The sequence below is a fragment of the Rhea americana genome, unplaced genomic scaffold, assembly GCF_003343005.1.
Source record: "Rhea americana isolate MKP2758 unplaced genomic scaffold, rheAme1 scaffold_16, whole genome shotgun sequence".
Taxonomy (NCBI): domain Eukaryota; kingdom Metazoa; phylum Chordata; class Aves; order Rheiformes; family Rheidae; genus Rhea; species Rhea americana.
In genome coordinates, this window is record NW_028185705.1 from 2,174,379 (window position 1) to 2,318,557 (window position 144,179).

Consider the following 144,179-nt stretch of genomic DNA (forward strand, 5'->3'; position numbering starts at 1 on the left):
AAAGTGAATTTAAAAGATGAACAACTATACAGGTGAGAAATTGGGAAAAAAGTTTCTAGAGTAAGAGAATTGTAGCAGAAGAGAAGAAATAAAACCCATTCGAATTCCTTCAGGAAGACAGACCCAGTGGGTGTTTTATATACAGATCTTGAAAAGCTCCTTGCAACTTTACAGAGTTAGAATAAATGAAAACCATGAAATGAAAAAAGCTGATCAATGGAGTTATTTCAACGGCTGAGGATCTTCCCACAAAGTTTTAGGGCTTAGTCTGCAAGGTACGTTGCCCTCCAAGTCTCAGCCAGCAGCACATTTAATCACGGATTCTGGTTTCTGAAAGCGCTTGAACGCCTACTCAAATTCACTGAACCCAAACTAAGTGTTTCAGATCTGAGCTGAGCGAGTCGTTGTGAGCAGTTTCAGAACAGTAGTCAAATTAGTTGTGAACAACTAGATTCATAATAATCAATTATAGCATCACTTCGAACTGCCACAGTCACAGACTTTCAAACAGCTCCATATGGGCATTTATAGACAGAGAGGCACAGAGACCACTGATGAATAAGATCTAAGCACATTTTATACAGGATTGAGGCAGCTGCACAGATTGTATTATAATATACAGAAGAATGCGAATTTCCTTCATTCATGTGTAAATAGCTACTCTTCCACCAGTTCTATTATAACTTCATTTAGTTAAGCATTCAACACTCTAATAATTATCTATACCCATTCTTCTTTATCATTCATAGCTGCCTAACTAAGAAGGAAATCCTAGGAGACTGGGTTCACACAGTATTTTTTCCAAAGAAAAACATTTTTTGTAGTATCTCTTACTTGGTAATGAATTTCTGTTTTCATTGTTCATTTCAGAATTGTTCATTATCTCTGAAGATTCCAACAGTATTGAATTTAAATAACAAAGGTCATGAAAAAGTTAGSAAATGGTGGCAGTCCGAGAGAGACTGAAATAACAGGTGTATTAGTAACAGTTGGCCTCCATAGAGCAAAGTTTACTTAAAACAACAGGGCTTTACGCATATTATTACTCTATGGCCTGCTCTTTTGTGCCTCTCGTTCTCTAGTAGAAAACCAGCACCAGACAGTTGGCAGTGGTTATCAGATGCGCTCTTTACGGAGCTCCTCTTTCTGGCCTGCCTAGTAACGCACCTTTCCGCTCCTCTTCCCACCTTTCTGTCTGCAAGGCAATAGTTCCCTTTCCAATAACAGCTCCTTTTTAGGTTTGCTGGCTCTTTTGCTTGCATGTACTGAAAGCCAAAGAYATTATTTTCACAGCTATTTTCCAAGAGACAGGAAAATTTTCCTGTTTGTCTCCCTGTTCCTTAACACAAAGGAACCGTTGTGTTGCCCSCCCAAAATAAGGAGCTTGAGCACATCTGGGTAGCACATTGCCGTCAGGGGCAGAGCTGAGCCAGCCCACCAGCCTTCCCAGCTGCAGGACAAAAGGAAAAGGGGACCTTCAGTTCACAAACCACTGTCATGCTTCTCCTACAAACAGGGAAGAACTATACTTTTTGTTTAAAGCATAAAAGTAACCTCTCAGCATCCCACACGTGGTACTTTCGAGTAAGCAGGGTGTTCCTTAGCGTAGTGAGGATGAGGAGAGACGGATCACAGCTTGATCCAGGAGGAAAAGGAGGAAATCGCACAAACCTTCTCTCTGACAGTCCCTAAAGCTACTTACTGCCTCAGGGCCTTTCTCACCSAGCAGTGACTGATTTAAGGAGATCTGGAGGTAGGGGAGGAGCAAATAAGAATGAAGTACAAAAAGCTGAAACAACCTTGATGTACTTCCTTAGGAAGGCACAGCAGGTTTAGTAAATACTGCAAGCTTTATTGATCGGCTGCAAGTCCACTTCAGACAAGCCTTTATGGAGGTACTGGAAATAAGAGTTGTATCARATCCTAATTTTTGCTGGTGATGTTAGAAAACAGATTTGTTTCCTAGTAATAAAAAAAAATATGACTTGTCAGGTCAGGTATGTTAGTGAATGTGCTTGCACCCAATACTTAACAGGAGTAACCTGACTGATGCAGTCTGACATTTAAAGTAAAACAGATAACTGTGATGTGTAGCAGACTTTAAAAATGTTTGAGGCAGCACATTAAAAAAGTGGTCTATCAATATGCTCTTGTCTGATACMTCAAATCAGTGAAATCTCTCTTTGGAATTCAGAATCTCATAATGCAGTAAATAATTAGCATATATATACTGGAGGTCTTGGTAAATGAAAACACAAGTCCATATTTATCTATTCAGCTGTCACATTTTCTACTCTCCCATCTCATTTCCATATTGCCTAAGTGCATCACTATGCTCACAGATGTATTACTTAGCTTTATTTAATATTTTCCATTCATAAATCTCAAAGCTCTTCACAAGGCACAGTGAGCATCTGATTGTTTTGGATATGTGGTCATGCGTTATTTAATAAACAGAATCCAGAAAAAACCTGACAGTATTTCTCAGATGTTGCCCACAGGTCTCTTCTCTCCTGCAGGCTTTGAAACCTGCTCACCCACAAGCCCAGTCTGCCATCTGCCCTCCCTTGGGTGCTGCTCTCCACCAGCCGGACGCACATGAGGCCCTGTGCCAGCGCATGGGTCTAAAACTAGCTCAGGCAGTGACCTGGCCTGAGCATCATCTCCCTGCTCAGATACAGGCTTCCTTGGGGCTGAAATGTTTGCTAGCAATCTGGGGTTTTGCCCAACAGACCTTGAGGTTTCTTCCCCAGCCTTTCCTGCCTGCTAAGTCCAGTTGGGCAACAGTAACCTGCAAACCACATCGCTTTGGCCACTGGGAGATGGCATGGGACCTCCTAGAGTGAACCAATGCCATGTAAATGAAAAGGATTTTTCATACTTCATTTTCCAGAAAAAAACCYGAAATTAAACTCTTTTACTTTCTACCTGGTAAGGCTGGTATCAGCTACTCCTGTTTGCATACAGCTCAAGATAGGCATGGAGAGCTGCATAAGCAGCAGGAGGCTGTGGAGCTGAGAAGAAAGCTTCCAGAGTTTCCATTCATTCCTTTATACAGTGAACCATTCATCCTTCCCTAGATAAACTGTTTATCCAAAACTGAATAAATTCATATGTGGAGAAGTACAGACAAATATTACAAGGTCACATAATTAGAGGGAATCAGATAACTGCAGGGAGTAATTATAAAATGAGTCATAAGTGGGCAGAATTTTGCTATTGAGCATCTGATGCTTGTCTTTCCTTACACACTGGCGCGATTCAAAAAATTTCAGTGGAATAACTGTGCTTTTTTATGCAATCAAAACTCAAACACCCAATACATGAAAGTGTATTGGTGCTTTTGAAAACTACTTGGATGATCCAGGGCAACAAAATGAAATTGTTTTGGCTCTTCCCAATTTCTAGGTGACTCCTGGTTGTGAACGAGATCAAGGCTTAAATAAAAATGGAGAAGTTGCAGAGTACTATCTGTTACTTGTTAAAGTATTCAGTAGTTTTTAACTAGAGAACAAGAAAAAGAGTTGAAAAGAATGCACCAGATGATACTGGTATTATGTGTATGATATACACGTAGTCTGTGAAAGAAGAAAAACAATGTGTGGGGCTATATCAGATAAATCACATTAATAAAAACACTGTACCTTTGGAATGAAATTTTATCACTCTGCCTTAAACAAACATATCTATGTGGTCTTCATAATCAAAAATAACAGGGTTACCCTTGCTCACTGTAAAAAGTGAAAAATTCAGTGTAGCATCTCATTACACTTGTTTTTACTATTGGGGATGTTGGGGTGGAAAACACCAAAACATCTTCTCTCTGTTCCACTTCTGTCACCTTTTTCTGAAAAAGATAAGATATTCTGGACATCACCTCAGAGACTACTGACAAGCTCCCACTGTGAGACCCCAGAAGACTTACTATGATACTGCTCTGGCCTTTTATTTTGAATAATTTATCAAGTCAAGAAAAAACTGATGCTGAATTAACTAAGCATCAGATTTTTAACATTGAAGTGTGAATGTAGATTGGGAATGTTGTGGACTTTTACTTCTTTACTTATTGGCAGCAAACAAAAGTTAAGCACTGCTTTGTGGTGTTTTCATGGAAAAATCTCCAAAACTAATTACTTTTTATTTTTACAGTTCTCTTTSTTCTTCCTCTAAGACACCAGAAACACTTTCTATGTATATAAAAAGCATAGCATGAAAAGGCTTAGATAAATCTTAGGTCTAATGATAGATTTCATGGCCGTTGAATCATGAAAGCTGGAGCCAAGTTACAAGACAGACCAGTGATCTTTACAGAGGAGTGGAGCAGTTAGTTTTATGTTATCACTGTCAATGAGATTTTGTAGAATTGTGTTATACTTTGCTACAGATGAATGACCTGTAGTGTTACAGAATTTGTGATGCTCTGGCTTTAATTAACCTTTTTTATGTGTGAAGCTGAACAAGAAAAAATGCATTCCTTTATGAAGTATTTTTAAAGTTGTTAAATACACATTAATACTCTTCATAATATATAATTTTGTAGATGATGTGGACACTATTTTTACAGCTGTTCTTTAGAGAAAGAATAAGTTTCTCTTCATTAAAGACTAATAAGTGACATTACATTTAAGTGCTTGCATTAGATATGCTTCTTTGAATTTAATGATGGGGCAATGAGGCCTTTAATTAAATAGTCAAAAATTTCTACTGGGAGAAACAAAAACAAATTTATCTATGGGTTTTTTCTTAATATAAAAATAAAACAGAACCCATCTGGTAGATAATCAATGCTTTTATCCATTAAAACTATGCCTCATCACAATTTTGTCTTTAAAAAATTGTTTCCAGTTTCTGAAACCCACGGGATTTCAATGGGATGAAGAAACTCCTTTTGTGGGTAGATGTAGAACTGTCTTCATCAATGTCTSTCTTGTGTCTCCACAGCAGGTTCTTAGGGGAAGAGGTACGGGAAATTCAAAGGTACCCAAAAGGTACACACACACATGGTGACTCGTAATAAGCAGTAACCTGGCATATGTTATGGCATTATGGCATATGGCATATGATATTTTTCATTCTAATTTCATTCATCCAATCAAAAAATCAGAGCTCCTAAAGACTTTATAGTCTATAGGTATAGGCTATAGACTATGTATATTGTCAGACCAGTGAAAGAGGTTATAACTGATGTAGTGCGCTATATCAGGACTGATGTTATCCAAAGTAGATTGAAAAGTCTGTTGTCACAGACCTGTTATTTGAAATAAATATCAAATTAGGTGAGTTCCATTAATTCTTCTTGGTAAAATTTTGAGATTTAAATTAGCAAAACYTTCTCTGTTCTTGAATATGAACAAGAAAAGGAACAGTAGTACTGATGGAAAATTACTTATTAGGCAAATTCAGATTTCAAAACAATTGTTCATGTAAACTGTTATTCCTTATAAACAGCACTGCAATAAATTGCCTTCAAATGTAATCCAGTCGCTTCCCAGAATTATCGGCGAATGACATTTAATGAGATCTGCAGAGGAAGCTTATCTTCCATCCGCAAATGGCGATCTAAATCTCCGCACTGCTTCATTTGACTGCCATTTTTCACTAGCTGAAATGGGATCCTCCTGTTTGMTTATTTTTATTACACTAAAATTTATTTAATAAAAAAGCAATAGATTTTACTTAATTTGCTACACAGCTCCCTTTTGCTTTACAAGTCAATTGCAGTACAAGTGCAGTACAACCGCAGTCCCTTTTATTAATTTCTATGTAGGTTTCTTTTGTAGAAAAATATGCATTTAAATAGTTGTGCTGCCCCAAGAAAGCCACATTCTGCCTACTGCTGTGCAGCGGTGTCCAGCCTCACGGTATTTTCCAAGCGGACAGCCAGCTCTTGCATTGCAGAGCAGGGCTGAGCGCGGCAGCCAGTGCCCGGGCTGGCGCCCCGCACCCTGCGCCCGGCGCCCCGCACCCTGCGCCCCGGGAGCAAGCAGCCGGGCCTGGGCCGTGCACCGCGCAGCTGCGCCCGCAATCCCTGCGCGCGGTGCGGAGGCCAGCACAGGACCCCGCGGAGGAAAACAGCTAGCTAGAGAGACGCACAGCGGCCGGYGGCTCGGCAGGATTTTGCCTAATACTGAGCAGCCAAGGGTGGTYATTAAAGTAGCCTGGTATCCAACGATCTAGTCTCCCTCTTCACTTTTCCCTGAATACTGCTTAAACTGCCTCTGAGCTCGAGCTTCCTGAAAAATACCAAAATTCTTATTTTTYCACTCTGACCATTGTTTAATGAGCAAATGAAAAAACAAAGTAAAATCATCAGCCAGAACGAAAGTATCATGTAGACAGAGCGCTCACAGCTCACAGCTCCATCTGCTCTACCAGTGAGAGTTAATTATTTTTAAAAATTCTAAGCAATTGGAAAAAAAATATGAACATAGATGGCAGCTAAGGCATCATTTCACTCTTAACATTATATTTGAAATGCATTCCTACTACTATAACACCCAGAAAAATATAATTAGCGCAGGAATAGTAAGGAGAAGCTGCAGATTAGATTGGATCCAGGAAATAATTACATACACGTAAACATACTTAGCATGTAAGCTAAGGGAGTTTATACAGTCCACCCTGAAAATGCATATATCCATACTGAATTTTAACTTCTTAGATAGCGACAATCTCAATGTGTCACCTCATAGTAATAATCTCTGGCATATGTATATTTATTAGGCATGTGGCTTAGTCCCTTCCTGAATTAGATCCCAAGTGATTACCTGCACCCTAAAGCTCTAAAACGATTGCTCCATCTGAAAACTAATTTTCTGTAAAAACTGAGAATTCCCAGTATTCCAGCAGCTATTAGCCAAAAATGCAACCCAAATACATCATCACCAACAGCCACAGTCACGTCATCCAAACACCGCCTAGCTCTGTAGCTACGGTGTATCAGAGCAGCACTGTGAACCGCGCGGCTATCACACCTAGAGCCATTCGGTCGCACAACACGACAGCTGTGAAAAGAGAGAGAATTAACCACACCGAAAATAAAATTTCAATGTTGTCTATTAGAAACAGAAGTAAATACAATAAAAATAATTGCAAATCATAGATGTTTGATGGCCTTAAAGACATGAGGAAATGTAAGAACTAGAAAAGGAATCACAATAAGCAAGGGCTTTTTTACTTGTGACACAGATGATTCAGCTCTATACTTCCCTGTTTCAGGTCCAGATTATTTATAGGTATGATTATTCTATGCCAGGGAACTTAATGCCTGGAGATTCATATTGGGATTTCTGTGATTTTTAAAGGCCATGCTTTGAAATGCTATGTATTGTTATTAAAAAAAAAAAAATCTGAAACATAAACCAAGTAGAGTGGATGTATTGTGTAGAAAACCTGAGAAAAAGCTTTACAAAGTCTTAATGTGAATCACCAAAGTATTGGGAAACTAGAAATTTTATTTCTACACATAAATATAACATATATTCCCAATATAATAAGAAAACATACATATATTTCCATGTTGAACATAGCAGCCTATGGGGGCTGAATATGTGCTATGATAAATACATATTTGCAACACTGCAGGTGTAGACAAGATGCGCAGCTGCTTTTACTATTTTGGTAATGTCTATTTTGCAGTACTTCGCTTCTTAAAGGTTGGCTGCTGCTGAATTGCTACAATAAATACATCTTTCTCTAATACTTTATGGTGTTAAGAGCTACTGTTGAACTTGTAAAAAGGACTGAAAATAATCTGAACTGAGAATTATTGAACAAATTACTGAGAGCCAGAAAACATATTTAGGATCTGGGGGCATGCAGAACTCTTCTGAATGAATAAGAAAATCAAGATAGTTCACCTAATTTCTATATTCACCTAAGACATTGTTGCATTTGTCTGCTTTACAAAACTACTGATATTCTCTCATGGACTTTCCTTGCTTCTGTGTTTTCTGGCTAAGGAAAAATTTGGTGTTTACTCGTTCCAAAGCCAATGGCCCCGCTCTGGCTGCTCTCTTTAAACATTCCAGGTCATTCCCCTGCTCACTGCTCTTGCCAACTCATTTTCTGATTAGGAGATACTGTTACATTTAAACTCTGTCATTATCTTTTACTAGCAAACATTTTCCAAAGGGACATTCCCCGCTGCTGTGACTCTGTGTTCACTGTTAATGTGACCATAGAACCACCTTGGACTCTCGTTCTAATTGAAGATAGCAGAAAATCTATTGTGTTTTTCACTGTAAGTTTGATTCAGTTCTTAGCATTAGAGATGTTAAGGGCATTAGTAAGAATAAATCAGACCAGAGTATGCATACAAAAAAAAATGTCCGAGCTATATAATCCACAACACGTGTTGTGTATGAACGAGATTAAATACATACTATAGCAAAACATTCCAGATCGAGTAAGAATAAAAGAAAGAATCTTGCCATACCTCTGCCCATCTTCCCAGACTTTCTGAACTAACACCTAATTATTTATCTATTCATTCACCTCTCCAACCTTCCATCCAGATGGAGTAATCGACACACTTCCACTAAACACAAAATATGGAGCTCATTATCTTTGCTGGGGCAGGTGTACATTTATTTCTGTGTACTGCATTCTCTGTCGCATTTTTATATACTCTCTCTTTCTTCTTGGTCCTGTCTTCCTGGTTTCTTTAAAATGTAAAATGTAAAAAGCAGCTACTCGCTCTCCTATGTGTTTGTAGGATATCTAAATCAATGGTGCCCTGCTGCTTTAGCGCCTGTGTTACTGCGGTACAAATAATAATGATACTGATAGTATCCTCTCTGCCCTACATCATATAGAAGAGGACACTGAAACCAGTTGCATAATAGCAATAAACATGAGGTATCATATAATAGATCTCAATAATACATCAATAATATATTTCAAATCACTGCTGCTCGTGCAGTGTTACTGCAAGTGAAAGTGCCAGGGAAGGGGAACGCTCTGAAAATATCCATCAACTTTTACTGTCTGCGTAAATGTTTTGAAGATAGGCTGTAAAGCTGCATTAAGTTTACAATACATTCTGATGGTCCTAACCTATTACAAAGTGCCAAATGCCAGTGTTCATCCGCGGAGGTAGCGGGCTGAGAGTGCACATCAGCTGCTCCTTCTCTAAAGCATTTATGCTTGCTTCCCTGAACAGCAGCACCGCGTCGCACCTTGTTTTGCTACTTACAGCTGCTGCATGGTAACAGGCTGGTTTGGAAGGAGAAGCAGGGAGAGTCTGTAGAACACAACTGCAACAGAAATTTTAGCAACTAAGGAGACCTATTTAAGTAATAAACATTTTCAGTTCTGATTAAAGAAAATGACCAGAAAAATAGCCTTTAAAATATTTTTGTGCACAGTCTGTCTGAATACTTCCACACTGAGACTGGGAGATGCTATACATGAGGGAGCAGATAATCTGCTTTTCCTTTCTGAATTATTTAGAAACAAGAGAAGTATAGGCATATAGAGAAATAACACCTGGACATTGTCTCATCTAGAAGTTAAGTCAAGTCCTATCTTACTATAGATCTCTTGGAAATCTAAGTCAAGTTTTGCCAAGGCTAAAGCCATACTGTGCTGTAGGAAGCCAAGAAATTTCAAGATCATCTAGATAATCTTTAACAGGCATTTCCCCTGTGGAGGATGGGGTTTGCAGGATATGATATTGAGTAGCTTTTATGCACACCAGCCCTGGACACCTCAACTGCTTTTCAAGAGAGAGAATGCAGCACATTAAATAATCTGGCTCCTTTAGTATTCATTATTATTTCTTTTATTCTCTATTATCCACTTTGAAGCAATTTTTTCTATCTTAGAATGATGAACATCAGGTTTATAGCTTATTATTCCTGCTAACATCCATATATTCCCTTGGAGATAGCACAGCAAGAAAGCAGCCTGAGCAGGGCCACAGCTCCTCCCTTCCAAAAGGTGAAGCCCTGGCAGGGAGCAGGCCCCTTCGCCCAGACCTGACGGAGGGCACCTCTGAGTTTGGAGGAGCAGGAGGCAAAAGGCTGCGTAGGTGCCGGGACTGTCCCACGGAAAGCCCCTGGTGGCAGACATCCCTCTTCAGTTCAAGTAATTGTGTACTCCATTCTTCTATTTTTATGCCATTTTTCAAACCCTTAGCAGACAGTGTACTCTGTACCTTTGCAAATACGGGTAGGCATATAGAGATAGCTAATTAAAGGTAAACAGCTCTATATTTAAGGAAGTTTAATCTAACAGACATTTAAATCAGTTTTCATAATATTGTCACTTCAAGGTTGTGCCATTTGGAATATAGCTTGTAAGTAAGTACTGAATCCAGGGGAGTTACAGTGCAGAGGGGGACTTAGAAACAGCAGCTTTATGGCAAATGATACTTAAAGCAAGTCTAGGGAAGTGTTTTGGTGTATGATTCAAGTACTTGCACATATATCAGAAGCCTGATTTACCACTGGATAATTGGCCGATTTGTGGTTTTGGACATCATGACTTCCGTTTTTTTTCTTTGTGACTTAAACCTGTAGGGAGCAGATATCCCAAGGTTAAAAGGGTGAGCTTAGAAATGCAAATAGGCATTTGCCCATGAAAGCATTTTGCTGCCCTCTAAACTTTCTTTGAAATGTCTGCTCATTAAGAAGGTTCAAGATCTCATTATCTTGGCCATGTAAAAAGGAGCAAGTTGATGCAAAGCATTGGCTGCTGTTGGACGGCAACCAGGTTACCTTGTCTGGGACAGTACTAGGTGATAAATCACATAGAGCACCTAATAATTCTCTTTTTCACTGTCCACAGCTAACTGAAAAGGCTAAAAATTAACCCCCTGTTCCCTATCCTATTTGGTAATAGCCAGTTGCTGCCAATCCACCAGCTTTCCCTGTCAAATGCTGATAGGGATAGCACCAGCTTTCCCAATAAAGCATAAAGAAAGAGCTTCTCAACTCTTCTGCAAGTCTCTCTTTCCGAGATTTCTCAAAGCTCTCCTATAAATCTCTGATTTCTTAGAAAATAAATGTTTCTGAAACAAGGTCTGCACATTTGCCACTGAGAAAAAGTCTATGATGAGCCCAACAAACAAGTTTCCAGTTATTTAGTGGTTCTCTTCCTTAAATCTGCCGCAAATAAGCCTGCATCTGATCAGATTGTCACAGAAATATCTTGTATATTCCAACATGTTCTCTGATGCACAACCACAGATCTTTGTGCCTTGGTGCAGCTATAGCCACTTCCACGCTACGCCCACCCGGCCGTGTCAACCTGCAGCGCTCAAGAGCAAATTTGCTTTAACTGCTCTCTGTTGAAAAAATCAGTATCACGCCCGAGAAAGGTCCACAGTTTGGCCCAAACATCTCTGTATTTTGATGCCTATACCAACAGAACTCTCAAATCTGAAACTGTTTACCCTTATTTATATCCTCCCTGGTGGCTGCTTCTGGACAGCAGAAGACAGTAAAAGGAGAATGACGGACTCCTAGAACAGGTCAGCAGGACCTCTGCAATAGCCGGTGAAGTAGTGCCAGCACTGACCACGCTGCCTTTTAGAAGTGGAGGCATCTAGTGATATTAACAGCAAATCTTGAGTAACCTTCCTTTTAAAAGTAGAGATGAAACTGAAGCCAAACAATTCCTGAATTAATTCTTCAGTTGGGCTGTATTTAATTTCATTCTTTAATTACACTTCAGTTACACATAGTCATATCATTGTATGCGTAACTCAGCCACTCCTAAAAACAAGCAGAGAGGCAGTCTCTTTGAGACACACACAGTTAACTTACACTTAAGCTACTCTTTTTGATGACATCTGTTGCTCAAAAATCCAGGGCAGGTTGGTGCATTTTTATCAGACCATGATAATCTTTGTCACTCATGCTGTCCTGACCATTAGTTTAATTAATTTCAACTTCATGATCATGTATGATCCTGTCCACATATTTGCAGTGAATTATGAGATATGTATAACAAATTGTCATGAGCTCTTTTCAGTGTTCCTGAAGAGAGTAACAGGCCATTAACACTGGCAGGTTTCATGAGATAATTAAATAGATATTCAAGTGAGGTAACATCACTGTTTACAGTACTCAGAGGATTTTCTTGCATAATAAAAACAAAGAAATAGAAGGAGATGAAAGAACATTACAGAAATTGCTAAAAATGACTGTATATCTCTCTTTTTTGATCAGCTGCACTCTTCCTCTAAGTTTTTGTCCACTGCACTTTTCTTTTATTGTATATAATTCAGACAGATATACAACAAAACCTACTTTTGTTCAAGGTTTCTTTTTTTGTCTTCATTGTCATAAAAAATTATTGCTCCATAGCTCAAATGTTAAGTAACTGTTTTCTACTTGTACGATAATATTTCTGTTAAAAATGGTGTTAAAAAGGAGTTTTCCAAATAGCTGTCAGTTTAAAATTAAATCAGAGATACATAATCTAAAGCTGATGTTTTTACCTGTTTCTTGGTAGTTTCAAGTTTGATAATGATTAAATTGTATTTCTTTAATTTGTATTAATTCTGTTCCTGTGATGTGGTTAGAATGAACATTTGACGGTTACGGGTGGACCCAGTAATGAACATTAATGTGTGTCTCAAAATGTGTTTTGGATTTAACAYCTTTCCAGAAAATCACGGAAGAAAGGAAAGCAATCATTCACACTAGTCAGAGCAAAGTCTAAGCTTTTAATAAGTATGCCTTAATTCAGTACCCAGATTTCTCCGTAAGTCCAATGGAATTATGCATAAACAGTTTGGTCTCTCTAGTGCATTAAACATACATAATGTTGCAAAATCACGTACCCTTCCATTTTCACCTCTGCAAATGGCAATATGCATGTTGTGAAATTTATTTACTTTCTGCATTGCATTAATGTGAAATCAGCTAAAAAATCAATGGACCTGTTCATGCCTACACTGAAGTTATTTAGGGGTGTATAGGGAAACACTTATTCACACTGTAAAAAAGTTATTCATCTGAGGAGTCCTAGCAGATTATGAATTAGGTACCTCTCAGTCATTACAGTTGCTAGGACTACATCACTGACCTTGCCAATACACCCTGGGAGTAAACACTCCTGAGGAGTGCCGAATCTACTGTTTTGCCACATTATATAAAAAGCAATTGGTTTAAAAACTACTGTCTGAAGTGAAGCAGAGGATAAAAGTCATTGTAATGAAAAAGAATTCATTAAAACATCAAATTCCACATTAAATAGGTGGTGTTGGGAAACTTTTTTAAAGTAAAATCTTAAAAACTTTACTTTTATTGGCATGCTTCATATTTTTCATCAAAAGTCCTCCCAAAACAGAACATTTTTGAGGAAAATGCAAAACTTTCTCAAAAATTTGAAATTAAAGACAGAGCTATTTTTGTGATGAAACATTTTAAAAACAAAAGAATTGCAATGTTTTGAAAAGAGAAAATGAAAATTTAACGAAATGGAACAACAGAGTTAGGTAGGACCTATTAATAYGTATTTAATAGATAGGAGCCAGCACTCCTACATGGCACTGCACAAACCAGTTTTAAGTAGCTTAGAGGTGACAAGGGGTAACAGCAGACGGGGGAACCTGTGGAAACCCTCAGACAGTGCAGAGTGACAGGAGACGTGTCATTCCAACCACGTCAGTTGACAACTTCAGTAGGTGTCATGGCAAAGAACATTTTTACTGGGGGGTTCGAAGGAAGCTACTGAAGAAGAAATACAGCACAGGAAGCAGGTTGACAAAAGTCCTGTTTTTTTCCTCCTGGAAATGTAAGCAGATCTCGGTGAGCACTGGCACCACAGGCTGATCATTGGGAAGAAAGACGACGAGCAGAAAAAGAGTAAGTCAAGAAAGTCTCTGAAAATGAAAGGTAAGCTTGATGAGTGAGTGAAAGAATGGCCAGTGAAAAGATGGAAAGGGTAATGTAGGCAAAGTGACAGATGAGAAAAATGATCTTTGCAGTAATACCCTGGATGACAGCAGCAAGGCAAGATTGCATTTGTCAAGGCCAGAAAAGGGGCATTTGAATAACACTATGCATGTGTTGGAGGCTCGTCTGTAAGAAAGTGATAATGTTCCATTAACACCAGTGTTGATCATGGTTCTGGTCTGTGAGTTTTCCTGTATAGTTGTGTTTGTTGAAAAACAACTGTGTTTTCCACATTTCTGTGGTCACATGGTTGTCATATAAACAAACAAACAAACAATTCTCTTTCAATCTGAGTTTGTTTAAAGCCCATATTTCAACTTAAATACTCAGTAAAACCAAACAACAACCAGAACGAGAGCACAATTAGCCTGTGTGATCTTTGGAGGCACCTTTTTTAAAAGTCACTGTGGCTTAGCAAACGGGAAACAGTATCTGGGACTAACAGATGTATTGAAAAATGAGGCAGGTCACTAAAAAATGGAGAGAGAAACTGAACAAGACATTACATTGAGGTTATAAAGAAAACGAACAAAAAATAATTAGAGGAGGAGATGTGAAAAATGACCATGTAATCACACTATGACCATATAAACACTCCATGTCTTGACAGTAACACTCTGTGTCTGTTACAAAGACTGTTAGTTTTAGGTTATGGGGTCTAGAGGGTCTTTACAGCAACGTAAGAACCAATAACTGAATTGCTGTACTATCCGTTCTTCCTAGAATAAACTAATCCACTCTTGAGGGTTGGAAACCCCCCTTTTCAGAATATCGCATGCCTTCTTTTATCCCTGAAGGTGAAAGTAAAAAGGGCCCAACACTGCTCAGAAAACACCATAGATTTGCAAACTGGATACAAGATACTTGATCTTAAGCCCATGAAAATCACTGGAAAGATTCCCAAGGGATTTAGTGGATTTTAGACTCTCCTCATCGTGAAGAATAAGAGCTTGATCCTGCAAGGTGTGAACTGCTATCTGACTTTTACAATACAAAAATTCTGCATTTGATTTGATGAACTATTTTGTGCATGGAGCTTGATCCAAAGCCCACAGAAATTAATAGGAAGCTTTGTGTTGATCTTAATGGACTTTGGATTATGCTTTATGTGAAAACCAGTTCACTGAGTTAACCAAGGAATATTTATAAAATAAAAGCCAAAGGAAACTTACAAAAGAAAAATCTTTCATTTCATGTAGTATCAATTTTTGTGCCAAAAATATAATAAAAAATCCTCCAACATTTTTCTCTTTATCATCATCCTCTTTACAGGCTTCATGAACCTCATCTAAAAGGTGCTCTAGGTAAAAAGTATTATCATTTTGATGAATGCCAGCCCTTTGACATGAGGAAGAAGTCTTTTATTCTCTGACAATGTCCCTGCCAAGCTAAGTAGAAGATGTAGGCAGAAAGCTTTGGGGAAACCCTGATGCTGATGAATCAGAGCTCCCTGCTGAGAGGCAGCCTGATGATACCTACCATCTAAACAGTTTAGTACCTTTTCAGGAGGTAGAAGAATTAAGTTTGCCTTTTTGTGAGATTTTTAAAGGCTAAAGGCTGAACCTGAACCTGGTTCTTCACACAAGGAATGAAACCTCTCTGTTTCCCATGCCTGACTCTTTCTTCCTGCATTTTCACTCTTAAGCCTTTGAGCACATATTCTTTTGTTGCATTGTCTAAGGGATAATGCAGCAAACTGTCATCATGCATTCCCAGTTGTGGCAGGAGAATATCAAAGACATAGACATCACATTCAGATAAGAAACATTCTCAAAAGTTGTGGACTTACAAAGTCCATAGAGACTACATGGACCTCCAAAAGTAACACTTTTGATTAAGCTTCTTTATGTGCTTACAGTGCTTTATATTTTTGATTAATTGGAAATATTGTAAGAATGAGCCCTTGATTAATTTTGTACTACTTTTTTGTATTCTATCAACATTGACGACATCCAGAAGAGCAGAGCAGAAATAAAAGTAACAGAGAAAACATTAATCTGTATGTTAAAATAAAAAGCACCATTTACCTTGAATTTTCATGTTAATTTTTTGTTAGTTACATTTTTTTTCTGGAAATTGTTTTGGTCCTACATGTGCATTGTAGATACTATTACCAGATAACATAAAATAAGAAAGATTTTTTKTGTGTGTGTARCAATGGCAAGTGAAAGGCTGTTCCAGCCTGAAAGGTTTATACCCTAAATAGACAATAAACTGTGATACAAAAAGCAAGAGATTCAAAAAAAAAACAGAAGTGAACTTTCTAAAATACCAAAAGTTCCCAGCAACATAGGTCTCCTACCAAAAATCTGTGGAAAAATTACTTTTCAAYGCACTTTCAATGCAATTCATTTGCAAATAACTAAACTTTTCCTTTCTGATCAGCTGGAAATTACAATCTAAAAATTTCAGAAAATTGTAACTATCTCCATACTTGACTCCATGTCCAAGGCCCTTTCCTTCCCATCAGACTGCCTGGGATCCAAATTCTCTCTTGGCAGATCTGGGTGTACTTTCAATAACTGTGAAGAGTATGGGGTATTTTTTCTTAGACTGTCAAAGAGAGCACATTTTTTGATATTATTAWTAAGTATTTTGGCTGCTCTGTTTGTGTTTCACGTTTTATCACCAGTTCAGTGACATGTTGTGTATACTATATTATTACTAACTTTAAAGCATACAACAAGATCAAGCCTTGAAAGAATAGTTTCTTTTTGGAAGTGGAAAATTGGCAGGAGAAATCACTTCTGCTTTCAGAGGCAATGGCAGAAGCAGATGCTGAGTGCATATTGTTCAAGGATAGAGAAGCAGAAGCAATCGGAAGAGAAACTAATATAGAGATCACACATAATCTGGAGAATTTAAGAAACAAGAAAGACACACTGCCCAGCTACTGCTCAAAGCACAAACTCAAGCAGACAAGGTGATGGAAGAAAGAGAGCAAGTTGAATACTTTAATCACTTCATGTGAAGAAAGCTTACTATATAGGTGCCAAAACTGTGGATATTTAGAAAGTAGAAAATTGATTACGAAGAGATAAGAGTGTGCAGGCTTAAAAAAGGCAACTTGGATACAAATGAAACAGAGGAATCATTGGTATGAAATTGTTTGTCATAGTGTGAAGGAGAATTTGCACAAGGTAATGAATCAAAACTTCAAAGTCAAGGACAAAAACAAGGGAAGAAGAGGCCAATTATAGCCACCAGGAAATGCTTGTTAGAAGAGCTTGACTGTATTCGTCAGAATTTTTAAATCTGAGGATTTTAGTTTAGTGAACACTTGGGTGGCTGAACTTCAAAGAATTATTAGATCTTCCAAAAGGTTCAGCAGCAGCCACTATGTATATACTTGTGCTTTTCCTCTCATTTTCAATATTACGAAGAAGGAATAATTCCATCCATAATAAAAGAGAAAACCCCCTAGCCCAACGCTTCATGGATCACTGAGATGATTGAGAAGGAAAGGTATATTCTTCTAGATTATTTTAGCTGGTAGGATTTCTGTAAAGGAATGGTGTTAATCTCAGCTCTTGGGTGACACAGCAGCTCATACCAGAAATTACACCACTGCTACAGTTTCGGCTATATGTTTACTACAGACTGGTGTCCATTATTATATTAACTATGTTTCTAAACATAAAATGATGAGTACTACATAATCTAAAGAAAAATAATGGCCAATATCCTATTCTGAATGCGCCAGTTCCCTTCTTCGCRACCTCCTAAGGATCCTACTGTAGGAACCATACAGGATATACTGGAGGGCCAGCTAACCAAATATCTTGTYCTGAGCAACAACATCGAGTGGGAATCCCAGAAGATGCCCATGTGGAACAGAGTGCAGAACCTCTGATGAGCTCCTGGCAAAGCATTCAGGTATGGATGACATTAGCTTATTTCTACATGGATATAACTGCATGATTTGGGAAGGCAAATCCTTACTTTGGTGTAACATATGGATCAGTGCATCTCATTAAGTTATAGAGACCAGGCCTAAGGTTGGTAGTATTCAGGCAGATTAAAACAATTAAGTAGTGGGGGCCAAACGTGCGTATACTCCACACAATGCTTGCTTTTAAACATGCTTTAAAAGTCTTATTTTTCCATACAAGAAACCTCAGTCTCTAATTAAAGGGATCAGTGTTTAAGTAATATAGGAATGACAAATACAAAATGGTTGGCTATAATTAAGTTACAGATGTAGCAAAGCTTAATAACCTTGTAAACGTAGGAGTGAGAAAAAGTCAGTCAAATGTTATATTTTCCTCACAGTTTATAATAATCCATCTAGAAGCTTGAAATCTGTTTGCTTACCAAATATTCATTAGTTAATGTTTGTACAGTGCTTTCAAAATGTAAAGCAYTTAATATGCACTAATTATAATTATAATTAGTTATTATTACCAAACTCTTTCTTCTCTTTGTTTTATGTGACTGCGTCTACAYGGCGGCACAGAGGTTGCTGCCCTGTAAGCATCTTTGCCTCTTATGGGAGCGAATTAAAAGCATTTGTTTGCTGGGGAAAAAGAAAAGAATCATCACAACAGGCTCGCAGATGGACGRGGAGGTAGTTTAAAACGTAGAGCCTATCAGCCTCACTGATGGTTTTAGTTATAATTGTCTTTACAGGCCTGATCCAATGCTGTTAAAACATGCCCTGTCTGGGAGATAGACATTAGGATTAACGTCTTATTTTCAAAGGGACAAATGCTGGCCTTTGAAAGGCTGTTAAAAGGCCTGTTTTCACCCAGATTCCTTTGGAGAGGATGCTTTAAACATGATATCTGTCTTTAGACACTGAATGTGCCAGCAGCTGTACCCTTCTCTGCCCTGCTGCCAGTCTGTGCACGCCGGACACATCCTCGCCACCACCACTGTGCTGCGATTATTCTTTTAGTSTCTTCTGTGAGCAAAGATTCCCAAGAGAGTACTGTCCTGCTCTTCACTAACACCTTTCCTACACAAACAGCAGATTGCATTGCAGCTGTCTTTTTGATATAGTATAGAGAAAAAAAAATCTGCTAATGCTGGAGTCTTTTTCAGATTACTTGGCAATGATACGCATGGGCCTATGTGCCCATCCTCCTTTTTTCCATTGCTAGCCCGGTGTGATGCAGCTGTTTTCTCCAGGACCTATTTCTTCTTCAGTCCTCATTTCCCCAAGTGATTCAATGTTTTGCTCCCACTATCTAAAATTAAACTTTCCCATCTCCATTATCTGGCATTCCTGATTCAGGTTGTTGCCAGCATCACAGCACTCCCTCCATTTCTCCCTTCCCTTTCCATATTTACAATTTGGACGTTTTAAAGGCACTTAAGAAAGAGGGGAGATGATTGACAGAGGTGGGAAATGACGCCTTCTGTAGTTTGCAGAACAGGCACAGAATGGGGAGCTTTCCGCACGCGCCAGGAAGTGGCCAAAAGCCTTAGGAGGGAGGTTTCCTTTCCCCGTGCTCCTGCCCAGCCAGTTTCACTCACCAGGCTGCTAGAAACTGATGCTGCAGTTTCGCTCACCATGCTACCTGTCAAGTTTTCGGGAGGAGGTAGCCTGGATTTTGCCTTTTTTAACAGGAACATTTTTGTAGTTCTTAGCAGACTGTTAAACAGAGCTGCTCCATGAGCACATTTGTACAGTGCTTTTTATCTGTCTTGTCTAGCATGGAGTTACTGCTGAAGTAACACAAGAGCATTGCTTTCTATAAATAACTTCCAAAAGGAGCTACTAATTATTAATGCAGAGAATTCTGAAAGAGAAAGAAAACAGCATTTCACAGTGAGAACTTTTAATGAGAATGCCATTAAGGCAATCAGTCGGCAAGCCACAAAGGGAATTGTAGGGCAACCTTTCCATTTCTTTCCTGTCCACTGGAGACGCAAGTGTCTTCTTGCTTGTAGCTTCCCAAACAACGATCCTTTCAGGCATCGCATCACAGGTTAACCAGAAACAAAGCACGCAGGTTGCCAGCTTCAGCTGGCAAGAAAAGCCACAGGTCTGCCAGTCCAGCCTCAGAGAAGCCCTGGGCCTGGCGACGGCAAATGCAGAGCAAGCCCACGTCAGGGGCAGCTGTCTGCCCCGAAAGGCAATGCCATGCTCAGACCTTCATTTTCCTGGACTAAGCTCCCTAACCGATTTCATGAGCACCTCAAACACTTACACCAGATGGTCGCTATTTGTCAGCCAACTTAGAGCCCGGTCAGGCTCTCTGGTTCCTAGTATTTTACTGTGTTAAATATTTGTATTAAGTGTATTGTTTTATTAAGTGTTTGTATTTTTTCAGTGAGAACAGTGATTTATCAAAATTAATTTTAAGCGCAAGCATGCCTTTTAAGTCAAGCTCTAACGTATGGCCTCATCACCTTTTGGGCTTTCACAGCCATAGGACATGCAGAGGTAAAAATATATTTACGACATTCCAATTTAGGATTGAAGTGAAAATGTAAAAGAGATGATTGTGAGAAAAATAAGCCATATAGATACAGACTGGCATTATATGAAATTAAATAATAGAGATGAATGGTATTTTGGTAGTTAGGCTGGAATATCTTACAGCAGCTTTTCTACCAGGATGGAATTTCCAGTTGCTTAGCCTTATCACCTATACAATTTAAAGGTTTAAATACTTTATTTGCAAGACACTCATTATTACTCTTTATATTTTTATGGATGGATGAATATTGAGTATTTTGCAAGACTGATTTTTGCCACATTTGGAGAGTCCAGCTCTTTATAATTTCTGATGTTCTTGTGAGATCTTGTTGCCTTAAAAAAGCTTTAGCCTCTTACAAAGTGATTTCTATTATTAATATTTCACAACTGAGGTCTGAGGATTATGAACCTTCTCTCACTGTAATATTAAACAAATATATTCAGAAGTGTGGTTGATTTCCCAAAAAGGATGTAAGCTGGTAAATGACTTAATCTGACCCTAGTCAGGGCAAGTTATTAAAATGGAAATCATATCTGTTTGGAAAGGAATGCTGTAACACACAGTAAATGAATAGAGATTTGGAAAATCCAAAGGCAAGAAGTCTTTACCTTTGGGTAAGCACAGTGTAATGGAAAGGACAAACCAAATGAACATTACCCAATTATCCTAAAACCCAAAAGTCTCCCGTAACAGTAACTCAGAAGTCCAATTCAGAATGAATGAGGCACTAAAATACGCAGTGACATACCAACTATCCTATACTTTTCTGTCTTTAGYAGCTGGATGATGTGGAAAGGTGGCTCCAGAAAAGCAAAGCTTACACTTCCGTCTACAGTTTATGTGCAGTTTCTTTCATTCCCTAGACTGCTTTTAGCTGGTGATGGAGATGCCAGCTTGCTAGTGATGGAGATGCCAGCTTTCTGTTAAAGGCTTCACCATGTACTTCTTGACTACTGGACCTACAAGTGGCAACAATTAAATAGAAATGGTCTTGGGGGAAAAAAACCTTCAAGGGGAAATTTAGAACAGGTAAAAAATACATGAGAAAGCAAAGCGCAAACAAAAGCATATGGCTATCTCTTTGCCTTGCAATGTATAATAGAGAAGCAGCAAAGAAATACAGCAGGTTGCTTGAGTATATTGCTAGAGGAATTGAATATAAATCAAAAAATAAAGCTTTGTTACTGATACAGCCTTACCTAGGTTAAAGTTTTGATTTGGTTATCACTGAATGCCTTCAGGAGAAAATAATGTGTTTTGAAAAAGAACAGTTTTTTAGCAGAGAAATATTATGTCAGAGATTTAGTTTGCAGAGGAAAAGTTAAGAAAATTAATTGCATCCTCACTGCCAATAAGAAAAAAAGAAAGGAGACTTCCTAATAACTTAGTTAAGTAAGTGCTTATAATTTGTGAAGAAAGTGTGTATGATCAGTCCTCCCATTCTTTTCACACTGGCACCAAAACACCACTGGGAAAAAACACCTTCTATACAAGCACCTGAAGCAATGCAAGGAGAATATGAAAAATTTAGGGTAACTGAATTGAAGGCATCTATCTTTCCATTGGCCACTTTCTCTTCAGTGTGGACCTCTCTACAACAACCACAGAGCTGGTCTATGTTTCCTTCCAATAGTGAAAATCCATTGTAAAAGAGCTTTTTACATGATCCTCACTGTCAGGGGCAAATCCATCTTCTGCCCAAATCAGAATTATCCAATCAAAGGGAAATTTGAAGCTTCACATATGTTTGAGATAGAAACAGGTGGAAATCCTACTATCATTTTTTCCTGAGTCGCTTTGATATTTTGAGGCAATGTCAAACCAAGAAATAGGCTGAAGTAGTATAGAGCAAGACCATAAGTGGCTTAAATTTAGGAACACTGTCTACTGAAATGCTCTGAAAAACAAGGGAAAGATCCCAGTTTTGCCAAATACAAACTATACCTATGAGGTGATCATGCTGTCGTGTTACTACATTACATTAGATTCCTTGTCAAGGCTCCAGCCTTGCCCTGCSACAGACCCAGGAGGAGAGCAGGAGGGCCCCGGCAGTGGCCGCCCCTCGCGTTGCGTTGGAGGAGAAGGCCCGTGCCTCGAAGGCCAGTGGCTGGGCAGTGACACATAAATGAGGCCCTGGTAAGGCATCTGCAAGGTTATCACAGGGCATCCCACATGTTAAGAATGAGAGAGAATAAATCAAATGTTTCATCTTCCCTGCTTGCAATTACTAGGCAGCGCGCGGTGCTCAGGTTTCCTCCAGCCCAGGGAACCGTTATTCCCTTGCAGACGGCATTTTCTTTACCTTGTCATATGGAGTTCAAAGAAATAGTTGTAAAACCAGAAGACAGCACTGAAATGTATTGTTCAGATTACAGAATGAATATGAGGCATGTGCATGGTTGCAGGAAGAGTTTCATCTACACTTTAAATGAAAAGTTAAAGACATTCAGCTACCAGCTCTGATTACTGATTACAGCAAAAAGCAATTATTATAACTGTACAACCTTCTTTCCTTGATTCTTTCTCAGAACTGACCAGCCCAGGTACATTGAGCCTTAAGATAAGAAGGTATATGCTTCACTTGGAAGAGATGAAACACCTCATATGCATTAAATTTTGTGCTTTTAAAAATATTAGTTAACAATTAAAAGAATCCCATGTCTAGTTATTTTCTCTGTTTCTGCAGGGGTAAAAAGATAGCTTGAGGAATTTACAGAAAATTCTACTCAGTTGTTTCTTGGCCAGAATACCCCACCCCTCTATTAATTGATTAAATTTATTCTAAAATTCATGGGGAAGAGAGTTGATTGTTCACGGGATGAGATCCCTTTTCTGAAGCCCACAAGTCTCCAGCAAAAATGAATAGCTGCAGCTTAGCTTATCTTTATTTCATTTAGCTTAGGCTTGTTCATTTTATTGCACTGCTTTCAGCTATATAGACTAATTCTTATCATTGTACACTAATTCTTGAAAAAAAATATTTTACGGAGTAGATTTTATTTTCCCAATTTGTCAAATGATTGTCAGGAGCTTTCATCCACACCTTTAAATACAATTAGTATTAGATTTTACCATAGGCAAAGAATCAGAAGCAATCAGAAGGTTGCTTGCCTTTTTTTTTTAGTATCATCTTTGTCATTGGCTTTCAGCAGAATTTTTGCTGAGGGTGTATGTAAGGTCACAATAAATATATGGTCTTTGCAGTTTTGATTATTGGGGTATTATATCAGTGGTTCTTTGGATGACTTGCTATGGCTGCCAAACATGAAGTCCATAGTTGCTGCAGCTGAGATTGGTTGATCCCCTTTTAAGAAAATAATAACAACAACAAAAATAAAACATATTGTCATTACAGCCAACCTCTGCTCTTCTTGGATAACTCTGACTTTTGCTTCACCGCACAGGCAGTGACACGTTCAGTTCTTCCCAGCTCACACTGACAATAGCTTTGCTCCAGCCAAAATGCCCTAGGTATGGCCCACCTCTCCAGTTAAGTCATTTAATTGCTTCTACCCAGATCAAGATTCACTGCCCAGTAATGGAAGGAAAAGATAATGGACGATTTTCATCTAACCAGTCTGAATGAAACAAACTAACCAGTCTGAATGAAACATTAGGTACACAAATATTTTTTAATGATTTTGGCTAAAAAGTGTTTTCTATTAGTTTTGCATAATGCCCAATCCAGTTTGCAGTGGTATCACTCAGAAACCTTGACTACAGAATGGGCTTTTACTTGGGTTCTTATGGTCCAAAGACAATATGACACTCAACAAATCAATTATCTGAATAATACTGTGCAGAGACAAGAAAAATCCGACTCTCAGCCTCAGAGCCCTAAAGCAACGATATCAAATGTTATTTATAAGATGTTTTTTCTTTTACACTTCATCCTGTAGGTGAACTGTATTATCATGGCAATGCCATGAATGAATGTTTAATTTCAGGATGCAGGTATTTTTTTTTTTTTTTCAGGAGCTCACTTATTAAGGTTACCATTCTGAAGATGAAAGCCAGACATGAAACATTTTCCTTTTTCTGTTGCAAAGTCTCATTTCTCATTTCTCAAGAGATCATCCCATTTGGGAGGTGTCTGGTTCACTATAAATGATAGCCTCTTGCTTGAAAGAGAAGCACTCAGGTAAGGGGAAAAAAGGGATCAAGAATAAAGAAGGCATATAAAGCTTAGTTCCTTTTATTTTAATTAAATGGCATAAAATTACGAAGATTTTAAAGACTGAAGCAATATAATGTTCCAGAATTGATAGATACAATCAGATAATTACTGCATTTTAATGAATATTAAAATATCAAATATTCAAGCCTTGAAGTTCACTTCATTTCTAACATTCTTTTCTAATGTTTTAATTTTTGCTGTGAGAAACTCAGTGAGATGCATTATACTGCAGAAAGCCAGCAGCTAGATTTGTAGCATCACCTAGGTCCTATCTGAAATCTCATAAAAAGCTTAGGCAAGAATTTAAGAGTTAAATGAATCTGTACTTATATCTTTAGAGATGTCAGTTCCACTTTTTGTGATGGAGCAAATGTTTGCCTCAGATCCCTAACCACCACAATATTGCGAATCGAGGCCACTATACACAAGTCAGAGGTAAGCCTGAAGAAACAATATAATAAAAACGTTTACTACTTTGCCTTTCACAGCTCCTACGCCTCCAGATTTTCCATATAGGCTTTTGTGGAGTCAGTGCTTCTCACTGCTAGCGTATCGTGGCAGGCGCTCGTAGCYCTTCTCCTTGGCCAGCCATCAAGCTTAACCCGGTGGCAATGCTATTTCAAGGGCGGTTTGCCGTCCGTCTTGCGCCTGCCTGTGCCCTAGGACTCGGGGACGTTTCAGTACAATTCCTCAGAAACCTCGCCTGGGGCCTTACTAAGGCTCTTTCTAATTATTCTTCCTTGCCAGTCCAAAAACTTATTGCAGACTTTTTTTGAAAGATATTTAATTGTTTTTCAAATCTCAGTTCTATACACAAAAGTCCTTATAATGATTATGCACAGCTGAATATTGGTGTTTCTTAATAGATTTCTAGAAATAAAAGTTATCTACAGAAAAAAATATTTATCTCTCTATAGTTTCACCATCATTTTCTCCTTTATGAATTTGCATCGATAATTAATAGTACTATGTATTTGACCTAAAAACAGTTGATACACACATTTACTGACTTCTGGATAARCTTCTTCAAGGTTTTATTCACTTACAATTATCAAATGAGTTTCACTCTTTTTTGGGGGGGGAGAAGGGACTATTTTATCACTGAATAATTCAGGGATAATAAAATAGCTAGGAATAATCTCAGATACTCTTTGAGCTTTGCTCTACAGCTAAGTATCAACCATCCCAAGTGCAGAACGCAGTGCTGGTGACAGGAACGACCATGTGGTACTGGGAAAGTTTGAAGGAAAGAGAAGCAGGACTGATTAGACCCATTCTAACTCAGTAAAATTAGAAGCTACTTTTCTGATGGCTGATATAAATTGAAGAAGTTACAGAAAAAAATACACTTCATGAAACGACCTCTCAAACGTCAGGTATGGTACTTCTGACTGCACAACAAATCCACACCAGTGCAGAGTGCTTCATTGTCGTCATGACCTGGTTAAGGTTTGAAAATACATGGATCACCCCTCCAACAAGGCTCTAGATATCCTAGGATAATTTTCTTTTCCCTGCCCTCTGCCTGCCTTTCTTTTCCTCCTTTCTCCGCTTGCTGCCCTTCCTGGACTGAAGAACAGGACGGGAGAAGGAGGAAAAAAGYGGCAGTAGGAGTTGGGAAGAGAGGAAGGGAGCCAAACTACCCTAGTTAAAATGAGCACAATCAAAAAGTATTGATGTATAAGTTTCTTGGCCTTTCCCTCAGCCATATTACACCTACAGAAGTCAGAATTGTAAGTGTTGAAATACCAAGGGAATCACATTCAGAGAATTCCTCTCTGCTTTGAAGTCTGTCATAGAATCTGCCATTTTAGCCATCACTCATCACTGCTGGATGAACCGCTCATCTCCGAAGCTATAAATGGCAGCAGCAGCAACGTTGTCCACATCACTGGGATTAGAAGTCTTGTTTTTTTTGTTTGAAAATGTCAAGCATGTTACACCTATCCTTTTCAGATAATGAGTTCTGAGCAAGCAGGCAGTAGGACTCCAGTAAAGATCAGATGTTTATACGAATAATGAGAACAACTACTCCTTTGCTATTTAGGATAAAAATAATTATTTAAAGGATGACAACACTTATTCTAACTACTTATTGAAAGGGATGAGAAGTAACATCTTTGTGCAGTTTCCAGATCATTGGTCAAGATGGTGCTATTTCCACTTTTTACTGTTTTCTGGTTAAACCCTGTGGGACAAATAGTTGCAATCAGCACATTTTTCCTACATTCCTGCAGAATTTGTAAGAAGTGTACCAAAAAACTAGATAGATAAGTAGTAGATACCTAGACAAATTATGATTTCCAGAATACTGGATGTTTGTTTTCTGTAGTATAAGATGTTACTATGCAAGATACTGTAGCACATATTACTTGAGATCCATCCTGCATTGGAGAATATCGCTACAAACCATCTTTCCTTTAGTATTGCAGCATTTCTTTCAATGATCTCTGATACCGTATCAGTCATATCATGCCATAATATGGTATAAGGGATAAGCCAAGTTAATTAGCGTAAGGGAAATACTCAAAGAACTGGTCACTGTTTCAGTTACTATCAGTAGCCTACTTATTAAATTCTATAATACCTTATACTATCTTTAACAGATATCATAGCATGTTTTTTTAAAAAAATGTTAGTGTTTGATGAATGCTTAATTGCACGTGAGTGAGCTTCAGCAAGACTAGCTCTACATTTACCAATGAAATATCCAGGATAGAAGAGCTTTATTTTTTTCCCTCCTCATTTCCCCCACTTCCATTCTTTTTTTTTTTAATTTTTTTTTCTAGTGTACTAAGCATCCAGAAATATCTAGAACCTTTCTGAAAATTATCCATGACAGCAAGATATGGTGGATCAAGACCCAATAAGATCTAAGCAGATGAAAAAATACAGAGGGAAAAAAAGAGCTGAAATAACCAATATCGTTTTCTCTGTGTGCTCTCACATGGAAACCAAAAGACTTGACAACTGTAAAACAATTCAGGTCAAAAGGGACCTCAGGAGGTCATCTGGTCCAACCGCAGCATTCAGAGAAGGGCCAATATATAAAATGACTAATCTGACCATGGGCAAGCTGGTTTGATTTGTCTATTTGAGCTTTTACCATCTTCAGTGACAGAGTTTCCATAGCCTCTCTGGGCAAACTGTTCCCGTGGCTGACTACCCTCATGGTGAATTTCTTTTCTAATTTCCCTTGTTTGTGACTTTTGTCCACTGCCCCTTTTGCTATTTGCCTCCAGGGAAAACCCGACCTTGTTTTCTCTAATGTCACTCATTAGGTCACAGCTTCTGGCCAAACAGAGTTTGCCTTTTGCAATAAGCTAGCAGATACCCAGTCCATGGCTAAGTTATGGTTAGCATCTGCCATTGGACAGCTAACTGTTACTGATGAATGAGAAGCGATCACTGCATATCGTTTCCAGAGGAACTGCGAGGAAACTGCAAAGTTCTCCTGTTGAAAACAATGGAATAGAAAAGTCCATGAAGGAGAAATTGCCAACTATTAAGTAATTGGAAAAGAAGAAAACTGAGTGGGAGGAAATGACAAAAACAAAAATAACAAAAAGAAAACCTACTGGACACAGGAAAGAAACCCAGAAGAGAAAAATGCCAAGTAGTGTGGGGGGGGGGGGAATAAAATAAAAAGTCAGTCCTTTTATGCTTTCAGAAACTTAAAAAATTCTCACTGACATTTTTGATTACTATCTCAACTTTTCTTATCTCAACCTTGTATCCTTGAAAAATTTGATAAACCCAGTTTGGCAATTTTGTTTCAGCAAGACAGAGTCTGTGTCATAACACAATGTTATATAATGATTAAAACCTGGGAAAATACATGGAATCTGGAAGGAGCCCAAACTTCAGCTGTATCTTTGTAGCTTATCTATAACAAACACATAGCTGTAATAAAAATGAACTGGATGGTAATGCATGAGTAAGCTCTTCAGATGTAGCAACTGACTTGCAAAAAGATGAAAATACGGTGGTTCYCATGAAACAATACTTTCTTCCGATCATAACTTTAATACTTAGTAGAAGAGATGGAAAGCTACTGACACAAATGTATACACACAAATGTATACCCAATATTGTAATTTAAATAACACACCTGCACTGCAAGACTGTATCTACATAGAAATAACCAGTACCATTGCTTTTCTGATATCATTCATTGAGAATGAAAAGGACTGGTCTGAAAGCATCATTTATTTTCTTTAAAACTGAAGAATAAGGGGCTATTTATGTTGAAAGAACTATGTAAGAGATGTCTTGGGAAAGAAAGTTGCCTGTGAGCAAAATTCTCACTGAAGTTAAGAGTGGATTGTTTTGATTTGAAGAACATTGTAGTTTAGACTTTTTTCATGCTTCGTGGCTCTCTCTTACTCAGTCCATTCAATGAAGAAAACTGGTGATCTTGCTCTGAGGSAATCTGGTCTTCCCACTTTGAGAAGTGCATGTATCTGCCTTGCACTTTCAGCTGATGTTATATACTAATATGCAAATAAATCTTTTTCACAACACTCATCTTCACATGATTTTTGTGACTTTTCTAAGTATTGCAGACAGACTCTGTGGTTTGCTTATTTACAGTGAAGCTTTCCAATCTTGCCTGGTTTGCATTGGTTGTACGGTATAGAGCATATTTTTAATTAATTGCTAGGTGTGCCCAGTGCATAATGCAGATTATTCTAACATTTTTCTAATTTCAAATATATCAATGCCTCATGAAATGCAGAAATAATGACTGTACTAAATCTTTTTCATCTCCTCGGGTGGGTGATTGTGGAAGGATACATACAGCAATTCTCACATCTCTTACCTTTATTTTAAAATGTTGTCACATTAATTTGACTGCTCTAGAAGACAGATACTAAAGGATCTGGAAGGGAAATGGAAGGAACAAGGTAGGGATTTGAAGAAACACTCTCTGAAATGAGGCACCATGTTATTGGAGAGGTAACCTACTTTTAATCTCCTAATAGCATAGCCTCTCCTTCATTTGGAGCGTATTCTTATAGCGTCCCACAGGCTACGGAAATGCTATGATTCTACTCTGAAGTACTAAATGTTGCTTAACTCTCATTTCGGAAGTTAAATCCCTGAACTCTTGCTAAACTGCTACTTAATTCTGGAGGTGGCTGACCTCTCAGAGTGCCTTAATAGTCTCAGGGAAAGTTTGCTTCTTGGCATCTCCAGGTATTCTTCAATCTTAACAGTGTCAAGTAGCCTCAGTTCACACTCACATCTTGGTTTCATCATCAAAACTGAGTAAGGACATATAAAAACCTTAATGCCCAGAGCCTATATCTCTACTTGAATGGAGCCCCACACTACGCGCACGAGTCTCGACTGCATGTTACAGTCACAGGTAATAGCTGTGTGCTGTGACCAGAGCTCTCTGCATCATCATATATTGCTCTGCACTTTTACCACAGAGTGAATCAGTCAGAAGTCAATGCGCTACTCAAGCATCCTTCCAGGGCTTGACCTGATTAACAGCTTCAGAGCACATCTAATGAACCCCAGAACAGAAACAGGAGGAGGAAGGACTATGCATTTCATTGTACAGAAAAGACATTTAGACTGCCACAGGTCCTTCAGAGGATTTGTCCCAGCTCCTGTAAAGGGACTGCAGTAGATCGAGGGCTCTCTATCATGCTTCCCAAGTCCAAGTGTTAAATATCACCTTGCCAGATAGTCCAACACATTCATGTGGCAACATATACCTGTAACTATAAGTTTTATTTCCAGATTTAACCATTTTTGTGGACTTTAACACCAGATAACATCCAAGAATGTTTTTATCACTTAATTTGGTTTATGATAGCTCCAATTAAAGCAGAAGAGTTTTGTTTTAATTTCCCTAATCGTTTTCTTCCAGTTTTCTCGCTGCTGCAATGAGCAGGTACAAGAAACAAAGCTACTTACTGTCCCTATTGAGTACAGTCATAAAATTATTCTTAGGGAGCAAGAACACGGAGGAACATAGCCTGTAATTAAGAGTGGATAGCATAAACAGTGTGAATTTCTTTAGAAATTCTTTTAAAACAAATCRCTTCCCAATCCCCCCTTCTTGTGCATGTTATATCAAATAGATTCTTGAAGAAAGGAAAATGAAACAAGTATGATAAACTGTAATTTTGTCTATCACTTCCCATTTTAGCACAATATAGCTAATGAACACCACCATACAAATTCTTTGTACTAATCAGGGGCGTACAGGGGGACAGTTGGACGGCATTCTATTTTCTGCTTAGATTGTACCACTGCTGCAGAAAGGCTGTTCAGTAGAGGTTAGTACACATAGCTAAACTTACATGTGTCAGAACTGGGAACCTTTGTTATAAATTAAATAAGTGGGCAGACAGAGTTAATCAAATGTGTGAGTTCCAGTTTTCTCTATTCCATGGACATTTTTGCAAGAAAGAAGAATCATGCTCTTCATCAGGCTTTCCTTGCTTGGAAAAGTAAAGTAACCAAATACAAATGTACATGAGCAGCACGAATGTACACAAGTGGCATCCTGAAGAACACAATATTTATATATTTTAGGCTGGTTAATAGAAGCCTTTGCTGACTTCCTGTGCACCCACTTGAATAACAGGGAAAGGGCTGTTGCTAAGTGGCTGTACACAGACCAACCCATTCCTGCTTCCACATTCTTTCCTATGGCCTACCCTAACAACATAAGCAATTCCTGAAATCCCCTGCACAGGCTATCCAAATTCTCTTCCATGCCTCTTTGTAGCTACCTCCAAATTGCTTCCATTCCCCCTATTTCTTACATGAAAAATATTTAAGAAAATATAGTGTTCTTCCAAAACATGCTTCCAAACCATAACATAGCCCAGAAAGTGCAATTGCACGATTGCATGTGTAGTGATAACAGGAGATCCACTTGGGGACACGGGCACATACTGGACTCTGATGCCCACAGAGCTGTTCACTAACCTGCGTGAGCTGACCCATCACCTCTGGGTGAAGCTTTGACAAGAAAGAGAAGTGTAAGAAGATAACATTCATATATCATTTTTACACGTTGCTGTTAAGGAAAGTGAAAGATTAAAATAAACATATTAGGAGGTAAAGGAAGGAAACATAGAATTGACTTTGGTGTTTCAAGTTAACTCAGCTGAGTGTAGAAATTCTGTTGAAATGATGTGGCAACATGAAGAGAGGAAATCAAAACTACAATGAAAGGAAGTCATTAACAAGATAACTACCTCCAGCATTTGTTTTTCTATCTCTATTACAGTTTGCCGTGTTTATTTAGGTTATAAACTCAAGAGGCCATGCCAGCTCTGGAGTTACTATACTGTATTTCTCCCAGTACAGTCTCACTTCCTGGTTACAATGCTCCTCTAGGGTGCTACTCTAAGCAAATAATATAATAAATAACGGAAATGGACCCAGGAGGAAACTTAGTTGTTAACTGTGTAGAAACAGGATACCTGAGGCTTCATTGCTGTATAAATTTAATGTTGGGTTTAAAGCTCATGCTGTTTGACGAGTAGGTTTTTAGAAACCTGAGCAGGAATAAGATGCCACTTTGAAATAGAAAAGCACTGAGATTTCCATTCTGTCTGCCGCCACATTAGCACCAGCTCTGTCTCTTCAAATGTTTCCTGCTGGTTCTCCTAGAGCACAGGAAGCAATGTTCTGGTGATTAAGCAGCAATATCATTATAAAAGCCAAATGAATAATCATTGTGTTAATGAACTTTATCTTAGAAAAGATTAGTTTTTTTAATGTTAAGCCTCTTTCCATACGAAAGAGGAAATGCACTCTCATTCCATTTAATCAACCCTGAGATGCTCATGATCTATACAATTTAATTTTCTGCCTGCACATATTCCTCCATATCTGCATATCCAGTTGCTTAAATGATGGTGTCAAATCATTTTAATAGATCAGAGATGATGCACTTTCCTTTTCGTGGGCTTGCTCTCTGTATTATTTGCAGAATCTTCTCTCTCAATGGATGTCAAGAGGTCAGACCATTCCCTTAGACCACTGTCCAGACTGCTTTGTGGTAAGTAATACATTTTATAGCTAGCAAGTAATCATGGTGGAAACCATACAGAATTCAATGACTAAATAATATATGATTAAAAATACTTTACCTGTAAAAAAAGTTAAGAAAATCAAGGGTAGGAGCCATAAAACTATAGGGGAAGATGATTGATGTGGAGAGATCCTACCTTCCAGTTCATGAAAGAACTGTGATCACTTCTTTGCTCTGTCTGGGAAGAATTAAAGTTCATCCTTTAGGAGAATGGCTCCCAAGAGAAGTGATTTATAAAATGTTTTGAGATGAGGTAGCCAAACATTGCCTTTGACTATTTGTGCATGCCTGGCATCTTATGTTAAAATTAGGAAATAAGATGGAAGTGTCAGCAGTATCACGGCGTGCTGTTGCTATAATAAATAGTGGTGGCTGCATTCAAAACCATCAGGCACGTGCCTGGATATCCAAGGAGCATCCGAAATGATGCTTCAGTCTAATGACAGAAGCACCCTGAAGGATCAAGTATTTGCATAAAACCATTTCCATTCAGTTGATTCCCAATGCAATTTGGGAACAACAGGCATGGAAAAGTCTTTTTACAGYTTTTCTGCGCACTTGCACACTATTCTTCAAAAACTGGAATGGTTTTCAGATCATTTCCACAACAGCTTCTATTCAACAATGTCCTCAACACCCAGGAAAATCCTACACAGCAATCTCGGTGCATGACAGGAAAGCTGAGTACAATGAGAGGCTGAAGGAGAAAAGGCCTCCTGAAGAGCTCATAACAGCTGGGAGGTTCCCAAYTGACTATCCTGCCTGGAAAGCCAAGAGTATTCAGTCACTACGCCAGTGACAAAGCTGAGGATGTAGAAGGAGGAGAAGGAAGGAAAACATTTTAGAAAAGGAAAAAAACAAGAAAACCCCAAAACACCCACACCAGAATAATTCTAATCAGATCAAAGATAAATGGCTTAATAGATGGGTACCAAATTTGTAATGTTATTACAATAGAATGATGAATAATTCTCAGTAAATTTTATATACTATTTTTTTCACAAATCTGTGAACATTTAGAAATTCAAACTCAATTTTTGCACAAATCTAGTATATAGTATTCTAAATAGTACTCCCAAAGTAGCTTTTTGGGAATTGAGTTATTCTGTCCAAGTTATGGTAAATCACTTTTTCCTGTAGTTGTATGATGCTGTTGCTCTCAGAATTTTTTAGCTCAAAGTTCATGTGTCCAAAATATTTGTTTTTTTCCATAAATACTTTTATTTTGATTACACAGACATTGTTCATATTCAGTAAACAAACCTTTATTACTCTAGAGATCAGCACTTCATCTCATGACAAGATTTTAAAAATAGTTCAGAAAAATTAAATGCTAAACATCAATTCATTCTATATAGATACCTCAAATCATAGGACAGAATCCTGTTCACAATGTTTTACCAAGAAGAAAGGAACTATAGGACAGGTAAAAAAAGAAAGCATTTTATAGAAATAAACTTCCTGGGTTAATTTTCCAAAAGTAGAACGCATGAGGTGACGGAAGTGGTTTATGGAATAGAATAGTCTTTTTTTAGTGATAGAATAACTGATCAAATATAATTTATTGTCAGGAAAAACAGATAGCTTTTACCATAATGTACATCTCAAATTCCAAAATGGCTTTAAAACAAGGATACAGCTACAGTTGGAGATTCAACATTAATTGGAATCAATGGATATCAATCAAATCGACACAAGTARTCACCAAATCAGGCCTTCAGAAAGCATGCTGCGTCAACTGGTGGGTAAATACAAATGCTGTATTGGTCACAGTGGTACCTTTGTTAGAAACGTAACGGTATGAAAGATTTGCTAGGTCAGGGGCAATCTTTGTGGTTCATTTTGTGTTTTCCAAAAGAGCTGCTCTGTAATCAACTCTCCTAACATCAGTAGAAAACATGCAGCACACTCCATGCTTTCTTCCACACATTTCCTCAGATAATAAACTTACACCATCATTGCAACTGCTGCCTTTCTCCGTTCTGGGCATAATTCAGCAAGAGATGAAGTTGTTTAGCTAAAATGGGCCTTTAGTTGGTATATGTTCCCTTGCAATCAGCACATCACTTCATTATCTTTCACTGTATCGTTGTGTTGCCATGGCGTTTTTATCCGTGTAACTTAATGAATGACATGACAAGCAAAGACCACACTGCACATGAAAGAGTGTATTCTTGCAGTCTGATTCCGCATAAGTTATTTTTTATTGGTTAGTAATAGGTTTGGGAAATGGATAGCATATGCTGCAGAGAGCGAGCCAGACACCAGCACATGCTAAGAAGTCCAGAGGGAAACAGATAATTACAAGCTTTTTGTGGATTAATCAGCCTGCAAAAATGTTGGAGTGGTGTTAAGCACCCAAACACCCATTCAGCTCCCGCTAAAATAAAAGGCAAGTCATCATACCCTTAAATCAGCTGCAGTGTAATTGCCGATTGCCTTTTCTCTTCTACCAACAGAAATGTGACCATGTATGTCTTAAGAGGAGGCTAAATCCATGTTAAAGCTCTGTGACATTGGCTTCCCCCGAGGAGAAGTGCGGCAGTAGCACAGAGGCAGGATTTTTGTCACACTCCGCATACAAGGAGGCAGTATGTGGAACAGCCGAGTCGGCGCCACATCGAATGATTCCTGCTCTGGCACAAAGTTTGCGAATTACAGCATGCTCTGGTAGGAGCCTCCTTCGCTGCTGGGACAGCAAAGCACTGCAGTCACAACTGGATTGGCTTTCTGTTCTGTTCATGGTAAACCACCCAGAGAGATCGCTTTTAGGGAAACAAAGTGTTCAAAACAGAGTATAGCTGAAAGGATTCGCCTGGTGAAAGAAAAAGCAGGTTGATTTGAAAGTGTTTAATGCTTTCTTCTGGAATTCTTCCAAAATGAAGTACGGTGTTTCAAGAACGGCAGAAGTTTCATTTCCATTTTCAAAATGCCGTATTTTAACTTTTACTTTGCAAGCAATATTTTCTTTGAAATAGGCTTCTTTTAAAGCAAGATGCTGTGGTTAAATAAAATATTTTTAAAAAATCTGCGGCAAAGAGGGTCTGTTACAGATCAGTCTCAATTTTTTTCCACTTTCACCATAAGGACTTTCTTTGGACTTCAAACTGAGCTACTCCCACCAATCTTTTAGTTCATGCACCAATCTCCAAACGGATCACACACCTTTAATCATAATAGAGAAAGTGCACCCAGTATCATGATTATAGGAAGGAATCAAAACTAAAATACATACTTCTATTTTCTCTCTTGTATTTTCTTCTCCTTAACTTTCTACCCATCTTCTGTTTGTATGTCACAGTTAAAATCTTTTCTTCATAATTTTTAATGAAAAATTAATTAGGCTGGAAGACATAAAAGACTTTAACAACTACCTTCTCTGAGTTCTAAGAAAAGTTTGATTCATTTACTTCATTTGTCATATTTTCTATGTAGGCAGATGAGGTAAGGCAAAGGTAATAAAGTCAATGTATATATCTGAAGAAACAGATAGGAAAGGCAAGAAAAATCTGCCTGTTTATTTTTGAACACGCTATATCGGTATAGAAGAATGGAGTGGGAGAAGGTATTAACCCAGAAAAGAACAGATTGAGAGAAAACCAGACAAGGGTAAATGCCATCTGTATTTGTGGTAGTACATACTTAAATAATAAAATTGGGTGGAAACTTTCAGTACACAAAAATGTGCATTCCATTCTACTAGGATGACAGCAAATTGTTCAARGAAGAATTTTTTAAGTAAAAGAAATTTACTTTGGTAATTTTTCCCTTTGTTTTCTATTTTTTCTATAATTTCATTTCCTTTGCCTCTCTATTATTTATTTTCTTAAAGAAAGCATTTGAGTTTGAGCCAGACTTACTAACTCTCTATTTTATCAAGGAATTTAAAGGTATTGGGATTATTTCAAAACTATTTTATTTTTCACTCTKACCGGCCCAGTAGGATACAGATCTTTGTCTGAAGATAACTCTAACACTCAGCACTGAACACTGCACTCAGGCTCCCTTTTTCCTCCGGTCACCAGGAGTCAGGAAGGAGCGGGGGAGCTGGAGGGAGACGGGCTGCGGCCGCGCTGCCTGGAGGCAGCGGCGTTTTGCGGGTGGGGAGAGACAGGCCCCTGGCTTCCCCGGGCAGCCCCCGAGCAGGCTTTGACGCCTGGCCTGATGCGGGCAGCAGAGACCTGTACCGCCCTTTGCTTTCACGTCCAGGCAGAGCCAGGATTAGCTCGCGCTTCTTAAGGGAACTACAACTTCTCGCAACTTCCCCCTCCTCGTTAGTAGACTTTCCCTCTCTTTTGTCTTTGTCCTTAGTGATCTGCCCAAGCGTCTCCAGCTGGGTATCTGAGGCTAACATAATTTATGGGTTGTTTATTCCTCCGGTTTCCTGTCATTAATAAAGGGGAATCACTGCTTTTATAGTTACAGTTAAAATAAATCAGTGTGTTAATTGGGATTCAGGTGGGAATCTGTAAGTGTGCAGGATGGAGAGGAAAAGATCTTTAAGTTTAAGTATATTCTTTTATATCTAGGGTAGGAATTTACTGCTGGGATAATGAGGTCAAAGGAAGACTATTATTCTTTAGACTTGTTGCTTTAAAAATACATTCATCTAGCTTGTGTGTAGCACTGGAGATTTTCTTTCAGCAGAAGTGGCATGAGGCTGAAACACTTCTGAAGCTGTAGTAACTCCAAGGGTGCTGGTCAGAGCCAGTGGCAAATTGAAACTGGATGCCATGAAGCCAAGACGCATGCCCTGTTCGCTTCAGATGTGTCACTGGCGAGCTGAACCCGGGCAGAAGGCTAGCAGACATGAGTCCATCAAGGCACGCTGGTTGCTTAGCCCAGCTGAAGCTCAGCCCCCTTCCTGACATGCATCATGAAGCTCTGCAAGGCTCTTTCACTTTTCAAGAACGTTACATTTCTGTCACAGCATAGGAATCATTAAGCCCATGTCAGTCTATTGCTAATAACCACATTGTACAWCATCAGTGTGACTCAGCCTGTATGTCAACATCATCCCCATCAAAAAACTGAGGAAGTGTCTCCAGCTGGTATAGTCCTTCAGCTTTCCTAACCACTTCAAATAGTCAAAAGTCTTCAGAGTTAACTAAGTTTTCATCAACCATATGCTTTCCTCTTTTTCCTTCTGACAGGCATTAAATTATTTTTATAATGTGTTCTCAGAAATCCCTGTGGTATATACATACTGGAGCAGCCACTTAGTTTTCAGAAGGAATTTGGGAAGTTCATAGGGTTCCCAATTTACCTAGACGTTCTCAGCAGCTCTAAATTCCAATGTGAAAGAATAGGCAGCAAGTTAATATTCACTATAAAAGTGCTTGCAGGGCAACTGTAGAAAGCTGGGTTTCGAAGCTGATGCCTTTTCATTTTTAGGTTTACTTCAGTACAGAGATGAAACAAATAACTAAATAAAAATTGTCAGATGCAACAGGTAATCACAAATAATCTGCARAATTTGATACATTCATGGTCAGTACTTGAGTCCTAGTCATTTATTTCGTCCTTAAGATGTGAAAGGAAATGCTAGGGTATTGGCCATGAACCCAGTAATCCCAGAAGATCAGAGCAGACTCTAGAAATCCAGCTGTAAGTAACCAATTTATGGAGCTTGGGAGATGTTTATAGACAAACAAAATGTATCCTTACATGCTTTTGGAGCTCTAGAAATATCAGATTACCTGTGCAAACAAAACTGATCTACTCTGGCTTCCTAGGCTGCAGCTGGACACAGCATTTTCGGAGAGAACCAGAGCCCACACTAAAGCCCCAACTTGCGTCACAGGTAGTAAAACATATTGATATTGAGGCAACAACACCCTGAAGTTTAATTGGTTAAATAGCACTGTTTGACTTGCTAGCATGGCCAGAGGTTGGTGTGCGCTCAGGGGATTGCTGCCCATCACGAAACTATTTGTGTGCTACCAAATGACTTGATTCAGTGTGACTTATTCCTCCCTTGTTGCTCAGAACTTTTTTCTTCCCACCATGTGAACATTCCCAAATATAAAGCCACACTTCAAGCATGTTCATACAGAAAATATGGAATTATTAGGAAAATCTTTAAATTTCAACAAGAAGTAGTTAAAAATCTGTAGTTGTTCTTTTCCAGAAATTTTAACCAAAACCAGCACCAAGACAACTGATAAGCAAAAACTCTAAATCTGGAAAGAAAAAAAGACAAAGTTATTTCCAGTAAAGCCCATATTTGAGTACGGATGGATACCAGTACCTAGCCTAACAGTTTCAAAACATTTGAAACTTGTCTCTCTCTTTCAGATTTTACCTAAAAATTCCCAAATGGGCTAACAGATATCCTCATTTTTTATATTGCTACTTCTTACAGAATTTGAAACCAAATGGTTTTAATGTCATTCCCTTTCATAAACATTTAAATTAACACACTGAACCTTTGTAGCTAGTAAGCAGCTTTGGAATTAGATTGCAACCTGTGAACAGAAAGTAAAGAAGTCAACTACAAAAAGAGCTGTTCGCATTGTTTCTCTCAAGCAGTGTTTGAAAAAAAAAATGATTGTAAGAGTCAGTTAAAAGGAAAAAAAACATCATCTTCTTATTTTGAAATACAAGCAAATGTGGAAGTTGGAAGCCCAAGGAGCAAACTGCACAGCAAGGCACAAATTAAAGCCTAAGGTTTACCAAAACTCTCTGCACATGTGGAATACTAAGAAGAAAATCATACAGTAACGTAGCTGTAAGACTGCACAAGTCATGCAAGAGGCCCTTCCTACTGCTGTATTTGAGCTTTATTAAAAATATAACAAAATTTTTTTTACAACTAACAAACATCATTATTTAACCACAAGTTGTCATTACTCTCCCTAAAGTCTACCTAGCATAAAGCAAGAGAAGTACTAACCTCAGTAATGCAGCTACTTGGAAAAAACATGTCCCCAGAGCAAGGAGTTTTTCATACGGTAGTTTCAGCCAAAAAATGACACTTCGGAGATGCATTTGGTGCCCATCCTCCCTGCAGGCTCCTCCAGCAAGTACCTTCTTGCTTCCCTGCACAGCCCAAGTCCCCTTTCTCCTATGTCAGCATAGGAGCTGGGGGGCGGCAGCAGCAGGACAGAGCCAGAGCTCCCAGCAAGGGAGCAGCCCAAGAGAGGAAGACTTGGCTTTAAGGCATTCAAACCAGAGCCTCCACATGTTAAATAGGAGGTCTGTGAGAACCACTTGATTACTGAAGTGATTTGGATGATGATTTTTTTCCAGTCATCAATAAATATTCCCTATGGAAATCGGGTGCCTATCAAATTTTTTTTTATTAATAATGTCTAGCTGAAAATCAATGTCCCTTTGATGGGAAAAGGATATGGCTTTTTCACTAGACTCTCATTATAGATAAGCCTGTCTCTGGTTTGTTTGCTTGTACTGTTGAGCAATAGCATAAAAGAAGTTAAACTATTTCACGTAGCCTACAAGGTCACTTGCCTAAGGAGTGAAAAATACCAGCAGGAGAATGGGAAATATTGAGGGTTTTTTTAGGAGGCTGTCTAATTTGATTCTTGTTAGTAGACTTGGTCTTCTATTTTCAGGGTASTTTCATGTCAGATAAAGCACACCAAAAACCCTTATTATTTAAAACCTGCCAAAGGGAGCTTGGCTATATCTGTAATAAGAATTTGACACACGACTGAACCCAGAAGTTTGTTTCTCTTTCTTGAAAGGAAGACAATATACTGTGCTCCTTGACTCCAGTCATATTCCCATTTGTATATAGAGAAAGACCAGGCATATTTTTAATAATTCAAAGCTGATTAGAAAGTAAAACATGCAGTAAGCAATCAGCTGTAATTAGGCAAAAACATATACATGATTATAGAGTGAATAAGATCTATGAATCTACTTCATGTGAAATATCACAATAATTTTATTGGAAGGKTTAAGAATGAATAGGAATCCATAAAATACCTAGCTTAAATATATTTTGCTTTTTTCTTACCATCATTTAACTATTAGAAGAAATTTTCACCAAGAATATACCACAAGTATATACAATGTGTTCAAAGTCAGTGATTTTCTTTTCTTGTTTTGAAAACATCGAGTAGATTATGTTTCGCCTCAGTATCCCTATATCAGATTGGTATACCTCGAGGCAAGTATATGACCAYGTAATTGAAGCAGTAAATTGATGACAATTAGCACATTAGCAGTGAATAGCAGCAAGTGATAGTCTTAATTGACAATGCAGTGGTTAGTAATTGATGTTAATGACTCATAAGAATAGGAGAATAGTGACTAATAACCACAATTTTTAGCTGCTTTCCCTGCTCATAATCATTGTACAACATTCAGGCAGATCAGCATTTTTCGGGGCTGGACAGATCGCAAKAGAGCATGCAGAATCAGGACCTAACTGCCTGTACATAAAAACGAGAGACTCAAGATTTAAGCATGGATTTTGTGCATTACAGAGGGAGAAGTAAATGCAGCTTATACAGCTTAGTAAAATAAATTACAGACTGGTTTGATGTTCAGCTACTTAAAGAAAGCTAGTAGTTTTTTCAATACGTGAACAATTTGTAATTCTCTGACAAATTCTCATAAGACTGGAAGAATTGTGCCAGTTCTTTGCAAGGTTGAGAATTGCAAGATCGAGGAACAGCATATGCAGTAATTAGGGGAATGTTCTCCCCTCTTCAAAATGTATTAATTCATAAGAAAATATAGCCATAAGAACCAATGCCTATTTAAAACTTTTAAAAGTGCCAGGCTCTGTTTTTTGAACAGATGGCAGGTTTTATGCAGCCTGCCTTATCTGGGGTACTTTTTGTCACTATAAACAACTTATGGAAAGACCTCAGTGTGCTTTACCAGGCTGACTTGCACTGAGAAAGAGAATGGCAGGATTAGGAGCTTTATTTTCCTGTTACAGAGGAATTTGCTTTTTTGTGAAGATGTGTTCCCTGCATAAAATGATTACTGGACTGAAGAAGAGGAGGATTAATCATGCTTCACAGTAAAACATATGGATAACTGTGTGGGTGGCAACAATTATCTGAAGATACCTAACATGGTAACAGTGAGAGATGCATAATTACAGCGTTAGACTTCACAAGAGTAGGTGATATACAACCATATATATGGGATGATCCCTTCCTTAAAGCATGATGCCAAGAACCAGTTCTATGTACTTTTCTACACAAAAAAAGACTTTTATACAGCAAAGTCAAAAATGCTTAAGAATGAACTTGTTATCAGGCTTTTTATTCTTAATACTGTTGTTCCTACACTGTATTTCTTATACAGTATTTTAAAATCAGTTTTGAGAACGATTAAAAGTCAGTTTATGGCTCTAACGTATCTGGATTCTGTGTGAGTGTTATAATCTTCAAGGCAATCATTTCCACTGGAGTTTGAATGATAAAAGACTCCCATAAATTTTAAAAAGAACTCAATTCTCTTTATATTCCTCTTCAAGTACTCACTACTTCTATTCAAATCACAGAAAGTGTATCTCTGCAGCCTTGACATACCTTCCCATGGCCAGTCTTTAATGTACAGAGCCAGATTCTCAGGTGCAGTAAATCAAAGCAGTCAACTGAAGTCAGTGTATTTTGGCTGTTTTACACCAGCTGAAGATTTAGCCCTGATCTTTGAGCTGTTGATGACTTCTTATACAAATAGCTAACTACAGATGTACATATAACAGATTTCCCCAGTACTGTTGATATATGGTGGCTCACCTTGAGATGAATTTGTAAGGCACAGGACCTTTGTTAGTACTATGCAGAATGTATTTTCTTTCCGCTATCAGGAGAACAGATTTTTTTGGCCTTTTTCTTTTCAGTTATGCACACAGGAGAAGAGATGGAAATTCTTCCTGCTACATAGATGTAGGAATAAATATTTATATTTTTTTTTTCTTCAGAGGAGATCACCCCTAGGGGAGTACTGTGCTTCTATGGCTGAAGAAGAGTCTGGTGGCAACAGGTTTTACTRCAATATGTCTTGCTGCTTAGACCTCGAGGAAGATATAGGAAGGTAGATTATTAAAAAAGCGAATAAGTATAGCTAAGAGATCACTCCCAGTTGAAGAAGCATGTATAAAAAATATTTTCTTAAAGATACAAAGTACGTAATATGTGATATCCATCTCTTATCTGTAAAGAAAAAAAAAAAAAGAAAAATTACCCTTCCACCAGTAGTTTTTACAGGAATTTCTAGCAATTATGAACCACYGGGTGAGAACATCTGAAGAAACAAGTTAATAAGACTTTTGCAACAATTTTCAGAAAGTGGAATACTATGCATGAGGTGCTGGACTTTAGCTTGTTGAAGCTGATGTGAATTCTGGGGATGCTCAGGCACAGACGTAATTTTGCTCCTATTCAATCAATGCTCAAATACCGTAAGAATTGCACAAGAATATCTTCAGCAGAAATCACAGGAACAGGATTTCCAAAAAGACAGATATCTGTCACACAGAGTGAAGAAGGAGTTGTGTATCACACAGCTATAAAACTGCTGCATGATGAAGGAACCCCTATTTTGCTTGGCTACTGGTTACTAACAGAAAGAATCCTCAAGTTTCTGCAGTCTACCTTGGAACATGAATATCTGAAGCATCTTAAAAGAAAATCATATCAACCCTTAAAAGAAATGATCAGAGAAACAAGAAATCTTCTGGTCCTTCTCTGATTTTATCTCGAATTTTTATTCTCAGCAGTGAATCCTATTTTCCTCCTATTCTGGAGTTGAAAACAGCCTTTCAAATAACTGTTTTTTTTCTTTACTGGTAAATTTCTTAACCTATCTAAGGCAGAACTGTGAGAGACGAGAGAAAGTGTTTAGCCAAAAAAAGGAAAATACAGTCTGCAATTCTCCCCTTCAAACATGTTTTATTTTGTAAGCACTGTGCAGCACATCAGTACGTACCCAGTAGTGTGATTCTGSAGGTGGCTCTAGTTCACGTGTGGGCTGACTCAGATGCCCTCGCCACACGAGCTGGACCGGCATGCCGCCCGTTCCCCTGCGTGCCGGAGCAATGCCAGTCTGGGGAGAGAGGTCATCCCTTCGTTTGTTTAATACGAAGCTGAGCACAGAGCCCCGCTCTAGGAATTACGATGTCTGGGCAAAGAGTTTGCACCAGGAGTTTCACTGCTTGCAAATCTTAGGCTGAGACAGCCAAGGTGTGAAGATGCCAGATTTCTAGCTGGTGTAATTTACTGTTAGTCCATTAGCTTCAAAAGAGCTATGCTGGTTCAGGCCCTCTGAGTGAGCCTCCTGTAAATCTGAAGACTATGTCAGAAAGTTCCACTTGAAAAAATAGACCCTACCTGATACATTTCGTGGCTATGGATTGCTTTCCTCAATGTCTGTGACAAATTTTTATTGATGTGATGGGAGCCAAGGACCTGAAGCAAATTCCATTTCTGCTACTGATTAAAAGAAAAGGAATGAAAGAGGAAGGAAAGAAAAAGCCTAAGAGTTCAGTAAAATTTTTAAGTAGTATTCTTGCAGTGATTCTATTAGCTGTCTACTGAAAATAAACACAATATAATTGAAATATATCCCACTGACATCTATGTCCAGTTTCTCTCTGCTTGTTGCACTTTYTTGGAATTATTCATTCACTTTGATCACAAAAACATTAAAAGTAATTTGCAGACAGCTAAATAAATACAGGAAATTGAATTTGCATATTACTTGAATTTATGAGTTTTAGAAATCTATTCTGTGCAAAACTAATTACTATAATGATTGCTGAGTAAGAAGCAACACCGTACAAGTCTTAATTCAAACATTTCTGTTATAAATTTGTGTTTTAATTTTCTAAGTTCACTGAATAACTAGAATTCTTTGCAGCTGTAGTAAAGTGCCTCATATATAATGTATGGATCACATCCTCTTGCCATTTTTCACAGGTGCCCAGCTATTATACAGTTTAAAATTCATTCATAGTGCCTATTAGAGGTCTTTATAYGTAACTGGCTTCCTTTCTTGAATATTTATAGCTTTTATGAGACATTTATGGGTAGACCTAACTGGAGTTTCAGAGGAAATACTGGGAAATACTTCTGTATAACATCATTAATATACAGTTCTTTGATGGTAATGGCCACAAATGTCATCTAATTGCTATACTGATACATTGTCTAAGCTCTGTATTGATAGGAAAGCTCAGATGCCATAGAGCRCCTCTGCAGTCTACAAAGTCTGCTCGGAAGCAGTTTGGCTCCTACAAAAAGCAACAAATTTCAGTCTAGATATTAAGTATTAAAGTCAGGGTATCTGTACCTACGATTACCTGTGGTTGCATCAAAGGTTACAAATGCATGAATGGAGGTGAAAAACAAAACGTAGATTGTGTAAAAAATATCTGTAAACCAGATTATCTGAAGTGAAATTAACTGGGCTCATGTGGTGACARAGAGAGTTGTAAGAGAACAAGCAATATTGAGAAGAGACTAACAGCATATGATATGAGAGAGCGAAACACTATTTTGTAGAATTGTACGCGACAGCGAGATAAAAATATTAAACAATATTTGCCAGCAAATTCAGAAAGGCAATGCTCCTTATCAGAGATACCCAGAGGGTAAAAGACAACATCTGCTCATTCTAATAATGCTATATTCATCAGTGGAGTCATCAAGATTATAAAAAAATGATGCATTTTCCTACTCTACAATCATTATGCATTTATGTTACAAAGGAGAATAGAAGATACATATTATTTCTAGTTCTGTTTCACACAGGTTTATGGATTTACCTCTTCAGGTGATTTTAAWTTTGACAGTATTTTTTTAAAGAGAAAAAAGTATAATGTAATTAATACTTGTATGAAGGCATAAAGCAGAGTCTTTTTTTACATCTGGAAGTATTACAGTGAGAGTACTGCATACAGAAGGAGCTGCTATTCAGCAGGATTTAAAGCAGAAAATTATGGCACCAACAGTATTTGAATCACACAGTTGGCCAATAATAACTGGATTATGAGATAAATTTGGATATCTGCTAAGACCTTTAGCAGATTAAACAAAGAGTATTTAAAGTGCTACAAACAAGAAATAGTAGAATCATAGCAAGAGTTGCTACAACTGAAAAGTAGTTATGCAGGTATGCTGTGGGACAACACATGTACTCTCATTCTTGCTCTCTCTATCTTAAAATGACAATGATCTTTCAATACTTTCTAAATAGGTCATTAATAAGTAAGTTGCAAAATTTTGTGTAACTGTTGATATGGAGGATGAATAAATTTACTTCTTTTAAGTTTATTATAGAATTTACAAGACTGAAAAAAATTAAAATGGTGTTTGCTTAATTTTGGAGGAAAATATTAAAAGCTTTTTGTATATCCTTCCCTATGCCCCTTACACCACTAACCATACACTCACGCCACTCCCCATTGGTGGGATGAGAGTCCTCTCTGGAGTGGCTCCYGGCATCTGGAACAGCTTTTCTGCAACTTCTATGCTTCACCAGTTCCATCTATTTTTATATCCCATCTCTCCTCCCTTGACTAGCTCTTTTAATTTCTCTCCATCTGCTTTTTATATTAACTTTATAACTGCATATAACATTTGTGATGCCGTTTGCATGAAAAACATCAGCTACCCAAAATAATGTTGAAGCTTCCTGTTAACCCTGTTGAACGGATTTGCTACGACGGAAGGCTAGTTCCTCCTCTGGCGCGTACATGAGCAGCTTCGCTGACAGCAGTCGTAGTGGAGAATCTCAACATTTGAATGTTTCAGTGTTAATCCTCAAGGTGTAGAGTTGATTGCACTACCCATTGGGCAAACATATAGAACAAGAAAGTAGAGCTTTCAGCCAAAAAATGTAAAATATTTATGAGCACACTCATGGAGGTGATAGAAGAAGAGCCATACAGGAAGTCTTTATGTTTATGCAGCACAAGGCTGTATGTGCATTTTTGGCTAACYAATTACACTGGGTCTGTTTTGTATTTTATATGCGGGACAGAAATCCTAGTTAATGGAAACTGCCTGAGTCCAGCACTGCAGTACACAATTTTTTAAATACTCTGATTTGATTCAGCACATTGTAGATCTCAAAATTACATRAATGAACCCCTCTTTATACAGAAAAAAATCTTTATCTTTCGATTTCCTAAAATATGTGTATGGACAAAGTTTTTAAGAGGTTCCAGGGAGATCATTCACCATCTACAGTACCGTGAGTGTTTTAATGCAATTAACATAAATGAAGATCACTGGACTCAACCTAGCTAATTATAACTGCCCAGTCAACTATCTAATGAACATAAAGGGATAAAATTGATATAGTCAGTGTAGCTTGATTTTTGCATGTTTTAGACATCTAATACTGATTCAGTTGGAGAAGGATGCAAATATTTCTCAAATTTTCACACTTTTTGATGGGTAATCCAATGAAAATTATTTATTACAGGTAACAAACCTTCAAGGCCATGTAAGTTGTGTTGCACCTATACTGACCTACTGCACAATATATCAAGAGCAGTGTAAAATGCCATATGCATATTGCCTTGAGTATTGAGCAATACCAGTTTTTCTTTTCAATATTGTTGAAATTCATTTTATCTAACATTAGTATACTAAAAATCTATTAATGTCACACACATAGTGAACACAAATTGAGCTAGCATAATATTTATGTCACATCACTCTAGCATTATTTTGCCCCTTACTGAGCGAAAATGAACTGCTAATGCTATCGACAAATGTTTCAGATCTTATGCATATTTCTTCCTGAATGCTCTTCTATCCACCATCTCAGAGCTGTTTTCACCGTAAGTCAAGTGAATGCATTAAACTTGCAAGAGTGGTGTTCTAACCATACTAAAAAATCTCCTCAATCTTTGAAAGAAAATTCCTGAAAGATATCTGGGTGTGTTGATAATTGCTTCTCTAAAATGTGTGTAAAATAACCTACAAAAATCAAAGGCAACATCAATCTTCCCATTATTCTCTGTCTTTGGGAATACTAACATGGAATCTAAATACCATTTTGCTCAGTAATTCAGGTCTCCTCAGATGATTTCCTTCTACATGTCCTCACAGCTTTAAAACTCTTAAAAGCTCTTCTTTTCAAAATWCTACAGATTAAAGTTTCTTTGCTTGTCTTTTTTGGCAGCACTTCAAAATGTCCAGCTTAGCCTGTTATGATATAGTTTATGAACTTCAGTAAGTGGAAGAAGCCAGCTACTGAAGCTGAAATCAGTTAGGCTAAAGAACTAAGGAGTTATCAATTTTTTGGATCTGACAACAGTAGAAAATTGGGCTCAGAAAGATTCTGAGAGATCATCTAATCACAGACAGGACCAGCTGTTCCTGAACCATCCTTGGCAGGTGTTTCTCTGACCTGTTTGTAATGTCTCCAGTGTCAGAGAGTCCAGAGCTTCCCTTAACAATTTATTTCAATGATCACTTTACCTAACTGTTAGAAAGATTTTCTTCTTAAAGTCTTAAACACCTCTTACTGAAATTTAGATTCATTACTACTTTGTTGAATACACAGTAAGCATGGAAAACAGACTATTTGCTTCTTTGAAGTGACCTTTCAGGCATCTGAAACATATCTCCCTTTGGTCTACGCTGTCTTGACAAAATAGCACTCATTCCTTCAATTTTCCCTGTTACGCCATGTTTTTTTGAAGTGGAGGAGAAAGGTAGAATTTTGGTAGCTGACCACAGTGTATGCTGCTCAGACTGCTTGGGTGTTGTTTAACTTGGAGAGTGAAGAGGTTTACTCATGCACAGGGTGAGTGTCACCATCGTCATTGCTCTCTCTTGTGCAGGGAAGGACTCACAGTTTTCTTCAGTGAGGACCAAAAGCTGGACCAAGGCTACTTGCTTTTTAGAAGCTATTAATGTTGCCTTTCCCAAATAAGTATACATTATTTTCATAATGTTCGGCAGTATTTTGGTAGTAGAGAGCAAATAGAAAAATACTTTACTTCTACAAACGAAATAGTTTTTTTTAATGTACTTCCTTCTCACTCTTCGTCAGCATTCTTCATATTGATTAAACCTTCATTTAATTTACTCCTTTTTTTTTTTTTTCATTTTCACCTCACATGCTTACTAAGTCTGGTTTCATAAACTGTTGTTATGGAAATCAGACAGATGTCAAAAACTTGTCTCTATCATCTAGTTGTGTGACCACACAAGAGAAAGAAAGAATAAACCTCATGAAATTGCAGGTTAAAGTGAAACAAGCACATAAYGATGAGTTAAAAAACAAAAGACTACCTTTTACATACAACTGTGCTCTCATTATTGCTATTGAAAAACGACAATTTGAAGGTATTGTTTTCAGTACTCATTTTTATGTATCATTTTATGCATTGAAAGTTAAAGGTTTCAGAGCTCTGCCCTATGTATCCATTAGTGCTGCTCCATATAGACTGTATAGCGAGTACTGATCGTGTAGGGAGTATCCCCACACGAATTGTTTATACAGTTAGGTTTTTGCAGGTGTTCACTGAGCATAAACCTAGCAAGTAGCATAAGAGGTTTCTTATAAATRTTAAACTATCAGGACATCATTATCAGGATAACAAAAGGAATAAAACCAGAGGTCATTCACTAAATGCCCAGGATGGTGGGCAGAGGAGTCTACTGCTATTATAAAAAGAAATGACTTTTCATTTTTTGTTAACAGCTACAAAATCTCACTGAATGTAATGAGGTTCAACTTCATTAAACTGAAGTTGAAGTCCTATGGTGTTTAGTCAGAATTTGTRTTTTGCCTAAATGATGCATTCGGTCAATATATTTTTAAGCTTAGCTGAGGAATAGGGTGAAAATCCAATCTCAAGATAAAATAGTGTCAAATGATGCCAGTGCCAAGACTAGAAATCTAGGCAGCTATAAGAACCTGAGCTTTTTGCTCAGGATATGATACTCATACCATCAAGATGTTTATCATATCAATGTCCACACAAGCAAAGTAAGGGATGTTGGGCTTTTAATCGCAGTACCTAGCCTCCTCTGTTGAAGGTGTCACCTTCCATGTGTATGTTAGTACAACATTTTTTCAATTGATTTATAACTTTATTCTCTTACACATTTCTTATCAAACTTTGACTACGTATACAATAAATTCTTCATGCTTGCTACAAAGGTAATCCACTTGATATCTGCTCACACATCTATTTAAAAATATCAACCAACCAAATGAATACATATAAAATAATGCTGGAGCTACATAAACTTATACAGGAAAGCTGCAGTGCTCCCTTGTTGTTATATTGCTTTTTGGAGAGAATATGTATATTCTAAGTGGAATGGGTACCAATTGATTCTGCTTTGGAAACTAAGAATGTGAATCTACCATATCAGCTCTAGACTTTTCAGTGGGCTCTCTGAGTATACTTTAGAAACACACAGATTTTTTTAGGATGTAAAAATACATCTGCATTGTTGTTAATGTAGTTAGCCAAACAGCGAAATGAAAAAACATCAATGGATAGGAAGAAAGAAGAACAGAAGAAAGGAAGAAAAGGAAAGAATAGAAAGAAAGAAACAATGAACGGATCAAGTCAGCTTGAGTATCAGATCTTAGGATGAATTTGCTGAGTCCAATGTTGAAGAAACAACCTTGAATTATAAATTGAACACATCAGTACAGGAACCACTGAGAGACAATAGACATAAAACTCTGCGACCACACTTCCACAGAATCACTTTTCAGATGACAGCAGCATTTTCCATATCACAGGATCTGTAGAATATTGTATATGAGATCCTACCATCAGGCTATCAGCGCTGATATACTGAAAACTACTTTATGCCATCTATATTTACTACACAGGTTGCTGTGCATTCAAACTGGCATAAGCATGATGACAACTACAGAGTGTCTACCAGTATTTTAGTATTTTAAACAGCAGAATGAATAGTAGCTTTTTGGTATTAATTCATATTGCAGCAACAACGTTATAGCTGGAAAAGGGTAAAATTAACTTATGTTACTTATGCTGAAATTATACTGAATCACAAACAGTGTTTCTGGAAGGCTGAGAAGCTGAATAATTTTGAATAAATTATTGATGATTTAAAAGCCTTTCTTATTGATTACAAGTTATGCTCTTAGATTAAAAGAGTGCAACTAAGTCTTGTCAGAGTCTTTAAAAGTCAGAGTTCATCTGTGTGAACAAGCGCCACCATCCTGTTGTAATCCAGATCAGCCAAAGAGGAAATGGTAAAAATACCTTGCTTTACAGTTTAAAACTCTTCTGTTTATTATTTTATATTTATATTTTATATTTTATGATATTTTATTATTTAAAAAATACATTCTAGTACTCTGTAAAATAAAATTATGTAAGAGTACTAAAGATACCACAAGTTCTCCTGAGTCAGCACTTGAATGTGTTGAGTATGAATTTGTTGAGCGAAATCTCTGTGACTAGCCCTTTGCAATCAAAGGAACCACTTAAGTAGTGAGGTGCTAGGCGATGTGAGCAAGAGAATGCCACACTCCCTAATAATAATTAGCTCATATATTTTTCCTCCACACACTTCCAGACAGCTTACCAACTGGGTTTCAAACAATGCGATATTAGCTCTGCGTTGTTATAAACCTATTGGTAGTGTTACCACAGGCTGTTCCTAATTTACTTCTGGATAATTAAAGTATCCTATTACTAACTATGTTTTGTTTCCCATTCTGCCTCTTCATACAGTGTGCTGTGGTCATGTTCATTTCACCCTAGAGGTCTTTAGCAAATTCCTGTAATTACTTCTCCAGTTCTCCTGTTCATTCATTCCAACTGAAATTATCTCTGAACATTAGTTCCATTTGCTAAATCTGTTCTTGCTTTATTAACTTTAATCAAACTAATATATCCTGTTAAATGAAAGGTGGTCTAGAATGCCCGTACATGGCTCAGTCCTCTTCCCAGGGTTAAACACCCTCTTGAAACAGTGACATGAGTTAATTTTGCAATTATCAGAATATATTTTGGCTGCTGTCATTTCAGTTATTGAATAGTTACCAGTGAAGCCACTTAACAGCTGCACTGCTACTGCAAAATAAATATGAAAAAAAATCTATGTATAGTCACCTGAATTTCAAAGAGAGTTTACTCTGCAGTGGAGATCACATCTCCATGAATGTTTGCTTTTCATGAAGTTTTGAAAGAAAGCAAATTCAGCTGGGCAAAGTATACTCCAAGCTCAGGGAGAGGTGTGAGCAGAAAGAAGGGAAAGAGAAAGGGTATGGCTTTAATTTGCATTTATTTTTTGAATCTATAAGGTATACAAATTCAATGGTATTGAGTGAATACAACCAACTCGTTGAACACTTCATAACTCCCATCACTGTTAAGGAAAATTTTTCCAATAGAAAAAAACTAAGAAATATGAGAACTTAAAAATTCCTCATTAAAATCAACTTAASTAGACCTCCTAAACCATTTTGACTTCAATTGTTCTACTCTTCCATGTCAAATATACATTAATGACCCAATCCTGTTCCCATGGAAGCCAGTAGAAATATTGCCCCTCATCTGAATAGAACTGAAAATGTGAGTTCAAGAGCCAAGCCAGAGAACGGTGAAGAACAGATAAAAAGCTGAGGTTCAAGCCTAGGTTTTCAGAAAGTGTTCAAACTAAGAAAATCATAATTAGAAAAGGTGATTTTCTATGTGGAAATATACAAAATACATACATTAGGGACTTTTGTCAAGGATTGTGATAGTATTTGATACATACATTAGAATCACTGGTGTTGAGCACAGTGGGATAAAACAGTAGAAATTATCTGAAATTACGTTATTCATTGCATATTAGAATATATTTGTATATTTAATAATATGATGGGAGAAGATGTCCTTCTTTGTACTATGATAAGTAGTTGTTGTTTACAAGTTGTTACTTGTATTTTTGAAAATGACAAAACTATTGCTAAAACTCAGTGATTATACATATATAAGGTATGGATTAGACTCTGCCCTTGCCAGTCAAAATGGAAATCTTAAATGATAAATGCAGATGGGAAACAGCACAGAACTAGTCTCTTGACAACTAAACCCCTTGCTATTCACAGTCCTGTCACTAGAATCATGTACTATGAGGTTTCTTAACCAACTAGCCAACTAATAAGCTGCCACAAAAACTTTAAAAAGTTATACTTTTTAATAATTTTGAAATGCCAGTTACACTGCAAGATTTTCACTTGGAATATCTGCATTAATTTGTAATATTACATGATGGAAGACTAACCCTATTTTTGATCCTTGCTTTTTCCCAAATCAGGAAGAACTAGAAAGGTTTTGGAGTAATCATTATCCTTCCTAAATGAAGCTTTGAATGCCTCATCTCAGCTCACTTCCAGGGACAATGGATGTGAAGAAATTTAGTAGTGAGCTAATAAGGTTTTTTTAGGTTCCAGGTCATTGTTTTGCAAAACAGGCAGAAATGTAAATTTAAGCAACTTTGTCAAATTTTAGGCAATTTTCAGTCCTGGAATACAAATGTTGAAATCTGAAGTCCAGTAGAGGAAGAAGCTTTGCTATAAACTGATAGATGCTGCAGGTCAGTGAACATCCAATTGATCATACAGGAACATAGAAGCGGTTCTCCTGATAAAGCTCCTCATTGCAGTATGTAATAGCACTTTGAATCTAAAAGAAGGTGAGGGSGTAAGTCTGAAGGACATACTCTTAATTCTTCTTGAAAAGATGACCTKGGAACTGTTTAATAATAATGGCCATAACAGAACTTTGATATATATATATATATATGTATTTATATATGTATATAAATCCTGTGTAGGACTACTCTGTGGAGAAAGATACAGCCTTTTATCTTTAAGGGTTATGTCAGACTTTAGGATGTTTTTCAACAAAAAATTAAAATATTTAGCTTATTATTGTAAATAGAACTTCTGAACCACACCTACTGTGTAGGTATCAAAGACTGGGATCTAATTCATTGTGTGACACCTGAAATTTGACTGGGACAAACACAATGAGTTATGTTAAAAAGAAGAGATTTTCACCACTGTGATGAAAAACATGGGATGACACACAGTTCATAAATCTTAATGTATGACTAATGTGTCCTAATGTGTGACTTCTGAATCATGCTCTACCTAGACAGCTAATGGTCAGCTTTTATGTTTTGAGACTATGCTTGAAATGTGAATGAACTTAGTTCTATTTTTTAATTGGAGAACAAAACCTGTCAAGCTTGTGGAATAGCACCTAGGAGCCAACTGTATCAAACACCTCTTTGAACTTATAGTTCCTATGGAGTGACCTACTTCAATAGCAGAATATACATTGTTAGGGAAGTTTAGTGAAGCAGGATGGGTAATAGGCCTAACTCAGAAAATTCTCTGACTTCTGGAATAACAGCAGGGTTTATTTATTGTTGCACGTTGAAGTTACGGCACATTTTTGGCCTCATTTGAGCTGAATTTGTAATTTTACAAAACAAATTACATTTACAAACAAATGAAGCAAGAGCCTGATGCTACCTCAGCACAGGGTAGGACCCCGACTGCCAAATTTGATTCCTGTTCTCCTCACAGGTGCACTCTAAGTAGTAGATACTTTTTTCTTAGCATAGCTAACCTCCTTCTCTGTGGCAATCTGACCTGAAAGCAGATACTAGGGGACATGTAGTTGAAGATCCACATTGCTTTTGTCTCCAGTCTACTCTCACTGTAGATTGGAACAGCCCTTGTAGGATTTGCCTTTCCTTCCCTCAGTCCACTAAGCAGGAAAACTCAAGATAGAGCCCCAGGATAGCTGAATCCAGTTGAATAAGAAGGTTTAGAAGACATAGGAAGAAATCTGAATTCTTCTGTAGAAGAATCCTATTAAAGATTAATAAGGAAAAGCAACAGGAGAAAAAATAGTCTCAAGAGCAAAATATTTTTAAAAGTGATGCTTCCAAACCTTGCGTCTTCATCTCTTTCTCAGACACATCTATAATCTGCCCCATTGCCTCCCAAAGAGAGCTTTCCTGACCTGTAAAAGGTAGGTTCAGGTTTTGTTCTCAATTCATCTTTACAGGAGTCCCCTTGTATGTTTTTTAATTAACAACAGGACACCTCTTATACCTTATATAAGTGAAGTGACTACTATATAGTGTATTTCCATGCTGTTGATTTTTAAACATTTGGATTGGTAGTCTTCTGTCTCCCTTGAGAGAACATTTAAATCTCTCAGTTGCATACTGGGAATCCAGTAACATTTTTTAGATTTTATTTTAAGACCTAGGCCCTTGCTGGCCTAACTATATGTTAGGTGAAAACACAGAAGATGTATATCTTTTTTGTCAATTGTCTTTCAATACTAGACATCTAAAATAACCCTATGAAAACTGATAATCTAAAGGAACAAAAAAAGCCTCATAATATAAAGTTATGAGAGGCCTACATTAATGCCTGTGTTTTTGCGAAGGGCTAACAAATGCTAAGAAAAAGGAGACTGTTTTTGAGTTCAGTGAACTTGTTTCCTTTAAATCAACAGACTCACATCAGTTTTAACAGATGGATCATTCCTAAAGTTTTTAAATGTGACCAAAAAATTTAAATTATCTTGAATCTACATTTTTGTAAGTATTGTATTATATGACATTTATTTACTCTTTCTATTACCATCTTTACCTAGCTTTATTCCAGGTGTTTCTTTCCTTCCTTTCTTTACTGCTTTTCCCAACAAACCTCTCAAAGCTTCACGCCAATATCATAGAGGATCTTACTCATCATGAAGAACATAAYTATTTAAAAATGGAGTGACATGACATTAAAACATGAAGTTGGTATGAAGTGCCTTAAGATTTCCTTTCAAAGAACAGTTCAGTGCAGGTGAGGAATTCTGCCATCAAAATATAAGGCAGGAGGTATCAAGATCTGCTAATTAATGTCTTAAGGTGATCAGCCTGTTATTTTGATGATCTCAAATTGATGCCAGTTTTTCCAATGTGCATTCTGTCGTGTCAATAGTTCTATCATTTATACTAAGAGTGAAGCATCTTTAGCAGTAATTTTTTATAAACGAAATTCCTCTGATCCAATAGAGAACATGCAGGTTGCTGCAACTGACTGTTTAAAAAATTCTTTTTTCAAGATTACTTTCAAACAGGAAATACTAATTGATATTGTAGACAGTGTCTTCAYGGAAAGTAATGTTTACCTCGCTAAGTAAAAGTCTTCTTTACTACCAGAATATAATTGCCATGGGGAACAGTTAAGAAAAACATTAATTTTATAAGATTTAAAATGAGAATTGTTTCTAATGAAGATAATCATAAAGTTTTATTTAAATATATATRTTTTTAACCTCTCTTTTCTTAGCTTTAGTAAAGAATATATGGTTTCACGCAAACAAATACTGAACTGGCATATGTCAAATTATGTAATTTTAGTATTTAGGAGGTCAACAGGGTACACTATGCATGGTCATCCAAGTATTATAGAAGGACAGAGGTGGCACACTCTTGGCCAGAATATGAGGGATTGGAATTGTAAAAGACTGTTGAATACAAAAACTAGCACATGGATAGTTYGAACTTCAGTCTTTAAGACATGCCATGGATGAGTGTCTTTGATGGACTGGGTTTCTTGAATCAGCAAACTCATTCTCTTGGATCCTGATCCAGATTTGATCTCAGCTTTTAGAACAGGGAAAATCAGCTGAATGTCCCGAGGGAATTGTGTCTTACTGATAGTGAAATCAATTTTATCCAAGGATATAGTTCTGATATCTTATCTGTAGGGCTTTTGTAGAAAAGTTTTCCAGATACTCAGCAATGGTAAGACATTATCTATTTTCAGGGTTGTAGCTATTGTACAAAGAATCAGAAGAAAGAAAATGATAAAGTATGATAAAGCTTCTTAAGTGGGCCATGCTCCTCAGAAATACTGGTGAAAGCTGTATCAGAAGCACTTCTTGTGCCTATAATACCTCCAAATAAATTAAGTCATGCTGTGTAACAAGAAACACTATTTCCTGGCTCTATATACCTAACTGTCCTGAAAATAAAAACCAAAGGCATCCCAAACTAGCAGTTCACAGACTCTACAAATACAATTCATGCATCCTTCCACACATTCCTTGCCTGAAGAGATAAAAGACAAAAAAGGTAAAAAGGAGCATCTAGTTTGGTATTACAGTACTAAGTTTGTATAATTTTGTAATTATTATTGGATGAGGGAAAGTTTCATACTGAACTTACAAACAGGCCTAGAATTTCTACTGGAAATAGTAAAATCCCATTGTCAAAGTCCTTTTAGGAAAAATGCTGGTACCCCAAGAAGCAAAATGTATGTAATTTTTACGCTCTGAATTAAATCTTGTATTTTTCAAAAAAATAGCTTTCAAGGTTGCCACGAATCATAATGCTGTTCAGCTGCATGTTTCACTCAAAAGTAAGGTTCACAACAAAAAGTCATTCCTTATTAGTGCATAAGAGATTCATATGGGATTCCACATTTCTATTGGCTTCTGTATACCTAAGCAGAAGAAAAATCATTCACGGCCTGCACCTACTGCATCTGCTCATCTGAGTCTTTTTGTTCAGATAAAAACAACAGTGCCTATTTAAATCAATTATAATGTGATCTTTACAAAGCTGATTTAGAAGATAACTGTTCTCTTGATAAAATTATCTGGAGAAGGAGTGTGGAATAAATCAAAGTTTATAGAACTACTACTATTTAAATACTACAGGGTTATCTAGGAGACAATCTGCGAAGGCTTGTCTAGCACCCAGGGCTTTGGAAGACCTACTTAAGATCTGATCATGTAAGTAAGAAGATTCCCTTTTGACTTAAAAAGGTATTCCTAAAAAAAATCTCAGTGAGCTTATTTCCATTTCTTGCAAAAGACTTATATTCAAGGACAAAAAGAAAGCAAGGTTCCTGAGTCATCTATGTTCCCAAAAATATCTGAATAAGGATATGCCTGCCAGAATAAACACAGTTAAAAAATCTTTCAGTAATTCAACAAGCTATATGTCCCTAAACACATTACTACCCTTGCAACTTAGTTTTCTTTATTAGTCCTTACTTAAACTCCTTAAATGGGCACAGAGTGGGAGAATTCAGAATAAACTTCTTGCTGACTTTCCTGCATCCCCATCGCACCTGCATGCCACAGTAAGCAGCTGGCAGASGGCTTTAGTCAACAGATGGCTGGCATAGTAGCTTATATGCATTTGCTCATATCTGGCACTCATCAGGGATGAATGGTATAAAAAAATTCCTCACAGTTGTTAGATGAAAAATACAGACTGGTTCATCCAAGTGGAATCGTTATTTTCTATGATTATAGTTTTGAACTTGTTACCTTTTCAAAGGTCAGATGAATCTCTTGAGAACTATGAAAGGAGATCAAGAAATTACCCAATATATTCTCCATATCATTATTATTAAGATTAATAACTGTGATGCTAGTAATTTTTTTATAGCAACAAGGATTTTTCTGCTCATTGCTGAAGCAAATCAGCAGTTAAGAGAGCTGAATGCATACGTGAGAGACAAGATTTGGCTTCAGACATGTTCTGTTAGGAAAACACTATCTCTATTAATACAGAGAGATATGTTTTTCATCTACCTTGAGTTTTAAAAAAATGAAAAAAGGAGGAAAAGAATTGGAATTTAACTGGATCTGATCTTGTGCTCTGTGATGTTCACAATTTTTCAGTGCCCCTTGATTCAGTTACGCATGGCTCTCTGTGCTCATCCCTGCAGGTCTGCTGAAAAAGTGGGAACACTGTAAAAACCGTGTTCCCTAGTAGGTAAAACAAATAAAATAGTCTCACCAAATAAAATAGTCTCACCAAAGAGACTATTCTGAGAGATGCAGCAAGGCAGTTAAGAGATCAAATCAGAGTCAACGATAACTCCAAACTGTTTCCCTGATTAAAGGCTCAGGAGACCTTTGCTATCTCAAGATTCAAAAAGTTTAGTTCAGCCACGAGGTGTTGTCATGATGGTGTGTGTATGAAGCGTACAGAGTCTCGGCCAGCAGGCTGATAGAGGAAGTCTTCATTATACCTTCTCATTTTTGGTACGCACTTGAACAAATGTATAAATCTAACGATTTTTTTTTCTTGACTGATCAGAATGAACATTTGTTAATAACTCCTCCTAGAGACTGAAGTTTTGATAAATCAGCCATCAGCAGTTGGAACTATTCCTTTCACAAAGCGAAGTTTGTTATTAGCATATGCACTTCTATTTCTTCTAGCAATCTGGTAAGTTGARAATAGTGAGAAAAAAATTAGTGCTTTAATGAAAAAATATAAATCTCAATTAATTACCAAGTCCACTAGTAAAGAGTTTTTCTCTGTACTTTCCTCTGTGTGTTGTCCACAAATATSTGTAAGCCTTAAACTATATCTTAATTTAAAACAGGTTTTATAAGTAACATTCTACAAATGAACAAAGAGAATGTGTTCTCTTCATTATGAATGTTTTTCATATTACCTTTTTAGTGTTAAAGTTCTAAAACATTGAATTCAACTCTGAATTTCCATATAACCTTACAACGAAATTAGTGAGGAGGGTACGTTATCCTTTTACCTGTATGCATCTGAGGGGCAGTAAAGTTATTAAACCAAACCCACCTTGCCTACTGTGTAAACCTGCAGTCAGTACCTCATTATAAGAAAGATCTGTAACGTACTTTAATGTAGAATTTTTTTAGGTTCTGACTGATTTATTCGGCCACTTGGAGCTCTTGCTGAAGGAAGAAGTTTCCCATCTATACTCAATTTCAGCTTTCTATATTCTTAGGTTTTTGATGTGCCGGATGAAAATCACTCAACTCCCTGCAAGACTCTGTCCTTCTTTCTTGAATTTCTTACTGATTGATATAGATTATGATTTTTTTTTCCCCCCAAAGGGAAGAAGAACTTCCAGGAAAACACTGAAATGCAACTTGATTAATCCAAGCCTGCAGCGAAATCCTTTGCACAAAATCCTACTTGAAGAAACAATACTGGGTGACAGCAGTCTCATTCGCTGGTGGCAGTTGTCTCCACAGGCTGGGTGCTCACAAAGCAGTGTTCAGGCTACTGCAGATGCTTGCTGCAATGTGTAATTTTTCTGGACTGCTGTCAGTCAGGCTTGGGGCTGGACTGTGTACCCAGGGAGCCACAATAGTCATGGTAGCTAATGATCTCCTCTGGGCAACRGGCCGAGGCCATCCTGCTTTGCCACACTCATCAGGCTGGCAAAGTGGCCTTCTCTACCACTGACCTGGAGGTGCCACTTACTTCTTATGAGTCAAGATGTCTTTCAAAGAGACCAAGAACGCAAGAGCAATTGCTCTTTCTCTGCTGGGGAATCCTTTGAGGCTTTAGCTTGTCACTATTCTTGATCAATGTTGCTTTGAAACCACCTGGGGAAATATGAGGATGTATGGCTACGATGTCATCAATACATTGATGCCACTCAGTCACATCTCCTCTCAGAGGATCCTGACAGAGCTGATTCCCTGTTCTCTCAATGCCTGGCAGATAGGGGGACCTGGATGAAAACCAACTGGCTGAGGTTCAGTTCAAATAAAAAGGAAGTGAGAAACTGAAGCAAGCCTTTCTGAGAAACAAGTGCAACAGCTTTTCCTTGTGTCTAGGGTATCTTTTTTCCTATCAACACAACGATTCAAATACTTGGGAATACAGGAGAGTCCTCATTACTCTTAGAAATCTTTAAAGTAGCAACAGCTTCTTCCAACCCACACTGCTTTTCTTTCTGATTAAGAACTCACCAAAGCAGTCCATGCTTTTGACCTCAGTGTAGAGCTTTTGCAGCATGCCTAGGATGTGTTAATCTTGCAAGGCCACTACAAAGTTCTCAGCTTTACCCTGTGTCTGCCTTTGGGCARGCTGTGGACACTATGGCTTCACTGGCTAGTAGATTGCTACCTGATGACGTGGACAAGGCTGGTTTTGATTTACATAGTTGCTAAAAGATGAACTTTCAGCTTTCTATAATGAGAATATATGAAGTGGAAACACTGAAAAATCACAGAATATGTAATGCCACTATCTAGCTTTTTTAAAGATACAAAGCACATCCAGAAAATATACATAAATAATTGAATTAAATAGGAATAATAAACATAACATAACTGGGGCACAAATAAATACAGATGAGTACAGCAACATGAATGTAATGGATAGAGGTCAGGGCAGCATCTGCTTTTCTGATCTTGCATATATAGAGAGGCAGGTATAGCAGTTTGTTACCCTGGAGCCACTGAAGCATACAGTATGCGGATTTCCAATAAATGGAGACCTTCTGCTTGAGCTTATGTTGCTTTCTTCCTGCTGTTGTTCTGGGATTTATCTAGAGTTCACACACTGGGTAAAGTGTCCACTAATCTTATGGCAGCACACTGAGAATATTTTCAGCATTGCAGTTAGAACAGAGAAAGTCATTCATAACCAAGCGCAAACCCTGCAAGGGAACAAGCCGTGTGGATCTGGGAGGATTTTCTGCATACACAGGTAAAAATGGAAAGTTTCTTTCCAGTTGAAAATTTTGCGGAACAGATTTGGGGTACAGTTTGAATGCGGCTCCTAATATGAATCAAACACAAAGAGAAAATTGATTTTCCAACTTTCACATGCTATTAATATTCCTGCGTTAAAAAAAGAAATYTGTGTGTGAATCAAATTACTGCACCCCTGAGATCTATGAGAAACCAAAAGCACTGAAAAAACCCCTCTACTTATAGAATTAAAATAAAAAAGAATGCACCAAACAGAGATGGAAAAAAAAACTTTTTCTGAAAAAGCTCAGAAAAGTTGATTGGAATAAGAGCTGTGCCTATTTTTATTGTCCTTCATTTAATGTTACCAGAGATATATGGCTTATTTCATAGGTAGCATTTAAGAAAAACATAGAGGAGCAGATTCCTGACTAGGCACTGAATGTGCTATGCTGCTAATCAATTTTCCTCAGTACTTTCCTTCACTTCCAGACTCTCCATAGCTATCTATTGTCTTGGATGTTTATGTCTAGATACAAGGTTTTCAGGTGGAAGACAAGTTTTATTGTTGCAGTTCTGCACTTGTACAGCTGCTAGCCTAACCTAGGACTAGCCCTGTAAGGTGATGCTGAAAAAAAATGAGAAATTATAAAGGAAACTCCATGAATAATCCTCAGGGGAGGAGATTTATTCCTGACAGTGAAGCAAAACAGGAGGCTTTGCCTTGGAGTCCATTGTTCCCTGGAAGCAGCCCGAAGAGTGCAACAGCAGTTTTCTACATGGGACCTGAAGCGCCCTGGAGGCCTGTGAAGGTGCCTAAAGTGTCCCCAGATGGTATCTCAGAAAAGCTGTCAGTATGTTTAAAATATCATCATAAATCACCAACGTTAACAACTAGGAGAAAAATTAAAAAAAAATAAAAAAAATAAAAAAACAACCTTGGCCATAGAGGCTTACAAACATCTGTACAAAGGATGCATTTTCCTGCAGGAGTTCTGGATTTGTTTAAGTCTGTAGAGAGCCAAGAAATCCCAAAGAGACTCCCATGGCCACAGCACACATGTGGACTAGCTAGAAGAATTGAGGGCTAACTTAGATGAACGAGTAAAAAAGAATGTCAGTAAAAGAAATGCAACTTCTGATTATAAACACAGGAAATACGTGTTTGCAGTCACCCAGGGTTCCCCTGCGTGCATTGGTTACATATGTTGCCAAAAAAGGCAACAATCAGAAGTGCTGAAATAATTCTCCCTTCTGGATCACAACTTCCTACAGTTCAGCATTTGTTGTAGGCCAGTCTATATTTAGTAACAGTAAATTAGACATAATGTAATTAACCTAGAATGTTTTCTTATTGTAAATGATAATGACAGAAAAATTATCATGAATAATTATAGACTGCTTACAGAATTGCCACAGACAAGACAATGCACTTGTATTTGATAAGATTTTATAACCATCCAGCCTTTGYGGCTGTGGAGGTATACCAATTTTCCTCTGGTTTCAACATATTTGCTGTACAGATAAAGTATTTTTGGGCAAATACAAATGCTCCCAGATGCTTCACATATTTTTCTCATTGATTTAAACTTCTTAATCTTCACATGATTGAGCATAGGGAATTTATGCAAGGTATGTTTAGAAGGCACAAGTGCACAGAGACTGGGATTTGATAATAGAAAATGTAGAATTTTATACCAGTGTTAAATGCAAACGCTAATTTGATTGACTATATCTAGCAAGTCATGCTGTTCGGTTTGAAACTTTGTGTTATTTCTGTTAACACGCTAAGAGAATTCAAATCTATAAAAAYAATAATTTATAGGAACTATGCCAGTTTTAATATATGTACTCTGAATTAAGCCTGAGAGCATTTAATTCTAATTTTAGTATTTGCCTTGAATATAAAAATTCCTAAAGAATTGCAAAGATATGTTAGAAAATAATCAAAATTTTAATCCTAAAATTTATACCAAATACAGGAGAAACAGAGACTTCCTCAGATCAAAAATCAGCTGGTATTTTTGTATGTATGTTTGTGGTAATAGATAAATAACCTTTTTCTACCTTTAGTCTGTGGATATTTGAGTTTAGGATTAGAAAGAAGCAATTAAGGGGAGATAGTATTCCCTCCTTTTTTATTGCAAGAAATGTAAGCAATAAATCATATCGCCAGAGAATTTTGTTTTGGAAGAAGACATTTTAAGAGAACAATACCAGAGCCTAGCTGACAACCAAAGTTAGCCTGTATCAGCATGGAATGGRAATACTTTTAAGACCAGACAGATTTGTCTTGGCAGCTGCAGAGATGCTAATAGCTACCAAAGAAAATTATTTTCTAATATAGTTTTAGTCTGCTTAGGACAAGATACTCACACTTTATAAGACTGATGTTCTATGAGTGTTTTACTGGGGTTGCCTTATTATTGAATTAAAGATATCATGAAGAAGATTTTTTTCTCAATTTATTTAGATCAAGGTAAAAATTTTATTCTTTTGAGATCTCTTTCCTCATGAGCATAGGCTAGTACCTTGTACAAGATACTACTTAGTCACAGGCTTACCTTTAAGCACACTCTTAAATCCCATTGAATCCAGTGAGCTTCAGAAGTACAATTAAAGCTAAGTATACGTTTAATGCTTTGCTGAAAAAGGACCATGTCCTTAACTGGGTGTCTGCTCGGAAAGGTACGAAATGTTACATGTAACTTTAATCAGACAACCAAATTTTAGGTTGGAATTTGAGAGCTGTTTTCTTAAATGTACATTTAGCATTCATGTTAAATAGATTATCTACAGAAGTCTCATAAGTATATGTAGGAAGAATAAAATTTTTTTCAATGAAAATTGTTAGCCAATCACTTACAATTTTAGATAGAAAATTAATCCTGCAAATATGATTCTGGTTTTCATAAAAACATGAAAGGATTGTCATTCTATTAAATTAGTGATTTACCAGCTGAAAGAGAACATTTCTACAAGGTTCAAAAGTTTATTATAATGTTTACATATCATTTAAAATGAAATGCAGATTAGCTTCTGATAGAAAAAAAAATCCTGTTATGGCCCAACATTTCTTCTATGGAAATCATTAGATTTGAATTTGATCCCACTTCTATCAGCATTGTTGCAATGAGGCTGCTAATTTCAGCAGTTTTCAGATGTGACAACAAAATCTGAACAACTAATTTAAGAGAACCGAGAAGAAAGAGATTTAATTCTAAATCAGTTTTAGGTTAGATTTGTRATGACTCTTGCAATTAGTTTCACAAGAGTGCTTTAATAATTTCATGTGACTACATTTGACTAGCAGAGGATGACAGTGTGATAATTCTGCCTTAAAATAGTGTGAGCTGCTGTTGAAATTTCATGTTATGAGGGGCTTACTGAAAACAAACAGCAGTGCAAGAGAAAAATGCAGATATGCAGAGGTTTGACATGCTGATCTTTTAGCCAAAAGCCAAGAGGATATTGGCAATCATTGTTAAGTACAAAATAAAGTAATAATCTTTTTAAGAATGTCCATACACTTCTAAACCTGTAGGGTCTTAAAAACCACAAAGTGATTGTGAACATAGGTCTCCTGGGTTAATAGCTCAAAATCAAATGCATTAGGAAGTCCAGCCGGAAGATGCTGATAAGAAATATTCTTTGTTCCTTTGGAAACAGCAATACTTAAGATAAAAGTAGAGTACATTTTAGAGTGGAGATGAATCTAACTTCCAAATAAAACATGAAGTGAATATTGAAAAGAACAGCAGGGAAAGCACTTCTGATTTTCTTCCTGAGTTCAATATCTGAACTTTAAAAATAATTTATTTTTTGTTGTGTTGATAGCTCCGTATTAAAAAACAAACAACAACAAAAAACCCTAAGTTTTTCCAATGTTTGTATAGTCTACATGGTTCTTTTCTATCATCTTATTTGTTTTTTTCTTAGCGTTCTCAGTTTCTAAGTTATTGATATAAGCCAAAGAATATCTGAAACGAAAACTGCACAATAGTTCAGGAAACTGAAAGGTTTAAACTGATCCCTAATTGCTGCAAAATTAAGCGGCTATTACACATCAGCATAAGTTGGCTGATTTCAGCAGCAGCATCCCTGACTCGGGCTGTGAAGTGCTAGCCCCACCAAACCGTGATTTCTAGTAGGACACTTAGTAGCGCTATCCAGCAATGCCACCGGTGTCTTTGCAGTGAGATGGATTTCTGTGAGAGGCCGAGYTATATGCCATGGCTGTCTGTGACCCTGGGAGACTAGTCACGGCCCCGGGACTGCTGCCCCCACCCTAGCCTCCTCAATACATGCTGCTGGAAAGCTGAGCTAGTGCCCCTAACTGCATAAGCCTATAGAGAATTTTAATTTCAAGTTGTACAGCAAACAGCGCCAAAGTGTTTAGTCAGCAGCCCAGCTGTCCCGTAAGAGAACCTGTTTCTGTTACATACGTACATAAGGATGGTATAAGTACAAAATGCAGTGGTTCTTTTCYGTGTTTGTCTGCCAGGCTCCTCTGCTAATATTTGTGTCAGTGGGTAGTAGGAGGGTGTTTCCAATAAGAAAATCTGGCACAACRAGAAATCAAGAGCTGTATCTTCTTTCCGGTGTCATGCAGGTTTAATGCCACTGCACTGTGGTCTGTGTATCTCTTGCATCAATCCAGTAACACTGCTCTGGCTTCAATGGCTTTCTATTTAGGCTAATAAAAATAGCTGCAGTAACAACCTGCACATCTCTTGTTCCATCTTTCTGCTTTATAAGCAAAATATGATTTGTGAGAAATGCTGCAAAATATATACCTAGCAAGCTCAAAACACTGTGGAGAAATTTGAAGCAAATTCCAGAGTCCTTGCTCCTTGTCAAAATATCAAGTACTTCTGATCATACAGTTACTGCATAATTTCTTTCATTTGTAAGCCTCATTCACAATGACTTCTTTTCTCAGCTATATTCAAGCTGCTGACCACTTCCTTTACACGCACAGCCACTTTGTTTCACTTCACGAGGAGAACTGTAGGCATTACAATATGTTCAGAATACTAAATGGAGCATCTAACCTAGCTATCTTTTGTACGTATGTTCATCACATCAGGATATTAGTAAGATTCCTAAGGTATATAAAAGAGGTATTGAAACCTCATTTACTCACAAACCACATATGCCATTCTCAGTGAAGAATAAGTAAACGAATCYTTTCAATGGAAGGGTAAGTGAAGAACACTTATAGCTACATATCTCTAATCCACGTAAAATAGATCTTCGTGGTTTTTGATGTAATGTCCTCCACAAGTTAGTATACAGTTAGCAGAAATGTAGGTGTAAATAAGTAACTCCATCTTGATATAGAAGTCCTCTACATTCAATGTTTTGGCAAAACAAGAATAGAAAAAGATGAAAGAAGCAATGTAGAAACGACATAGTTTCCTTTGTCTTGCCTGGACCCTCTCCTTCTCAGGTTTATAAAATCATTCTCTAGAATGCAACAGGGCTATATTGGGCTTCATTAATTTGTAATAGTGAATGTTTCAGCTCTCTAGGATATTCTTTAGGTCTTTTTCATAATGAAAAGTCTTTTTTATGGTTTGAAATCATTATTTTATAAAAGGTATTTTTGCCAACATTAATATTGGTAATATCAACTGTTCCTCTCAGTCCGTTTATGAACATATTGAGTCTTAAGACCTATGGTCCCAAAGCTGGTTCTGTTCATTCTCCTCCTGTAGGGTGAATAGCAGCCCTGGCTGGCTTCAAAAAACCTTCATGTTGAAGATAAGGGMAACTGATACATTAACAGCATTGAAATAGAAGTCTGAGTTCAGCTTGTGTTTTGGGTAGCATTTTGGAGAGAGCTTTACTTCTATCTGACTGAGTTCTCCAGCCATAAATACTAGAGATTTTTTGTCAAGCTCATAGTCTGATACTGATAGAAAGAGATTTCTGCAACTTGATAGTGCGGTACAGCAAGAACAGAGAGAAAAAAAGAGTGTAAAACAAAATAGCTTAAGTGTATTGACTAGCTGTTCAGCAGCCTAAGGAAAATGCTGAACTTCTTTTATATTGAAGAAAGATTTTTGCTATCTAAATGTATGTTTACTTGGGAACRAAACAGAGTTTCATCTTCTGCCTTTGTACTCTGCAGAGAATATTCTCATACAAATGAGAAGTGTCAATATTCTTGCAAGTGTCACAATCAGACTTGGGTATGACAGAATAGGATATAACTTCAACAGAAAGTTTGCTTTCTAGTGTACTGCCGTTCAGCWGAGATATGACAGGTCAGGTGTTTCAAATTCCTTTGCCAACTCAGAGAGGACACCACAATTAAGGACAATTATTAACTGTAACTATGTACTATTATAGAAAGTATAACATACGAAACAATAATACACAAGATTATTTCAGTAATTATCTTTTCAGTACTCTTTTTGTTGATAAAAGAAACCTTTCAGAGTAGACCTCAGTATCATAGTTAAAAAAGTAATAATGAGTTCTGTTTCAGTATGTGATAATGCAAAAATCGTAATGTAAACAAGATGTAGAGGAGAGATGTAATTTAAAGATTGGTCAATCTCTTGTATTAAGAATAACATTATCAGATTATAAACACAACATATGAGTAATCTAAGGCCTATGAAATCTAAGAAACTATTTAAAAACAGCATCTGCATTAGTTTGCTTTTTAAATCATCTGGTCTTTAACAGGAAAAATGGTCAATATCTTCAATTAAAGTAGAATTTCACAGTAGCATTAAAATAATCTAAAATATATGACTCCAATTTCTTGTCAGTGATTTATTACTTTGTCTCACTGGGGCAACACTGTGATTATATTATCTGCTGTGGAAATAGAACTGAATTGGACAGTTGCTGTTTCCTTGTAGTGCAGCTGGGTTTTTTTCTTGGCTGGTTGATAATTGTTTTCTTCTGAAGATGAACAAAATGATCTCTGATGAGTGCTCTAAGATAGGACAGGACACAGAAAAAGTGAATGTTGCTTGTTCAAGTCAAGGGATTTTATAGTGCTTTCTTTYTTAACTTCGTGGAAAGAAGAAAACACACCTCTTTCAAGCTTGGATGGATTTGAAATTATCTATTGTCATGCTTCCTCTAGCTCAGCATCCTCATGGGCTGTTCTTAGTAACATCTTCATTTTAGGATTATATGTCTATTTAATGCATATGCAGCAGACTTCTAATTGCCTTTGTTCCTGCAATCCTGGGTCATCAAATTTCTCTCTCAAAGGCTGGCACACACTGGAGAAACACTTTTTCCACAGTAGATTCACAGCTGGGGCATATGTGACAAGTTAGCAGAGGGTGTGGGGAAGAGGGGAAGAAAGCTAGACCTTCTTAGGCCAAGTAGGTGGGCTGTAGACCACAGCTGAATGCTGAGACTACACATGAAAAATATATCCGAAGAAAGAAAACAGGCGGTATTGGCTGTGAAACATGAATTACTGATGCATTAACAAGCAGAAGTAGGTCAGATATGGGGAGAGAGTGTTATTGAAAGAATCTATAACTCACATATGTTTTTGGAGTAAAGTTGCTAGGTTGAGGATGTTTCCTGGCTAAGAAATTGTTCTTCTTGCTCCTAAAGTAGGATCCTCAGTGGGATCAAATTAGGAGTGTACAAAACCCAAGACCTAGGTGTGGCTTCAAAGAATCAGATATATGTAACAGAGGCAACGCCACCATTTCATTTCAAAATAGAAAATATACAGGAAAAATGCATTTATCAAGAGGAATTTCTAAGAAAACAGCAGTCAAAGCAAGTCAGCCATTCTGATCCACAGGGACAGTCACCTGCTGTCTCTCCAAGTGCTCCGGCTTTTATACTGCAAGCTTTTATGAGGCCTGTGGGACCTAAAAAACAGTTACTTATCACCTGTGCTCCTCCCAGAAGAAGAATAATACCAACCATACTCTTTAAGTAGCAGAAGGTCACACCAATAATGCTGAGCAGCCACTTTTCAATAGACAGACCGAAATGTGTCTCGCCTGTTACCCTTTCTTCCCAGAGCTGCTGTTTCTAGCTTTTGCCAAACCATATAAATCAATTACTACCACGTTACAGTATCAGGCATTTTTCAGCTTTCTTACAACAGGAAGAAGGACCATCTCTAAGAATAATCTACAGTTAGAAAGAATTCCTTTTTCTCATCAATACCAACTCTCCCAAAGCCTAAATTTTGCCATCACTTTTTAAGACAGGACTTTAAAAAACATTTTGCCATTGAGTTTTACAAGACCCTTCAGAATCATGTTTATGATTAGTGGAGCTTGCTGCAGTGAGGCAGATATATGCAATTGTTATCATATATATTTTCCTAATATTGTGCATATTTTTAGCTCATGACCTATATTTAACAAATATATGCAATGTGACATATGTCATTAGAAATTAGACCTGTCATTATGAAAATATAAAGAACGTGACATGCACCATTAACACATGTCAAAATTCATTAGAAACCTTCTCCATTAAGCCACCCAAGCACTTCTAAAACAAGGAAGCCCAATATCTTTAAAAGTACATACTTTAGCTGGTACACCTTTTATTTTGTCTCATAAAGATCCCTGGCTCAGTAGTATGTCGTTACTCTGTATTCTTTGTTGGCTTACATTACATCTAGTCTCTTCTGTAATGTATGGCCAGAAATGTGGCAGCACAGAAGCTGGTTTCTGGTAGCACTTGGCACATGCTGATGAGATTTATGTAGATTAAAATGCAAAACAAGTTGATAATCTACTGCAAGGTATCTTTCAGACTTAAATCAGCAGCAGAAAACACAGCAGTCCTGTCTTCCCTCTCAGTAAGTCTTTCAGTAAGTCTTGAAATTTGCTTTTCTTCCCCATAAAAGAAGATTCACTTCTCTCTCTCTCTATTCTCAGTAAAAAAGTAGTTAATTAAAATTAAGTTCCTAGAAATGTTCAAGGGCTTTCTTCAACACCATGTATTAACATCTCTAATGGTATCGGAGTCATCTCCACTTAAACAGGATCTAGGAAAAGGTGGACAAAGATCATTTGCAAGCCAAAACAGTTTGTTTGGAAGGGCTGTGTTAACATTTCAGCCTTAAAGAAATCCATCTTTATAATCACTCAAACAAGAGCTTGTCAAAGAGTAATACTATATATATGTATATAGTTATCAATAGAATAATAATATGCATATACATACATACTTATTATTTTGAATATAGCCTTATTCAATCCAAATGCTCTGTACGTATTAAATAAGTCCATGAGTTATCCTTGTAGTGTAGATGGATAAATACATCCACTTTTCCAAGGCAAGTAAAACAAGTGGCTTGTAATCAGTCAGATCCATAATTCAGGTCCCAAATCACGTAATGATTTTCTGTGCATTGTGCAGCTTCAAGCATAACATTGCACATGTGGCAGGGGAACTTTCTAAGCAGCAACATAGGAAAGAAAGGATGAGATATGCACACACAGTGGAGAAGCAGAATTATTGCTCAATTTCATACTTCTGCCTACCAACAAAGTGTTCTGACAACCAGGGCAGTTGTTGTCCCACCCTGTCCTCTCTCATATTTCACTTTTGAAAGTTTTTCTTTAGAGGTAATGTGAATACAGCCTTTTTTTTTTTTTTTTTTTTTTGAATTTCATTAGTTAGATAATCTCTCCACAGACAACATTTAACAGAACCTAGACAAACTTGCTCCACTGATAGTGAGGGAGAGATGGAGAAAGTTATTTACACTCTTTCCAATTTCTGTGGGGAAAACATGAGGTTGCAAAGCTCCTTGAGGTCAGTTTTGCATTTAGGGATGGGGAAGAATCGCTCCTATTCTCTGGTATTTCTTACCACCCAATGAGCAGGTAGGTACATTTCAAAAGATTTGTCAGTGTCAATTTGCTTCCTATCTTCCCTGATACACAGTGCAGGATGYCTTAGGAATCATCCTGATTCTAAAATCTCATGCTCTATTTGTCCCTGATGATTGCTGCTGTTTGATTCATTTACAGAGATAGACTGATTTCTTTCTGCCCCTTTTCTCTGTGTCCCAAGCTGATGTTTCTGTTTTTCTACGCATATAGCAAACTATTCTAGGAAGTCCTAAAATTAAAAAAGTTTACATCACAACTTGTTTGCAAGAAAAATCTTATTCTCTCATGACACATCATTGATCTTTTTCATTTTGCTTTTGTTTTCTTGTTGGAATACACAACTGCCTACACGATGCCATGCAGAACACAACACACCAGGATGTGCTTGTCAGGGTGTCGGTCTTGAAAATCTATGATTAAAAGTTATGTTATTCATTAGTCATTGCAAAATAAACTGAGAACAATGTTCTCTAGCCAATTTGTAAGCAAACATCCTGTTCAGTCTGTYTCATGATTTCTCTTTAAGGAAGAGAGTAAGAGACCAACTCATGAATAAATAACTCTAATTCTACTGGAGACGCTTGCTCAAGGCAGCTCACTGGATGGATAAATATTCCATAATTTCAATTTCTTCAAAACTGCCTCCTACAAATTTTAGCTTCAGATATCTCTAATGCTAATAATAATGATTCCTAAATATTTCATGAATGTGAGTACAGTGTGTGCACGTGTGTGTGTGTGTGTGTGTGTGTGCACGTGCATGCACTTGCATGCATATGATGTATGCTTGTTCTCATGTGGACAAAGAATTATTACTACAAGCAACAAATTAGTATCCTGAGAATAAGGCCAGGAACATCACACTAATAAAAAAAAATCAATGTGAAGATAAATATATGCTCCCCCTTTTTATGGGAGCATCCAAACCTATGTGAAAGAATGCCAGTATTACAGAGAAGAAATTTCCTGTATAATACAATTCCTGCATATTTTCTCCTTCACAAACAGTATTTCAGTTATCTGCGACACCAAGAGTTCTAGTAAGAGCCTTGAAATCATTGGCATAATCCTTCCACATCTGTAATTAACATTTCTGGCCACAGACAACACTGAATTCAGACACTAGTCCAACCCTTAAAAAAACTAATTTGCTTAGACTTCCAGCAGAGCTGAAAAGAGTGGATGATGGACCTCCCTGCCCTGGTCCCTCAGGAAAATATCTGCTTATAAGTGGAAAAGGAGCATAGAACGTATGTGATTTTGTATATATGAAGGCATTAGTCAAATTTTAAAAATAATTTGAATAATAATTAATAATTTTAATTATTAAGCATGTAAAGATAAGGTCTGATTTGTTACCTATTAGCATGGGGTCTGGTTAATTCTTCATATGTGTGTTTTGAGGTCTTTTTGCAAGAGAGTATCATTAAGTCTTACAGGATGAGTTAAATCCACTATCCATTGAAATGTTGCCAAGGATGAATTTTGATTCATTACATGTCTTGTGTAACAGAAGAATAAGAATAGTGAGAGAAATCTGTCTACCAGGATTTACCTCTCTGTCGTAATGTTGTTTCTTTGTAATACAGTACGGACACGGTGGTGCAAAATGGCCTTTCTTAGCCCAAAAAGTATCATCACAACAGGGCCACGATCACCATCCCGTGTTCTGTCAGCATACGTAGGACGAATCCCTCTGAGCAGTTCTGAATTTTGCTGGGGAATAACTCAACTTGCAATGCAGCTGTTTCCATTCAGAAACTGAGGCAGAAGGGCTGCAGAGAAATGCCTCATTTTTCAGCTTAGGACCCAAGAATTATTAAATGGCCTGTTTTATCCAACATTCTATCCTATTTGAGAGAAGGCAAAAACATACTCTGGAAAAATGTGCTAAAAAATTATCCAGCTGACGACAGTTAAAAGATAACTTGCTCACCCTGTTGTTAGTTAGAGGTTATTAAGTGTCCTGAGACAGGAGGGTTCATATTCTTCAAATAATCCCATTTATTTGAGTTGTTACTAGTATAAGTACAATCCTTTCTAGATGTTGTTACAGTCTTGACTTCATGTTCTTGATTGATTTACTGATATTTGTATATGTATAAAGGGATTTCAGCATGGAAGTAAGTGAAAATTGACATGTGGCTCCAGCCTAAGGCCAAAGGAAATATTTATTTAATTTTATTTCAAATTTGGCTGATGTTTTTAGGAGCTATAAGTATTACATCTTGATTACACCACAGTTTATCAGGTAAATATCTATTTTAGTTTGCCTGTTAATTCTCCAAAATGATATTATTTACTCAGTAGACCACTACGAATCATTCACATCTGGTATGCTCTATTTTCTTGATCTATTTGAGTTCCTAGATCACCGAAACAACAGAAACCAAAAGATCCTTTAGAGACACGATAGTCGGTCATGTCAGTACTGCAGCTGTGCCTATGCACCAGGGGCTCAGTTCTGTTCCCCGCTGCACAACGGATAGTCTTGCTTTTTCTCAAATGCTGATCCCAGCAATGCGTGGCAAGAACTCTACTCCCTAAAAAGACGAGTTAAGTCCCACTGCCTGCGTGCCCTGATTCCTTATTAAAATTTATCAGAAAAGACAWTATTTCTGTGAAACTTTGTTACACAGTGTACTAGGGAGTATTATGGACAAAAATCTCCTCCTGTTTTCAATAGTATATGAATTCAGCACAATATCAGAAAATTACTTACTTCTGCAGAATTAGGTAACTCACTATCCTTTTTGAATTTGTACCTGGAGCCCCCAGCTGACCAAAGCAACTCTACTTTTGTGCTACGTGTTTGCTAAGCAACATTATGAAACTGAAACACATGACAGCTTATATTGGCATTGGATTTGATAAGCAAGACTGACTTTTCATTTTGAAAGGACAACAGTCAAATTCTTCCAGTAACACCTTGACAGTGTTACTTCCACTTTATGCTACGTTTCCACCTCCAAAAGAAAGCCCAGGTACCAGATCAGATTGCACTAAAGCAGACTCATTTCTTTGCAATGTCTTTTTAAAATAAATTTTTTTAAAAAACATTCTCCATTAAGTTAGTTTTCCTGTTCAGGATATTGCATGTTGTTTCTAAACTTACTTGTCAGACAACCAAGTATTCATCCTATTTCCATCAAATTCAGCTCTTTAAATCCCACCTAAATCTGAAGTAACTATTTTTTTTTAAGAGATCTTTCCCTGTTGCCTAGAAATGATTCTTTTGGCAATTTGCAATGTTTTCAGAATTTTGACTATTTTCATAATAAAATGATTAATATAAGCTGCAAAAGAGAGTATGAAAATACATTAAATATATACACGACAATAATAGAGTCACAGAATATGAAGGCTACACTACCAAATCTGGGATTAGCTATATCGAAGTCATTTCTAGGCCTATCTTGTCCTTCAAGACCTCCCATGGAGGAGAGCCCAGAGCCTATTCAGACAAGCTATTCCATTGCTCTACTACCAACTTCTTTAAAAAGAGAATCTAACCTAAATTTTGGAATGCAATTTGATTTCCTTTTCCTATACTCTTACAGGATATGAAGACCATATTATATCATAGAATCATGAGGTTGGAAGGGACCTCTGGAGATCATCTAGTCCAACTCTCAGCATAGCCCGTACAGGGATTGAACCTGCAACCTTGGCATTAATAGCACCATGCTCTAACCAACTGAGCTAAACCTGCCCCCTTTTTTGCAACCTCGGATGTACAGAAAGATTGTTATCACATCCTCCTCTAACATTTTTTGCATGCTAAACAATCTGTATTTACTGAGACTTGCTGATTATCTTTTCTAATGGTTGAGTCATTCTTGTTACTTTTCTTTACATCTTTCCTGAAGAGAAGTTTCTAAAACCACTCCTTCAAACTTAGGGCCAAGCTAATACTCAGTAATGTACAAGAAGTTATTTTACGTCTGATATATCTCGCCTATACATCCCATTATGATGTTTTCTGTGTTACCTTTGTATTTTATTTCATTGTTTCTTTCAAGATATTCTCTAGTCAAGGTCATTTCAAATTCCTGTTTCATTCTCCAAAATACTCCCAGTTCCTCCCAGTTCACAAATGTAATAATAAATTCTTTGATATCATCACCCAGGTCATTAATAAAAATATTGGATACTACTCCTACAGAATCACATTTGATGTATCTTTCCCTTTTGATAATGAATCATGAATATTTTAAGTACTTTTTCTGATCAGGTTTGCAACAACTTTTTGTTTCATTAGACTGTGTTTTCTGAAAATGTAATGATAAATATCAAATTGCTGAATTATAAGAAAGGTTAAGAAATGGGGGAAAATATAGGAAATGGAAGTTTAAAATAGTTTCAGCAACTTCGGTTTCTCAAAAACCTATTCCTATGCTGAATTACATTCTCAAAAGGATCATTTTGATGTGCTAATTTTGGAGCATTTGAGAATATAGTCTAAACTCTAAGGCAGAATATTCTGTTGCAATAGTATGAATAGTCAGAACTCTAAAGTAATGATTTCAGTAATGCTAACAGTGATGCTAATTACACCAATAAATCTTTGTTCATGTCAGCCATATTCTTCTACTGGTCTTGAAGTGAGGAAGATACGTATTTCGGAGTACAGAGTTAAAAACATACTGCTTCCATAAGTAAAGATAGATCAGATAGGAGCTATGCATGCTGATAAGCTCCTGATTAAAACAAATTTATTGACAGTAATATTGTCTATTAAGGTACCATAACATACAGACAGCTGGATCGTATATAATCTAAACTATTCTCACTTTACAAAAATGACAAGTGAACAAATATAATTGATTTATGTATTGCAATATTCATTCCATTAGTCATAATATATATCTAAAATTGAAGATGTCAATCAAATAAAATGAATGCATGTTTTCATAGAGTACTGTGATTCCTTTTATTAAACCAAGAAGAAAATCAATCACTATTTTTGGATTCAGAATCAATGAGAGTGTGACTTCTGCAAGTTATGTTGCAATAAATACACACATTTATTTTAGTCATGTTCAAAAATTACTTTAGATGCCTTTGATCTATTTAATCTGTAACAAAATAAGCTATTTATGATAGCAGTGTCTATAAACAATTAAACAGTTTCGCTGACATATAGGTACAGCATATAGTACGGATGCTCACTTACACCAATTTTACACTCCATCAGTTTCAGTGAAAGTTACACTTGATTTACATCAGTGCAAAAGAGACTGGAACCAGACCTTATATTTCAAATTTCTTTCTAGTTTTGGTTCTGCACCTCTCAAATTGCCAGATGAATAATGCCGAGGAAATATTGCAGGTTCTTTCTGCATTTTGGGGGTAATTTACTTCTGAACCTTGTGAATAAAAACAGAAATCTGTCATAAACAAAGCAATCGTTTCCTTCTTTTGGAGTTTTGTCTGCTTGACGCATGCTGGGTCTATTCTGTACTGTGTGTAAAGCATACTGTAAGGCATTTTCTTTTTCTAAAAGGATACACATATGCTATTTTAATAAGTTTCAAATTCCAGATGTCTGCTTTTGGCTGAAGGCATGATATGACAAACACATGCACCTTGAAAAGCTATTTGCAGGTCAGACCCTTAGAACACATCAAACACATTGGGCATCAATTCAGGCTGCAGTGGCATTCAGAATGAATCCCTCCTTGACAGCTGACAAGAGACAAGCAGAAGGGAAATGTGAGGGTAGGAACTTTTCAGAGAAACCAAGAAGCAAGCAAACTGGGGACCATGTTTTGTCAGGATCCTACAGTGATTATTGTCTCATCTCATCTAGTCTGCTAGAGTCTTACACTGTGCTCGTTCCCCAGCACCTGTGGCTTGTGAGGTATCCGAAGAGTATCCATAAAGCTTTTCCCAAAACAGAATTTGTGTAATTGTGACTGACTGAACATCTGCACAGAGCATTTTAGCTAAGACCTATTTCCGATATCTGTAGATACCTTTCGTACACAGACACATTCAGTGAATTACCATGGTCCTTCCTCACACATGGATAGATAAAGGTATGAAAGCTAATATATGTGTAGGATAATACTAGGCTGTAATATTTTAAGTAAATATGATATTACCATGTATATCCTGCTTTTACTGAAAATAATGGAATCTTAGTTCTGTGTCATCAAAGCTATTCCAGATGGAGCCAAACCATGGGTTTGCAGTGCAGTTCTTCCCCTTAGAATAAGAAGACAGTCCCAGTCATAAAGAATTTGCTAGCTATGACTAAATTGTGAGTATCTTTTTTGTTAGGCATGATAAATGTGTAATAACGAAGTATGGTGGCAAGTTAAGCTTATGGGGCATGGGGAGAGAAAGAGGATGTGGTGCAGCAYAAGGTTTTCCAAAGCAGGCAGGGACAACATACTTTGGTCCTCCCACGCTTAGTTTTCTGCAAGCACCAGTCCATACATATCCATCCAAAAAACTACATAATACACACCTAATCACAATGCAACTTTTTAAAAATAATGCTATTTACAATTTATTTCCTAAGAGTTTATCTGTAGTGCCAGACATTGAGAGGATATGCAGTAAAGWTTCTTAATATCACAGAGAATATTTGCATGCAAAATTTTATAATATTATTACCTGGTTCTTTGGACAACTGCATTACGGATTTCTGCTAGTTTATTCTACCTTAGTTTTGATATATCAGACTTGCATATATTCTTGGATATGACTTACATAGAACTGTATAGTGACTGATAGACACAGAAATATCTAAATTCCTTCATTTAACTTTCTCATATTGTTATCTACTATACAGTGATATGGTATATGTGTCTGTGCATAATAAGATCTCTGTCTCCTTCATCATGGCTATATTGTCTAAAGTAATGAGTTCAAGATAATTTACAAAGTATTTTGCTATGGCCAAACAAGCAAGACATGGGAGGAGCTCTGGCTCCAGGCTCACAACTGTCACCTGGATTAACAGAGAAATAATTACTGCCTTATAAAAAGAATAAATCCCTACAGAGAAAGAACTGAGTGAGGCAAGAACCGCGGATTGCAGTTCCTAGAATGACTTGACTGTAGTTAGCCCCTTCATTGTGGGTCAGCTTCACTCCAAAACTGATCCTAACAGATAGTCTATTTTTATAACACTGGGCACATTCGGTGCAGTTCCAAGCTGGGAGCACTTTGTGAAATCAATGGACATTTCTAGGCCCAGGAATCTAGGCTACAAGTTCTGGTTGCAGAATCCTGGCTACAGGAGGACTAGCAAAACTACTACATAGTTTAAATAGTTTTAAAATTAGCAGTATCATTTTCTCATTAAAAAAATACAGTATTTGGACAGATAAGCAGTCTACATAATTATCTTTTCTACCTGGAAAAATTTTGTTCTTACACAGATATGTAGTATTTAATTACCACTGCAGAGTGAAATCTTATACTACAGTAAGATTTTAGAGTCTTTATGTGAAGACTAGTGGTTTTATTAAGAAAGAAACAGACAAAAACCTCTTATTACATCAGATTAACTGAGGCATCAAAATGTTTCAATATGGGAACTATTTGTATACCTGCAGTTCAGATCTTTCAGCAATGGGCTATGCTATGACTATTGGCTGGTTGTACAGTAAAGCTGAGAGGGAAAGGAGATGCTTTTCAATCTTGCACTCCAAATAGTCCCTGAGAACATTTCTTGCTAGTCCATTTTTCAAAGCCAAAAGATTGTCCCTTTTATGTGCTTTCAGATATTAGCCATCTTAAAAAGACAGAGGAGTGAGGAGCAAACATCCTTACAGAGTACAGCAGGCAGTATTTTCCCTCCAAACTGCAGATTGCTCTGACAAATGCCCATTAATCACACATTGGTAATTTAGTAGATGCTAGATTAGAGTTTTCTTTACATGTGATCACAGAAATTCCTTATGCAACACACAGCAAGAGTCAGGGTGACCAGAGTTCATGCTTCCTGCTCTCATTTCATGATGATTTGTGGAGTACACAGAAGTGTAAAATCTAGGCATCAGAAACAATAGATAGTCATAGCATTTATCAGATGTTAGAGAGAGGGTGCAACTCCTAAGTGAATATTGTTCTTAAATTCACAAGAGAATCACTGGACTGGACTCAGAAAATTTGTTCTTTCTCAAAGAGTAGTGAGGGATTCTTTAGCTAGGGAAAACTCAGCTCACTTTGGTGAGATGAATCCCCTCTCCAGACAGGCCACCATCCAGTAAGGTAGGTAATCTCCTACAGTGCAGCAGCCAGGAGGATATCAGCAAGCAACTTTCCTTTGCCTCCGCCCAACCCTATCTTTTTATGTAAAATATAAAAGCTGCAGTACCTATATGGTAAACTGTGAACAACTTGAACAGCTCAACTATCTATCACAGTACCATATGGCTGGAYGTAAAAAACAGATTCTAAATATTATATTATAATGAACAGAAATGAATACCTAACTTCTACAAATAACTAGACCTGTGTAGCTATATATATGCATATCTATGTCCCCTCCTTTCATTTTTTGTGTTTATATATATATATATATATATACACACACACATACACACATATATATATACACACATATATATATACACACATATATATATACACACATATATAGATTCAGAAATGAATTCCTAGTTGGTTTAATACATGCTTACAAAGAAAAGAGGACAGCGGATTCCGTAATCTCACACCCACAGCAATATACTTCACAGAGTTACAAACCCATTGGAAAAAAAATATTTCTTGATTAGTTCAAATGACCCTGTATTTAAAAGAAAAAGTACTACATCAATTTACAAGTGTCACTGCCTGTCTAGACCCACATGGGAAAAGCAGATTTTCTGAGAAAGAAAGAAAAGGGTTGAAATTCAGTTAGGTCCCCATGTCCTGCATTGTGGAGACCTCAAACATATAATAGCCTTCTCTGGCGTTTACTGTACCTGTGAAAACACACCACCAAAAAATGGGTACTAATGCAGCACTGCAGCCTACCTTCTCCCCAGATCGGCTCTTCATAGTGATTTGAACTGCTTTTCTTTTCTTTAACTTATCATTTTCTTAGGATCTTGGGAACTTTAGTGGCCTATAACTGTGCCCATGACTAATTCCACTCATACCAAACTTACCCATACCTGGTCTTTTTTGTTCCCAAATGGTTTTCAGATTTGCTGTATTCTGTTTTTGAAATCCCATAAGAACTTTCCTATAGTATTTTCATTGAATACTACTAAGCAGAAGAGGAAAACAAGTCCCCAGTAGAGATTTTTAGTTATTTTGTCAATTTTAAATGATGTAGTCATTTAAGGCAATCTTAAATGACAAGACAATAATACTGATGGACTTTCCACAGTTAAAAAATTAGTCACTCAAAAATTTGCGTTTTCTCTTACTGATACTTTCTTAGGTTCTTTTTTTCCCTTTCTATCTGAGGGCAAGATGTTATTATCCAAAAACATACAAAGCTGAGGAGAACATATTTTCATCAGTATAGGTAGGAATATCTGGGAGAAAGATGTAGGATGAATATCTAGAAAACAAAACAAAACAAAATATTTTAATAGGAAAGCCCTTTAAGCAGTATTAAACTTCCATTTCTATCTGGAAATTTATAAGGATGAGTATGATGCAGTTAAATCAGTCTCTAGATAGGAGAATGAACTATTTGGCTTGTTGAGGTCTCTCTACCTGTATTTTCTATCGTGATCTCAATTTACTATCTCAACCATAAGGCTGTGACTCTTTCGAAKAACTCTCATTCCCTCTTATTTCAAAACACCATTTCATCCCCAATAGGGATGATAAGACTGTTGACATCTCAAGACATACATAAAGAGTTGTTGTGGGAAGAAAATAGCATTTTCCTTATCCATCTGGATCTAGATTGCTGGGTTTTCTTCTCTAAAAAGTCAGTTTTGACCAAAATGGCTTAAATGATAAAAATAGCTAATATGTTCTTTTCTTTATGTCTCCATTTTTCTCTGCTTCTGAAAAAAATAGATAAGCTGTTAGAGCAATTGCCTGGGTCAGATCAAGAAGAACTCTGACCACACACTACTGGAAAGAATCTGCTGCAGTCCTGAACACTATTTTACTAATTAGGAGAGAAGAACTTCAAGTTTTGTACAGAGTTCAAATAGTAGACATGTATTTTGGAAAACACAGGAAACCATGAGCTCATTGCAGTTCAGCATGTCTTTTTTTTTTTTTTTTTTTTTTTTTTTTTTTTTCCCCCATTATATCTATAGCATATAAACCTGTTTAAAGGAGCTGCCAGGAATGGGCTAATACAGTGTAACAGAGCTGTTATCCTTTTTCTGCACTAGTTTTACAAGTGAATAAAAATGATTTATGAAGGATTCTGAAAAGTAGATATGTTTCCTCCTTTTACACAATATGAAAACTGAGGGACATCACATGAAAACAGAAAGGTTTGAGCCCACAGTTAATGCATTCTTAGACTAACTTGCCTGTGAAATGTATAGCCACAGGGAAGCAATGAATCCAGGAGCATAACCGGAATCAAAATAACTGAAATATTGTTGTGTGAACAGAATAATCAGGAATATTAATTGAAAATTTTTAAAATCAATATATATTAAGGCAGGTATCAAGAAATTGGCCTTTTTTCCTGCTGAAAATTAAGAAGAGAGTCAGATTTATCCTACACTTTCAGTGTTTAAAGCAGAATTTATTTCAACTTTATCTCTGAACTAAACAGATCACTAGCATATATCGCATTGAAATATCTGTGCTTCCTTTATGACTTAAATTCCCTTCATGTAGCCTTTTACTTCAGTCTTTATCATAGGGATGCATTTCATCCTATCAAACTCTTATTGAAACCACAGTGGGAATCTTTATTGGCATCAGTAATATATAGTCTAATATTGCATTTTCTAACTACTCAAATGAAGAAATGTATTTTACACAGAAAAAAGTAGAATACTGGTTGTCGGGGAAACTTCTAAAACTCAGCTACCATGAGGACAGAATCAGTCACAAACAAGTAAATTGCTTGTGCGTGTGCATCTGTAAATGGCCATTTCCTATAATATAGCAAGTCAGGAAGTCACTTTCAAAAGTCTTAATTTCACAACATGAAAGCAATTCAAAATATCAGAAGCCCAGAGGAAAATTAGTACAACAGTATGATGGGATTTGATGGCATTCTTATGATAATTTTATGAAGCATGTGTAGTAATTTGGAAATTAGTATTTAAATGGAYGGTTTTAAGACAATTACTAAGACATTACAGGCTGGGAAAGACTAACACATTTCAATTACTGCAACACAACATTATGAAATTTCTGTAACAGGCAAGGGCCCGATTTCTTCATTGACCTCCACTTCTTCTAATCAGGTCCTAGCGTGAAGTGGTCTGGTCTGATGGTGTTTCATGTTCTGATGTCAATGGTTGGTAGGTCAGACCAGACCCAGGTTTGCTTTATCATTGCTAGTTTTTGCCCCATTACTGATGCTAACGTTAGGACTCTCCCTTTTGCCATGGAAATCTTTAGGAATGCTCTCTGAGGAAGGCCTGTCAATATGTGAAGCTGGGCTCTGCTATTTAACAGTATTTTTGTTGTTAGAAAGTAATTGCACTGAAAAATGCAAAAGCCACAGTAACTACATTTGTATTATGGCCTGAATTTAACCGCTTCTGTGCATGGGGTTGTTTTACTAACATTCTCTGAAAGTCCTTTATCTTTCTCATTCTCACAATTTTGTGTAGTTTCTTCAGCAGTTCACCACCACTAGTGCCTTCCTTTGTGCACTTTTGTGCATCTTTGCTTTAATCTCCTCCTTGGACATCTCTTTCAGTTAGAAATTTGCTTTTTTAATCTGTTCCTTCTCAAACTCAAGCCTTAAATCCTTGATTTTTGAAAAAGATATGACCATTGTAAGGAACTGAGTGACAACAGCTGACCGATCTAATAGACATGAAGAAGAATCTGATGCCTAGTCTTTTATAGCTCTATTTTTCCTGTAGTCATCATCYAACTCTTTTTCCCTGTAACAACATTATAGCATATTACATGACTTGTCTATCAAAGGCCTAGCTTGAAAGATACTCTAAGCATTAAATTGCTCCTGACTTCCAAATTGCCATTGTTCATGATAAGGCATTAAGCTAGATTTTTGTTAATCAGTAAGTTTCATGTCTATGACACAAAACAAAAATATTAATAAAAGAAATAATAACRAGATTGAGCTAAATTTTAGAAAGTCTTTTCTGTTGTCTTTCACAAATTCAATTCTGATTCTTCCTTGTAAGAAGAAGCTCTAGCAGGGGTTAAAGTAAAATTTTGCTTACTGCCCTAGCTGTCCCCTTTAGCTCACCTGTGTGGAAGACAGAGTTATGTCTGATATAAGTAAATGATTTAGCAGAAAGGTGGACATTTTACATCTTTACCCAGAAGACACTCAAAACAATCCTAAAGTAGCCAGAAACATTAACTGCACTATTGCATAGCAATGACTGTAGCATACTATAACAAAAGAAAAATAATCTTCATGTTACTTAAAAATATTTCTGTGCTATTGAAGACTAAAGAGAGACTCAAAGGTATCACTCACTTCAGACTGACTGTAAGTTTTGTACCAATTGAATCAATTTACATTATCCCAAATTTAACATACTGCATTGCATTACTTTAGTAAACTGAATGTATCAGAATGATCAGCTATATAGTAAATAACTCTCTATATAGTAACTGAGTTACCTGAAAACTGTAATTATTTCTTACTTCCAAGTAAAAATAATCTGCACATTTATGGGTCTTAATGACTAGATCAAGTGGAAAAACTGAATACATATCCATCAGGGATTGTATGCATAGTTAATTAACTCTGAAATAATAAATGCCTGATTTCTACAGGATAGGGTAAACATCCAATTAAAATAAGACGCAGTGTACACTTTTCCTTCTCATTAGTCAAAGCATAAAGCATTTTAACATTTCCTAAATAATTTACTTGTATTAAAATAAAGTGAAATGCTTAAAACATTAATAGGGTACTTTATAATGCTGTAGTCAATAAGTGGCTATAACAAGGTAATGTAAATAATTTATGGCTCTATTCAGCAGGCACAGTCTGCAGTTCTCAGCAGAGCAGGGTCCCACCCAGGCAAGGAAAGAGGCACCCAGTCAAGCATGGCTAAAACTGCGATTAGACTCTACAGCCATTCAGTGGCAAAGACCGCTCGTGCCGTAAAACTCCTTCCTCCTGAATGTGGTGAACATAAACGGCGGAGCTCTGRTGGCTCTCGGCTCCTCCGAGGGAGCCGGTGCCCAGGACCCATTCCTCTGCAGGTGTGGACTGCATGATGCCATGTCCTAATTTCCTTATCAGCTTTGTGTAACATAAGAAAATGTGAGGAATGCTTTCTTTGAAGGAAGAAAGCCTCTTAACCCAAAGAGAGTATAGAAGGAAAAAGTGTGGCAAGGACTGAAAGTGCGAGCTGTCTCTGATGAGTCACTGAGGCATCTCTACAAAATCCCCTCCGTCCCCGCTCTTGCTATCACCTCCKTTGTCACACCTCCCTTTGGATGAACTGCAGCTTGCTCCTGTGACACTCACACTCTTCTCATGTCCCAGCCTGCAAGCTGTCTACGACGTGACAGGAAGGAACTTTCCAGCTTTCCAGCAAAGGGACTTTCCAAGGTATTTAACTGTCCAAAAATACAGAGTACCTCCTGAGGAACTTCTACAAATTTCTGTAAATGCTTTAGTGTGTCTTCAAGTGCCTAAATACTTGTTAACTTCATGTAATACATCTCTGCTTGTGTTAATTAATTCATTTTTCTCCCAGTATCTCCTTTTTAACCTAAAAAAATTAGGGATCTATACTATATTTGAGACTAGGCTAGACAATTTTAATGAATCTTTGGAAATAAAGGTAGAAAAGCCTTCTGTACTGTATCACACAGTCCACTTAACCACATAAATACTTAGTTTCCAAAACCATGGGTTTATAATTTGTCTGGTCAACATCTGGAAGCACGGTACAGTGCTGACACAGCCCATGTGTGTTGGACTGTAATCCTTTCTCAGACAGCAATCAAGCGCAGAATTCTGAATTTTCAAAAGCCAAACGGGCACAAGTGATTTTAGAGTTATGAATTTGAATAATCTGAGCTACTGCTATGCAAAGCACAGCAGGCATTTCGGCTTCAATTTTCTGCTAAAAGTCAAGGCATGGATATTAAAGCTGGGCTCTCTGATGAGAAAACACGTGTCCTGACTATCCAAGCAGACTGCTGTATCCAGGAGATTAGGATCGCAGGACTTTACCTATGCGTATATAATAGATCTGTGCAGCTAAACTGAATTAACATTTTTTCTCATAGATCATTTTGTGATGTAGAGTGAGTTCCCTTAAAATGTTCATTATATAGATACCACTATAACAAATAATAATTTCATAACAAGAAATTATTAAATATTGTCTTTTGTCAAGCAATATATGTTACATTCCATTGAAATTTAGATTTACAGTGCAGATAATATATAGAAACATGGCATTTGGCTGGGACAGCTTCTTAGATTTTTCAAATGCTAGAATCACTTTTCATTGAAACTGTGACAGAAACTGAGAAACTGGCAGAGTGCCTTTTCTTATATGTACATTAAGTCATGCATTTTGTGACAAGCTTTTTACATTTTTCTGTTTATAGAAATCATGTACAATATCTTCTTTGAATCATTCCAGGATCCATCTGTATAAAGAAAAATATATTTTCCTACAAAAGAAGAGAGTTTTTAAAATGTACTGTCCAAAAAATCCTTACTTGCAGCTTTCTTCTGGTTGTTTTAAATAATTGATAAATGAAATTATTGAAAGTCAGTGAAATCCTCTGCTATGTTCTCATTCAGGGAAAATAAACTTCAATTTTCCATGCTGATTTAATCTATACCTCTGAAGTGATAAAATAAATACTGTACATCAAGTAGGAAGAGAAGCCAAATACTTCTTTTTCTTTTTTGCAATATAAACATTTGCACAAAATGCATCAAAATGAGAACTGAATCTCTGTTCTGAAGGTTGTTCTATCAGACACGCACATAGCTCCTCAGTAGTTAGACCAGTGGCCTGTGCCTTTAACACATCATTAGGAAGAGGGATCACCATTTGGCACATTAGAAGAAGCCTAAGGCAGACAACGTCCCACCCTCAAAGCAGTGTCCCACAATGGAAAAYGTCACCTTGAAGTCACACTATATTGACATTTTATTCCCAAATAGCTAACTGGAGTTGTAAATTATTGGATTATAAATAAGACTATGCAAACTTTAGTTGTGCTTCAGCATCTTTTCTTTACTAGATATACTGTTAAAAGATGCTGCTGTTATAAACACATTTTAAGGACCTTTTGCGGTATCTTTTTGTAAGCTGAGTATTATAAGCCCTGGAAATAAATTAAAACTATGCTTTAATCCTGAAAAGGAGTTTGCCTTAGGGAGCATATCATTATTTGAAAACAGAAAAGATAACTAGCACAAAATAAAGCAATCCAGGTGGACAAATTCTGTCAGTAGTCTCCAGAGCCTCAGTAAGGTAAGGGGAAAGACAACATGAACTTTTCCTATTGCTCTGAACGTTTTGCTGTTCTCATTTGGCCATGTTGCAGGCAGGATCATGTTGCCTTTCCAATCTCCTCATCTTTCATTTTTGAATACAACCAAAAACTACTACAAATGAATATACTCTTCCCTCTCCTGATCCACTCATGTCCCTTTGCAGCAGAGAAATGCAGACACCATCTTCTCAAACTTTCCAAACTCTTCTGTAACTATATAGAAGAAAAGGACCCACTCTAAACTTCTGTGACTCACTTCTTTCTAAAGTAGTCTCATATCTACAACAAGGTTGGTAGAAGCCTAAATTAAATTTGGGACCCAATTTTAAATAGAATCTCAACCTCCTGAGTAAACAATAGATGGAGCCTGCCTATTAAATCATCATGTTTTAATTAAATTCTTTGCAGCTTGTGAGTTCTTTGAACTGAGCTAGGTGATAAATGCATTGTAATTTTAATAGGGTTATATTTTGTACTAAACTCGCATAGAGTGGTGACACAAGAAATATACTGTGTTAGCCACAAAATACTGCATGGTATTTTGCTGATAACTGCACACTTCTTATATGACATGGTAGCTTCACGAAAGAAACAAAGGCAACATAAAGTAGGTTATTTTCAACTACAGAATTTGGGGAAATGAGCATTTGTGACACTTGCAAAAAAATCCCTGTATATTCTTCATATTACTGACACAATATCCATTGAAACCAGAGAGAAATCCAACTATTGGTTTAAATGGATCATGCCCTTAATGTGCTATTGAAAAAACAAAACAAAATAGAGCAAACATGTTCACAAAAATGAAAAAAAATTATGGCTTCTTTCTGTAGTCCATGAAATGGTACTGACTTGAATGAAAGAGACTCCAAGAAAAATAGAGGTAATTTCTTTTTTTCTTAAACAACACAGTGAGACTTAGGAAGTCGATTAAAAAAAAAGAAGAAGTTGTAACTTTCAAATGACCTCCAGTGCCATCATTGAATACTTCAGCTTCTTTATCACAGTGTTTGTGGAGCTATCTGCCCACAATGCTACTGACATCATAAAGTTTGTCAGCAGGAAATATGACACACTCTTAAAACATATGTCAGAGATCTCCAGAATTGCAAACATGGTATTTTAAGTGGTGAGATTCCTTTTCTCATAAAAGCATCTTTAAATTGTGTGACAGAGAAAATTCATATCAGRAATAAAATCCTGGCCCCAGTGGAGTCAATGAGTTTTACGCCTATGCAAGTGGAATCAAGATTTCATCTCAGCTTTTTGTAGTTATTCCTGTATGTATGCTGACATTGTCAGTGTCTACTTTGTCATCAAGGGAGAGTGAATCAAAAGGGCCAGATGCTGTCTTTGAGCAAGGGAGTCCATTGCACTTACCCTGCAGTTGGTCTCTACTCAGGCGTAGGCTCTGACTCGGTGGTGTTCTGATGGTGTAATTTTAGATTTCTGAAAATAAATAAATAATGTATAATCCCCATATGCTGGCATGTATGAGTGATGCTTAGAAACTGTAATATATAATGCCATAGTTGATAGGTTTCTGCTTGCAGAGACCTGATTATTCCACCTGGATAGTGGCTTAAACAAAAGAACAACCAGACAAAAGAAATCTATGTGCAAAGTCCAAGAAGCAGGCTATTATTTTCAATAGAGATTTTTTGTTTCTGGCATTAGCTGCAGTAAAATGAATCATGCAGAGCAACATTTTTCAYAAACCTCAAATATCCTACATTCACATAAAACTGATGTACACTAGGAATGTTCACTGGGCTGTTGAATGGGAAGAAAGAGGGCTGCAGACATACAATTTGTCATCTTGATTTTATATAATAACAGGATATAAGCATATAAATGGATAGGTTTGGCAGGTGAAAAAGAAAATTATGGGGAGAGAGGAATATTGCAGCTAACTCAACAGTAACCATATTGCCAATAGATTCTTTTGCCATTTGACAGCTGACTTACCAAAGGGCTGAAAAATCATGTTTACTCAGATCAGCCTGATCTCTCTTTCAGTTATTTAGGACTCTACATATTCCACCAAAAAAAATTAACTTCTAATTTCAACTGAATTATTATGAAAATTTCAATTATGAAATATGTGTATGTGTGCCTTCTGAACCTTTAGCAATAGATCTGAAAGATAATGTGGTAAAGTTAGCCCGTTATCTTATACACATAAGTTCGCAATGCCATGTAAGAAAAGTAAGGGTCTTTTGCTACACAGAGACAGGAATAGTCAAAGTCCATTTTTTCCTGACACCAGTATATCTCCAAGGTATCAGGGAGTGGTCAGCTTGCAATGGAAGCCAGTGAGCCTGAGAAAATCTCTTCTTTCTATAGGACAAACATGGCAAATCCTACAGTATGGGATGTGAAGAAGCCAAGGAAGGCTGCTGCTCACATTACTGATATGTAAAGAGCRTAAGCCTGTGCCTCTGTAGATCAGAGCTGGGGAGAGAAATGCGAGACTGAGTTAAGGAAAGGCTCAGTAAATATCTGACAGATTGCTGCTGCCGCTTCTTTTCTTTAGGGCTTGTCTTGTACTGTACAGAGAAACTTGTAATACGGGACTAAGCTGAAGTGGTGACATTAAACTAGGTCCTTGTGCTTCAGGCTAGGTCTAGTGTTTCATCCAAAATCAGATCATGAATAGAGCTAACTTTGTTGTTGACAGACCTTTCATTCACTGTGAGCAGGTGCTTGGGGCAGTTTTGTTATGTTGACCTGATYATTGGCATTTCAGGTAAGAAACTTGAAGAAAGAAGCATTATCTAGTTTCATTTCAATGAGATAGCGTTTCTGTGAGCTATCTTCTCTCAGTAAGACAGGATTTGGCAGAGTGAAGAATATTATGTATTGGGATAATATTTCATTCCTCTAAATCATTAGAAGTTTTCCTGTATTTTCCAAAGTTTTGTTGAACAGTCCCTGTGTGGAGGAATTTCTTTTTAAAGGCATCGACTGATTTTGCAACTTCAAGCATCAGTGCAGATRCGCTATGGATTTTAGATATTCACCTACCTAACAAGCAAATGCAGTCAGTTATATTTGATGTTTATTTGAATTGAACTGGCTTTAAATAGAAACAAAATTACTGACTTAAAAACCTTTCTTCTGTATATGATTTGTCCATTAGGTCAGCTGAAAGCAGAGATAGCAAGCCAGCCAGATACATACATATAAACAGATATACATAAGGTCAGAGAAAGAATGTGAGGTAGCTATTACAGAGAGAACAATTCATATTTATAAAACATCAAGGAAAAGAATAATGCATGAACTCAACAAAAAAACCATTAAAGTATCAACAGTAACCTCAGCCAGCTTATACTGATGAATGCAGCAGARTGGTTCACCTCATAATAAATGGATAATGAGTATATAAAAAATTGCATATGTTAATATCTTCATAAGTTAAAAAATTTTTAAATGGTTCCTAGATGTCTCTGTACTCAGAAATAGTGTGACAGACTAGATAGATGATAAAAACCTGCACTATACCTTTATTGATCTGTGTGTAAGTTCAGAAGGAGCTCTTTTGCGTTTTTGTGGCAGGTAATTTTAGCGACTAAATTAGCAAATATACTTGTTTGATCCAGGTCCTCTGCAACTCTGCATGAAGAAGATAAATGCACTGTCTCAACAGAGATTTAAGTATATTTTTGTAACTTTGTGTGTAACTTATTCCAGGTGTCCTTTTATCCTCCTGGACACGTTTTGCACATCTTTTGCTGGCAGTAGGTCAATGAACTTTCACCTCAGTTCACATACAGCAAGTCTCATACCTGATGCAACAGCATAAAAAAGTAAGGTCTGCAAGGGAAAACGTGTAAGTGAAAAAATGCTTCTCACGTGCAAAATTTAATGCACAGCTCAGTGGGGAGTGAAGTAAATCACCGTGTAGTTGTGTGAAATAGGAGCTTCCAGGAATGGGTATCCTGAAGGTTAGACTTTTCCTTTTCTCTATTTGAGACTGTGTGTCTCAAAGTGTAAAAGTGTAAAAAAGTGTAAGTAGAAATATAAAACGTGTAAAAAAAAGTGTAAAAGTGTAAGTAGAAGTGTAAAAAAGTATAAGTGCAAAACTTTCTCAAAGGGGACATTTCTTTCAAAAAAGGCTATTTCAAAAGGCTATTCATTTAGACATATGGTGTCAGCCACGGAAAGAAAAGAATGGGCTTTTGTGAGAACAGGTGAGATGGGTGGGAAGCTACGCGCAGGCTTCTGGGTGCTTGTTTTTGAACAGACACTGGCCTAGTCAATGAGGGAGTGGAGAATCCAGCTACAGCAATCTCTGAACGTGAAACCTGAGAAACTTCAGTTTCAGACCATGCAAAATGCTAAACCATCTTCACCTGTAATTTGATACAGGTGCTAGTGTTGGTAYGAGCATACAAAGCTGAGGCATACTCATAAGCTATCAGCAGACTTCTGTGTTCTTTCAGTCAGGCTTTTTATTTTCTGTACAAAATTGTGAAAATATTGGTGAGATTCTAAAACACAAAATAAGAAATCTTTCCAGGAGTTATTTGAAACAAATGTTACGGGAAAATTCATTTCAATGGAGTTAATCCACCCAGAAAYGGATAGCAGCAGGATATTTAATCATGGCATATCCCGTTTAATCACATTTAGAATCCTCTGGAAATTAAGCTTATACAACTTCCTTAATTTAGAGGACAGTATAATGCTTAAGTACTTAATCTCCTTAGGATTGATATTGGACTCAAGTCTTTTGCAGAGTTTCATGAACAGATATAACATTCTCTTCATGTTAGAAAACTTCAGAAGAGGCTCAAATTAATAAATCATATATTTCTGGTCCAACCTAGAGAGCCTTTTTTGTACTTGTTACTCTGAAATATGTAGTGATTTGATTTTGGCCTTAAATATTGACAGTTGTGGTATTAAGAGCATTCATTGTACACATACTGGGTCTTGTTAGGTAATGGATACACCTACATGAAGGTTCTCTTCATTTAAGTACAATTAATTGAAATAGCTGCAGAAAAAAACAGTGGATTTAGACCTTTCTAGAGCCCTCTGGAGAAACTTTATATTTTGTAATTTTTACTCTGTCTAGAATTCAGCTGCATTTTCAGCTACAGGTTTATGTTAATAAGATACAGGATGGATATGATAGRCCATGAGTTATAGATCATCCATTGCACTGGTTTTTTAATTTAGTCTGCCCTGGGTTTCCATCCCTCCATTCTTTTCATTACATAGAGCATACAAAAATTTTATGTAAAATACCTTGATTCCAGTAATTTATTTCAGAACAGCCTCAGAACAATATTTAGCCCTGTTCTGTCCTTGTTTCCATGGAAGGCTCTTAAGTCAGCATGATTTTTTTTGATGGAATTCATATGATGGAAGAATATGGCAGTCATAAATACAGTATGCTTTCTCACCCTTTCCATTTTCCTAATGAGACATCTCAGTAGCCTGTAGTTGCTCATTTGTACTTTCTGTAACACAGAGCCTTTGGACTGTACAGTATGTTCACCTGCCCTTCTTATCAGAAAGTGTAATTCCTTTAGCAGCACTGGTCAGTGCTTATCTGCAAAAATAGCTTCCTGAAAACAGTAAGGCTGCATAAGGCAGTCACTACTCATCAGAATGAGTAATACATTCAGATTTGGATCCTAATTAAAAATAACTAGTGTGAAGAAAATAAAAAAATGGAAATACTGAAAATAACATGAACAACTGAAGGAAATTAATAGGAGTAAAAATATTCTGTGGTAATTGMGGAGAATAAATAGTAAGTAAAATCCCAACTCTTTCAACAAATTATCACTACAAGTATCTGTTATTTAGCATTGAACTACATCTCATAAAATGAGATGATGCCCCTTGTCTCAAAATGTGCTTTAATAATATACTATTTGGGGTTTTATACCTAACAGTAATTTGATTGTTCTGAATTTATTGTGGAAGAAAGGGCTGTAAATTTAGTATCAGTTATTCCACTCAAGAATACAAAATATTTCTCCAAAAACATGTAGGGAATAAAGTTGTAATAATAAATTCCAAACTCACCCAGGCTAAAGTAAATTCACTGGCAAATTTACAATTAAGCTCCACATGGAATGAAAAAAATTATAAACTCATAGAAATGCTATAGCAGCCTAAATCTTGCATTCAGCAGAGAAAAGTATCTCATATTTAGTTTCAATAAAGCCATAATTCTAGAAACTTTCAAATACTTGATAACAGTGGCCTAACTTATAACATTTTTTGAGAAATGGGTGTCTGTTTAAAATCAAGTACTCCTGTGGCCAAAAAAAGACATACAAAACATTCCATTTCACAGAAGAAAAATTCTTGAAAGTCCCATCACCCGAGCTATAAACAGAGCCATTCCGTGACATGACGCTGGGAGCACACTCAGTCCTCTGCATACTGGTGGACTTCAGTTTCTGCCCAATACTCAGACAAAAGGGCCCAGGGAGGCAGGTCTGACGACTAACAGCTGCCAGCCAAGTTCATGATACTTCAAATAAAAGCTGGGCACTACAATGGTGAGAAGGCTTCCCCTTGCAGAGACTGCTGTGTAATTTATTTCAGTTTGATTCCTCAGAAGATGTTTTGAAGTGCAGATATTCTGCAAGAGTTATTATATTTCTCTGTTACTTAGCATGTGAAGACTCTTCATACTATAAACTTTGCCTTGATGCTCCTTAACCTGCTGGGAGTTTGCTGCTAGGTAAAGCAGCTTATCAGTACACTGACATGAACATCTGACAGAAGCTGCTTGTAAAATAATTCTGTTGGCCTTGACGCTAATCATTTGGCTTAGATTTTGTTCCCTTCTCTACCACAACTGATCAAGATGGTTACAATGAGTGAATAATTGAACAATATAAATCCATGCCCATACAAGTAGATTTAGAGGAAGTGCAAGGTGCTGATATGTTTTCTGTGGGGCACTGAAATACAAAATTATCCAGTGATTGCACTGGGATTTGGAGATAATGAGGGCTTCTACAATTCCCCCAAAACCGGTGCATCTGCATTAATTCATAGAATTTTGCACGGTTGGACTACCARCTTCATCACTGTTAGTTTGCCTTCAGTTAGAACTCAGTACCTCAGCTCACACCCAATGATCCTTGCTTTCAGTACGCTCACAGMAGATCAAAAGTTTCCAAATCCTGACAGGGAAAAAATGACACTGAAAAGAGTCTGGTCCCATCCCCTCTACATCCTCCCTTCAGATACTCGTACACATTAATAAGATCCCCCCTCAGCCTTCCCTTCTCCACGCTAACCAATCCCAGCTCTCAGCCTTTCCTCACATGAGAGATACTCCAGTTCCTTAATCATCTCAGTAGCCCTTTACTTGACTTGCACCAGCAGCTTAACACTTCTCCTACACAGTGAGCCCAGGACTGRACACAGTACTCCAGGCATCTACTCACAGGGGCAGAGTAGGTTGGAAGGATCACCTCCCTTGACCTGCTGGTAATGCTCTTGCTGTATTTTAATTTTCCTATATTTTAATTTTACTCCTATATTTTAATCATTTTCCAATAAAACGCTAGTGCTTAAAAATTGCAATAGAGCTTTTGCCCAGATTTAACCAGCTACTGATCTCTCTTCCATTGGTGAAAGTGGAGAACAGCTCTAATGAGGTGATTATGTAAAAAGAGTATGAATTTGCTCTTTGTCCATGGCAAGAAACTGGTTCTCTATCTCAAATTATATTGAGTTCATGGAAATACTCATAATTTGCAGTAGTACTACTGATAGTGTATTAATTCTCATCTTTGTTATAAGGATTATGTTTTGCATGCACAATCTGCAGCACATTTTCCTCAATTTACCATTCAGGGAGTACCTCAAGTATGGTACTCCCTGAATATTTGCTTTCATTTGAATTATTCATCAGCTGGGTGCTACTCTATTCTAGACCAGCTGAAATCAATGGGAACCTTTGGTTTCAGCAGGCCAAAATTTCACTTAATGTTAGTAAAGGCATATGAATGAAGTTATTGCATGCCTCTGGASTTTCAGTGGAAGAGAAGACTTGTTTGCTTGGGCAGGTCATATTCTAACACCTGTTCTTAAAACGAGGAAACACAGAGCTGAAAAGAATTCTCCTTTCTGTATGTGACTCCCCATTGAATTCAAAGTGTAATTTGCTTTGTAAATTACTACTTAAACAAATTAAGGAATCAAAATCTGGTCTAATCATAGAGAAGAATGCTGAACGGAATGATCTGTTTTCCTTTGCAGTTTAATGACCATTTATGCAATAAAAATTTGGACAAACTAACAACAATATTTTGAATTAAATGTCAAGAGAGAAACGTGATRCTTTCGAAGTTAGATGCAGAGCTATGCTAATATTTACTTGTTACAGCACTGCCATGGTACTTAATACAACATGTGTGTGTTCTCTGTTCCAAAACCTGTTTTTCTAATTCAGGTGTGATAACGAGTTTTACTTTAAAGGTTTCATAAAGAAACAAAGACTTTGATGCTGAAGAGAGAACTGCAGTACGCAGCAGTAACAAGTAATGACAGGAAATTTGCTTAAGAACAAGGTTTGACTGCATTTGAAATCCTACATCCTGGAATGGGTTTGGACAGCAAAAACTTGAATGCAAATAATAAAACACTACAAAGAAAAAAAGATGATAAATGTAATTTTTCAACTAAAAAAAGTGCAGTAGGCCTAATTTTGATCTCACTAGCCCATTCTCCCATGTTCTGGTAAAAAAAATGCATTGACTCTAGATGAGGCCTTGGTCAGTCTTTTACTACCTTAGTGGGAGCAAATCTGCTCTCATTTACTTTGGTGTAAATTCACATGAATTTCTGAAAGGCAGTTCCTTATCTACATTGTGAAAGAATAATAGARGTCTACAAGAGCAAAACAGTACCGAAAGCTGAGTAAAGTCCTTTCTACATAAAACTGAAAGAATCTTTTCTATGCAAGATATGGACCTTCTGTGCAAGATAGTTCTGCATTGCTCCTTGTGATAACTTTGCAGTATAGCTTGTGTACTATTCCTTCTTACCTGCAGGGGCAGCAGAATAGATGAGCAGATCAGTGCAATTCCACAAAGTCTGCTATCCAAGCTGTAATTCTCACCTGYAAGGGTTTTCTTCGGCCATTTTAAATTTTATTTGAAATGGGCTCTTCTAGTGTTTAAGGTCTACAGAATTATTGTCCTCAAAGCCTTTCAAGGCCCTGGGTGTCTGATCTGTTTGCAGATAGATACAGTTTTGCTAGTTCTATGTTTAGACCTTATTCTTCTGGCATATCACAGCCCCTATGAAACCAGAGTTACTCTAGACACTTCCAGTTGTTCCAGATTTTATTTTCTTGAATATGATAGCTTATTTCAGGGGGTGGTTTTTATAATATATGTTTAAATTCATGTGGCTTCTGTGTTGCTAAATCCGGTACAGTGATTCAAAATCAGTTTTTCTTTATAAAAATATTTCTTCTGCAGAGGGGCACAGCTAAAAGGACCACTGGGTCATAATGCTTCTGGCTAACTACTTTCTTCCTTACAGCAAAAGCTGCTAATGACTGCACAAGTGTGGTAATGACAGTGGTTAGTTAAATAGATGAGTAGAACATAAAACACGAGATTTGCAACTTTATATAGTTTTGTATTCGTTTGGAACATGACTGTCTCTGTGGGTTTGCCATGCAGAAGAACTATATATTTGGCCTAATTATCCACCTGATGCTCTTTCCGTGGAAAGGGAAATACCTAACAGGGAAAGCTTTTTTAATTGCCTCCTAGAAACTTCCTATATCTCTGGACAGATGGACTAATGATGGAAAGAGGTTAGGCTATAGGGAAATCTTAGGCTGTGAAACTCTAGATGTCATTCTGAACTACTTATATCTTATGGTATTGCATAGATCAATGATTGACCATAGAATAGGGTTGCAGTAACCCTTTTTACTCTGTTTAAGGGAGAGCTTAACACTTTCTTTTTTCTCAATTCTAATAAGAGCTGTAAAGCATATTCACAATTTAAATCAGCAAAGTGAAATACAGAAAAACAAAGCTAGAGGTAACATGGTCACCCTGACACTCTATCAAAATTGCTTTGTTTTTTCTGCCAAAATATGATGATTTCTCATTGCAGATTCTGTATAATCCCTTATCATGTTACCACTTCTCCTTCTCTTTTATTTTGCCCAGTCTTCTAGCAAGTTCTGTATTCTAGTATGTTAAATCCTTAGTTCTGTTTTCTAGGTCAGCCATGTGTCTGTTATTCTAATAATATTGTACTTGTCCTTGAAAACGTGTAACTCTATTTCAGCACTCTTACTGTGCTCCTAGCATTTGTTTAAAGGAGACAGAGAGAGAGTGAGAGAGAGACAAAGACACAGAACACACACACACACACACCCCAAGGACAGATTTTCTCTCCCAGTCATCTTTTGCTATATATCTTATAGTATTTTTCATTGCTATACAATTGATTCATTACCTTGGGAAGTGGCAAGTTACCTTGTACATTCAGTACGCTCACGATCAACATGAAATAAAAACAAAAAGGAGATTGTCCTGCTAATTTTTCCTATTAGTAGCATGTGTCTCTCTTCTACACATGAAACACAGAAAGTTCAAGGATGAGGCAAATGACTAGAAATTCTTTATGAGTCATTCAAAGCACAGATTTATTAAAAAAAAGGGGGGGTCATCTCTTTGAGGCCAATTCTGACCCTTCTACTGATGTTTAATAAAGAACATTTTACTCCACAGATAATCTGTTGACTTCAATAGATATGAATTCTTATAGACTAAGCTAATATTCAACATAAGAAATCATAACCCTCTACAATTGCAAATATAAAAAGAAAAAGAGCCCTTTAGTATAGATTTCACTTTGCTAAAAACCCTAGTAGTTTTTGTTCTGCAGCAGTATCAATATTAATGTTACAACCAGACCTTGACTGCCATATTGGGCAATAATTGGGGTGCTGATAAAGACAAAAGGAATTATTTTCACTTAATGCTTGAATAAAGTTATCAAATGTGTTTTGAAAGAGGGATGAAATCGAAGTGTTTCAAGCTAAGCATTTAACTGTTGGATCCAATCTCTTGAGGTACTTAAATCTCATTAGGATAGCAAAGCTTCACTTTATTGCTTTTTATATATATATATATGCATATCTATACACACACACACACACACATAATATTTATAAATTTTTATATATATAATACATACTTACATATATTCATATAAAAATTTACATATATTTTTTATTTATATACATTATATATAAAAATGTGTGTATATATATAAAATATATATATTTTTTATTATATAGATATTACTCTTTCCTTTTTCCAGCAATTTTACTTCTATTCCTAGCTTGAAAGGACATTTTTGTTAAAGTCTTTTGAGTTTGTATTTGACCTAAAAAGGAAAATAAAATATATTTTAAAAATTTGGAAGAAAAATATATGAGAAATTAATCCATGGGATTGAAAGCAACTGCAAGAGAAGAACAACAAAGAGGTTTTCTTATGGAATCTCATATGTTATGTTTTTGCTTCTTACTTTAAACAGTATTATTTGAGGAGACAAAGATCTCAAGTAAAATTGTAGTGGAACAAATCCACAATGAAGGGGAGGAATGCACTTCTCAAGAATAAGAAAAACCACAATAAATGTTAGGACATAATTAGCATCCATATCTTAAAAGCAAACAAAATAATTTCTGTTCATAGCTTTAGGCATTTCCTTTGGGCTGAATGTCTGAAAAATTAGAATTTACACCCCTTTCTACCTCGGGAATGGTAAGAGAGAAAGCTACTGTTTTCAGATAAGCAGAAAATAAAATGAGCTAAATACTAACATTTAAAGAAAACAAAAACCACAGGAGACCACTGATAGTCTCTTTAGCCTACTGAGTATTTTAATGGAGAGATTTACATAGTGTGAATGAATCACTGTTATTTATTGCCTCAGAGCTCGATAGTACAACATGATAGGGAAGGACAGAAAACTCAGTATTTCTATTCTAGCATATCTGTTCCTCAGTAGTTGTAAATCTTAATATAGACTGAGTCTTGGCTTTAAAGACTCATCAGCAAGTTGGAAGATCTGGAAATAGGAAAGATAAATATCATGTGAATTTATAGGTGAGTCCATTCATGCGACTTACAAATGTAAGTCAATGCCAAAAAAGTCAATGGCAGTTGCTTGTAATCAGCTTTTCTTAAGAGCTCATTCTTTCATCAGGCACCACAAAGCACTAGCCAGATGTGCAAAAACATTAGCCTAGCCATTACTTAAGAAAATCTGGCCATTTGCACCGAGGCATATAGGTGGGAGTTGTCGAATAAGAAGATGACTTTTTTTTAATCACTCTTCCTTCTGATCTCAGTGGCACATCCACCTCCTTCAAAATACTTACTACATTTCCTGGTACTATATATTTGTGTGTAAAACCTATTTTGATCTTTGACTATGAGTATTTTCTTGGTTCCTTTTCTAAAGCATGACTCTTACCAAGATATTGATGGCTATGCTCAGACACCACCAGTGCTGCACCACGTTGTCAGAACACCTTGCACTGAGTGAAATTCTTTCCCTGCAGAGAGAGGCCCTGTTTCTGATCAAGTACAGCTCGTTACAGAGACCACAGCACTAATGTAATGCTTGCCCCTTTAAATATTTTGATTGCCTATAGCTGCACAGTTAACCTATCAGTCGAGTACACTTTAATTAGCCCAGAGGAAATCACAGTAGGGATGAAATGAGTTGGGTTGTTATTCTTCTGTTTTTACTAACAGCAAATAAAAGCATGTAATTAGATTTTGTAAGGCATTTTCAGGATCTTAAGGTTATCATAACTGCAAACAACAGTATATTTATCTAATCTGAAAGTGGCACTTGAAGTATATTTTAGTTTTGAATAGGAAACATTCAAATAATTACGATTGGTCTGCTGGTTTTTGAAGAACTGTGTTTCGGTTGAAATATGCAGCTTTGCAGCAGTTGTAGAAGAGAGATTAAAGAAGGTTTTCAAGCAAGTAAAAATATATTATTTCTTGAATCACTTGGCAATGTCAAAATATTTCATTAGTACAAAATAAAAATGTTTTGTTTTGATTTATTCCAATTGGTTCATATTAAAATTGGTTTAAATGATGCATTAGTATGATGTACAATGTTACATAGTTCACAAACTGTGAAAGTCTAAAATTTTATTCTATTATTTTGATACGTTTTCATTAATCGCTTTAAAGGATGTAATTTTGCTATTATTCAAATAAAACAATTATTTGATAAATTAAAATTTTGAAGAATTTTGTTTCACAGATTTTTTTTATTTCCTCGGTTCAGACTCAGCTGGGTCTTTTTCACACGTCATTAGTTTTTATGCCAGTTCCCAACCAGTTTATTCCACTCTGCTCCTGCTATCTGCATTTCAGGTGAGCTCTTAAAGTCCTGGTTTTCACAGAATCACAAAATGGTTGAAGTTGGAAGAGATCTTTAATGATCATGTAGTCCAACTCTCCTGCTCAAGAAGGATCACCTAGAGCATATTGCCCAGGACCATGTCCAGACAGGTTCTGAGTATCTCAAAGGATGGAGACACCACAACCTCTCTCAGCAACCTGCTCCAGTCCTCAGTCACCCTCTCAGTAAAGAAGTTTTTCCTCATGTTCAGACAAAACTTCCTATGTTTCAGTTTGTGCCCATTGCCTCTTATCCTATCGCTGTGCACCACTGAAAAGGATAGTTTCCTTTTACCAACACTGATGAAAATCGGGTACTGTTCAATGGATTTATATCATTTTGGTCAAAAGAAGAATTGGATCAAAAGTACTTCATGAAAACACCAAAATACCATTTACTGACTGTAGTAGCTTCCTTCTATAAGCTATATCCGAAAGGAAAATCTCAAATATTTCATCCATTGAATATAGAGTCTTTTTGGCAGATTTAAAAACAAGATATTATAGAAATGATTTGAATGAAAGTGATCAACTATAGCAACCCGCAGCAAACTTGCCTTGTCAGGGATCTTGAAGGTATTGTACTTCCTTTACACAGAAGTATTTATCTTTGAAATTCTTCATAAATATTAAAAAATTAATCTTCAAATCATTGTTGGGAAAACTGTAGGGAGTGTCAGTACTTCCTAGGAGATCACTGGAGATCAYTGAAATGACTTTTAAATGACCACATTTAAATGACCAGGTAGTCCTGGATCTGAACCTCAAACTAACACTGACCCTACTCTGAGCACAGCCAAGTCAGCAGTGAAGTTACAGATTCAGAAGAAAGGCAGGTCTTCAAAAGGATTAAATAAAACTTCCTAAGAAAGTTAGTTTGCCATTTTCTAGAGAAAGCGTGGTACAAATTAAATCTCCAAAGGAAAATTATCACCAATAGGTACTTTAAAAAGGAATATTGTTCCTTAATGAAAAAAACATCAGTGCCTAAAGTATCCATATTACAAACCTAATGGGACATGGAGAATGAAGTGCTGATCTCCTGCTGGGATCTCTATTGGTCTTTTTCTTCATGTTTCATCTAAATCCTATGCTGAATTACACCCAATGCTAGCCTTCTATGTGGGGCAGTGTAGTAATCAGTAGCTGCACATATTTTCATTTTTGAAAGACCTCAATTTTTTCACATTTAGACTATGTTACTATTAATCACCTGTGGTAAAATAAACATGCCCCCAAATCATTCTCTCTTTGGTAAAATATATATAAAAAGTACAATCAATCAGCTCTGTTTTTCAAGACTTACATTAGGAATCACTTCCCTGCTTGCATTTGGATACCCAAATACAGAGTCTCACCTCAGAGAAATCTCCTTTTCATTTATTTATTAATGTATTTTGCATGGTAGATAGAGAGAACTAACTGACACAGACAAATGCATTCACTATCAACATTAGAGATACCAACCCTTGGGAAATGGAGTTCCTCACAGTTACTGATCAGACGGATAAACTCTGCAAGTATTTTAGACAGGAATGCTACAGTTTATATACAGTACATATCTCTCTTGTAAGTATTAGCATTATATACATATGACTTTATATACATTATATACATATGACAGTGCAGGGTTTTTTTACCAATTTTAACCCACTGAATTAACACATCCATAGCTGAATGAAGCATTATTCCTCACTGTACTGATTAAAAGTGAAAACTGTAACATGATTAGATTACCAAAGCTTTTAGGTTCCTCAATATTTTCCATTGAAATCAATAGGAGTTAGATATCTAAAAACTGCTCTGAAGACCTAGAATCATGTTCCTATTAGTTATTCTAGACCGTTTCAGTAGAGATGATAGGACTTTGGATGTCATTGTGGTATAACCAAAAAATAGTGGGTGGAGAAAGAGTTGCCAACAACTTAATTTCTATTGTAGGAACTCTCCGAGGAGGGAGGATTCTGGTCACCATTAGGATATGGAAGGATTTGACCAACAGGGGAAATGACAAACTCTCCAATAACTAAAAGTTGACCCTGCAGACTGAAAGCATTGTGTTTATAGCCTGACTGCATCTGATGGAAATTGCTGGTTCACTGGCCATTGATAATGAGCCCCACAAAGTCCTTTTCTCCTGAGACAGGTTTCTCAGCAAAGAACTCTTTCTGTCACTGACTCATCATTCAGTCAAAGCCACTTCCCTTCATACATTCACCACAATAAATCTTGTATGCTTATTGATTGTTTAACATCAAATTCTGGATAGAACAATCCAGTGAACTTTTCCACATATCACTGACCTTTTCTGGAAAAAATCAGTAAAGAGTGCGTTATTTTTTTCCTTTAGATATAAAACACTTAATTTTCTTGCAGTGCTTCCATATCAGGTGACAGCATAGAAACACATAACATTTTCAGCTCTCTAAAACCATTTTCTTGCAAACATATCACTAAGTTTCTGCCCCATCAGCATATATTGATAACACCATGACCAATAACATCTGCAACCCACAGAATATCTGCTGCTAGGTAATCCTGACTCTGCTGTCCTTATAAAATTTCTTTTCTTTGCTATGAAAAAAGCTGCAAGTATCAGGCTTTTTGTGTGTGTWTGAAAGAAAATACCTTCCTTTTTACAGAAGGAAGTCACAGAATGGAGTATCATTGTAACCCAAAATCCTGAGCGCTCCTCCGAGCCTCTCSAATCTCTCACCCTTAGGGAGGACGACACAACGGCATCAGTGCTGTAGCATATTTCCAAGTTCCAGCAGATGCCAAGCACTATACAAAGCCAGAGAACTTTGGTGTACGTCAGAGATGCTGAATAATACAAACCGATATCAGTGTGAAATCTGTAGGTTTTGACTTTTATCTCTAATGTAGATTTCCAACAAAATGTTCTGTTTTGTGGCATTTGCTTCATTGTCTGTTCTGAGAAGACCCAAACAAAAAGCTAAATAGACATCAGATATGAACTTTTGTTTGCCAGTAATATATTGCCARTATGAATATCTACTTTAAGTCAGAATAATGAGAACATTTTGCCCTTTTTAAGTTCTGGTTTTACTTCAACTAAAGCAACTACACATCAGCTTAATATCTTTCTTTATTCAGTGACACAGAGGTCACTGCTGTGAGATTTATTTGATTTCACAGTTTGCCTAATTAATTTGCTCATTCTGAGTGTACACCATTCAGCATTGCTTTTGGAGTAGTACTACCAAAGCAACAGATTAATTTACATGGTACAGTGCATCTGGAATAATTATTACCCCACAGAATTGTTATTGCTCAAAATCTAAGGGGAGAGGGAAATTTCCTACCGTGATAAAAGGGTTCTGTTGTGGTTTTATCATCTGAAAACAACTACATGCACTAAATTACAAAAGAAGCTTTTTGTAAATGTTAAGCAGAACATATTACAAAAGTCCATAAAGCTGTTACAATACCAAATCCGTTTCTCAAATTTAATTCTTATCAAATTATATTGCCAGGCTAGAAATTCTCAAACAATCCCCATTCTTCCAACAATGAAACTAGTGGGAACATAAGTACAGTAAGTAGGAGAATTAAGGAGAATTAAGTCATATTTATAGTCTCTTGCCTCAGAAGAGTTAAGTAGTTTGAATTTTTGACAATTGATGACCAAGAAGGATTCTGAAGCTATCTTCAGCAGGAAATAAACACAACAGAAAGGATAGGAATTCTTTCAATTTGTCAGTGGGTTAAAACTAAGATTAATGACATGAGGAGTATATAAAAAGAAATAAAAGGAGTAACGTTGTGGGTGATATGATCTCATGCTAGTCCATTCTGTTACCATTTGGATTAAAATGGTTTTGCAGTGAAGGTTTGCACGATGCAGTTACTTAAATGGGTTAGAACTAAGTTGGACACAAAAATAGATACAATGAAGGGAGCAATTACTTTTTTGCCACTGAGAGATTATTTAAATTCTTTGGTTCCAGTTCTCTGGATCTTTTAGATTTGCTAGAAAGCCATTGTTTTGTCTAAATTATTATTTCTTTCCACTAAGCTCTGGAAAGCATCCTTTCTTGACTTTCTCTTTGGAGATCTAATTCTGATACCTTTCTTTGTTTAGGTTTCTTTGTTAGTGTTTGTCCAAGGAAAATCAGAGAGACTCACTGGAACGTATGAGGTATTTATTTTCCAGTATGCTTGGAAATTTATAATTTATTCTTCATCACAATGCTATCACAAGGAGATGTTTACCTTTCCAATTAACTAATAATGGTTCACAGGATTTTTAAGTTAAAGTGTCAGAATAGTACTCCACTTCTCTCTTATATTCACCACCCTTTTCAGGATTACAGTACCCATATACTCTATCTGAAAATAAGGAATAACTTATTTACTGTGAGGGTTACCGAGCAGTGGAGCATGTTCCCCAGATCCTCCATCTCTGGAGATATTCAAAAGCTATCTGGACATGGTCTTGGGCAACATGCTTCAGATGACCCTTCCTGAGCAGGGGGTTAGACCAGATAATCTCCAAAGGTCCCCATCTGCCTCAGCCATTCGGTGATTCTGTGATTCTGTATCTATGGCATACATGGCAATTGGACCAAGAAAAGTCCAGAGATTTTGGAGGTGGATCTCAAAGGAGAAATGAGTACAGATGGGAGATTAGGTGTTCGGCAACTCTCTCTAACACAAGAAGAATGAGCAAGTCAAATTTTCAAGTCTCTGGAGTCTCCTGAAGGAGATGAGAGAGGTGAGATGTGACAATTGGGATAAAGTAAAAAGTGAGATGCCAATGATTACACTTTCCTAATTAGCCTTGGAAAGATTTGAATAGCTGTCATCTAGTCAAGTRAGCCAAGAACAGGTTAAGACCATTAAGTTTTTACAGTTAATTGGCAGATAGCATCTAATTTGCAACCAATTTGAAAGTGCTCAGATTAGCTCAATGCTCCACACTTTACTTATGATTTCCCTAAGCAACAAAGTAATATTGTATTGACCCAAGTATATATTATATTTACCCTCTCACTCAGTTTCTAACTTTTCAGAAACATAGATAAATGTATTTATAGTAGAAAATACTAAGTTGATGGACACTTGCAATTCTTCAGGCTTGTAAATATAGACTCTTTCCCCAAAGTAATGTTTCAAGTGTAAAATGTTCAAACTACTAACAATGCGGGGGGCACGAGAAACAAAAGGGCTCCTTCCAGTGCCYTAAGGGAGCTAGTGAATCATCCATCTCACAGAAGAGACATGGCCTAAGCTATGACCATTGCCTGCAGCTTGCAGGGAGCAAAAAGAGAAAGTAACTAGACAAGCATCTCTCTCTGTCAGTACTCCTTATCTGGAAAGATGTAAATAACACAGTATCTGTTGCATGGCCCTCAGGGATTACAGTAAGTATTGATATTCTCCTGAAACTTTCATAATAAAAACTGGTGCTGTGTTGCCCAACTGTAGTACAAAACAGTGACAAGGGTGACAAGATCCTTTGACAAAGCAGGTCCCAACCTGTTAATTAAAAATAAACCAGCTAAAAACAGCTGCTGCCATTTCTTCTCCCTATCTTCCTTGTTTTTGCCAAAGTCATGGGAGCAGCAGTACTAAATAAAAGCATAAATTTCTTGGAAAAAAGGTTTCTTTGATATTTATGTAGTTATTAAATATGTTGACCTTTCAGTACTAGTGGTAGTAGCAGTTATTTTCTGATCTTTTGAGTTTAGGCACCTATACGTCAGGCCTGAGAAGACACTATCCACAAATGTAATTTTTCCAGTTTTGATCCTGGTCTTAGAGTCAAAGATCCTGATCTTAGGGTCAGAATAACACTATGCATTTACTTGGAAGGATTTTGAACTCTATTTTATGGCTCTGATTTACTACTACTATAGAAAAACCAATTATACACTGCACATTAGAAAAAATGCAGTGTTAACCCATTTTCAAGCAAGCTGGTCAATTGAACTGAATGTTCAAAGATCAAGGATACAAAAAATTTATTAGTATTATTTAGCTGCCTTAATACTGGCTGCATATAGTGCAGTACTTGCAAATAGATAAAAAAAATCTGCTCTGATTGAAATATGTACTGATCCTTTCAATCAAATCTTCTCTATAGCTTCTGAGAATGTTGAAAGCTTGAACACAACTGGACAAACTCCGTTCTTGATTGTAAATGCCAAAGAATTTGCCTGACATCAGTGGTTTAAAACAATGTGTCTCATTATGAATAATGGGTTAATCCAAGTTTATATCTTTGTGCATTCTTTTTTAGGAGATGAAAGTGAGGTTCCCAAGGTAGTTGTCTTTTTCCCCTTTTCCATTCTCTAAAATGTTCCATTAGCATTTCCTGAATGTAGTAGAAAACAAACAAGGTGACATCGTCTCAGCTACTCCCTCCCCACTACCATATCAAGTAAAGCTCTCAAACATATTTCTGAAGCTGTTTTATCAAGACCCAGGTCTCTAGCAAGGCTGTGTTTGGTACAGCCTCCATCTTCCAGTCTCCAGTAACTGTGATTCATGACACTCAGAAAAATCCAGCTGCCTTTCATGCTCTTGCTTCTTTTATCTGGATTCCCAAAGAAGCAAATGCACCTGTCTTAAGAAGATACTAATGGTTTCAGTTCACAGTTTCAGTAACATTTGATGATATTGAGGGGAGTCAATACCATATGTGACTCTAAAGCTTGTCATGTTGTTCATGGTTCTTCGCTTTTGAGTAGTGTTAGCAATAGACGTTTAAAATCCCTCAATTTCAGATATAAATACCACATTGCCACTACATGAATCTAACTGAAAATGTATTATCTGGTAATAGTGGATGGAGCCTATTATGCATCTCTCACATTCTCAATATTTCATTCAAGATCAGATCAGGCCAAAGGCTGTGACCATTGAATGCACACTTAATAAGTGGCATAGAATGAACTGTGCTATCGATCCATGGCCTAGAGGACAGGTGCCACTACCACAAATGTCATATGTAGAAGTGATGCACCCAATGCTTATGAGAATATAAACTGGACTCTGGACTGCAGTTGTTGTTGGGTTGAATTACAGGGGAAGAACTGCATAAAGTGTGATACAGTGTTTTGCAAAACTAAGTTCTGCACTCAAATTTGTAGCTGCTGCTGTTGCTTTCCTCCATGTTATGGCCTCCAAATAATTGACACTGGGTATTCAGGCTCACCTCTGTGATAACATTTATCACCTAGCTTAAATTGCTGTAGCTAAATAAAACCACATTTGTATCCACCTTTGATGATCTGGGCCATGAAAATACTGCTCAACCATTAAATATTTGCTATTGTTAGTGTCACCACCATTCTCTGGAGAGCCAATGGACATGAGCACTCGTTTGTATGTTCCTCCCTAAGAATATTCCTTTTGGTTCAGAAAGAACTATGTTTGGCTACAGGAGAAATAATGAAGCTAATGAGCTAAGCCTCATGGGTGTGAGGTATGGTGATCTTGCCATCTTGTTCACCATAAATTAGTGGGCATCTGGAACAGCAGCATAAATTCACTTTTAAAAAGAGTCTGCATATTATACTGACATTTAGACTAAGAATAAATGGAAAGGCTGAAACTGTTAATTTGGCATTTAACTTCATGGTCTACAGATTGTCATTATACCAACCATGATTGTCTACCAACAGTTCATGATCTGTAGAGTGTATGTGACACTATAGAAGATGTATCTGTTGCTCTCTCCTGTATCACTTCTCTGGTCCATACTCCATTCCAATAGTTATTTCTACTGTGCAATAAAATTAAAATTTTCTATCCAAGTCATAATCATCAACATAAATAAACTATGGTTGTCAAACTGCTTATACACTTATAAAAATACACGGGAACTAAACTCTGTACTGAGTACTGCATGTACAGTATACAAAGCACTATGCCATCTTTTTATTTGCTTGGTCTGTTCAACGTATGTAAAGATATGAACTGAATGCCTAACTAAAACGAAGTGTAATTCGTAACTGTGTATTTGTACTGCACTGCATTTGCCATGTTATTCACTGCTTTGAATTCAGTACCTTGCCATCTAAATACAGTACACGAGAACTGCCACTTCTAAAATGAAGTGTAACGTGTTCTTTTACTTGTGTCCAGAGTCTTAACCATCTGTTTTATGAGGCTTCATCAGTTTACACACTATGCTACTTAGTGTAATGAAGCTCTAATCAAACATGTGCTTTAACTAATAAAATGGATGCAAGTTTATTAACGATATGCAAAACTAAAGTGATTCTTTTCTGATAAGCATTCTACATGTAAAGTTATGCTTTTCTGACATTTCAATAAGTTCAGAATCAGTAAGTAAAGTAGTAGTGAATGAAACTTTGTTCCATTTGAAATTGGTCTTGCAGAGCTTCAGACTGAGGTGATTTCAACTGTGCTCTATGAGATGGAAGCACCTAATTGTAAAATCAGAGCATGTAAGTATATACATAYCATATCTACAGTATTCAAACTGTTTTCTCATTATGAAGTACTTGGTTTTAGCCAGGAAATTTCCATTTACTATGGCATACATCAGTCTAGTATCACAGAAATGCAGATACCGTATACACATAGCGTGACTCTGCTCTCTAGAAGAATTTCTAGGATATGATTTCTTCAGGCTCCTTTTTGGAGGTGCTGAGTTTGTACCTCCAAAATGACCAGACAAAGCAAAGCCAAGACACAGTGCTGATATGGCACCCACTCTGAGCCCAAATGTTGCATTAAAGAAGTATGGGAGCAAATGTGTGTCAATAAAAGCAAAGTTGACACAAAAAGTAAAGTTACCCTGGTAAAAATTCACATGTAGTTACATGAGAATTACTTATTTGATGAAAGTCAGTGCACAGTGTGGCATCTCCCCAGTACAAGAGAGACATGGAGCTACTGGAGAGAGTCCAGGGTAGGGCTACGAAGATGATCAGAGGGCTGGAGCACCTGCATTGTATTCAGCCTATGAAACATAAATAATGAGGCTAATGTAACAGAAATACAGATAAACCAGATTAATAGAAAAGATGAAAGCATAAAAAGAATGTGTGAGCTATGAAAACTCTCCTAGGCTGCCTAGAAAAACCTGTTAAGCGTGTGCACAGGGTGGGAAAGAAATAAAACACTAAAGATCAAACAAAAAATCCTGAAAAATGGGTAATAATTTCAAGCATTTATGTGTATTAATTAGGTATATACTTATATAAGAAGGACTAGTGGTAAAGAAAATGCTAATAATGAGTAAGGTGGATTGATCAAAAATTAGAAATAAAATGTAATTTTGAATGAAGTTTCTGGTATCAGGTGCCCAACAAAATTTAAATACCCTTATCCAAGTTTTAAGCCATGTCTTGCTTTGAAAGTATTTCTATTATCTTTAGCATTTGTTGGAGTTTTTGTGTTTTGGACGCCAACATAGGTCACCCAGCTTTTTGGCCAGCCTGATCAACTCTGCCAGAAGACAGAGTTTTCCAAGAGAGGACCTTGGGTTGCATCTGTGGTGGTACAGCCAAGTACAGCTCATTTGCTTCAGCGGAGGTGATTGTTCAAGTAAGTGACTGTAGTAGGCAAAGATCGTTTCAGTTCTCATTTGCTCGAGGGTCAAGGGATCTGTCTATTTGCCTATTTCCTGCAGCAAATGCAAATCTGTTTCATGGGAGTTCCATGGTGAATATTACAATAGCAGCATTTCTGTGTTTATAGCCACTGAGTAGAAAAGCTATCTTCTTTCCTCCATAAACTCCTAGAAGAAATCAGTGTTTGGATAACTTGAATTTGCTCTGGATTAATAGAACAGTTTTTCAGATCTCTTGACCACTTGAAGCACTCACTGTTACTTTTACATAGAGTGAAGGAAGAGAATGAAGAAGTCAAAGTGAAAGAAAACTCTCAGAATTGTGAACTTTCCAGATATTAACAAGATCTTCCACTGACACCAAGGTCATTCTCTGCAGACAAGGAAGTCATAGATGCATTATGGGCAAAACTTCAGGTTTTCCTTGTTTTCAAATTGATTCAGTGTTCAACAGAACAAATTAGTAAAAAAGCAACCAAGGCCTCTTTTAGCTTGGTCATACATAGTCCAAAAGCGCTCTTTGCTATCAGCACACAGTGGAATCAATACTAAAGAATACCTTCCTCTGGCTCTTTTGCAGGATTCCTGTCTGTAATCATCGTGACCTGAATCTCTGAAACCTCTAAGCAAATCAACAAGTTATGTCCCACTGGCTTTTTTAACAAGTTGAGGAGGAATGTCTGTCAGCAAATTCAGCTATTTCTTAAACTCTGTGAGGGCTCTGCACATCACTGCATCATGCACAGGGATGATAGGGTTTCCTGCTTATAMCATACTCCGTGTGGATTCTTCTCAGCAACTCCAAAGCAGTTGTCCAGCCTTGACTTTAAAGCTAATTTAATTATAGCTCTTAGTATTGAATTCCTTAGACAAAATGTACACACTAGGGAGAATTCAGGAGCTGAATGAATAAAAAGTACTGCACCTGAAGTTCTTTTGCTTGCCAAAATTTTGATCCCTCAAAAAAATTTTCACTCAAAGGCAGTAGATCTTGTGAAGATAACATCAGGGATATGGTCACCCTATTTACCATTGCATTGTCATCCTGTTCGTAAACTCTAGACAACGATCAATATGTAGGGAATATCTGCATGGATTCGGCAGAGGGATGAGAGCTCATTCTGTCAGGGCAAAGAGCAGGCTGGAAGGAAGCATCCTCTGGTGTGTGACTGAGAGCTGCATTAGCCGAGGGAGAGCTGAGGGTAGCAGAGGACACCTGGCTGACTTGTTCTTTAGCAGGAATTCATAAGAGCTTTATCAGAGCTTAGCACTGTCAGTGCCACCAGCACTGCAGCTGGTAAGCTGCAGATCACTGGAGGAAAGTTTGGAAGAGAGCAGGGTCAATGTGCCGCCCTCCTTCTGATACCTGCAACCTGCCTGCAGCAGCTGCCCTTTAGGCAAAGCTTTCCAAATCTCTTCAAGACAAGCCAATCCTCTGTTCCTGCTTCCCATGAAGCCACTTAACTGGAGGGAAGAAAAAAATCTATATAATCTAGTCTGCACTCATTCCCCAGGTAAGACTAAAGGCCAGATGTAAGTTGGTCAACTTCATGGCAGATAATTTTTAATCTAAATACCACCTGGATGCATTTGTAAACCTTTTCAACTCTTGATAGAGCAAAACAAAGCAGAACTACTTCATATGCAAATATATTTGCAATTATCTGCATTCATGACTTCTCAGTTTATGTACAAGCGATTCAGCTCTGCTTTCTGTGCTGGTTTATACAGATACGGTTTGAACTTAGGTGGGCTCTGAGTTCACAGAAGCACATTCCTATTTTGCTGATAAAAAAAACTTTGCAAATGTCATTTCAAAATTAAACTGCACTCCAAATCTTTTGTAAAGCTACATTTAAGATTACTTCATTTCAAGATTAATATCTGGGATATACTAGACTTTTCTTCAATTATTGGAGTTCCGTAAGTCTGAAAATCTCAGAATGAGCTGTTCCTACTTTCTTGGCTGAACAGCATACGGAATCTTCGATTCCATTGTGTGTTGACTTTTTTCTGTAGTTATGCTTTAGTTTCTGTAAAATGCTCTTTTTATTACAACCTCAGTCATCCATCTAGTCACAGCAGAACTTAAGTGCCTGATCTTCTTAAACAAAAGAAAGTATATCCACTGTCTTTTGATCTAGCCCTTAAAAGAAAAATAGCAAAAGGATCACTGGGTCATATTGATTTCAGTTCCAGCCTCACCTAGCTAGTCTGACCTCATTAGAACAACATAAATTACAGAAAGACAGATAATTTAGGGCATGGAAATGCTAGGCTATCAACTTGTAGTGTTACTTCTAACACCAAGTACTGCAGGGTTTCAATATGTAATGAAGAATCTTAAAACTTAAAACTAATGTTTAAAATATTGTTAGTTTTGGTAACTTTGAGACAGGCTGAACAGGTCATATTTGAAAATGGTCAGATTTGAGAAAGTGGAACATCTGTGATTAAAAATTGTGTAAAAATGCCACAATATACAGCTTATATACAGCTTTCATATGTGCCACTTATCACCCATATGCAGCTTTTAAAAGCTAAAAAATAAAACTAAGATGAGTAATCTGGATTTTCCATAATGTTCTGCAGTTTGCAGACAATCTAGTGGTAACATAATTGATTTGAAGCTATTAGAAATGTTGGGTTATTGTTGAGGTTTCCTTTGTTGTTGTGGTTGGTTGCTCAATCAGCTTATCAGTTACCCTTACATCTGCAGCCTATAAGTGACTGAGATGAGATGAGTGCTTTTACTATTATTAATCATTAAGTTCTTCTATAAAAGTAGGAGGTGGTTATCAAAAGCAATTTCAGCACTATTTAACTGTGAATAATGCTAATTGTCATTTACACATTTTTTCTCATAGGGTGTTTCTATTCTAGTGTTTAGCAAGTAAATACAGCACTGAGCGGTAAATAAAAAGACCTGCATTCTCTTTTCAGCTTCACCACTGATCCACTGGGTTACGTGGAGCAACTCAGATTTCCCACTAGCGGACAACATCTGTAACTCTCTTCAAGATCCACTAGTGTAGATCAACTGCTAATAATAGATACTATCAATAATAATCATATTTTTGTCATTCTTTTTGTAATTTTAATTAGAACTATTTTTAAATGCCTCCAGTCTCTAGTCATAACCATTTATAACCCTAACATCTAGTGACTGACCCAAAAAACAGAGCCATCAGCCTTAAAACATTCGGTGTACATCTGCATGTCTGTCATTGTTAACTAGCAACTTCCATAGTTATGAACTACCACAAATTACAAAATGTAACAAACACCATGCATGCCCAAACACTCAAGAAAATCTCATCATAGTTAGTGTCACTCCCAAATTCCTAACAGGGTTAGTCCTGCTAGGCTTATTCATGCTGAAGATATCTGGCTTTGACTGGGCTGTCACCAAGACAAGTACTACTTAGTGTGAGCAAGGATGGCAGAAGTGCTGTTTGGCTATTGTTCCTTTACTGTTGTTCCTCTGACAATTATGTTAATTTACTGTTTTTATATAATCTCACTTGTAAAAATAATTCTCAAACTTGTGTGCTCCAATTACTGGGTCCCATCCTGTTCAACTTTTTCAGCTCTGCAGAGAAGGAACTGGGAGTGCTGGTRGATGACAAGTTGACCATGAGCCAGCAATGTGCCCTTGTGGCCAAGAAGGCCAATGGTCTCCTGGGGTGCATTGGGAAGAGTGTTGCCAGCAGGTCGAGGGAGGTGATCCTGCCGCTCTACTCAGCCCTGCTGAGGCCTCATCTCGAGTACTGTGTCCAGTTTTGAACTCCCCAGTAAAAGAGAGACATTGGAACTACTGCAGAGAGTGCAGGACAGGGCTACGAGGATGATCAGAGGGCTGGAGCACCTGCCCTCTGAGGAACGGCTGCGAGAGTTGGGCCTCTTCAGCCTGGGGAAGAGAAGACTGAGGGGGGATCTTATCAATGTGTGTAAGTATCTTAAGGGAGGGTGTTGGGGGACGGGGACAAACTCTTTTCAGTTGCCCCATGTGACAGGACAAGAGGCAATGGGCAGAAATTGAAGTACAGGAAGTTCCACCTGAGCGTGAGGGGGGATTTCTTCCCTGTGAGAGTGACAGAGCACTGGACCAGGTTGCCCAGAAAGGTTGTGGAGTCTCCTTCTCTGGAGATCTTCAAGGCCTGCCTGGATGCAACCTTGTCTAACATGCTGTAGGTGACCCTGCTGAGCAGGAGGGTTGGACTAGATGATCTCTAGAGGTCCCTTCCAACCTTACTGATTCTATGATTCTATGAATTATGCCTATTTTGGTACAATGCTGTATAAGCTCATGCAGCACAATACTTAATCCATCTGAGTGAGGACTTTCTGCAACGATCTTTAACAGACATTTCCACAAAATCCATTAGGATTTATTTAAATAGGTTTTTTTCCCCTTATTTTTTGGGGAAAAAAACTTGACACAGAGTCAGACTTTAAATCTGGAAGCATTCTTATTGCTGGAGCGCTTTTAGAAAGAATTTTGTTTAGCCACTGGATTTCATAGGCTAAAACACTGTTGGAAGTAACACTTCTAAATAGCAAAGCTTTCAGAGTTGGCATTTCTGTACTGCCCATCCTCTTTTCCACCACTGATTTGTCATTCCCCACTGGTGCCACATTTAGCCTCATGGAGCTCAGCCCTTTCCCTCCTACCCCCTGCCCATGCACATAGTAGCTTGCTCCACTCACTGGAAAGTGTCTAGAGACTCATTTGCTGGCAGATGCAGACTTCTTCCAAAGGGATATAGGCTTGTTCTGCGATGCTCTGCGCTGACCAGAAGCCATATGGCCACATTAACGTGAAGCCGTACCTGCCTGAATGCCCCACGGCTCTCGGCAGGGCTTGCTGCACTGCAAACCACAGCCGCGTGGCTCTTGTCTGGCTGCGAGTGCAGATGGAACAAGCTGGCATCTGTCAGCAGACTGCCACAGAGACATACCTTTAGTCTCATGGATCCCCTGTGGGCTAGGCAGCTCTGCCCCTAAAACTGTCACCAAATTTCCATGTACTCTCTAGAGAAATACTGCTAGGAGGGAGAGAGATATACCTGCATTATAGATGGGTTTTAAAGTACTTATGCTGCGAAGAGAAAAAAAAGGTAATTTGCAATGAACACTAATCCAGACCCCATGGTGAAAGAAAATATGTCAACATTTAAGAATTATGATAAAATATATTCACAATATTCATAATAAATAATACAATAAGTAAGTAACACACTTAGTAGTTTTTACTTCTTAATCAGCCATCCATATCCATATACATGTAGATGTACATGTGCATGTACATGTACCTACACATATACATATATGTATATAAAGTGAGAGATAATCATATCCTCTTCTCCTGTGGGTGAGAAGCAGGCATGAGAAACAAAATTTAATGTTTTTACATTAAATAAATGAAAATGAACAGCCAGGCCTGGCTGCAAAAATGTAAAGAAATCCAGACTTTACGCATGGGGATATTTAACACAGTTATCTAAAATTCATGCCTAGTTAATAATAAATATATTTCACAGTTAATGTTGGAGGCCAGATGCAAAACTGAATGTGAGGACAAAATCATACTGTATGATCTAGAATCATTGCAGATTCATGCCTCGAATGATGAAGGAGTATCCGGCAGAAGTCAAAGCCACTATGTTGCCATATGATGCTTTGGGCAAAAAACTAGCAAAGAAAAGTAGTGAGTGGTACGTTTTCTTCAAAAGATTAGCTAAAATTCTGGCTTCCCTTGAAGCCAATGATAAAACTCCATATGATGTAATCCTTTTTCATACGCACATTTCATGCAAATAATAAAAAGAAATAAGGAGTGGAAGAAAGTAAATATTTCTACAACTTCTAGGCTAGAATCAAAAAAACAGAGTTTAAGACCTCATTCACCAAATATTTAAATGTATATGTAAAGCTAAACATGGGGCAATTCCATGTAGTTTATTTAGCTAGTTTTAGTCATTTGCCAAACCATGCCAGGACAGAGTAATACACAACAATCATGATATCAGAAGAAATGTACTTTCTTCTCTCAGATATCCCACCTTTTTCCTTTCCCTGTGAGCTTATGTGAAAAAAAGACGTCTTTATGGCTTCCATGATCCTAGTATTGCCTTAGTAATTGGAAACCTAGGTCATTTGGAAATGATAAGGTAATACAACATAGGGTTAATGAACCAATCTGTCCTCTGTATGGGGTATTTGGTTCATAGAGCAGGAGGACTATGAATGTTTATAAGGCAAGACACAGTTATCAGTGGTTATCAGTAAAGGGTGCCAGACATTACTTTCTATTGGCCTTACTTTCCTTTTAAAAGTGAAAATCACCCAAGCTCCAGTATTCAAGTGAGGACACTACAGTGCCATGTAAACCACAACATACATTTTAATTCATTTTCAACTTGGCTTCCTAAAGTAATAAGATAAAAATGAGTCATGCAGGGTTCAAGTACATATGTCAGTACACAATTCCTCCGATTTCCTACTTTGGCTGTGTTGAATTTGGAAATCTAGTGCTTTTTATTGTATGACCTTTGTTACCATCATATACAGGAAAAGGAACTGAGGATGCCTGGATATACTCTAAGTTTTGCTGGGAAATAAGCTGGCTTTCTGCTGTGTGATTGAAAAACAAACTGTTATGTCTCAGACTGAAAATTTTTTCTACCGCCACAACTGCCCTGACTTGGTATTTGAGATGATACATGGCTCTTTGTTCAGCAGCCCACAATACTCAAAGAACGGTCAGGACAGGAGGAGGAAAAGTTCATAATGACAGCAACAGCAAGACTTGTTACACCCCTACTAATACTTCGGTGACCTGCATCATTAGCTTCAGACATTTGGTGCTGGCTGCACAGTGGTAGGACAGGACCACGTACATCTCAAAGCTATTCAGGGATGACTTTGAAGCATTATTTCCCTGTTTGGCTACGCTGTGTGAAAGTAGCATTTTTTTTAACTTAGGCCGGTGGTAGGATGTAACAGCTATTATCATCTTATGATTGAACTTGTTGGGACCCTCATCTTGATTCTCTGACTTGCCATTATCACAGTGTTATATACAAGGATATATATCCATAGCCCTTTCCTGTGAACATGGTATATATCTTCATGTGCTACTCCTGATTTTGTAATACAGGATATTTATGGGTGATTGCTTTGCCTAGCTTTGTCTTCAATGAGTATGTATGAAGGTATACTGCAAGCTGTTCTTGCAAAAAAGGAAAGAAAAAGGAAATGGCACCTTGAAACATTGTGAAAAGAGACAATTTAAGAACATGAACACTGTGCAAAATGATTTAGTAACAGTTTGGGTGTGAAAGCTCATGACAAACTGTTCCACAAGTTTCAGACATATTTCCTTGTCGTGCAATGCAAAAATAGACATGAGTGCCAACAATTAGAGCACACTTTCTTTTTACCTGCTGAAAATTGTTGTACCTAATGTCGAATTTCTGTGCCAAACTGCTTTGGGGAAAAAAAAGAAAAAAAAAAAGATCACAAATATAGAATTGCCACAAGGAAATGCTTTTATGTTCTATACTGCTGGAATTGTTTTTAATCTTCCTTGATTTGTTCTTGAGTAGAAAGGAGACATGGATTTCTCTTCTGCTGTTCAGATGCAGAGGAGAAGCTTTCTGAAGTGAATTGCGTGCTTTAACTTTTTGTTTTTTAGAGGAAACCCTCAGTGGTTTGGGGTTAGAGACATTAGAAGGAGCAGATGTGACGCCAGTAACCCCAGAGAGCTACTTCTCTAACTCTCCTGCAGCTCACTCGCATAGGCAGAAAGGAAGCACTGTTGTTCCTTAGAGATCTACAGTAACAGTAGCTGAGCATTTCATTATAGTTTTATTATTTTCTTTACTGAAATCATCTAGAGATAACTTTTATTTCCTCTCATAGATCTCAAGGGTGAGCAAGAAGAGGAGCTGCTAGCTGAAGTGGGTAGTAGCAGCAAGATGAAATTTTGGAAATTAGGCTAACAGCAAGCCTCAGTGACTCTCTGGGGAACACATCTTGATTAAGCCTTCTTCATACAGTGCGTAGGAATGCGTGACAGAGCGGCAGGGCCTCAGGCAGACCTTATCGCCAGAAAGCCATTATGAATGGAAGCACTGATTTCTTTCAGCTGATTAAAGCCTAGAAGACTAGCTCAGAATAGATGCCTAATCTTTAAACATAAGTAGGTGAGCTAAATTCCACTCAAAGAAATCTCATTTACAATTCCATACTTTTTATCTTAAACACTGTAGCAAACTGCACTACTGTCCAGACATGAGGTAAATTTTAATGACAGAATTAAGCCCAAATCACTCAATATATCTCCAAAATTAACTCATTATCATAACACTGGAAAATAGAACATTGATCCATTCACACAGCAATCCAAAGGTTCCAATTTTATGGTCTTCTTCAGATAATTTATCGAAAGTTGTCACTATAAATTTAAAAAAACAAACCACCACAGAGTGCTTACGTGTTCAGAACCGAGGGGATAAAAAGGAATTACAATAAAAATACATGCAGTTTAGGCATACAAAATATATGAAAGACTTCTTTCTTCAAATATAGAGTTCTACATCTTCCTTCATACTGTATTTGTAGATTTATGTATTATATAGAGAGAGGTCTTTTTGACTGTAAATATGCACCCATTAAAAATCCATATTTAATCTTTTCCCTAGCTTTCTGGGAGCAAGGGTATGAATTGGAACATACATATGCAGAGTACAAATCTTGAAGCCAGTATTACTTTCTCTATCTCTGTTTGATCTCAAGGAAGCTGCACTATTTTCACATGCCATTTACTAAACATATCCATACAGCAACACAATATCAGGTATTCATAAATCATCATATTGCAGATAACTAATTGACAGAAATCAGGCCCTGGAGGAGTCATCTTGTAAATTCAACAGCTTTTTACAGTGAAGGACTCCCTAACTTGAAGCTAAAACCTGCTTAAGCTTTGAAGTAAGACATGAAGGTCAACAAATGTAAGCTTAATCAGGCCAACATGAAAACAGATTTCATAGTATTTTTTTTGAATAATTTATTGAATAACGTGCTTCTCAGCTGTACTCAACTGGGAAGATATTACTCAAACAGAGTGAGGGACCTAAATTGCTGAAGCCTAAGTAAGATGCACCCCATCACACCAATGTACCCAAAATCAAGAAGAAGAGGAGTGTCTGGGCTGTTTAAATGAGAGTTACAAGGCAAGTGAGAGCTATAAGGTGATCACTGCAATGTCAGAAGGCTGGCATGGTTGGCATTAGCAACAGCTCCCTGTGCTTTCTTAAGAGATGAAGTCATGACGACTCCACGAAAAAAATCAGTCCAGTCTGTTGGAGATACTGTTGGAATTGAACCAATGGGAAACTTGTGCTTGTAGCCACAGATGGTAAGAGAGCTGTAAAACATGTTCACTTTTTTATTAACTATTTTTTGTATCCTAAAGTATAGTGAAAAAAAAATTACATTCTTTTGTAATTATATTGAAAAAAATCCAATCCACTAAATCTGAAATCTGAAAATTTGTTTATCAAAAGTATCACTGAAATCTGGTACGTTTAAATTTCCAGAGATGAAGAACCTACCAGATCCCTTTGAAAATTGTTGTAAAGATTAACTGCAAACCTTAAAACGCTTAACTTCCACTTTCAGCTATTTTGCTTAATTACACATTGGCTACACGGATGGTCTTATTTCATAATTCCTTCTCCAGACAGATAGCAGCAGACTATGATAAGTTTAACCCTTGATCTTTGCCTTTTTAAGGAAAAAAAAACAGCAGGTCATTTAGCTCGTTTTCTGGAAACATACCACTTTAAGGCATGTTTCCAGTCCTTTAATCATTTAGGGGAATATATCTGCTGCCCCTCAAATTTATTAGCATTCTTCAAAGAGAGTAGCTAACAGAAAGAGAAATAATAATGAAACAGAATAATCTACTATTAATTGAAACACCTCTTTTGGTTTATCTGAAGAATCCAATATCTGTTTTGGCTGCATTATCAAGAYAGCATATGCTCAACTGTTACCGGGACTGACCTCAACATTCTTCTTGGTGACTGCTCCCAAGAGAGATTCTGCAGGTTACTTATACTGAAGTTAAGTAAACTTCTACATGAATTTATGTCATAATTAATGGGCATTTAAACTAGTGGGAGAGGGAGAGTGAACCAGTGAGGAAGGAGGCCTGTGCAGGGGTGAGGCTGCAAGCCTAGAAAATGCGGATTCAGTTCCCTGCTTCCCACACGCTCATTCTGTGACCTTGAAAAAGTCAGTTTAGCTTCCTGATTCTTACTTCTCTACTCATGTGACACAGATGATATTATTCTTCATAACACTGGGGGAGTTGGGAGGATAAATAGATTAGAAAGATGAGCCAGATCATAGCTTTATTTCCATTTACAATGTATAAATGTATATGAACACACTTTCACTATTTTGGCCAAGCATAAAATGAAACATTTAGAAGGTAAGATCCAAAGAATTTCATTAAGATTCCATTGCAAATTGCAAATGACACTTCATGTATTGGAATGTGAATTGTGAGTTGGGTGTTGCAGAAGTGTAAAATTATTCCATAAATTATCTATGACGAAGTCAAAAAATGTATCAGTCAAAAAATGTATCAGTAAAGCCATAGTTTATTTTTAGAAACTCAAATCACGCATAGCAACGTGTATACTACAGAAATAATTATTCCACTGCAACATGCTGAATAAAACAAGACAACATTTAAAATTAAAAATAATATGAATATGAATTGTGAAATTTCTGCCTGAGGACTTCTTGAAAAGCATATGACTTAATATTACATTAATCAGCCTTCACTATGATGCAGAGACATTGTGTGATTCTRTCTCATATATTTTCACATTTCAATATTCATCTGAAGATTTCCCTCATATTTTAAGGGATAGGGTAGATGCACGTACAGTACTTCATTTATCCTTCACCAAATTGGGACAGAGTTGGCTCTGCTGAATTTAACACTCAGCTGAAGTTCAGCTTAACAGCCCAGGAAGAAATGAGAGGGAAAGTTAGAAAGCAGAATTTTTCTCTCTCTTTTCTCCAGTCTTTTGCTAGCTAGAGGATGAAACTCCTATAGATGCAATTTGGGATTCCAGCACTGATTTGTGTTTATTCAAAGGATTGCTCAACCATCTACCTTTGCACATGTCTTTGCTTTCTCTAGTACATCACTACTGTCAACAGGTATTTCTGGTCATCACTTGATACCAAACTGGATGTAGCAGAGATCAGTGTGTCAACAATACTCAGGTTGTAGCAACACCACTGCCTAAGGAGGAGGCCTGTGAAGCCTTCTGTCTTGAGAAACTGATTTGCTCAAATAATTATCACGCTCTTACGTGAATCCTTTTGAGTTTTGGCAGTAAGTTACATAGGTGCATTACATTATAATGCAATACAGATTTTGTGCTGAACTGATATCACAAAATTTTGGCTTGAATGCTTTATGTATACACAAAACCTTCAAAAAATCATTGAAATATTGGTATTTGCCTTACACAGTGCTGAGAATAGGGCTTGAAACAGGTAAAGACAACAGTGGACTAAGCAGGAGAAGGCACAGTCCTGGGGAGACAGTGCTGGGAGAGTTTATGGGTTTTCCAGAGGAAAGGAAAATGTCCTGTTTTCTCCACTAGCAGGGAGTCTCTACTGTACTCTGACCACTGCTGGGGAGAGGCAGTTTTCTTCAGCATCTGAATTTGAGCCATAAACATAGCAAATGTAGTCACATTGTCTTTAAATTTTCACAATCTTCCTGTTAAGTATTTACCCAACTGAGCATGAAATCCCTGGTTTGAAGTCCTCTGAACATGCATTTAAACAGGAGTTTAGTACCATGCTATTATTAGACAAATTACATGAGATGAGTCTAAAATACTATGTGATTCACTGTTTTACTCAATAAGAACCTAGCTCCACAAAGTGCTCTGGGATAAGAATGAGGTGTGCAATCTTCCAAGAACTATTTTAGTCAAATGGATAACTACTATTTATTTCAAATATTCCAAGGTACCATGGTTTCACAGTAGATCACATAGGCCTTGATGAAATTAATATCAAGCATCACCTAAATACTTACATACTTAAAAACACTTACACTTAAATAAATACTTATTTTATCACATAAATACTTACATACTCATTAAATACTTTGAAATCTCCACCAATACATGGGAACATTAGCTGCATTAACAACATGAAGAATATGTCAAATGTTACCCTAGATTTAAAATTTCCCTGTTTTCATAATTTTGAATGACTACACTAATGTTTCTTAAAAGTATTTGTATGTTTGTAGCTATTCATCTCCAATTTTATTCAATCCTAAGGAAAAAAAGTACTACATTTTTTCCACATTAACCGGCTATATTAGTCAAGTACTACAATTTTTGCACTTCACTGTTTATAATATTAATAGCTGTGCTATAAGAAGTGTACTATTGAACTGTCAGGAATGATTTGTTACCCAGTGTTAGCATAATTTGCCAGCTGTCATATTTTAATCATTTTTATTTGCCTAAAATCTAACACTTAACTTTAATGGTAAATCAAAACATGGAGCAGAACTTATTTGATGTTTCAGTACCTAAGGGGAAAAAGGTCTGTGCATCCTACCACTGATACTAGTATTTTCAGTTAGAGAATAGATTCTGAAGTCCACATCCATTCATAAATCACACAATTGCTGCTGTTCTCAATAAGAATTTTCTTCATTTAAGTAGTCCAAGCAAGCACTACAGCCTCTCACTCAAGTGTGTAATGTTTATTCATGTATTTCCAACAAAATTTTTCATCTCTCTCTTATGAGTAAAACGCACTTGTTACATTAAAAAGAGCATAAGGAAGAGTTTTAAACCAAGATCCTGTGCACACTTAACACTGTTCATAAATGCTGTGAGGTCAAAGCTACACCAATGCTTTAAGCTCTCATTTAAGAGACTAGTATGCTTAAGAGCATGCAAGATTATAGAATAAAGCCATAACTAAAATATGAGCCATAYATAAACAATGAAAAATCAACAACCACTAATATAACAGACCCTGTTAGATGAGCTTGATTTTCTTTTTTTAGTATTAGTATTTAGGTTTAGTTGCACTTCAGATAAAAGATGAGTTTGCAAAGGAGTGTGATAGACATATTTTGATATTAATAAAATATTAAATTTTTGCCATGAAAAATCTTATTTTGAGCATTCAAGAACAACCCTAGTTGTTCTGGGTAGAAACATTATGGTCTGTAATGCGGATTAAAAGGTCATTTATTACATGCAATGATAAAGAACTATTTATTAAGTTGCAAAGAATTTCATGAGCTTTCCCAGTGACTCACTGAATCTGATTTCATTATCTAACATTTTCAACCTAAAAAAATCTGAAAATCAATAATATGGAAATGCAGAAATGTTTTTGTAGCAAAAAAAGTTTGTAAAATTTAGGGCTGCATAAGGAGAAACATCATGACAAGAGCAGGAAGCCTTTCTATGACTGATACTGGATATAGAATATGGTGTTTCTGGTCAATCTACTATCATAAACAGAACGAAATAAGAAAGGATTTATAAAAAGCAACAAAAATTACTACAACATTAAGATACACAGATTCATAAGAAAAAGTGGAAATGCATTCAGACAGAGAAAGAGAAAAAAGTGCACACACACAGCTAACTAGGCAAAAGAAAGGAGACATGCTCATTTGTGAATTTTAAATCCTGTGAAAAGAGGAAAATTGAAAAGCAGCGTGAAAATATGGGAAAAATTCCTTGGGGTGAGACAGCTCTGAGCTGGTAGAAGGACTGTATGTTTTGGGACTTTTAAACCCTGGCTGTACAGGATATGAAGACAGGTGGTCCATCAGCAAGAACACAGAATAAACTGGTATTTTTGGTCTTGAACTTTCCTTTGCACGTATGTTGTCCTTATTTACACTTGCAAAAGCTGTTATTATTATAATGTTCTCTTTCTATACAATTATATATGACTGAACGAGATATGCACAAATAATTAGAGAAGCCTTGGGCGCTTGCAGTAAAAATGAAATAAAAGGGGAAAGACAGACATTAATCTAATTTCATAAACAAGGAACAATGTTATGGAGGACTAACAGCATCTCACTCCTATTTAAAGCACTTAACTTAGGCTCAGTTAGAAGGTGACATTAGAAACCTAGTCATTCTTGTATGAGTGTGAGGCATTTCTGGAGTGCAGAGAAATTTTGCTGGATGTGTGTACCTATCCACATCATTGGCTATACAGCCTAAGGCAGCTGGGACCCCAGTTAGGTACCCTGTTTAGGTGGGATGGATCTGAGTCAACATAACTTACACACTGTCACACAGGAAGACTGTTGAAAAGTTCAAAATTGAACCCCCATTTTCCAAGCCCTCAGACTATTGAAATTTTTGCTTGTGTAGAATTTTCCAGTAAATAATGAAACCAGTCATTTGCTGTACACTTCTTAAACTTCTTTAAATAAATTAGAAAGTATTTAACAAAATCTCCACCTGCCTCTACACAAACATACATATAGATCTATCTATATCTACGACTTATCAGGATTCTGTATTTCCTAGCTCTTTCCTCAGATGGCGGTAAATTAATTTGTTCACAGTGTTGCTGATGCATCCCAGCAGCTAGCATAGAGGGAAGGATGATGGTTTGTTTTTTAGTCCACCTCCAGTAAGTCTATAGAGCTTAAAAGACAGGGACTGCAGCATATATAAAAGTAGTGTTGTAGTGACTCCCCTAGAACTCAAACTGACCCAGTTATAAACTGTCATAAACACAGAGGGCCAAGATGGATTGGATGTAACTTCCCCACTTTCACTTGGTTTACTCAAGGCAGGAGCTTGACTCTGTGCAATCTGAGACTTTCAGAGRGCTATACTGCATGGGGATGTTCTCAAAAGTATAAGAGGTTCTTAGTCCTGGACACTCACCAAGATGGGAATTGCTGTGAGATGGGACTACATCTTCAATGCATAACTGATGTGGACTACCCTGCCCTTGCGCTGCTTATCCCCAGTAAGGATGCTATATACTGGAGAGCCTTGACATAAAGAAAGAACACTTTGCTACGATATCCACAGGCATCAAGATCTAGTCAGGAGTGGCAACACACTGGTAGTTCTATGTTGCTCTTTTGTAACCAGATGTTGGGTATATGTGAGGACGGACCATGGTTTTGTACGGTCTGAAAGGTGTTGAGTTTTGCTTCCTTCTTTGTTCTTAAAGAATTTGTAATTTGGTTCAATCTCTTTTACTATCCTGTTAGCTGATACTTTTCATTAGCTACAGAGAATATCCCTTTCCACATAAATCATGTTCCAAGGTCTCAGGCATATCAATCCTGTTGCTCCCTGCACTTGTGCCAGAGCATCCAAGGAGGCACATGAAAGCCCTATTTCTACATTGTTATTGTCCTTGTACAAGGATCCTTTTCCCATTTTCGTATGAGTGGCTCTAAGCTGTCTTAGTCTCCCCAAACCAGCTGAATACTGCTACAAACTAGAGAAACATCTCCTTTGAATTGATATTTTCCTTTTGGTTAAATTAAGCTTTTTCCAGAAAGTCCTGGATCTTATCATCTTGGATGATGAAGATAAATGTTCAGAAATGCTCATAAAGGTCTGGACCAAAGTTCTGAACACATGACTGAGGTATGTCATAACCTTCACATTATCTACTCATTTTTCCTACTGTCCTGTAACAGAGACTGTTAAAGATATGAGGCATATCTTACTCAAAATCCCATTGAGTTTGGATTGTGGTCTCACCTTATCCTAATAGTTTGCACACAGATCAGTTCAATGATCTTTGAATATGACTGGAATCCTGTCATGCTGAAATACTGTATTAAAGTAATACTAGTACTAAAGTAATTAATATTGATTCATAAAGATTGAGTTCAGAAGGCTCTGGTAGCTCTCCTAAACCTTATTCCACCCATTCCTTCCTAAATTAATCCTAGTCAAAGTCAAAAATCCCAATGCTGGTCAAAGAGTAGTTTCAGAAAGCATCTGAAAGTATCCAAAGATGGTGAAGGACAATCCTCCCAGTTTGTCCCCACAGGAAAAAGCTTTCATTCTTAAAAATATTTGTCTTAATTCTCATTTGAATATATCTGGTTTCAGCTTCCACTTACTGGTTCTTCTTATGTTTTTCCGACAAAAAAATGTTTTTCAGTATTCCCTTGTTAGGGCTACCTCATGAAGGGCTGCTTCAGGCACCCTTTCTGCATGCATTATAGACTGACTGTATTAAAAAATATTTAAAATAGTAGTAAAATATTTTTTGTTTTACAGGAACAAACTTAGTGATGGATCCAGAATGCTCTTTATCATTTCCTTGTTCCCTGATTATTTACCATTAAATCAATCTTTGTGTCATCTGAAAACTTTTCAATCTCAAACTTTTACAAACSAGTCATTACTGAAAATGATTAAAAGCAGTGAGCGATACCAGCAGAATACAAACATTGCACTTAATTATGATTTCCCTCTGATAATTATGCTTTAGATCCATTAGCTTGTCTATTCTTCATAGATTTAATCTGTGTTTTATTGCTATGGAATAATTCTCATTTTTAAATCAAAATATTCCACAGGACTAAGTGAGCTATCATACAAAAGTTAGGGTCTCTAACAGCTACACAGCAACCAAGCTTTTAATGTTATCAAAGAAACAAAATCAGGTTTGTTTGACATGACTCGTGTCATAAAATCATGTGGAATGACAATCATATTCCCACAGTTCAATTCTTTGTGACTTGAATCTTTTATCAGCTTTCATTCCACATTTGCCTAAGATTGAGGTCAGTGACTTAAAGGTACTAAGGTCATCTTGAGTGCATATTCAGAATATGAACTCTTCTCATTAATACTCTTCTAATCTGCTAGAATTTTCCTACTGTTCTAAGATACATTAAAAATAAATGTTGTGATAAGACAGCCTCAACCAGCTGTGAAGTTCACCTTATGCAGAATGTATCAGAGTTGCTGTATTTGTATATTTAATATCCTCATTTGTTTCCAGATGACTCCTAAATACTTCATCCTAATTACTTTTGCAAGTAGAAGGCATAAACATTTATGGAATAATTCTTCTACTGCATCATTATTAACAATATTATCAACATTATTGGGAAATAATAAACATATAACTTTGTCAGGATTACTTTTGTCTTTAAAAAAATTATAATTACATCTTATTTTCCTCAGCTGTTAGGAGTAGATTTATTTCTGAGAATTTTAACTTTTATTTTCAATCTCCTCTACTCCATACTTTTAAAGTCCTTCCACTTTCTATTTTTTATATACTGCTTCTGTATAAAAAAATTCTGACTTAATTTTACATCTTTCACATACAGGACATTTTACTGAGCTAGATTAACAAATCAGCTTGTTAGCTTCTTGAAAATGCTAATCATTCATCTAAAAATTTTAAAATTTTCTATTCCCCTCTTTTCTCTTCCCTATGCTAATATTCCCGAATCTCTTGTATTTGAGATTCACAGTTCACTTACTCAAAAACTGTTAGGATCATCTGACATGATTATGTCTCTGTGCAACATCAGCTTCTAGTACAATAATGACATTAAGTCTATATGAGAGGAAAAGAAAATAGCAACGAATATGCCCAAGAACAAGAATTTTATATTTGTAATAACAAATTATAGCTTTAAGAAAACTACTTTGGAGATCACGCTCACCAGTTAATATTCTTTAAAATCTACAAGGGCATTGTTTTTAATGTGCTGCTGGTCTGGCTGCAGTGTCAGGGAACAAAAGTGAAACATGGACTAGAGGCTACTACAACCATAGTGTCTTGTTGTCTACTCAGCAGATGAGCTGATCAGACAACAAAAGTGATCGGGAATGACGAAGGCAAGGAAAAGAAGATAGATTAGGTGACCTCTGAAGATGGACCAAAGATCCCTTTCACACCAATTTTCTGTGATTTCACGTTATATCTTGCAAAGGTTATTTTTCTAGACCAAGAGCTCTGTGAAACCAAACAGGGAAAATTACTTGAAGGCTTAGGGACATTTATTGCCAACTATGAAAAATGGCATGTCATAAAAAGTTAGTAAATATATTAAATATGTCATTATATTTATTATAACAATTAAAATAGCAAAAGCTTAATAACTAATGAACCTGGAGAGAACTTTACTTTCAAATAAATTTGCTGATAAAGAATTATTTTTGACAACAGCATTTATCATGGGCTACCTAGTACTGTTGTAGCTATTTGTTGTACTTAATAAACAATGATAAATGTATCTTCCCGAAGAAGAGTAGCTTAAATATGTGTTGTGCAATCTTCTTGAGAAATTGTAGCCAAGACTAATTAAATGATTCTAATTAAAATTGTGTAGATAGGAAGGAAATTAATGGCTTCATTTGTACTATTTGTTTATTTCACTGTCAAGTGTACTGGATATAATTGCAGTGCAAAGAAGAAATCATCAAAATTATTTTTTACTCCGTTGATTCTATGTTACATTAATTTATTGCAAAGACTTCATTTTCTCTATCTTTAATGAGAAACAAAGATGGCAAAATGTAAAATCTCAACAAAGTTATCTTCTTGTCTGCAACAGTTAAATGGAGAATACATTTACTGAACAAAATAAAGGTTAAGTTTCAATTAAACATTCTAAGTATATTTAGTGAGCTATTGAAAAGTCATAATGTCTCAGCCTACATGCTTCACCAAAAGCTATGAATAAAATAAATTATAATAGAAACAGGAGGAGTACTCAGATGGTATGTCTGTAACACGTGACTTCCAAAGGGATACAGTATTACTCCTACCTTATATTACAAACAGTTTGTGTCAGATTAAAAAAAAAAAATCTATATTAATGCTTTGCTTTTCTTTCTTCTTTACTGTTAGCCATTACAGTGTTAGCAGTAAAGAAAGAACACCTACATTTTTTCCAAGGTGAGGGTTACATTTCACTTGCTTGGTCAGGGGTCTTCAGTTCCAGGGGCATAATGAATCACACTATACATAGTCTCCAACTCAAATAATCTGATTCACATTTTGTTTTGAATACTGGGAGAAATTTGGTTGAGATGAATTGGTAAGCTGTGGTTCTCTGAACAGCYTGGAGCAGATTCACTTCCCTCTATTCTTTCTCTCTCCATTGATCTGGCAACACAAACGCTGCTGCCTAGGAGTCCCTAGCAGGAACCCAGCTGGTGGCTTGCAATCATCCTTTTGCACTCTTCCATGGCAGAAAGCTATGGTCACTAAGGGTTTCCTCTCAGAAGACTCAGTATTTCTCAGCAAATTGCTAATYAATTTCTAATGAATTTGAGGAGAAGCAGAATCATTTGAGAATTTTGTTTCAATTAAATACATAGACATGAAAGATTCTGGAATTTTAGGGCTTCAAATGCATTTTTTTGGCTGAATTGTGTTCACAGAATTTGTTTCTTTGATGTGTCTGCACTTTTTCTGCAGAAAGAAGATGTTTTCCTTTGTGGAAATTTCTGATAAACCAAAAACAGAGTTTTCTTTTTCAAATAACTTTCAAACAATTGAGCCAACAGTAAATCCATTATTCTGAATGTAAAATCAATCTTTAGGTTGTTGTATAAATGTGCTTCCACATTGCCATACACAAACGAAAGTTTATAGCCTTGGTAAGTAGAAATAGAGGGGAAATGAGAGTATATTTGCAAATTCTTCCATTTATTAGAGTTAGCTGGACTAAAGACTTATTTTCTGCCTAAATCAGGGAGATTAATCTATAGTTGTAAAATCAGAACAAAAACAACTCTACTAAAGGATAAGGTCTTGAGTGAAACAATTTTCTTCAAGGGTAGGAGACTAATCATCCTCAGTGAATGCTTTTTCTTTCTCTCCACTTTTCTGCAACTCATAAATGCCAGTACATTGAAGAAAAAAAAATCTCCCCTGATCCTTGAGAGTGTTACAACATGGTTATCTTTACACGATTTCATTCTCTTCGCAGGACTCCAGGATAGCAACTAATGGTGCAAGAGCCATTCAGAGACAAGCAAAATGGAAGAGTACATATTCAATCAGAGAACAGCTGCAATGTTCCTGTGGATGTCTTGGGCTCACTACTAGGAGGTACAAGGTTGTTATATAAGTGTAGTGGTGGCTATGCTTTCCAGCCCTCAGGAATCTCTTTTACACTAGATTATCACGGAGTCTCTCCCTGTTAAGTGCAGTTGGTTACATCTGTCATTAGCAAGTGCTGAGGCTCGCTAGGCCTGGAGCTGTAGGGTAAAATAGATGGAGCTGAGGACCTGCTGTCTGTGCTGTGCATGCTTTATGGATTTGTTTTTCTCCTTGCTCTGTTTTGATCCCATGGACTGAATACTCCTCTGCACTCAGTGTGTGGTATTAGGTGTGTTCCTGGAGCGCATCTTAGCACATCTTTTGTCCATAGGAACCCTTTCTATACACTCAGAGATGCACAGCGTGAACCAGTGCAATAAGTAGGAATGATCAAGTCTGTCTCTGAAGCACTCTTGACMTACTTGGAATGGTAATGTGTGGTAGACACACATGTAGCCTTGCAGAGTTTCCACTTGCCTCTAGCTGCAGCATTGGCAAGATTCCTATTTAATCATTAGTGTCATGTTGTATTGTTGCAATCACTGTGGTATCAGTAGCTGTAATGCTTTAAGGATGTAAGCAGAGCAAGTCTGGTAAAGGCAAAATTTTTTTATTAGATCAGCTGATAAAGTTGAAAGAAAAGCAGACAAGATCTTTACTCCCTGGAGGAGACTATTCTTGGATATGAAATAGAGATATTTTGTTTCCATCAGTATATTCAATATAAGTTATAGTTCCTAAAGCCGGGTAGGTAGATAACGATAGGTAAACATATATATATCTATACGAAAATATGTGTGTGTGCATATATATATATGTATATATATAAAAGGTGAAACAGATGACTGTAGAGGTGTTGAATACCTCCTTCGTAACAGCAGAATCATCTCTTTTTTTCCTTATGATCTGATGCTCACATGTTAGTATGTACTAGATTTGCAGGGTAGGAAACTGCCAAGTCAACAGGAGCCACACACACTATTTTTAGAAATCTGTCAAGGCTCCAATAGAAAGAAGAAAACATCTGTAAGGACATCCTCTCGAAGTCTCAAGAGGAAAGTAATGATACTGCTTATCATGATATCACATGGGTAGAAAGGTGAATCAGAGTTACCAAACCTTGTAAGGTTCTCCTAATAATTAAAATTACTGTGTTAAATAGCTTTCTACTGGCATTTTGATTTAAGTCTTTATACTGCACACAACCAAGAGTTGCTTTTTACAAGCTGGGGGAACTCATTGCTCAATAATAATCTGAAGGTCTTCTTACTTGTGAAGCAGATGTTGAAGCAGTGGTGAGCTGCAGTCTCAGGAGCATACAAGTGTCATAAAAGGTCTAGATAAGCATTACAGAAACATTACTACGTACACTTTCTAGGTTGGCTGAAGAATTTGCAACAACTCATTCACTTGATAAAATTTTGGCCTCTTAATTGTTCTAAAACTGACCAAAAATAAAATGGGATTTGATTTTGCATGTGGGTTTTGGGGGGTTTTGAGGGGACCTGATTTATTCATTTGCTTGCTGATCCAAGTTCTTCAGTGAATATTTCATGCAAGTCAGCTTCAGCTTTTATATCATTTGGAACTATCTGCTATGTGTATTACTTAAGCATTCATTATTTATAATTCAATATTGAGAGTGGTTAATCTGATGCCTAGGTCAAGCAGAGGTCTTAAAGAAGCCATAGCCCACTCTTTTCTGGATGCCAATCATGAAAAATGTCCCCACTTCTGAGTTTGTGGGTACTGGGGTCCTGCAGATGCTGCTTGGTTTCCATAGCTAAGAGTATTCTGTGGTTAATATGAACTTGAAGAAAGTGTTTTAGAATAAAGAAAGAATCCCATTTTCTATACATAGATCCGCATGAGGGCTTCCTATAAGGGACAAGAGAAAAAAAAATCCCTGGTATTTAGCCCTTCAATTCTATGTCATAAGAACTTGTTTCCTAATACACTTGGCTATGGGATCATCTTCCTTTGACCTGACTGTGAGCTTCTCTGCTATTCAGTGGTATGCCAGCTTATTTTGAGAAGGGAACAAAGATGCTTAAAAGAAGGCTAGGTTTCCTTATGAGCCAATGTACTTTTTCTGGCTTTTTTAAAAGCATTAGAGGTGACATTACTGACTACATGGATGTAAAAAGAACAGCAGGGATCAGATAAAAGGAGGAAACTTCCTTTGAATTGTCTCTTTTTCCCCCTTATTTTATAGCAATATTGCCTAGTAGAGGTTTTTTTTCTTTATATGACTTTTTTTCTTTGATACTGGATGACAGAAAATAGTATATTATGAACACAGTAATCTTTCCATTTTCCTATTCAGCAAGAGAAAATGGAAGGAAAGCAAAATTTTCCGAATTAATTTGCTTGAGACTCAACTGCAGGTTTGGGTACCATTTATTGCATTTCTGGCAATGTGTCTTTGTGGAGAGGAGCATCAGAATGACTTGGGGATACTGCTGTGTAGGAAAATAGGAAGCTGCCCAAGTATTAAATAAGAGGAAAATCAATGTAGACCAAAGGTTGCCTTCAAGGAAACAAAATAACATTTATAAATATGTGTCTTGCTTGTTTCAGCCAGGAATGCCTGCAAAACCTGTTAGTTTTGCTAAACCGTCTAACACAAGGCTGCAAAATAAGCCCATGCTRGCAGGTGAGGTACTGCTTTAGCCAGTCCCCAACCACTCATCATCACCACTGCCAGTGGTTATTTCCTTTTCAGGTGTCCCAGCTGAAATACTTGCATGAGCACTCACCAACCTATTTCAACCAAGCTGAGCTGACCTGGCTTCAAGCAGCAGATAGGAAATGGGTTATTGAAGCTGATCAGAGGGGGAGATAACCTGTAGTAGAGGGCAGGGGTGAACCTGGAGTGGCGGAGGGGCAAATTGGGCGTGGAAGAGACCCCAAATCCCAGGCATGACAAATCAAACAAAATCACGCAGTGGTACCAAACAAAAGCCTTGACAACAGGATAGACTGGATCCAGTTTATAAAGAATAGTAAGTATTGCACTGCTTTTTGGCACTAAAAGTCTGCCACCACAGTGATCAGCAATACAGCAATGAGTGATCAGGAGATTCATACCCCATGTCAGAGGACGAATGCCACTGCTGCTCCTTATGGCCCTGCCAGAAGCCAYGTGGCAGCTGCAGGCCATTGGCATCACCCAGCACCACGAGCAGGCCTCACTTACGAGCACCTCAGGGAAGGGCTGGCCAGGGCTCTCCTGCACCCAGAGGTGGAGAGGAGCAGAAGTTTCAGTAGATAACAGCTAGAAACATAAACTGTTTTTCTTCTCCCCAACCTGATCTCTAGGTGACCCAGAAGGGTCCCCATTCCGCACCTCCCATTCAATGACTGTACTTATCTACCCCCTTTTAACTTCAGAAATTATCTCCTAGACAGTTTAATGCCGGGGTAACTGTGAATATTCTGAGTTAATTTTTTGTGTCGAGGTTTCACTGTTCTGGCTGCAGAGAAGTCTGCAGGTTCACCTGCAGCAGAGGTTTACAACCTCTAACTTGAGGGAGTTTCCCTACAGAATTTCAATGTAGAAATGAAGTGCGATGGGAGGAAACAAACTGGCATCAATTTCTTTTTACTATTTTATTTTATTTTACTAGAGAACTGTCTATATACACATTCAAGGACTCTGAAATCCTTCTTCACTGCTAGTCCTCTGAGCAAATTTACATTTTATTACATAGATTATTTTTTTCTTCAGTATTGATGACTATATAGAAAGTGAGACAATACAAAAATACTGACAAAACAAATAGAGAGATCAGCCTAGACTGCACAGTTCAAAAACTGGCATTTATTCATGTGCTGTTCACACTTTACACAAATTTTCATAAGCATTTTTAATACAGATGACATATCACCTAACTACATAATTACATGATGCTCTGTAATGGCTCAGTGATTTAGAGGAGATAAAAATTTCTCTGGAAAGCTCCAAGTGATCATAAACTCTAAAACTCTAGAAGGGATTGCTGAGTTCTATATATGTTTTGTCGGTTTTTTAATTTGATGTTTCCCTGAAATCATTAGAGTGTATCGAACTATAAAGCAAGGAATACACTTTTTTTTTTAAAATGCAACCACCTGAAGTAGACTGCCAAAGTAAAAGTTAGTTAAATTTCATATAAAAGGCCAAATTCATCTTTTTCTGTTGGATAAATTTAACATTTAATCATTTTAGCTAAAGATGTACTCATCAATTTAGAATGAGTTAAAATCACAAATACAACTTTGTAAAGCTCATGTCAAACCTTGTGGCCTTCTTAAACTATTAACTTGTGCATGTAACTGCTAAAGAGACAAGGTGTGTTGTGAAAGTTCTGATGTGTTAGTGGAAGCAAAATCTTTATAATTAAAGTGCCTCTAAGTCTCTTTTGTAACTTTTAATGATATAATAAAGTTTCTTTTCATATGCTACACTATCATGTCAAGTACCTCTGCAAACAGCTGCTATTCTAGAGACCTAAGGGTGCCTGAATATGAGCTTCCTATACGCTGTGAGATTCCTAGTCAATTAACACTTAAATGGGACAATTCACTGAAAACAATATATTTGAACAAATAAATATTTTATTGCATGAGTTTTCTTACTAATATGGTGGAGGAACATGGGAGTGCACAGAAACTGTTTCTACAAAGTAATGAATATCTCAGAAAATTAAGTTCTCACTTCTTTGTAGTGAGCCACTTCACAAAAGTTGCTTTCTGCTACCATTGAATTGATTTTATTCAGCATTTCCTGTAGCTTGCCTACTACATAGCTTGCTATCTTACTCCAGGGGTTAGATAAATAGATGGATAGCCGCTGAACTGTCTATGTAGAAGATAGCTCTTGTCTGCTTTAATTGACAGGTTAATTAGCACTGAAATTAGCAGATTAGTTTGAGGCAGAAGAAGTACAGAATTGTGATTAATGCATAAATAGTACTGAGTTATATCCTTCATTAGATACTTGTCTTCATGAAACCCTGAAATGGCCTGTTAAATCATGCCTGATCCTAAATGATTTAAGCTACACCATCCTTTTGGGAAGTCAATGCAACCTGGCTGTTAGCCTGACAAGCACTGTATAAAAGCCTCAGCCCCTTCTGTTGTATTTGTGTTGAGAAATGAAGCCATTTAATGTCTAAGAGCTTATGCTCTTCCAAGAAGCAGCTTCCTAGCTGTCATTAGATATCTACAACTTAAATGAAAGTTTGTTAAAGTTCATACTGGATGTTTAACTGTAAATAGGAAAAAAAGTTTAAGTGCTACTGAGAAATACATTGTATCAAATACATCACAATTATTCTGCAATTTCCTCTCTCGGGTTTCTTACGTTACCTTGTCCTGGAATACATCACTATGAGAGTAAATGAATTGTTTCTGAGTAAATACTAAAGCACAACAACATTTTCATTAGATTGTGAGAAGTCAGGAAAATCTTTCAGTGAAGCAGACACAAGCTCATTAGTCTAAGGGGAGCTTAATCTGATGCTAGATGTGCTGGACAGTCTTAACTAAACTGTACCCATGTTTGCCCTAGCTCTCCAAGAGATAACTTACCACAAGTTGCAGGATTATATAATKCCTTACTAAGCATTTAACCTGTCAGGGCAGAGATCATAGCATGCAGGACCCACCTAACCTTGCTTCTGAGCCTTGCCAGCACTAGGAATTTTACAGAAACAGAAGTGAGATAATGTGAAGGGTTAAATAATATTTTTTAACTTGGATGTTCCTGTATAAGTATTTACTAAACATGAGATAGCAGGTAGGAAGAAGCTAAGGTTATTTCTCCTGTTGCTGATATTAGTGTATTTCTGGGTTGATTAAACAAGCAGATTTATAATGGTGTCTATTAAACTGAGTTGCCTTTTCTACAGCTGCACTGTCATCATGATGTCTTCTCAAGAAGGCTGAATTCTACTGACAAGTGCATGTCACACTTCCATTTCTCACATTGCTTCTCCATTATCTAGCACTGCATTTCCTTTATCACTTTGAAAGAAGTTACAGAGAACTCTACTGTGTCCTGATTAACACCCGAGTACAGAAACATTTCTGGCATGCTTGATTATTAATAGAACAAACGTAGTTAATTGTACTGGTCGAGTAATCCCTGTCACTGATTAATGACTGAATGCACTCCCCGTATTTTCAAGTTCTTTCTTAGACTGTAAAAGAAAAGGGCAGAGACTCATATACTATCTGAAAGGACTTTTTATGTTAAAGATAACTGGTGGTAGAGAGAACATATAGTATCCTAGCATATGCCTTCTGAAATTAAATAACTTTGGTCTTGGATTTTGTTGGCCAAATCATAGCAATGTTTGACTGACACAACTTATTGTGACATGAAGTCCCTTTTGAAAGATTTAATAAAGAGCTTCTCCTATGATTGAAGTTCATCAAACTGTACTTAAAACAATTTTGTGGCAGTCATGAAGCACTCTGTAACCAGTAGGAATAAAATTATTCTATATAATATATTTATGCTACAGCTTCTTACGCAAACCTCCCTCCTCAATAGTTCCATACACATTAATACCATCATCCCTCTTTGAATTTTAAATATAAAAGAGACATTGTGGGTAGGTTCCACACACTATTATTTTAAATTGCTCTCATTCACATTTTCAACAGTTGCCCTCACTATGCAATGATCTTCATACAGTCCTGACAGAGTTAAGTAATTGCATTTTTACAGTTGCAAAGAAATGAAAACAGCAAGAGCAAAAACCTGAGTAAAGAGCACATGAGTCTATGATATAAGGCATCAGGTCAATGGAAACAACACTATCTACCAATAACATAATAGGGAATTCAATGAATGAAAGAGAATGCCAGCCAGAGCTAACAGAATTGCATGCCAGCACAAGAACAATCTAAAAAGAAAGGTATCATTCACAGAGTATACAAGATTCACATAATTCTAGTATCAGCGAAATGTGCAAAAGAAACTTAGAGGTGTTTTACAGAAGAAAATACAAACTCAACGGCATTCTCGTTAAATTTGATGGAAACATTTCACCAGATGGACATTGAATCACTGCCATTCAGTGGTGAGATCTACTTTTTCAGTGATTATTTACAAGTCTGCTGCAGAGCTACTGTCTGAAGCACTTGAACATTTATCTCACTTCATGCATCTCAAATGACAGTTTTGCACAGCAATCATCACTGCATCACTGTATCTCTTAGCCGTTGTATAATGGCAGGTGTAATGACTTTATTGATTGGGGAGGCTGAAGATATTGTGCATGGTATCTGCTCATGGAAGTATCTTCCAAAAACATACTAGAGCTTCTTAGAAGTAATATGTATTGTGAGAGAATACAGCTAGTTTTCCACTGTTAAAGAATTGTTCATCTGGAAAGGGATCTTCATAGAAATTCTTTGGGGGATTAAATGTGTCTTCTGGCACATGCCTGAGTGAAAGGATAGTGGAAAAGTCCGTGTAGTAAAGGAACATGGTGCAACTCACACTCTGCACTCTGGGACATAGGTTAGCAGAGGTTTTCTCCCTGTTGTACTAGCAGCAAATCATAATTCTTTTTGTCCCTCCTGACATTTACTGCATTGCCCAGTGAGTGGAGAGAATAAAACTGAAGTTCTGGCCAGCTCCTAGCTCCCACTGCACAAGTGCTTTAAGCGAGGAACTCTGTCCCAGAGGTTGGTAAAGTCCCTATTCTGAAACTAGCTATCATGCCCTTTGAATTGTCTCAAATATGAATGCAAAAAAGCTGACACACCCACATCATTAGTCATTTCTCAGACTGAAATCTTTCTCCTCTTTCTCACCAAAGGGACAAACCCCTTTGTACCTTCCCATGATACCTTGTGCATTTTCTGTGACTCAGCAGCATGTGGTATAGTGAGAGTCGCATAATGGCAAAAAAGCTCAAAATAAGTGTCAAAAGCTCGATGAAGGATGACTCAGAGAATGAGTGTTGGCAGAAGTGGGTGGAGAAATACCGAATTTCCACACATTTATCAGGCTTAGTCATAATCTAGCTGCTAAGAAGCTAAAATCTGGTAAAAAAAATGAAAAAGAAAAGTAGGCATGTGAAGTACAAATCTAGATTCTTCAAGAAAAAAAAAATCATGGCACCTCTGAAGTTCAGGCAAAGAAAGCAACAGCACAGGGATTTTCTGAATGCCTTGCTTAGATTAAGATGGCTGATCTTTTCATGACCTTTTCTAGGCTAAATGAAGAGAAGAAAGCTTCATTCACTTCATACTTGATCTGAGGATGGGGAGAAATGAATGATTTGGCTTGGTATGATACAATGAAATATTTCACTTTGGCTTTAGCAATGGCAAACTGATGAATGCTGACATCTACAAGCACATCAATGGAAAATACAATTTTTACATAAATTGCATTTCACATTGAAGAAAATTTCTCAGAAAACATTTTTTTGTTTCCTCCCAAAAAGAGAACTTTTGTAAAAAATTTCTCAGCATATGGATTGGTCCCCATTACCTTTATTATAGCCTTGACATTTTCAGAATAACAAATGCCTTGTATTTTAATTGGAAAAGAAATCCAGCAGGTTCTGAAAATTTTTGAGTTTTGTTTGTAGAAATAGCTTGCAGTTTAGATTCAAGGTAGGTTTGTCTCTGTTTTCATTTAGACAGCGCTACACTCATAGCTCAGGCCTTTCCTGTGTAATTTGAATACTTTATCCTGTTCTCATGTAATTGATGACAGAATGCATTACACTATATAAAGTTTTTTTAAAAAGCTAAAACTCATCAACATATATCACAAAAGGACAGCAAGCTGCATTTTGTCTTTTATTGGCCATCTGCCACCCTCTGAGTGGTAGTCAATAACAATCTGTCAAACAATTAACTCAGTTAATAAATAGTCACAAAGTAACCTAATTTGCCAACCACTAGTAGCCACCAGTTGGAAATTAATGTACTGTAGCTATTCAGTATCATACCTGACACCCAACCAGATGGAAAGGAAACATGACATGAAAGATGATGATTAATGATGAAAATGACATGCAGCATTAGCAATTAATTTAGACATGGAAAAAAACTTTCTGCTAGCTACATACATGTGGCTAGTATGGATTTTGCACTGTCTTAAAAGGAAACAACCCTGCAAGAACTGCTGAGATCCCACATGATCTTGATTTTAAGGTCTGAAAGAACCATTATGATAACCTAGTCTGGCTTCCTGAATAGTACAGGTCATAGAATTGCACCTAGTAATTGTTCCAAGTCAATAATTTCTATTTGAGCTGGCRCATAATACGACAATTCAGGAAATCAGTCCACGTATCACCTACGAATTCCAGATTGATTTTATGAAATTTGTGCTACGACTTGAATCTGTACATGCTCTACTTCATGCTGCTTATCGGAGTCCAGCTGGGGAATGGCACACACATGTCTCTCTATGATTAAGTCAATTCTTAAAGACACTATGTGGAAGAGATTTTATTTGAGAAGAAGAAAAGAATAATGTAATTGTCGATATAGCCATTTTTCTCTAAGCTCTCTGCAGGGTTCTGAGATCTAAGAGAGTGTAATTTCCACACATCCATACAAATGGTTCAGGGATTAGTGTCAGGGCTTAAATTCAAAAATCCCACAAAATTCAGAAGAGGTGCTCAGAAATAAAGGGAAGTTTGAGCAGAAAAGAAAAACAGTGGGTTCTATATCTGTGAAGGAGAAGTTTTTTAATATGGGGATCAGACAAAATAGAGAAGTTCTATAAAACATATTAGAGTAAAGGAGTTCTTGTCTCTTATCTGTTTATGAACTGCTTACATTTCTCTTCAATTATTCAAATACATTAGTAAAAGTTGAAAAAAAATAGTGGCAGTTTCAATCTCCATGAAATGCTTTTAATTTCTGCCTCCCTCTTTCTGCTCCCACAGACAGCTGTGGCTTAGCATTGAAAATATTCAATGCTTTTGAAATTAATGGAAATGGCTGAGAAATTCATAGAAACTGCTCCCTCCTGTGGAGCAGTTGTTGAGTAAAGAGGCAGTTCACCCACTACCCTGGAGTACAGCTCTGTGGGCTGCAGCTCCCAAAGAAGGACAACTTTGCTTTTGAAGCAGTATGTCTTTGCATGACATACATGAGAGTGTACTGCCATCAGGAAGTGTGAAGCTCTAGTCGCCTTTCTGAGAAGAGCCCATCACTTCCAGCATCAAAGAGCAGACAGGTCACAGAGAAAGGAAAAAAGAAAATGCCGGTCACCTTGCTGCAGCAAACACATTAATTCCACTGCAAGAATTGCTGCAAGAATCATAAGTGTTCACAGTCAGGACTGAAACGGATGGGGCAGTTCACGCCTCTCAGAACTTTGGGCTGGAGCTTTCAGAGCACAGTGTGGGAACTATTTATGCCTTATCCTGAGCTTAAAGGTTATTTCTGAATTGTGAAAGGCTGGAAACATAGTGCTGTAAAATGAAAATAGCAGATTCTGGAGTACAGTTTTGTGGTAGTAGTCTGGTCTTTTAATTCACAGATAACACCAGAAATGTCAGAGGCCGCTGTGGAACCGAAAGCAGGGTTACACAGTCACTCCCCTCAACAGCAGGGCTGGCTTACTCCCTCTTTCTTCAGGAGACTCTGGGCTCTCTCCAGTTGTGTTATAACAAACTGGTTCAGGGAATTAACTAAAAACATCATGATTAAAGAAAAAACTTAAAAAACCCAAATCCAGAGTATCTCCATCACTTAGCTCACATGCACTTCCTTGAGGAAGGGGAACCAGAATAGGGGAAAAGAAAAGCAGGAACGATCATGGCATGGGAGATAGCATGGAGCCATGTACCAAAGAGCCACATGCTCCGCTCATATCAATTCCAGTTTAATTCTGAGTGTACATTCACACTGCAGAGTGGTGTCATGACAACTGCATCAACTTGCCATAATCTGGTTTGGGTACTTGCCACAGCAGCAAAAAACTAACTCATTTATCTCCATACCATCTACATTCCTTTCAGCTATGTTGATGTATTAGACTCCCTACCCATACAGTCTCTGGCATACATTTCACTTAATCAGTGAAGATTCTCAGGTTGCAATTGTTGTGTATTTATAATTTCATTTTTTTGCTTCTGTATCTAAGTGAACTAGGCACATGCCACTCACTGAGCAGTTTAGAAGGGAAAACTACAGCAAGTAATTCAACTAAAAGAGAGCCACAAAATGCAGATGTACAAAAGGTCACCTTCTACTTTAACAGCTCATCTTTTCCTACTACATTTCAGAATGTACAAGGCATGAAATTAGACTGGTTTATTAGTGTAAATATGTTTCAAGAAGGCTAATAAGTGTCACTGAATATAAACTAATTGTCTATCTACATTAATATATCATTACTAATATTAACCTGGATTTCACAGGTGCTGCTAGGCCTCATCTGAACAGGTTTCCTCTACCCTAAATGTTCTCAGTACTACATAATGCAAAAGAAGCAGATCCTGCTTTGAGTGGTTCAGACTCCAAACTAGACAGGTCTGAAAGAAGAACAAGGCAGAAAAAAGGTATTGAGAGATAAAGCAAGGTACTGCAAGGTACTGAATGGTTTTATCTCTTTTTCTATTATTCTTTCTTCTTTACCTCCCCATTCTCATTCTTCCCTTAGCAGCAGTTAATCAGCACCTTAGAGTATTCATTTCCTTTATTCCAGAAAATCTATGAAAAGGTGGAAATATATAAGGAGAAAATAATAAAAAGTAAAGTATATGATGTTGTCATACCCATGCCCAGCCGCATAATTTATAGCATACTTTTGCTCCTGTCAATCAGAAATACGTAAATTTAGAAAGATATTCAGGAGGTAGAATAGATAGGAATGTAATAAAAATACCTTCTCCAAAACAATGTAAGAAACCATGAAGACTATCCCACATTCCAGTAAAATAGACTAGACAGAGTTAACAGTAAGTAAAGAAATTTGAAATTCAGGCTACCATAGTGTAGGTAGCTTGGAGAAAGATGAAATGGTAGCAAATGCATGCACACATTTACACACACATCCAAATGATTATATAGTGGAGAACTTCAACAGACCTCTGGGACAGGATGTGGAAGCAAATACAGGATAGGAAAAAAATCTTGAATGTTGATTGGAGAGGATTTCAATTATTTTGACACTTATGAAATGAAAAAGGTAGAATTGTTTTAGAAAAGATTCTGGGAGAAGTCAAGAGCTGTCTCCATACTCAGAGTGTTAGACAAATAACAGAAAGAGACTTTTTTTCAGTGTTTAAAAAACAGGAATGAATTGTGGAGATAAAGGACCAAAGCTCAGCTTCGAGGCCATCTGAATGAAGAGGTGTGTTACTTCTTGTAACATCCTTGAAGTTTTGGGGTGAAATGGACCCCAAAATAAGTAAATAGGGAGATTTCCATAAGTTAAAAAGGAGTATCTCTTAAAGCAGTTTTTGTCCCTGTTCCTAGGAGATACACATTATTAATATTCATTTGTCAAAACTGTTACTAAGGAATAAATTTCTCTTGGAGTTTTTTTTAAATTAAAATGGTACAGAACTGCAGGCAAGTCCAGCACAGTATTGAGTCTGCTACCCTGAATGAAGGATATGGACATTCACCTGCATTACTGTTAAAAAAAAAAAAAAAAAAAAAGGGTAACTCTGCAGAAACATTCAATGCAATAGTAAAAATCTGTAAAATAAGATATTTCTGATAGAGAAATAACATCTTATAAGACTGTGTGAATTGACTGCTTATTGAAACGCTGATTTTCACTAGGAGCACCCAAAATGAAAAACCTAAAAGGTAAGACTCAGACATTTAAATAAGAACAAAAAGGTGGTCATTTATATAAATTTTGTTAAAGAAATGACTCCCTGAGGACTAGGAAGTGGCTAGCTGACCTCATTATACAAAAGAAGTTCTAAGTGCATCTTAAAAAAAAGATCTGTATCAGAAAACTTAGCATCATTTCATAGTGAAAGTCATAGAAAGCTTTTTTGAGGATGAAACAGAAGAAAACAGAGAAAAGTCTACAGAATTAAAAGCAGAGAGGTCAGGCCTCAGTAACTTTTGCAAATTCTTCAAAAGCATGAATTGCCCTGAGGGTTGCAAGGACCAAATGGTCAGGTTTTCATAGGGACATTTACCAAAGGCATATCTTGGGAATATATGTCTGAAGTGTGAAATCACAGAGTCAGAAAAATGTTAAGCAACTGCCACTTTACCAAACTTTTCTCTAAACTGGAGGAAGAAGTAGTTATTGCCTTCAATAGTTTGAAAAATAGCAAGAGACATGAAAGTGGGAAGCAGAACTCTTCAAAACTGAAACAAATACAGGAAATAAGTATCTTAGTTGTACAAGCACGGCATGTTCTTAAGCATTTAGAAAAATCATTGAACTCTGTTTTTAATTGCTTCTGACAGGCTATGTGATTCGGTGTAAATTTCTAAGCCCTTTGGGCCCAGATCAAATGACCACAGTGATCAATATTTACTACACAGAAACTCAGAGCTGAATAGAAAGAACTGTGATTTCATTTTTTTTTTTTCCTGTACTGGACTGTGGCAAAAACAAATTTTCATTAAACAATAGTTTGAAACAAAGTTGGACAAGCACACAGTCTTTTTTAAATCTTAGATTGCCTTTAGTAAAATGGTCATTTTAAATTTCAAAAGAAATGATAATTTCAAATTGAATAATAAAACAACTAGATGGCAAAATGTGATATTTCAACAACTTCAAAACCATTTTTTCCAGAACAGAGAGATTTTTCTAAGTGGATTTTCTCCCACAGAGATTTTTGTTGAACTGACACTTTGAGTTAAAAAAAAAAAAAAAAAAAAAAAAAAAAAAAAAAATTCTTTTTTTTAAAAAAAAAAAAAAAAAAAAAAAAAAAAAGTATTGACGAATTCTCTATTTGCTATGACCAAAAAATGATGAAAGCCTCATGATCTGGGCAGCCATTATGACAATCATTATTAGACACCGGCCTTTAACAGAGTTTTTGTTTCTAAATTTTTAGATATTTGTAAAAATAATAAGTTGAAGTGGGGATGTTTCATCAAGTACAGAAAGAGAATAAACACAACAGAATCAGAACAGTGCTTGTTGCACTACAGGATAAAACCAAGTTACTCCCCAAGAAAGACAGAAATTTAGGGAACGATTATGCATCTCATTTTGCCTAAAGCTAGCCAGAGCTATTTTTGCACCTTGCTTCGCTGGCTGCCACTGAGGCCACTCCCTTTCCTCAGGCTCCTGGGGGATTTCACAGCTAGGTTAGCAGAAATAAGGGCTCATGGAGAGGCACAGAGGTGGCACAGTCAAAACTCTGCATGGGCTGAACTCTTGCTTGCATGGTAATTATATCTTTGTCAAAGATTTTGCTGCAGTAATGGCATGATACTTGTCATGCCATGGAGAACTACAGTCTACCACGAATGCAGCTGCTAGTGTGGAATAGACTGTAAAAATAAGGGTTGATCTGGGAGGTGGTCTTCCACTGGCCTTGATTCGCACA